Source organism: Pagrus pagrus (assembly GCF_965226575.1).
Source record: "Pagrus pagrus genome assembly, chromosome: 3".
NCBI lineage: Eukaryota > Metazoa > Chordata > Actinopteri > Spariformes > Sparidae > Pagrus > Pagrus pagrus.
In genome coordinates, this window is record NC_140187.1 from 30,555,084 (window position 1) to 30,699,262 (window position 144,179).

Genomic DNA, 144,179 nt, shown 5'->3' on the forward strand with positions numbered 1-144,179 from the left:
CACAGCCACATATGATACAGTACAGAAACTATTCAGCCGACTTGGTGCAACCCTCATTCTGTCCTTGACATGTGGCTCAGTCCTGACACACGCACGCTGCGACAGGAAATGGTCACGGATCAATAAAGCAGTGAGAGAACAACCAAAAGCTGGAGAATAGGTGAACATGTGTGACCTCATGTTTAGAGACCTTCACATCCCTGCAGGGTTTGACCGGGACGGGCCCTCGGCGAACTGACACAGCATATCGGTCAGTGTCACCACTTCAAAGAGGCGCTGCATGTGTGAGTGTGTGTGTGCGTGTTGTCTTTTTGTTGACCCTCAGAGGAGCATATGGCAGCCAACACAAAGCCTCAACCCATCGCCTATCAATACTGATACTGCCTCACTCCTCCTCTCAAAGGTGAACAACAGGACACTCGGGCATGCATGTATGAGCACACACACACACACACACACACACACACACACACACACACACACACACACACACACACACACACACACACAGACAGAGCTCCAGACCCTCCACCCCTTTTTATTTACAGCCCCCTCTTCTTCCTACCCATCCTTTCATTTTCAGATCAGGTCCTTTCACTCGGAGCAGGCAGCAGCTGGAGGAGACAGCAGGACTGAGGGCACTAGTGCCGAGCCACACATTAACTACCAGTTACCCCACACAAACACACACATACACACACACACACCCATACTACATATATAGGAAGAAGAGATAAAGTGAGCATTTACCTTCACCAAAACACCTATTATGTGATTTATGTAAGCCTGTGCTCCTTTTGGATGCATCTTGATGAAGAAACAAAAGCTTTAATTCTGAGGAAATAGCAGGCAGGACTGAGGGAGGGTCTCTGAAACTGCTACTGGAATGATCTTTATGAAAAGCCTGAAGTGATGAGTAATCTGCACAACCTATATTTTAGGTGTTTGCGGCTGCAGGGTATGGATGTGTGGCTGCAGGTTTCACTGTCCCTCTGACAGCTGACACTTATCTAACAGCACCAGAGAGTTTGTACGTACTCCCTGTGGGTGGGCAATGTGTGTGGGTGAAGGTTTTAAGTGCAGTCTGTGGTAAAATGATAAAATCTTCTTTGAAATTACCCCCACGTACCACAATAATGACCTGAAAACACATTGAAATGTTGTTTTCTTTAATACATTTCCAGGAAACTTCCGCCTGGTTTCCGCTTAACTTCTGCTGATCGTGTCATTTTATTTTTCTGCTACTTCCTGTCCTATTTCCCCTCAGCAGGCCGTTTGATTGAAGTGAGTTGTTGCAGCTTAATTTCCAACCAGGTCCGTAAATTAAAGTACAAATGTGTCCATTTTCACCCACTGAAATCATTTCAGCTGATCAGCACAACTTTGGAACAATTTTCATTTTTTTTCCCTTTCCTTTTAACAACTCACTTCAGTTTAGTTGCCTGGTGAGAGGAAGTTAACCAGAAATTACTTGGCATGATCAGCAACTATTTGGAAATTTCCTGGAAAGGTATTTAAGAAATTACCAGCTATGTATTAACTGCTTTTTTGGAAATAGCAGCACATTGTGATCAGGGGTCATTTTCAATACATTTTGAGGGAATTATTGTGATAATTTGTGAATAATGTCAAAGGAATGTATAACATGTTACTTGATAATTACCTCCTAATTACCATGAAATTTACAGACCTGTAAAATGAAGTGAAGTTTTTTTTAAATCTATACAAATTTACATGAAAATGAAGTTGAATGCTTGTGTTTGCTGTGATGGACACACACTATGTGGTATACAGTTAATTTATTTACCCGTACATTGATGTCTTAAATAAAAAAAATAATGCGTGTGTGTATTCGCAGAGTAAACCTTGACCTTGACCGTGATCTCACAGATCTTTCCTTGGAAGAAGCCTGGAAGGAAAAACATAGTTTCCATGAGAATCAGGACGACCTGAACTGATTGCCATCACAAGCTCTGCCTGCCTCCACACGTCCAACCACAGGTGATTGGTGTCTTTTTCTGTCCTCAGGACAATGTGTATGTGTTTTAAAAGAAATATATTTGCCTTACAATATTTATAGCCTTAAGTAGCACTGACTGAAACAGTACACTCACACACCTTTCCAAAGGTAAAAGCCCAACATGAGTCACCGCCAGCGCTGCAGTTCAGCCATATTCAGATCAGTGCTGGAAACCAAAACAAAGACTAAACAATACCAGAGGTTTTCTTCTGTGAGCTCAAGGTGGCTTAGATGACTCATCTGCTAGCCGCTGCTGTACATTAGTATGAGGTATGCAAAGGTAAAAAAGTTTGGTCTTCAACTGTGGACACTCATATCTTCAGTAGTACTGGTGATTCATTTGAATTATATTTCTATATGTTTGCTGGTAGAGGCGAGACAAGTTCAGTACGCGTCTTTCTTCATAGCTGGCCTTCACACTTTGCTTGTTTTCATTAGAATAGTTGGAAATGTCTGAATTAATTAAGCCATCATGAGTCCTAATGCCCCAACTCTGGACACACCTTAATTTACCACCAAAAATGTCTGTAAAACTATTTGTTTTCCAGATTTTGGATATTTACAAAAGTATGTACAAAAGTGTTGCACACCCAAATCTGTCAGGATGCTTTTAATGGTTTCCATGTTCAGCCGTGGAGAAAAATGGACATTCCAGCTCCGCCTTCTTCAGCATACAGCTAGAGACAATGGGATTAAAAAGAGCTTTTCTAAAATATATGAGTGTGCACATCCTTTTTGTGCTTTGCTGGACTTAGACTATAGTTAAAATGTGGTACAGCTCTCTTTTTGTCTTTGGTTAAATGTCATGTTTGGACATAAAGTGATAAAGTGTTAAAATACTTTTTTTTTTTTTTTAAATATCTCAAATTCCCAGAGACAAAGAGAACATCTGTGTGGGTAACAATCCAAAACCCAAAGATACTGAGTTAGTGTATTGTCACTTTAAAGTGGAGAGGCAGAAGGAACTTAGAGTTTTTACTTCACTGTTCAATTGGCTAATTTTCTGTCTCGTGTTTGCGCTGGTGCTGATGTACTTACATGATTTCCGGTGTGTAATGCTAGTTTAATGCTGCAGTGGAGTGTAATTCATGTGTAACTCATGTGGTATGTGTACTCATGCCTGGGTGAGTGTAATCAAGGCGCCCTCTTTGTTTTGGCTGTCAGGTGTGTGACAAGTGGTGGTCAGGGCGGGGAAAGGTATTTGCTAAGTTCCCTGGAAACAAACCCACAGTTGGCTCCCAAGTGAAGGCATGTGTGGCCGGTGTTAGAGAATATCGGAGTCATTTGACTTGTTTTGTTGTTGCTGCCACACACGCAGTGAGTCAGATCCACTTAAGATTCATTCAGGTGCAATTTGAAACCCGAGCTTTTCTCTGGATTGTTGTGGTTTGGTCTTGTCACTGGATGATAGATGCCACAAATTACCCCTGAGTCTCTGCAAAATGATATCATTTACCTTGAAAACATCGGCGATACTTGATATGTGATTCACATTTGTAATGGGGACTTAACTAAATCTGAACTCACTGTCTTGCCAACTTAACTGTAAGCGCTGAAAAGCACCTTTCTGGCACAGTCGCAGACACAAGCGGTCAGTGCGCACACAGGAGGGTGGAGTCGGAACACTGGGACTTCTTTTTTCTCGCCAGAGGGGATCATCTTTTGACTTGATGCGCCAGGAAGGAATCCAAGGTGAGGTTTCGAGGGAATTACGCAGCGTCAAACCACAACGCAATGTGTTTACGCCTATTTCTGGTTTGGAATCGCATCCGATTCTAATCCCGTGGTCTGACTTTCATTTGGTAACATCCAGACACAAAGTTTAGTTTATGTGCAGTCATGGAGCGAACCGCATTGGCCCGGCCGCGCGTCCAGCCCTCGCCTCGAGCAGCGCGTAAAAGCGAGTGGCTCCGGAGCGCCCTGGCCCACCATCACTGTCCTGATCCGGGCGTGGATAACGAAATCGTCGTCCTGGCCACTGGGATAGACCAATACATGCAGGAGGTCTTCCACCACCTCACCTACTCCAACAGGAATGATACGATGTCGGCGGAGGATTTCACTGCGCTGTGCTCCGTGCTGGGACTCACGGAGAAAAGGAAGAAGGCGACCAAAGGAGGAACTGGAGATGGAGAAAACGATGAGGAGGATGAAGAGTTCGGGGATATATGTTCTGGGCTGCCCGGCCAGATCTCCTTTAAAGACTTCCACTCGCGGCTCTGTGGGTATTTCCGAGTGCGCAGTGCGCGTCGAGGCACCGGGGAGTGTGCCGGGCGCCTGCCCGTCACTGAGGACACCGAGCTGGTGGAGCGGCAGATCCGGGTCCGGTGGCCGCGTGTCAGACGGAGGAAATGTGTGAGCTTTGACCTGACGAGGGATCAGAATGGAGCCGGAAAAATTAAAGCTCGAACCGCAGAGGAACGTGAGCCAGGTACTGTGACAGGATGTCTCTGTTCCTTGTGTCATTACATCTGATGCCCCCTGTGATCACTGAGGGCTTCCAGAGGATTTAAAAACTTTACTTCATTACTGTTGCACGTACGTCACATTAATGCACTTCATAGGAAAATATTCAACAATAGCTAACTTACAACTAGATATAGTTGTGCACATAGCACACATGGCATCCAAGCACCATCTGTCCCCTCATTCTCATTCCCCTACAGTGGGTGAGAGTCAGTGTGTATGTAAATGTAAAAATACTCCATGACGAGTAAAAGTCCTGCTTTCAAGACTAAAAGTCCAGAGGTATTATCAGCTAAATGTACTTCAAGTATCAAAGTAAAGGTAGGCTGCCCACTCCACCCCCTGAGACTGATGTATTATCATACTGTATATGACATTATTAGATTGCTATACTAATGCATCAATATGCAATCAGTATTTCACTTCTGTGGCAGCTCCACAGTCCAGTGGTTCCCAACAAAAAACAAAGTTCTGATAGTGATGTTTTTAGGCTTTTCTCTGGTCTACAGAGGAGAGATCTCCTCCATATTTCCTGATCTTGTTATTTAAATGAAACCTGTGAGGCAGAGGGGATTGTGAACAACTCACAGATCTGCACCATGGCAGAGTAATAAGCATCAGCAGTGTTGTATTTAATGTAAATTCTTAATGTGTTTAGTGACTATTAGAGGATACATGTAGTGGAGTAAAAGTATAGAGTAGCATATAGCATGAAAAAACTCAACTAAAGTACAAGTACCTCAAAATTGTACTTAAGCCTAGTACTTGAGTGACTGTACTTAGTTACTTAGTTAGAAAAAGTGGCAATACCACACTGAACACATTTCAAAGGGTTAATTAAAGGTCCAGTATAGGATGAAGTGGCATCTTGCTGATAAAGTGCTGCAGGACTGACGTATCTTTGTAGTCTAACAAACAATTTAGCACCGCTCTGATTCTCCCTGCCAGAAGCCTGTGGAGTTTTCTAATTGGATTTGGGAATATTGCGTAAAAAGTGTATGATACTTACACGTTTTGTTCAGCGAGAAGTGTAAATGCAGTCGCCAGAACTAAAAGGCTAATGGCTATAAACAAACTACACTACGGTCCCATGACTTAAACGTCACCACCACCAGGCATCTTGCTACACTATACTACACACACTTGACTATAAATTGATCAATCTACTAAGTAAAGTCAGTTAGAATAGCTTGTAACTAAGCGGCTTGTAAAGACGGACTAGTGAGCAGATGAGTCTCTTCTGCACGTAGATGTTTAATGCCCCCGACAGCCTGCAGTCTCATTTAGCCACTTGTTAGACATTTTTAAGACCTGTAAACGCTTTATAATTCAAATGTGGAGTGTTTGATGACATGTTTTATGTCATTGAACAAACCATTCAAATATCTTAAGCTCGTATTTACCACAGATATATAACCACAAACCCATTCAAAAAACCCATTGACCTCCAGGTTGAAGGACTCAGTCTTGCTGCACTCTATCTCAACCACCTGAACCCTCCTCCTCTCACCCTTCCCTGCAATAAAAACATGAAAGGCCATCTCTAGAGTCAGTGTTTGGTTTGTCCGTTGTGGGCTACTGTAGAAACATGGCTGCACATTGTGTTGGACTTCATGAAAGAGGGCTCACTCGCTGTGTAGATATAAAAAGGCTCGTTCTGAGGTAACGAATACACAAAGATTCTTAGTTTCAGCTGATTGTACACTTATGAAAACATAATTGTGAATATTTTCCATTTCTGCCAATAGATCATCCTAAATCCTACACACTGGACCTTTCAGTAAAAGTAATTATGTGTTAGCTTTAGTATTGCATGTATGTATGGATTATTATAGTTAATGTCAGAGTAAGCTGCGTTTTACTGTTGTAGGTGGTACAGGTGGTGGTCACTTCAACTGTTATACACTGACAGGTAGTTTCAGTTTAGTTTATCAGATTTATGAGCTCATGATATGTTTTGTGTGAAATATCAAAATTTATATAGTAACTAGTATCTATAGTGTTATATAAAGTAGAATAAAGTGGAAATACTCAAGTAAAGTACATGTACTTCAAATTTACAATACAGTTCTTGAGTAAATGTACAATAGTTTCCCTGAATATACAGTTTAAACAGTGTGGAACGTGATATGACAGAAACAAGACAATCCCAGTGAAGACAGAGGCACTAGTCAGAGAACTGATTCAGATTTTAATTAAAACAAAACAAACGAGCCATAAATCCTCAGAATGAGTTTAACAGTTTTCTTCTTCTTCTTCTCCAGATGAGGTAGCAGCTCTGAGGGAGCTGGTGGAGGACCTCCGCTCGGCGCTGCAGGGGAGCGACGCTCGCTGCCTGGCCCTGGAGGTGGCACTCAGACGGGAGAGGAGCCGCACCCTCCCTTCCCCGTCAAGCTTCAACTCCACAGTTCCAACTCAACCCACGACCTCCATCACCCTCAAACAGGGAAAACTGGTACCAACCCTGAGAATTAAAGGACAGAGCAGTGTTGCTGGAGGAGAAGGGGCGAGGAGGGCGGCGAGGAGACGGGACATCAGGGACCCCCTTCTGAGGGAGCTGAAGCTGATACGCTCCTCACGTGATGGGCAGCTGGAGGAGGCCATCAAATTTAATGAGCGCCTGGAGGAGGAGCTGCGGTGGGCGTACCAGGAGGTGCGCAAGCTCCAGGGGGTGGAGTCTGCACTGAGGAAGGAGAACGCCCACATCAGGTTGGAGTTTTTTAAAAGGTCGATACGTAGGATATGGCCACTTTTTAGTTTAAATCGTCCTGAAAATTTAATATTATCAACTGTGTGAAGACACAGCAATGTTGATGTTATGTCAAGGTAGTGCGTTGCAGACTTGTCTGCTTAAAACATAGAAACAAACCACTTTTAGTTTATCTGAGCCGGGCTCCTGACAGCGCTAGCAGGGCTGGTGCTGCACATCGGCTAACCACCATCACATGTTGTCAGTTAGATTTTCTTTTAACTAATGTGGCAGCTAATATAAAAGTATATATTTTATATATAATCCCTCATTGAGATGTTAACATATCAATGATCTTGGATTTTCTCCATCAGGAGACGAGCCGAGGAGGCCAGGGAGGCTCTGAGTTTGGGGCTTCAGAGGGTTCGGATGATCCAGGAGCAGGCTCAGTCTGTGCCACAGCTCCAGTCCAGGATCACCCAGCTGGAGACAGAACTACAGCAGTACAGGTACGAACACTGTGTGTGGTCGTGAGTGAGCGGAGAAGAGTGCACGGGCATGTTCGTGCATCCATTTACACATCATTTGCCTGTGCGCTCTGCTGATTTGAAATTCAATGAATGCACTAAAGCCAACAGCTTAAGTTACGCTCACTCTGAATTAGTGTTGGGCCAAAGTAGAAGCGTTAACTTCCAGCAGAAACCACAGCGTTAATGTTTAACAAAGACTCTTTCTCTAACCCTCCACAGGGACCAGATTGTTGTCAGATTCATTTCATTCACACCCACAATGCATCAGAGATAGATCAAACCTGCTCTGATGGCTCGCTCAAGAAACATTTGACATGTTTTTTGTATCATAAATGAATCAACTGATTATGTTTAATGTGAAGGGATCACTTGTAATCAGTTGGAGATTTGTTACATTTTAAATCCCAAATGAATGCTAATCCTAACCCACAGTAAAAGCACTAGTTCTCATATCTGTCGTCATGTCTTCTCTACAAAACACTACAAGGTAAATTACAAGGTACAAAGTAAAGTATTGTCATGTTTTAAATCACAAGCGTTTGAAAAAATGAAACAGTGTTAGAGTACTTTGAGTCTTGCTACATGTGTTTTGGAAAATCTGGTCTGGTGGTACGGCAGCAGATACTTCTGTATCTGTTGTCAGATGGCAGCAGGGTGAATAGCCTGTGGCTGGGTGGGTGTTATCTGTTAGTATCCCTTCGGCTCTGTGCACACAGCTCACTTCACTGATGTCACTGATGCTCTGTAGATGGTACCAGTGATGTTCTGGGCAGTTTTAATCACCTGCGGCAGAGCCTTCCTGTCCTGGGCCATGATGAACCATGCCAGATTCTCATGTTTCCAGTCAGAATTCTTTCTAATGCTCCTGTGTAAAAGTTGACAAGAACCTGGCTCCATGTTTCCGTCTCCTTAGTTTCCTAAGTTGTCTGTGCCTTAGTAACCAGGGTGTTGATGTGTGTTGACCAAGATAGGTTCTCAGTGATGTAATTCCAAGGAACTGTTCACTTGCTCCACCTCAGTTCCACTGATGTAGACAGGGGTGTGTGTCTTCTTTGCCTCTTTTTATTTGGTTTTGCTGACGTTGAGCAGCAGATTGTTCTCTCTACTGAAACATCATAGGAATATTATAGGACTACTACAGGCAGCAGTGTGTCTATATGATCCTCTCGCTCTTCCTCAACTACACATTGCTACTTTCACTTTGATCATGAGGGTGACACGACTCTATAAAGTATATAGGCTATATACAATATAAGATAGTATAGTAGTAGAAGTATCAGAGTCAGACAGACTAGACTAACAACTAAACAACCCCTCTGCCCTTGTACTCTCCTCTCTCTGCATCTAGGGGAGGGAGAGGCTAACAGGGGGGATGCATTTAGGGTCATTCTGCTGATAAGAGGGGATGGCATCCCCCCTCATCCCCCTCCACAATCACCTACTGTAGTGATGAACCCTCAGAGAATCCTCCTCTTCAGTTCCCCTCATCTCTACAGCTCAGTAGAGGCTTTACTGTTTTGCTGCAGCAAACCTCCTGGTTATACGGTGTCCAGGACCTCCTCATCTCAGGCACCATGCTGCTGACTTATTTGTTGACTAACGAGTCTCTCTATGACCTCAGAGCCTGCACAGGAGCCTGATGACATTTTCACATCATGCAAATGTCTCCCAGTCATAGTGACAGGATAATCTGAATCTCAAAAGACATACATGCCTTGTAGTCAGATGCTGGCATGGCTCTCTGTGACAGGCTATAGATGTGTGCAGGCAGTAGGTGGCACCCAGCAGAAAGTATGAAGTTGGGATGTATAGAATAAAAACTGATTGGAATGGAAAGGCCAGTGAAGAAACATAGCAAGTTCAATAACACACTTTCAAATGTACAGATGTCAGAGCTTCTGTCCACAGTATAGGCTGATTGGATGTATATTTGAGATACGCTCTTTACCTTTATCACCCTCAGATCCCGCTGCACATGCATCCCTGACCCCACCCATCAACAAACTTACCCAGGCACAGCAGAAGACGCCTGCAACAAGACAGGTGAGTGACTGGAAATGTAATGAATCATTAAGCCATCAGCAGTGTGTTCTTACCGAACTATAGGCCCAATCCCAATCGGTCCCCTACCATTTATCCCTATCCCTCCGTTTTGCATGTTAATGTTTAAGGGTAGGGTGTTCCCATTTTTGTTGGGATTGAAGGGTAGGGTGAGGTTTTTCAGAGGCACACCGTCCGCAAACTGAGGGTCATGGGAACTCTCATTTTCAAAAACAAGGGATAAAGTTAAAAGTTGGAAGTGGACCTGAGGCAAAGTTTTCCCTCTAATGGTCACCAACATTTTGAAGCAGCCTTTGCTCCTGTGTGGCATCTTTGTCAGTGGGTATTGATATATTTAAAGCTTTGCAGCTGACCTTTATCATGGCAGACATTTTGACCTGTCATAACAGAGAAGAAACACTCTGACACTCAAATATCATAAACGATTGCTCAGTTCCATCAGTGTCTATTTAGGGCAGACAGAACACTATTCATTAGAATTTTAAAAAACAAACTCGGATGCAAATGAACATCTCCTGTCTGCAGGTGCAGAGTGTCTGCAGAGAGCGGTGGAGGGGAGAGCTGCCTCTGATGAAGAGGAGGAGGACAGGGAGACGAGGGAGGAAGGACAATGCAGCCTGACGGAGGTGAAGAAGCACATCAGCCGACTGCACGGCTGTGGCAAAGGGTCAGCTTCCATCCAACACACACACACCACTGTGCACACGTTTCTCCACCACAAAGACTGATCAGATGTGACTCTTTTTTCCTCCAGATGTCAGACGCATGCAGTCCACCAACTTCCCTCTCAGAGCCACCTGCATGAGAAAAACATCATCAGCACTTTGAAGGACAGCAGGGGGCGCTGCAGCTGGAAGGGACAAAACCAAGAGCAGCCAGAGGGAAGCAGAGAAAAGGTAGAAGAGACACATGATGTCAGACACTTACTTAAAATGACTAGTTCAATGGATTGACTAGTGCAGACTAAAGAGTTTGAAAGCTCTGGAGGCATAATGTCAGATTATATATCACCATTATTTATAAAGGAGACCTTATCTGCTTTTTTTCCATGTCACACAGTTGCATACATTGTAAGGCTTGATTTCACACAGCTTCTCTGTCGTTGTCAGCAGTGCTGGGCCAGGCATGTGTGAGCTGACGAATCAGAGGAGAGTGGGTATTTGGCAGTTGGGACCCTTAAAGAGACAGGAGCTAAGATAGCAGTTCAGACAGAGCGGGAATACAGAGCTGCAGCACTGGATAGTATGAGAAAAGTGATGTGTTTTGAGACTAAATGTAAAACCTGTTCTAGTAGTAACAAAATAGAATTATGAACCTGAAAAAGGAGCATATCTCCTTTAAAGGGGACATATTATGCAAAACTGACTTTTTCCTTGCTTTAGTATGTATAGTTGCGTATCCGGAGTGCCTCCCCACCCCCTAAGCATGAGTTTTGACAACTAAGTCAATATTTTGTACCTGGCAGAGTCAGGAATTGAGTCTCTAAACGAGCCGTTTGGATTTCGACCGGATTGTGACGTCACAATCCGGTCTTTTGCATACTCTTTGCGTATCTCCTCCCACATTACGCCAGCTACCTGAACGAGGATCCGCCATTTTTTTTCCCTCGCTAACTTGTACGCGACAGCCTGACCGCCACCATGTACAACCCGAAAGCCAAGCGCTGCTGCTCTGTCGTCGGATGCACGGATCCTCATGTTTCGCTACATCGCTCCTACCAAAGAGGATATCAGAGCGAAGAGGCTACTTTTTATTTATCAGGGTCCCAGCTTCAGTGAGCAGAAGCGTTATGGTCTGTGCCAGTCACTTCACCCCGGACTGTTTCAGCAGCCAGGGTCAGTACAACGCTGGACTGGCAACGAGATTGTCCCTTGAAAGATGGATCCATACCCGCTGTCAGTGATGGAACTGTAAGTATTTAAAAAACAGTGTAGTTTGTGTTACTTTGGCCGTTTAGCACATGAGCTAACGCTAACCGTGGGTGTAAATATGAGGCTGAGCCAACATTACATGTGAAGTTATCAACGTTGGGCTTACTGGCCGTAGGATTCACGATAATGTTAATGATACGAAACGTTTATTTGTCATATCAGCACTCTTTTAAAACATGACGGTGAATTGAGACAATGAATTAGGATATTGAAATTTTATCGCTTCTAACCGGCCGGTGAGCCACTGCTCGGCCGTGAACATGGGGAGGAGACGGGGTGAAATGTCTCAGTTGTTCGCGGACAGTGAGCTGCTGCTCGGCGGTGAACAAACAGAGGAGACGGGGTGACATCGTCTCAGTTGTGTGTGTCAGTTGTTCGCGGACGTTTAGCTGCTGTTCCGCGGTGAACACGCAGAGGAAACGGTATGAACTGGTCTGTTATTCACAGCTAGTGAGCTACGTTCATTCATTAGCATGTTGTGCTAAAGGACAGTGTGTAAGCAAACTTCTAGAAGAGTGTCTTGTCTGAATGCACTGCTGACTGTGTGACAGCCCGAGGAGCTGCTGTAGTTTGGCAGATGTCATGGCTCTGGGAGACTGTCCTCTGACCGTTTTTCTGTGTGTTGGTATACATGTAATACGTGTGTAGCGTTAGCCGTAGCGTTAGCTGTAGGCTACAGCTAACGGTACAGCTAATGCTACAGCCTGTAGCGTTAGCTGCTGACATGAGAGACCTGAGAGCACCAAAACGTTATCTGCAGTAAAGCAATCACTACTTTGTTTTGGAGCCGGAGACAGGGGCTACCTGCTACATGTCTGCTGTGCTACTATCAGTTATATGCAGGCACGGACACTGAAAAGCTGCGCCGCGCTGTGTATTGCTCGTTGTTGTTGTTGTTTTTTTTTTTTTTTCTTTTTTTTTTCTCTCAACTTTATTGAAAGTTGCTGTGTGTCGCTCGTTGCCATGGTCCCGCGATGCCGTCCTCACGTCTTCCGGTCGGCAGGAAGAAGTGGGCGGCGCACGCAGTAGCTCATTAACATAATGAAAAAAAAGTCAGAATCCGGCCGCTGAGAGCAGGGCTGTGAAACTGGTGTGTAAACAACCCTGCTGTGCTCAATCCTTCGGTTTTTTCGACCAAAGCATGTTACTATCAGTCCATTTAGACATCAAGGACCCATGTCAACAAGCAGAAATGAGCATAATATGTCTCCTTTAATGATATATCACGTTGAATTTAGCTGGAAAACTTCAAGTTAGACTGTTGCCCAAAGAGAAGGAACATTATGTTTCTGCCTCCAGAGCAGTTCTGACACAGAGAAATGGTTATTGAAATAAAACTCATTCTAATTCTCTTGATTATGTTTTATTTTCAACAGAAAATATTGGAATTGTACTTTAATTCCCTTGCACTTTATTTGAGGTTCAACTGATCAAGTCAAACAAGGAGAGAACCGACCATTAACCGACAGTGTATGTGTCAAAATAGAAAAACCTTCTTTTATTTGAATCAAATCTTAATTGCTGGGGTAACACAAACCAGCTTCCTGCCTCTGTGTATAAGTGTCCTCCCTCAGAAACTCCAGAAACTCAACTTTCTAGAAAATCTTAGGGAGTGACTTCATCTGATCTATCTGACATACTGTAGAAATAGTTCAGGGACTTGTTTGAATGAATTTGTTCCTCTTCCTGAGGACGAGGAGGACAAGACAAGGCTGGAGGAGAAAGAAAAGACACGTCTGTCTTTGATGGAGGAGAAGCTCACAGACGCCCTCACACTGCTGCTGCAGCTACGCAACAAGGTTCACACACAATACACACATCAGGGACTTCACCTCAGGCGTACACACACACACACACACACACACACACACACACACACACCTCTTCTGTGCCATCTAGTGTTCATTCAGTCCTGCTGTTCCTCCAATCTTGCAAAATGCTGTATTTTTGTATGGGTTTTTTTGTTTGTATGTGTCAATGTTTAACTAAAAAAAAAACGAAAAGTAGAATAAAACATGATCCCTCTCTTTGCAGAACGTGTCCCGCAGGGCCCTGGAGAAGCTCGTGATGGACACTCTGGATGTGTGCAGTAGGAGTGGGGATGGTAGGTCATTCTACATCTTTCTGTTGTGCAGCTATTCATGTGTAAGTGTTGCTCATCGCTGATATTTTTCCTTGGTCCTCTGCAATTTCCCCACCCAGGCCCGTCTCACGTCCTGCAGGTGGCCGACGCCCTCTGTGCCCGGCTGTCCTCCAGGGATCTCCTCGGAGGCGGTGGTGATGATGAAGCAGGAGAGAGCAGAGAGAAACTCCTGGTTCCATCTTCAGGGCGTCAGACCAGCAGCGTGAACCCTCTGCTCATCTCCTGTTAATTAAGCTCCTACTGTGGTACTTATCCTTTAGCGTATCCTGTTTATATTCGACTTGTTTGCACCCGTGTACGTTTTCCACTAGTGTATCCCAGATTATGAAACTGATTCAGTGTATTTAAAGATTAATTTTATTTACTTAATATCTCTCTGTGTCCTTTTTTTAACTTAATTTTAATAATTAAATGTTTTTATCCAACCTTGTGTTCCTTGTGTAAGATTTATTACAGAGAGCTCTGACATGATGAAACACAGTCTTGTGTTCAGGATCATAGTTGCAGGTCAGAGAATATTGCAACATATTCGGGATATAAAGTGATATACGATATATATCTCAATATTTTGATGTCTCATCAAAAGCACTTTATAAATGCTCGGACTGAGCAACACAATTTAATGTCACTATATTTCTGACTGAGACTACACAATATGACATTGAAATTATTCTGACATGTTGTGATATGGGAATGATCACATCATTTGCATCACATTTTTTATTTTGGTGAAAAAGGAACTCATGATGATGTGACATTTGTTGGGGTCTGTACTAAACAAATATGTTTTCTTACACCTGGAGAACAAGATTTGGAGGCCAAGGCATCTCTGCAGCAGCACAGCACTTCAGTATAATGCTGTTTGTTACACATTATTAACATATTATATTGTACTTAGTCATATTGCAGTTTCGAATATATTTTGATTAATTGTTCAGCCCTATTTTAGACCAAGTACCTCAATATTGATACTGTGACAATATTGTCGGGATGACTATTGGTACTTCAACAAAATATTAATACAATGAGATCTTTGATAAATAATGATCAGTTATGTGGATATAATGACTAAGTGGGTAAATACAACTATTAGAACAAGTTGAACAAGCTGGTAAATTCAGAAAATGACATCACTTTACTGTGATGCAGCCTTTAAAACAAGGAAAAGAACAGTTATGACAAAATAATGAAACGATACATAGTCTCACATCACGCTAACATTATAATATTGATTTATCGCACGGCCCTATGCAGACTAAGCAATATTTCATGTTTACAAGGTCGCTTACTGCTGGATCTGAAAAACACTCATATTGTAATTAATAGAATCTATCGAAGTGAATCGACTTTAAGGTATAACATGAAGAATCGTCAGTGATTTAATTATGTCCAGCTGCACTGCAACCGAGGAAGCTGCAGGTAACTCCAAGTTGTAACGCATTGTCCGAGATTTTAATTTCTTTTAACTGTGCTTAAAACTTTACTATTACAAATATTCCCATTGAAAGAAGGAGGAGTGAAACTGAGGTCAGGTTACAGCTGAGAGACAGGAAAACAAACCCTCAGAGCACAGCACTTTTTTGAATGGCTGATTTTGCCAGTAGTAAAATTTATTCAAATTTGTCAAAAACAGCTTGCACCAAGAAATGTTTGCTGACAAATGAAACTTACTGTACATTAACTGTTGCTTTCTACAGTAGATGTCATACTGACATTGTTTGACTGATGTGGTGTTGAAGTTGTGGATGTGATGCTGGTGGATGGACTACCCTGACCCTGATCACAGTGGTCTATCTAAGATACGAATTTATGAACTTTTCACACAAGGATCAATGAAGCATCTTTTATCAAAGAACTCTAAAAGGCAGAGTAGAATGTAGACGTGTAGATGTTCTCAATTAACTTTAGCTTGAGCTTCACCCCTGCTTCTGTCCAACAACATCTGTGCTGAGAAAGGACGAGCAGACTTGTGTGCATTGATCCTGATACATCTACAGTAAAAGCAGACATGAACAGACAGCAAGACGGAGGAATGGTATGAAATAATATAATCCTTTATTTCCAGCAATTTACAAAGTCCTGCAGGGAGAAAGCCTTCCTCCAGCCTCACAGAGGGAGGGCTTTTACAAGAGGAACACACAGAGGACACAAAGATCTCAGCCCCAGTAAGACTGTACGTTTTCAGATCAGAGCTGACAGAGACGGGTGGAAGTTTGATTTTAAAAGGCTCAATCTTGACGTGGATGCTTGCAGCCTGAGGATCAGTGTGGTTCCGTGTGGGTTCAGGGGCTCGAGGGTTTGAAGCACTGAGGTCAACAAGGCAGTGGGTGGGTGAAGGGTTTTAAAGGCCGGACATTTTATACACAGGGAGAAACATCTGGAATCAAAAGGAGAAGTAACACTGTGCATTTTGTCATGTCGCACTTGTTTTTTTCTGCTTTTCTGGTGTTCGTGGGTTCAAATCTCACTTCTGTTGGTGTTTAACTTAACTCCAGACTTTTTAGATGCCCTGTACAACCGGCCTGTTGGAGATTTCCAACCTCCAACTTCCTAATTGTTGCCAATTTCAAGTGACCAAGCCCTCCTCTCCACTGCTGCATCATATAAACTCATTATTACATTACACATCATAATCAACTTACTGTACATCTTTTATTAATCCAAGCTAATTAAAGAGACGCTACTCTGTGGCGAACCTAGCTCCTGATTGGTTACTCTGAGTTGACCTTGGCTCTGATAGGTTAAGGCCATTCTATGTCGTGTAAGTATGCTTTCCCCGTGTGGAGACAGGGTGTGTGCGCATGTGTGTGAGGTGTGTAAAGACTGGTATTAGGCACTGTGCTATTCGTTAGCCTCACCGCCCTCCTATTGCGGCATGCACCAAAAAAAAGCTCTACTGGCCTTTTGCGAAAAGAAGGGGGGAAAAAAAACATAAAAGAAAGAAGAAAATAATGACATCAACATGGTGACAACGAAACGGAGCCAAAATGAAATGACAAAATAAACAACCTTATATATAGAATAAATATAGTATGTACAATTTGCTTTGTGTGCTTCTAAAAATAAATAGACAAAGCATTACTTGCCCCCTTATAGAAGTATTCACAACTTTCCATTGACACAGAGGCAGAACGCTGGCACCTGCTCAGTAAGAGAGTGGAGGATACAGACTGAAGGTGAACAGATGGAAGGATGCAAACTTTCACAACACTGTAGAAAAGAAGACAAAAGAAATGTTCACTGTGGGTAGACATATGTGGGTTTGAATCCAGAGGACACAGAGATGATACAGTTAAGAGAATCCCTGCAGTGCCCTCTGCTGTCCATGTTGCAGATTACAGTACTTTGTGCAGCGTGGAGAAGTTGCTTCATCTTTACAGTGGTTGTTTGTTTGATTAAAATCCATGACACAAAACAATAATCGTGAAGAGTTAAAAAGATTAGGGAAAGGAGAAAAGGAATAGAAAAAAAAAATCACAATTTTAACGTAATCAACACATTTAAAAAAACAATCAGTCAGACCAAAAGAAAAAAAAAAAAGTAACAATCAAAATAATCAAGTTTTGCACATTCACACTTTGTGCCCTGCACATGCATTCTGCTGGCCCCTTTGAAACAGCACAGAAGTCTGACAAGCGCCAGATAAGTCAAGCATCACATGCTAGTCTCTTCTAAGACACTGGTGCTTCTCCTCTGGGCCAACATCTGTACTCGGTACAGTCTGTCAGAATGGCTCACGACTTCCTTTACGCATTCTCCTCTTCACCTGTAAGCCCTCAGAGAGAGAGTCAGCTCAGGTCAGCTGAGTCTCAAAGTCAGGTGACGGATAGCTGTGTGTGTGAGCGTGTGTATGTGTGCGTGTGCTTATTAGTCACGTTGTGGGGACATAAATCTATTAACACACTTGTGGGGACCGCTTTCCTAATGGGGACAAAACCAAGTCCCAATAAGGTTAATCATTCAATTTAAGGATGAAGTCTTGGTTTAAGGTTAGGGTAAGGTCAGGTTTAGGTTTAGGTTAAGGCTAAGGTTAGGGTGTGACCAGGCTATGGCTATGGTTATTGTAAATCTCCAAGAAACAAATGTAAGTCTATGTAATGTCCCCAAAAGCGATGAAACCCATGTGTGCGTCCGCAATAAGGTTAACCATGTGACAACGATTTTGCCCTCTGATTTAAATTTTGACAAAATCTGACTTCAACACAAAATACAGAATCTGAAAAAAAAAACTGGGGACATCTTCCTCAGAAACTCAGTCACAACAGTGCTCCGAGTTTTGTTTCAAACTTCTATGTACTGTTATTTAAACTGCCCCGGGCATTTTGTTTTCAAGATTGTACATCATTTCATTCAATAAAGAGTTACTCACGAGGGAAAAAAAAGTTCTCTCAGCTAATGACAGCAACCTTGTTAGCTTAGAAAACTTTTGATTTCTCATGGGACATTCAATTCATTCAAAACGTGTATTTCTACTAACAGCTTCTGTCTCGCTACTGTCCACATATCATCTTCTGTGGAGCAATTTATAGCCCGACAGAGGAGGGACAAATAAAAGCAGATGGTGCGACACAGCTCATAAGCACCTCCATTTTGGATTCTCCTGGTTGGTGAGGATCACTGATCACAGTGATTCCACTGAAGTGAGGCTAAATTTTGGTGTTTTACATACTAGTGTGAGTGGGCGCTGGTTTGACTGGGCCCTCAGACAGCTGTAAGAACTGTGCTGATCTTCTGGCCAGTCTGAACTTAAAGGCTACAGAATGATAACTAGCAAAAAAATTAAAAAGGTTTGCCACAGCTTCCTGCAGCCACTGTGATCTAACTGTTGACCTAAAACTTAATTGGTCGGCCTTTCAGTGATTCAGAGCTCCAGCAGTCCAAAGTCTAAACACTTTGTGGGAATCAACACTGTCAATAAAAGATCTATAGATATCAAATATCAACACAGACAATCAGCAATCAGTACCTGTCATCTGTAAGCACATCCTGGCAAAAGCACCTTCACACACTTTCACACTCTGCACCAATGTCATTCAGTTGGACGAGCTCTGCAGGCTGTTTCCAGTGCGCTGCAGCATGTTGAGCCTCTTGTCACTTACTGTAAGCCTGACTTGGGTAACAACAACAACTAGCCTGCTCCAGTAGAGAGTTGGCAGATGGTTTCAGACAGGGGGACTGGTGCTATTCTCACTGGAACAGCTCGCTGCACATTAAGACCTCTCTGACCTCCTGGCATCCACGAAAAGAAAAAAAAAAGAAAAACAAACCCAAAAACCCCATCGTGAGCTGCAACAAACAGTGAGGTATGTTTTTTTTTTTTATGCTGCCGTTTTCCACATACTGTTTCCCACTGTTTCTGTGCGTTTGCTCAAACAAAAAAGATTCTTATTCAGGACGGTGCATAATGGCAGTTTTAAGTAGATTTGGCCCCAAAAAGGAATTAGTGTAACCTCTGAGGAATAAAACACAGGCTGCTGTGTGAATGAACACACAGTAGGCATTAATTAGATGATTCTCAGAGTTAAAGGTAAATCAATTCTGGCTGTGAATGAGGGAAGTGTTTGTTGGACTGTGATCTGACTTCAGATCTTTATATCGCTAATTCTTGAGCCCAGAATTGAAGGGCAGTGAGTGCAGGAATTACAGTCCTGCTCCTGTTCTGACTCAAATTACGCTGGTGGGAGCGACACCAAAAGGGATTTATCTTGTTATGTTTGTGGTCCAGTCCCCTGTGGTAAAAATCTCTAACCCTGTTCCCTACTGTCACAAGGCCAAAGAAGAACATAGAAGACCTAGCCCTGTGCGCTCTACTAAATCAGAGAAGAGACACATTAGATTTGCATTTCATACAATATTCATTCTGTTTATGACATAGCACTTGGTGATTAAGCATTCTAGGCTTGTTTGTATATATTTTTTGCTGTCTTTTGTTGGTTTCAAGTGTTAGAACTTGATCTTTAAAAAGAGGAGGGCTAGCGTCCCCATTGAAAATAATGAGAACTGGCCCTGCACATAGAAGAGATATCGATTCATATCAAATGCATTATTTATCAACAACGACAATCATTGTCGATAGTCTAATAAAAGCAAAAGTAGTAGGACTCAGTTGTTAAGTGAAATAGAGCAGTAGTGTGGCGATCCATCAGGAGTTTGTTTGATGGCTGAGGTGGAGATATGTTTGTTTACATTGTTTCTAAGGTGAAACACTGATACTGTCCAGATTCTGGGCTGCTGCTGGGGTGCGTCTGTGTCCTGATATCCTGAAGATCAAACTGCCCTGCAAGTGCACTATACCTTCAATCCAAGCCCTACAGGAGATTAGCCCTTTTATCGTAGACAACGTCCACTTCCAGATACAGTTCAGGCATACGGGTGATGTTCGTCACTGTCCGTGCGTGCAAGCGTACAGTATGTGACTGGTTTTTTTGCTGTGTGGGTCCGTGTATGCATTCAGTTGCCCTTGCTTGTGTCTCTGTCTCCGATGAACCAACGCATGTGGAAGCAGAGGGCGAGGAAGCCGGTCCCCAGCAGGTCACCCAGAGCTGTCAGGTAGGGGATGGAGAAGTTGTCGGGATCCATGCCTCGGCCCCACATCCAGTGGACCATCCAGTCTGCCAGGTAGAGAAGGATTATCACCTGGAGGAAGACAAAGCAGAGGCGATGATTATTTTTTTCTACTTTGCCATTCTTAAAATGCAACAGCAGGAAATCTGATTGACCGTGTCGACAGGTCAGTAACGGGATAACCTGTCACATTTTGTAAATATGTGGATGCAGTTCTTCCTGGAGTTCATAAATGCGGCTATATTTCCACATAAACTTATCATACTGGAAGAATGATTTTTGGTTCGTGGAGCTTGTTAGCAGTCCTATGGCACAGTAGGAAGCACTGAACTCACCTTTAAGAGTCAATTCAGGGAGAAGAAATTGTGACACTTTTCCACTAATACAAGACAGAGGCTACTGGGGTTGTTTAGCTTTCTGGTTTTGCCGGTTCTTTTTTAAACTGGTTTGATGTATATGAACCGACTGAACCATCAGGGCAGGTGTAGGTGGAGAGAGCAGCATGTGTTGAGAGTTTGCACAAAGTGCTGCTGTACAACTCTCAGTGACGAGGCATTGCACATTATGCAGTCTATGTCACCTGCTACAATACTTTAGTACAAAGCCTTGTTTTGATCTCCTTTGCCCTGTTAAACTTACTGCAGTTAATACAAACTCAACACTTCCTGTGTCTGTTTAAAATTAAAAGCCCTCAAGTGTTTAAGTGGACAGGAACTTATTAATACTTAACAAGGCTTTTATTGTGAAACATTTGCGGGAACTTGTGGAAAACTGATCGACTCGAGGTTCCCATACACACTTGAAATGTAGCTACAGCCATCTGTTCCACTACACTCTCATTCATGGTCTCATTGTGTTTCACCCGGGAGGTGCTGATTTAAATTTTTTTACTAGCTTCGTGGTTACTAGTGACATGAGCAGTCGACACTGTGGAGCAGCTATACCAGTGCGAGATGCTACACGGATACAAAGTGATGCATCTGAAATGCATCTACATTATTGACATTTCTAACCCCGTCTAAATAACATACCATAAGATACAGCTATCAAAATAAAGAATGCAATGAAGATAAATGATAAAAATGTTTTCACTGCATTACAGCTGAAATTCCTAATCAGGTCACAGGATGTGCTGCAGCACAGAACACGCTGTGTAATTATGAAACCCTGCTTTGTAATTAAAACATTTTTCACCCATAATTACGGACATGTAATCTTCTGTTATCTAATTATATTATAAAGTAAGTCTTAATTATGAGATCAGGTCCCCAGTGATTCTCTACCTGGTGAATTCAGTGCACTTCTGTAACAGCACACAAATGCAGTTATACATCTTCACACTGCACACATACACACACATACTGTACACACAATGCATCCGGTTATATTTTTACAGATATTCATGATTCATGCTCCTCAGCAAAGAGAGTGTTTTTTTAATGTGCGGTTGAGTGTGTGTGTTTGTGTGTGTGTGTGTGTGTACCTGTAGTAGTGCAGCAGCCAGGTAGAAGGTAATAAAGATGGGTGTTAGGGTGGTATGTCCCGCCCTCAGGGAGTTGATGGTGTAGAGGAAGACAAGGTGACCCGGGGCAACCAAGAGGAAGAGCACACGGGCCGAACGGGAGTTCACAGCTGGAAGAGAGAGAGGAACTACTTTTAAACCTGTCATATATATATATATACTGTATATATATATATATATATATATATATATATAAAAAACTATGGCTGTTCTTTTGGGACGGATGTTGGAACTAAAATGTAGGACACGGGCGGACCTCCACCAAACACAATGACAAGCCGCCATGGAAAAATCTGTTTTCATGAGATAAAACCGTGGAACGTTCCACAAACGCCCGTCAACTTACAGGAGCCGAAGAAGGAGGTGCAGGGTGTGGGGCACTTCCTGGGGGTGGGGTTGGGATCCCCCATGGGTAAACCGTTCATGTGCAGATAGGTGGAGATTCGACTGGCCTGAACTGCGACCAGGTTACCTCCGACTCCTGATACACACACACACACACATACACACAGGGTGGAAACAGAGCGAAACACAGCTCAATATTAAGGTGAATATTTTCCATATGAAATAAAAGATGAATTCGTTCTGGCATCATGGAGACAGAAGGTTTATCACCCAGTACGAGCAATATGCTGCCTCCATCTGTCAGTTTTAAAGGCTCGTCATATTTGCACATTGGTCTGTTATTAAAGCAGGCGGAGGTGGCGACATCAACGCCTTTAAATACACATTTTAATGCTCGAACAGGTTTTTCTATATTTGTTCTCCACCTCCGGGGCTGAAGCATGCATGTCACCCTCTATCTTTATCACCGCTTGTTCCTTATTTGACTGATTCAGTTATTGGCTGCTGTTATCTTCACCACCCACTTGTCTCCTTATCTTATCCTCTGCTGCTGTGGACACACACTTTCCCCAAAGAAGCCAGTAAAGTTTTTTTCTCTTAGGTTTTCATGACTCCTCACCGTTGATGACTGGGGTGAAGACGGCCATGCCAGCAAAGTTTGGGTTGGTCACAGTCTTGTCCAGGATCAAACCACCAACGCTGAAAGACAGACCAGAGGGATTTAATAAAAACATTGTTTGTCACTGCATGACCACACAGTGTCCGTCACACGATGAAGAATCTGGGACATCTGTAGGTGGTGATAAGTGGTCCGTGGATCTCAAAACGTGCTGAATTTCCTAATCAACTGAAAGATAACAATACAGTGCTCCAATGAAAAGTGATTATTTTAACTGTGATATTTCAAAGCAGGAGACTGCATGAATGAGGAGCAGCGGAATACGTTGTGAAAACCTTAAACCATAGCTACATTATGAGTATTCTGTTGTTAAATAACGCAACTTGATCCCTGTGTGCTCTACCTGCTGATGGCCATGGCGATGATGACCGGCTCCCAGCCGGAGTAGAGGAGTTCTCTGGTGGAGGGGATCCTTCTGGCTATCAGCACCCACAGGGGGCACATCGCCACAAACACCGCACACACCAGCGGATTGGCATAGTCATTGAACTCTGTGTGTGAAGAAGAGAAGGAGGAGTCACACATCAGGCACCACCAAATCTGTGGATCATTTCTTTAGCTGAGATCTCAATCACTATTTGATTGTTTTTTTTTTTTTCTTATATTCTATGTTAATAATACTAAAGTACGTGTAGAATCAGCTTTATTTATATTCTATCATCTGGATTTGATTGAACAACAGAGCTGATTCAATGAGGTTAAAGGTTAAAAGCAATAGTCTCATTTGTGTGCCGAACAAGTGTGATTCTACCAAACGTTGATTAGAAATAATTGTTGTTGTCATTTAAAGCGCCTCAGACCTCATGAAAATGCAAATCACTTCAAAGAAACAGGAAAATTATAGTTTTTGTAAGACTGCATCAAATTACATTACAGTATATGTAAGTTAAATCTATAAGCACCATGTACAACTTATTCAAGCTGGACGATAATAAAACAAAAAGTGAGTTTGACATTTAACTAAAACTGAGCTTGTGAGGACTACTGTAGATCTGGGCTGGCAGTAGTTCCTGTTGTCGGCTCTAGGAGGCAGTGTTACTGCTAAATTGGCGCAACAGGACACAACAACCACAATCACAACATTTAAGTAGACGGACCACTTATGTACACAGGACCCAGACTGTGTTTTTGTGTGACTGAGCCAAAACAACCCAAATAAGCTCAAAATAGTGTCTGACGTTGGTGTTGAAAGTGAGTTAGACTGTAAAGACTGTCAGACGAAGGAGGAGTTATGGGATTACTTCACACCGCGGTCAGGACGGGTTCATTGCTCCTGTGTGTGTCACTGTCTGTCTGTCTGTGTGTCTGTGTGTCTGTGGGGACGAGGGGTTTGTCCGTGGTGCAGACACCATCACAGAGCTAACAATAGAGCCAAACAGCTGCAGAGTTTCTTGCCCTAAAACACAGTGAGGTTGAGTGTGGGTGGCTTTCATCCTTATTTACCGTGCACAGCCAGAGTCAACACATTTCTACACACTGCACCCTTTTCTTTAATTAGAAGCTTTGAAGTTGTATCTCATGTGTAGCAACTGTGGTTTTTTTGCCATCGAGATTGGTTCTGCAGAAGCAATCTTCTCCTCATTAGAGAATGTGTTACAGTTTTCTTTTCTTTCCAGCCACAAAGGAACAATTAAATTAATAAAATTGTATTTGCAATTAGCAAACGAGTGAGCGCTGTACAGCTGAATGATATGTGAAGCTAGCCGGATGTCAAACACAGACGTGAGCACTAAGAAGCATCATTAACTGACAATTACATTAAATATTAAATGTATCTGTGACCCGTGTGTGTGTGTGTGTGTGTGTGTGTGTGTTTATTACCTAGTTCTTTGTACAGTCCTGTCGAGATGCCCGCCAGCAGGGACAGGGTGATCAGGTCTCCCAGGCTAGCAGCGATGGGCGTGGCCACGTTGTCAGGGTTGATGCCGACTTTCCTGGATGCGATGATTACGCCGATCATGACGAGGCCTGGGGGGTTTATGTCAGAGATGTCACGATGTGGAAGACATGTCGCACTATCTAATATGTGTAATCAGTGTAACCATCTGTCATCAGGGCTCTCATTGGCTGTTAACTTTAAACGAGAGGAGCAAAAACACAGAGTCCAAGATGATGACTTTCAGGGTGCAGCTGGCGAAAACCAACCTAAGGGCTGGGTTGAAAACTGTGAGAAGACCTTTTTTATGATATTTTAAAATGAATAGGTTGGTTTGGAATGGAGTTAACGGAAGACATTACACACAATAAATGCTGAAGCTACATTATGTTTGGACTGTAAATGGTATTTTTCTCATCTGATTTTCACCTGAAAGTTTGTAGGATCAGTCTTTAACCTTGCTAGCATGGCTTTAGCATGGTAATGTAATCCTGAAATATCTCAACTGGATAGCTACTGAATGGATTGGCACGCCAGTATATTTGGTACAGACATTCATGAATCCTCATGTTTTGGTGATCCCTGGACTTTTTCTCGACCCACAATGAGGTTCACCTTTGTGTTTTTAGCTGGGGAGATTTCTATAGAAATTTGGTTTAAGGACATTTATGTGTCAGGATCAGCAACAACTTTGACGATACCATGATTACAATGTCTAACAATACCGTCAGGGACAATTTTAAGTGTTTGGGATCAAATAACTGCAAAACTAATAACATTCCCATCAGCCACAGCTGTACTTTGTGTTTTGCGCTAATTAGCAAATGTCAGAATGCTAACATGCTAAACTATGATGGTGGACAATGATAAACATTACCTATCAACATCAGCTTGTTAGCTTTGTCACTATGAACATGTTAGCCTGCTGACATTAGCATTTAGCTCGAGGCTCCACTGGGTGTATAGCCTGACAGTGCAGCTAGCATAGCCATACACTCTTGTTAAAATTGTCACATTCAAAAGGAACACTGAAACTAATGACAGGATATACACAGATAACATGTGGTTGTGGCTATAACATATCTATTTTACTCCACTTAACAGTAATACAGCTATGCCATCAAGTCCTTTTGCCTGTGTAACTTGGCTAGTTGAATGCCACTACTCTAACCTAACTAGCTGTGTAACTAAACATTCATGAGTGCAGTCAGGTTCCTCAGTTAGATTAGGTGGCATTCAGCTGAAACAGTAGCTGAGAGCAGACCTTTAACACTGGCACAGAGAGTCGAATGTAACCCAGACATGATGAGTGGCTGTTTACACTGTGAATATGCCTCACATCCTGTGTGCTGGTCGTACCTAGCAGCAGGGAGGCGATGAAGGCAGTCGCCACACTGGAGGCACACAGCAGCACCGCGTGGCCCAGCCTGAAGTGTCCCTCTGGGATCCAGCCGAAGATCACAGCAGCTATGGAGGCCAGGAACCCTACCACTGTGGCCTGGACCTGAACGCACACACACACACACACACACACACACATTGGTTCACGTGGCTATCGATTGCAGTCTACTGTACATGTAAATCCAGACGTACAGCACCAGTGTAAAAGTGTTCCAGGAACTATGGACTCAAATATTACATAACCACAAGTCTTCAAATAGCAGACCATCAGGAGAGGTGACTGACTCACCGACCAGAAGAGTTCAGTTTGGGGAATAAAATATTGGTTGAATGTTTAAAATAGAAGATCTAATATATAAATATATATCAATACATGTATAGTTTGACAAGCAGGGAGGGGGAATCCTCTCACTCTGTTTGTATATATCCTTGTTTTGACACAAACTCACACCTATATCATTGTGAATGTGCAGTCAGACTGGACCATTAGTGGAAACACACTGTGCTGGTGTAGCATGTGTGTGTAGAGGCTTTCATTATGTGCTTCCCTTCAAATTGTGTATAACAATGGTGTGTAACTAAGGACATTTAGTTACAAGTACTCAACTCTAATGTTGAGGTTCTTGTACTTTAGTTGAGTTCCATTTTCTGTCACTCTATACTTCCACTCCACTGTATTTTGGAGGGAAACACTGTACTTTGCACTCACTACATTTATTTAGTTACTAGTTACTTTGCAGATTACATGCTGCATCAGAGCCAAAGTGCAATTAATTTATTTTATTGGCAATCAGATGAATCAAACACTGGTAAAAATGATCAGAAAAGTGCTGAATATCGGATCAACTGTACATACATGTAGATAAATGTTTAATTTCACCTTGCCTTTTTTTTTTTCAGAAAAATACTTTTGTTAGTTAAGCACATACAATATCTGTGTGTGTCAGTATGGGATGCCCTACACAGTGAGCATGTGTTATTTGTGTGTGCTGTAATCGTTTACTGTACACAAAGCACACAGACTGGTCCGAGGTCCGAGAGTAATTTGATTCCTGGAATGTCATGCAAATCGGAAATGGCCGTTCCTTTATCAGTTTAGGGTTCTGGAGAAATCAGGTTTCAGTTTCTGCTGAACAAAACGGTTCAATTGGTCACGTCCAACCGTAATCAGGTTTTCAAGCAGAGTCACATGAAAGGAAACATGAAAACTAGTAGCTGTGCATCTTCATATCTAAAATAAATCAATGCTAATCACACTTTGAACTGGAAATAAAAGCAAAAGAAGACTGTTCTCTCTGTGGCGTGAGTCCAAATTCAAATTAAAAAGCATAACTACTGTGTTGGAAAGAAATCTGATTACTGACTACCTGTATGTAAACTGAGTTTTAGAGCAATCTGCACGGCACATAAACTCATTACCTGTTTTCTTGCCTTAACTCAATTTCTCCCTGTAACCTGGTTTGTAAAGTGGATGTAGGTGCGGTCACTGATGCTCCATGATGCTGGAGCCCACTTCATCATCCTCCTCTACAGTGTTTCATTTACCTGGATGAGGGCCAAGTTCCCCATGATCATCTTCCACATGTCCTTGGCTGTGTCCATATGACCAATATTAGCCTGAAAGACAGACAAGAGCACACAAGGTCAACACATTATCATCTGTATGTGTGTGTGTGTGTGTGTGTGTGTGTGTGTGTGTGTGACAGTGTACAGAGCGTGTACATGCTGTTGCCTCTTGGTCCCATCAGAACAATCAGATGTCAGTTCTCTGGACAAAGACACTCTGATCCGATCTCCCCCACCCTGCGGCCGACTCCACTTATCTCATCTCCCCTCGTTCACACACACACACACACACGCACACACACACACACACGCACTGATGGTCTCAAGTGTCAAGTGGCTGTGGCTACAGTGGGCTACTGTGTGCCCAGAGCAATGATCCTGATGCCCATCCACACTGAGAGGACACAAACAGAGCGTCTCCTCTTCCTCTTTCTCTTCCAACATTTACATAATGCAGAGGGAAGGGAAACATCTGGACACATCAAAACACATACAAGTCTGGGTGTGAGAGAATCCGCCTCATGAAGGACTTTCATAAAGCACCGTGAGGAGTGATACCAACAAGACAGAGGCGAGGTGTGTAGGTTTAAATGTGTAAATATGTATTAACACACTGGCTTCACAGCTTCATGCATTATTCCAGTTAATTAAAATGTCGGTCTTATTTTCTTAGATTCATTTTTTATAAGGTATGATAACACTGTACTCACCAATTTAAGATCGGGGTCAGGCACTTTGTAAACAAGCTGGTTAGCTTGTTTAGCCCAGTAATCTAAATCCTTACCACAGAACTGCACCCAAAATGTTGCTAAAACTATGTGCACATAATAGAGTAGTTCACAGCTGCACAAAGTCATTCTGTGAACTGTGAAGGATGTTCACAAAAAGTTTATAAGTTTCCTGTTCACCTTTGTTTCATTTGACAGTATATTTGGCACGTTTGGGTGCTTGTATGACTCATGTCTGACGGTCTGACTGTGAATGTTTCTGACCAGTTTGACCTTTTTCAGTGGTGTCAGTATTTCACTTGATGAGTGCAATCTTATTCATATTGACAGGAATCATATTTTAAATAAGAAGTTACAATAAACTGGAATTATTCTTGTATTCTCTATAAATATAAATATATTCTAAAAAAAAAAAAAAAAAAGCAACACAACAGTTATACCTGCATTAGTCTAATCATTTCTTGCTACTTGCTACAGGCACTCAACCAATCAGTGTTGTTTGAGGAACTAGTGGCAGCTACAGGTGTGGTTTGGATGTCACGACCAGCGAGAGACAGTGACTGGTCTTTAAACACCACAGTGGTGGCTCCTCAAGAGGTTAGCTGCTGCTAGAACTTCAGTTATATCAGAACTGGAGAGTATATGTCATAGGAAGAAGAGCAGCGAACGGCACCAAAGGCTTTTCTCAAAGGAAAACATGTTTCACTCTTCTCTCTACTGGCTTTGGTAAGAGTTTGATTTACCAACTGGTTCTGCTGCTGGTGGCGCTCTCCTACATTTAATCTGAGTGGTTGAAGTTAGCCCGCGATAGACGGTGATGGACAGATGGTTTGTCCAATCACCTGCCAAGTATTTTTTTAAGGTGCCTGACTGTCCATGATGGTTCTGTGCCACAAACTCACATGGCTTTGCTTAAATTTGTACAATAATTTACTACATTATGTAGAAATTGGTAGAAAATTGTAGAAAGTTACATAGTTCAGAAACAATGATAGTCTATTACAACACACTGAACCATTAGAACAATCTTGAAGCTGTTATTTTAAGAAAAAAAAGGTACATAGTGTTGCTTTAAGGAAACACTTATAACAGCAAAATCAATGCACATTAACACCCTAGTCATCAGCTTAGCCTGTTTTTATACAGCTGTAAAGACACTACAACCCCAGCTGTTTAAAAAATACAAAAAAAGTACTCTGCACAGCACCAGACAGACAGAAGAAGTGAGCAAATAGCTGGGGAAGAACATCAGACATCCAGCAGATACAGAACACAGACCAAGGAAGTGAGTAAGGAAAGAGAATACTGAAGTGAAGCTAGAAACACATCTCTAAACAAGTGCTGCTGTTGCCCTGCATCTGCGACATGGTACAGCTCCTGATTATATATATATATATATATATATATATATATACATATATATATATATATAACGTTTTAGTGAATCTTTGCTAAAACTTGTGTACACTGAAATTGTGGGTACATTTGTCTTGTTTTTTTTTCATTTTTTCACATTAGTTATTCATTTTTTGTTCTTTATAATCCAAAATTACAAATGCAAGTAATAAACAAAAAAACACAATAAACACAAGAAACATGAAAAGGATCACTGACACTAAGACAGGACAAAACATAAAAGCGATTGATTAGTGAAAAAGCGCAATTCAAGCTTTTTTAAATTGCTGAGACACAATGAGAATTAACTCCATCATCATTATTATAAAAAATGATAAACCAATATAAAAATGAGGTTACTGAACTGATAAATAATGAAGAGCCATTGTGAGATGGTCCCACTAGCTCAGGGTTCATATCAGTGTTTCTCCGTGAGTGTGTGTGTGTGTGTGTGAGGCTTTTCTCTCCCTCTCAGGTTTCTCACGATCTCGCACCGTTCCTACTTGCTGAATATGTCTGGCAGCGTGACAGCACGAACTCGCAAGCCTGACTGACATGACGATTATGCGTGTAGGACCGTACGTCATTATAACTTGTGTATCAGACAGATTACAGCCACGCAAAACACACTCCCTGCCCATCTGTTCCATGTGAACCTGTGTGTGGATGACAGTGATGCTGTCGCTCAGAGGCAGCAGACTGCCACAAATACTGCTAAGACGGTTTAAGGTGGAAAGAGAAGAGAGAGCCAAACATCTGAGCGGAGCACTGTGGGAATCACTGACAACTGCACATGCAACAAAACCTATATTGTTTCTTTCAGACAGAACTTTTATCTGCACAACCTCTCAGATAAGAAGCCTTAGTTTTATATAATTGTATGCAGTTAGAGTTGAAAAGCTTTCGAGACGTTCTTTTAGAACATCAGTATGCAAAGCGATTCAGTACACAGATGAAGCTCAGAAATTCGCAGAAGCGTCGCCTGGTGTTATGTGATGATGTGTGACGATGCTGCCAAGTCTTCAGCTTTGGTTGTGTTTGTGTGTGGGTGGCTGGATTACTGGGGTTTGGATGATCAGAGATGGAGCGCAGTGAATCCTGTGAAAGAGATTCATGGGTGACATAACATCCACGAGAAGCCGAAAAACTCTCCATTTCAAACGCACCAGTTCAATAACGATCCCGTTCATTTTCGACTCGTTAACTGTGGAGAAAATCTGGTGTTTACAAGCTTGGAACACGATCATACGTGAACGGAGTGTTGAAACATCTAATACACATAAAATGAGGACAAAGTCGGCTTTTGTAGTGGTTGTAATCTCTGATTAAAGTGTGATTTTGTTGCAATTCGGAAAAAGTTGCAACCCAGGTGCTGCCAAGTCCCAGTAATCCACAAAATATCATGATCCAAATACGTACAATCAATTAGGCTCAATAACACGAGAAGAGATGAGACAGAAGTGATAAAACAGCCGCTTAGCCAGATGAGTTATGGTGAGAAAGTAGAAAGCAGAGCCTCATTTCAGTGTAATACTTTAAGACAGAGAGGTTAAAAAGACAAAATGGAAAAAATCAAAAAGGAAACATGGTCATGTGAATTTGAAAACTCCAACAGCCAGCCAGTAGGAGGGATTACATTATTTTTTTCAGTAATAAGCGCATTAGGAAACTTACAGTGGTCTTAATCTGCTCATAATTAGCGGCGGCGTGGAAAGAAACGTGGTCCCCGCTGGGGCCAGCCAGCAGAGAGCTAACAGTAATGTCTCAGGACAGGCACCAGACTCTGGCCTACTTTGTCATGATGAACGTAAGAATCCTTTCATATCTAACTGAAAACTACGCAGATTGAAAAATGGGACCAATGTAAAATAAATTAATATAAGAGAATGAGAGAAAAGTCGTTCTATCTGCTAATAAGCCTCAAAATCTAATTTCCTTCAAACACAAGTTATTTCAAACAGTCTGATGTAATTTGTGTAATGTGTGTTGTATGTTACAGAAGAGATGTTGTCATCACTTTGAAAAGAGCCACACAATATCAGATGTAATATTGTAGCCACATATCAACAACCATTGACAAATTGTTGAATCGGTTTTGAAGCGCTGATGAAACATTGTTGAATCGACTTTCCACTCTGACACTGATTCACCATTACATCTGTACTCTGATTTAATATTGAAACTGAATGGAAAGTTAACAGTTGTGTCTCCTTAAATAGTCAACTTTTCAGAAACTACTGTCACTACCTGTTCTGTTTCATCTACAGCCAGGATTTGGAGACAATTGTGAAAAACAAGTTAGAATTATACATTTGAGCTTCATGTATGTCTATCAGGTGCACCTTAAAGGAACATAGTACTGGCAGGCCGAGTTGTGTCATGGCTGATGTGCATGTTCTATATAAGAAACACAATTAAATTCTCTTCTTTTTGAATATTTGAGTTTTTGCTGCATCTTCTATTGACCAATATGTCGTAGCTTGTAGCCAAACAGATTAGCTTTTGACAGAAAAATTTAAGACAAATTTGGGAATACACGAATGTACAATATGTGCTCGCTTGAAAACTGTCAGACTAGTTCTAATTCTGTCTTGTTAGAAAAGATTATTTTTACAGCTTGACCGAGTTGAGCTCTCCATGCTGGGTGGGTCGCTGCTAGCTATGCTATTCAGCTTCGTCACGTTTCCCACATTGTAGTGGAAAGAATGTGAGGATTGGTGTGCTTAAGAGCAATACTGGGCTAAGTCTTTGCCTTCATAACTCAGGGGTGTTCTGCTGACCTCTGGTTAGCAATGCGGCTAGGTCACTGACCCCTCAGACTATACAATGGACAATGTTAGCTCAGAGAGCAGCACTGTAGCCCAGAGCTCAGGGGGGCTTTATGTCACAGATAAGAGACGTAGATCTAGCATAAATGCTAGTTGTAGAAACAATGCAGCAAGAACACAATAAAATTGAACTGTCTAAAATGTGGATTTTGATAGACAGCAGGATAGCTAGCTAAAATGATGCACCATAATCCAGACTTTTTACTAGCTGTGACCCCGTTAGCAATGTAATGTTTTCACCTTGTGAGTCTGTGTGTGTCATCGTGGCAAAATGTGGTCCTGGAGAAACGTACTGTAGCAGGAACTCACACAGAAGCACTCTTATTTTATGTCAGTTGTGTATATATACTCTTGGTAGGAAATAACATGCTAATTCCTGTAGTCACAAGTTTAAGTGACTATATTAAACATAAATTTTTACACTCTGGATGTTTAAAAGTTTTAGAAACAAAAAGTTTTGGACATATCCTTTACATTCAGCTACAAACAGCAAACCAACCTGTGCTCAGGTAAACAGGCTGGGCAGGGTCAGTGGGACAGGAATGTTACTATCTGTTTGTCTGATACTCAGGTCACATTTAGCAATTTGACCTCTGACTCCAAGAACAATCAGTTTTAATGGGTTTGACAAGGGTTGCCAGGCAGTGAGATAGATTGGGAAGTTGTGAGGGAGAAACACTTTTCATACCCATCATCAACTTCGCTAAATCACTTCCCCAGGCTTTGTTATACAAAGACAAAGAGCCCCACACATCCCTAGAGGTGGCTGCTTATTGATAAGGTGATTGTTTTATAGAATAATGGAATAGCATACAACCTATGGTACTTCAGGATCCACACTCAGACTCACATTCTCACACAAACACACAAATTTCTTACCGCTGTGGAAAGCCGAGAGGCCAGCGTCATCTCCAGGTTGCCTTTAAGCCCCAACAGTGCTGGAACCAGGATGAACACCTCTGACACCTCCGTGAACACCGTCCAGTGCTGCAACGACCACCACGTAATATCAGTAACACAACATCAACATAATGAACACACTGCTGTATTGAAATGGGACACACACTTACAGAGACATGGCACAATGTCACCTATAGATATAATTTATTCTTGTTTGGGAGCAGAATGTCTCTGTGACCTTGTTCTTTAAAATTGATTTATTGGTGAAACCAGACCCGTAGGACCAGATATTCTGTCTGTACAGACCCCTGACACTCTGTATCATATCAGCTCTCTGCTCTCCTTTACAGGAACAAGGTCACTGGGACTTCATGCTGAAATGATTTATCATCGTCCTCTTTTGGCTTCCACTTTCCCCTTTCCCTTGTGATTCCTCTTTCACCTTTACTGCAGCTTAAACACAAGAAGACCGGGCTGCCTCATATCTTAATATCATTACAAAACTACATTACAAATTAGCAATGTAAAAATCTATCTTCACAATTAAAACTTAAATTTATACAGGATGGCATTCGGAATCCATATCAGATCATCTTCTCTGTCGGAGGAACCCTTCCCGTAAATAAGAAGTTCATTTCACGTGATATTTTAGACTTGTGTAGAGTGTCCAGGCAGGTGCCTACACATTTGATTTGCTCAGTGATTCAAAGGTCTGCTGTACAAGATATTGTCCGGCTGTTTCTCCCAACCAATCAGAGACAAACAAAAGAACGGGAACATCATCTTCCTTCCATGACATCAGAAGAAAAATGGAATAAAGCTTGGATGAGACAGACTGAACTGCACATTTAGTTGGTAGGTATTTTTTTCTCGCTACTGTCGCCAAGTACTTACGAACTTGGGAAAGAGTATGGTCGAGATCTGCTCCAATTGGAAAGTGTCATGAGACAGTATTTGTTGTGAATTGGCGCTATACAAATAAAGATCGATCGATTGATTGATTTAAGTCAACTTAAAGGTGTAACTTGTAAGAAATGTCCAGAATTCAAAGGTGGCCCCAAAACTATACGGGGCAGCGCAACAACTAACTGCTGCTCACTATACAGGACTTTGGCTGTAGCAGCTAGCTACCAATAGCAAGTGGCCCTATTAACTAAATGGAGTCTGCCAGCATCGTAACCTCAGATGATGGGGGGAGTCATCGTGGTCAACAGGGAACACGGCTGGAGTATGCAGTATGGAGGTGATTTACAGAAACCGCTACCGTGTAGACTGAAAATGAACCCCTCTCCAAAACTGAAATTGGCTAACATACAGTACCAAAATGTCAGGCTGAATGAATGAAGTGAGACGAAGTGGCAATATGGTACCATGACGGCAGAGAACCCAGTACTGTACCACCACCCATCATTAGATACTTTATTAGCAAGCCATTTAAAACATAAAGAGTGATTCAACAACTATCATCCCCCTACATGGCCTTGCTACACAGCTCCTACATTAGCATATAAAAGCTACATTTCGCAGTAAGCATTACCTACAGACCCAAAGACATAGTGTGAAACAAAGTCAGCCAGGAGCTAGGCCAGCTAAATCTAAAGGACAACTTGGGCAGGTGGTGTGCTGGCTTAGCACGTGCAAGACAACGTGTCTGCTCAGCTGTGCATCCACATCCTGGTGGATGGCCTGTAATGAAATTTATAGTTGGAGTCATTAGAGCTGACCCACGATAACCTCCTCCCTGGCTGCCAGCCAGCCCTTGAGAGGTGGGTTCCCTGCGAGTCCCTGGGCTTGTCACTGTGGTGAAGTGCCTCTCTCTGCTGTGCCTCCATTACAGTTCATGCAGTGATAGCAGGTTTGTGGTTTGCTGTGGCCAGATTCAAAGCTATTGCTGAGGCTGAGGCCATCGATCTATCTCCAGTAAAAGTGCTTATCTTCAGAGCTGGACCCAAAGGCCCCTCAGCACTTACAGTCCAGTCTGCCCAGAGCTGGATCAATATTCACTGAGGCTGAGACAGAAAAGAAAAGAGGAGAGGAGAAAACAGACAAGTGGAGGAAAATAGAGGAGCTGACGTCGAAGCTATGTACAAACAGCGTTGGCCCACATTTCTCACGCTACGCAATCAACATGTCTGTTTCAGTATGCTGCTCCCACTGTGCATCCAGATGTAAAGAGCTGATATGTGTTGTCATCTTCAGTACACTTTGTATCAGTAGGTGTGGCACTAAAACCGCAGTGTGGGTTAAACTCCCTGTCTATCCCCTCGCTGTCATCGAGCCAAGCCGAGCTCCTTTCCAACAGCCAGCCCCTTAGCTTGGCTCACTGCCTTCTGCCAACCCAGCAGCCTTGTGAGCACCTCTGTGAGCACTCCTCTCTTCTTTCACTGCTGCATGTTTTCAAGCTTTCTCCCTCTCCTTCTCTACTTCTGTCTCACTCCCCTATCTCCCTCTTTGCCTCCCCTGTGGTGATATATGTTGTTGTCTCCATGGAACACTGGCTCGGAGCCAAACAAGCCCTCCCTCCTCATGGCCACCTCCTCGGTTCTAGGAACTCTACTGGACAACCCCAGTACCTCTGTATACAGACCTATAGGAGCTCTGGTATGCATGCAAGCCCCACATGGGTCGGGTTGCCCAGTTGAGTAACATGGCCCCATTTTATTTGTGATCACTGTACTTGCTGTACTAAGTGGGGACGCTGAACCTGATGGAATGCAATGTAAACACAACTCCGACCGCATCACGAACACTACATCAGGTGGGGTCTGTTTCATGGAGTACAGTTTCAATCACATGTGCAAACACATGACATGGATGGTAACATGTTGGGCATATTGGAGTCAACTTAAAAGATGAACATGAGCTATACATTGAGACCTTATTGCAGGGTTTGGTCACACATGCGGCCAAAAATCTATCAAATCTATCTATCATTTTTATTGGCTGATTATCGATACTGGATATGCCAAAAAAATGATACAAAAATTTTTTTGGGTGTGTAGATTTGTCTTTTTGATCAACTATTAGCCTCTAAACATACTTTCTGTAGATTGTTTTGTACACTTTTATACCAATTAATAGTATAATAATTAATAGTAGGGCTCCAGGGTGCGACTATCTTGGTCCAAAAATCTATCAAGTCCAACATTTTCATTGATCGCACTGGTGCGCCTGAAATTTAGCCGATTATTTTTTCAAAAATTGAGGTCATCACAATTTTTTGTCGCATGTGCTGTGATTTAAAAACATGAGCTTGCACCTTTATTCAGGTTCACAATCATTTACATAATGAGTTTGTCACTTTAAACATCAGCACTTTGTAACTTTATTTTTTAAAACAAGTGAGGTTATTGAAAGTTTTTTGCATGTGTTGTGATTTAAATGAAGAAAAACATTTATCTGCACATTTATTCCTATTACAATCATTTACATATTGTGTTAAGAAATGAAATTAAAATGTATTATTGGGTGCATGTCAATTATGTAATGGTGCACCTCAATGAAAAAGTGAGGCGCACCAGTGCAACCAGTGTACAATGTTAGCGTGGAGCCCTGTATGGACATTAAATAACCAGATTCACTGACTTTCAGTTGGGTTGTTTTGTGGTCGGGAGAGTAAGAGAGAAATGAAAGATTACATTTTTCCAGTATCACAAACGCAAAAGAGTTTTCAGGCTCAAAGTTGTCATAAGAAGCTACGGAGCTACCACACATGTTCAAAAAAGAATGATCCGGCTTTAAGTCCTGAAGTTGTCTGAGATGTGTCGTCCAAAGACCAGACTAAGGTGGATAAAGCCTGCACTATCTGACCAAAGGGAGTGCAAATAAGCAGCCTGGGACCAGGATTCCTGAGGATCCTGGACAAAGTGAAAGATTAGCCAGGGTTTGTGGCAACACAAAGGCATTCTCACCTACTAATCCTTTCAATCTCTATCACTTAGATCCTGATAAAGCAACTGTCTGGGACACTGTCAGGTGTTAATAGCTGTGAGCTGATACGTTGTTAATAATTCTCAGGACGTAATGTCTTTGGCTGTCGGAGAGCACTGACCAATATAAATAGAAGGTCTAACACAAGCAGTCAATCAGTGTGATAGGAAATAGTCAACAGCATTAAAAGTTTTTAAAAACATGCTTGGTTTGGCACTTTGCTCGTTTTTTGCCGGCATTATTCAAGCAAAACCTGTTGGGAACAGAATACTAATGACAAGCATCAACTCTGTCCAGCAAACAGAGCCAGAGCTGGAAGCCACTAGTTGGAATGACGATTCAGTGTGAGGGAATAAGCCCACGCTCTGGTTTCCCAGTGGCTCCTGTGTGAAAACCAAGGCAAGTGGATGTGGTCGGACCAAAATGGTGTCTGGTGGGCAGCGAGAGCCTGGCTGGTGTTAAACCATTGTGTTGACTACGATTTCCTGTTTACTGGTGCCTGTATTTTTAGACTGTTTGTTTTTGAGGCTCAAGCTGTGTCCCACTTATTTGCTTTATTTTGTTGTATAAGTCTACGGACACCACAGCGCGGGACAGACAGCTAGACAGTGGCAGGCAGGAACATAGATCATAATGGCAATTCAGTGAACAAACAAGTTTTCTTTTTATTCTTGGTTTGTAATTTGACCGCGCAGAGGAAGGAAAGATTTTACATTATGAAACTGTCTTATGACGGCAAATCACCCATTTGGCCTTTGACATTGGCATTCTCAGGAAAACTAGCACTACATGACCTTTATAAAGCATGTGTGACCTTCAGTCCGAGCGAGCTTGTCACCCTCTGAGTCCTAATTTTCGGGCCCCAGCTGTGAGAGAGTGACAGTTTTGGGTCATTCTGCTGCCAAGTCACTCAGCAAAACTATGCAGACGTCTCACTCCTCTATACCAGCCTGGACAGTCCTTTCTGGGCCAACCTCGAGTGGGAATGAGGCCATAAGCTTTCTGCGTGTGTGCATTACATACTCAAAGTGACCAACCTTAAAGGAGGTCAGATTTCAAAGAAGTCTTATAGAGAGTGGAGCATAAAGCCAAGTCAAGCCGCAACTTCTAACCTCGGCCCAGGCTGCACCACTTTACAATTGTCAAGCTTACTTTTAGCAGAGAACTCTTTCAGTCCGACCAAACCAGAGAGAGCAAGAGGGAGAGGCCGAGAGAGAGTTAGACAATTACCTTCCTGCAAGGACAGGAGGGATTAGCTGAGTTATCATTTCACGGTGTCATGGAGTGGGAATTAGGCAGCCAGACAACCTGCTAGGTGCTCAGACGAACTCAGTGGAACGGACAGTTAAGACTGAGCGTCCAGCCTCACCTGCGAGGTTTGCCTGCAGGTAAGCAAGCATGGCTGACTGTAAGGGGAAAGACAGGGCCCTGTACCTTCTATGTGTCCTCTCTCTCAGCCTCACCTCTGAAGGAATGGTGCTCAGAGTGTTTTGGAAACTGGAGAGACCGCAGCAGCATGGTGCCTAAGTTGAGGCAGCATGAAAACTTTTCGACCTCAGACTTCTGCATTCCTGGTTTAGTGAGGATACCTAACCGCACGGTAATGAAGGCTTTGACACCGCATTGTGTTTTCATTCTGACTCCGGCCCGACTCAAGCGTGCTGCCATTTCAGGTGCTCAAAGAAAGCACACTGTTCCCCCTTCCCCTCCTCTCTGCGCTGACTTCCTGGGGTCCACCATGTTTGCATCAGTATGCGTGTACACAGTGTGCCCGGACTGGTCTCCTGGCAGCCTGACGCCTCCAGCTTTATCTGCATCACAAGCTGACTTTAAAGAAATATGTGACCTGTCAGCATGACTTTGGCCTGCATTTCTACACTGCACATGCACACTTTGATATACTCAGAGAGAGTGAGACAGCAAGTTCAGCGGGCCAACAGGAAAAGAAGAAGAGGGAAGGAGAGGAATTACAAATTGAGTTATATCCTTGGAGGCAGAGGCTCTGTGGATACACACTGTACAACAATAAACACCTTCTATTCTTGGTCTCTACTGTCCAAGTGTGTCCGATTTCAAATAGAAGGCTGTGTGACAGGTCATTAGAAGCCTACCAGTATGTACCAGCCCTGGGGACAGACAGGCAGGCCTTAGAGGAGTACAAGGTTATGTAAATACCCCCATGGAGTGTCACAACTGTCCCATCCACCCATCCTCAAAGGCATCACATAGGCCAGCCGCACAATGACAGACACATGCCAAGGCAAACAGGGCTCGCTAAACCAGTTTATTCTAATGATCCGGGGGCAAACCCACCCCATAGTGTGACTCTGAGCACATGTTCTGCCCTGAGCACCGGCTCTGCTCAGAAACACAACTGAATGAACTTTAATGGATGTTTGAATACGAGGGAGATCCTGATCCACAGGTAACTGGATTGTAAGAAAAAGAGTCTGAATGAGTCATATTGTTTTCCAAAGGAGAGAAAAGTACATTTGTTTTGTTCCACACTTAACCCCAACCCTTCCATTAGAGCTGCGTCAAGGGATTAGTTGTTAACTATGCTGTTATCTATTACAGTAGACTGAACATTTTGGGTCCTGGAGAAAACGGGACATTTGAAGACATCTTCTCTGGTTTTGGGAACCATTGATCAACATTTTTCCACATTTTCTGACATTTTATGGACCACACTACGAATAATAAGATAATCAACAGACAAATGAAATAATGGTGAGATCAGCCCTACTTTCCATTAGGTCCTCCAAAGAACTTGCTGTGAGTGATACATTAAAACACACTTAATGAGTTTCTATTACAATGTTGAAAAAAATCCATATCAAGCATCCCTAACGTTTTCCATAAATACATGTAGTGTGTACGTGTACAGTGTAGAACATGTGGGGATCACTGACCTGGACAATGTCTAGCACCATTCCCGCTGCCACTGTCCCGAACCCGGCCAGCAGGAAGGGGAAGACCACCTGCAGGCCAATGGAGAAGGAGGTCTCCTTGAGGGGCGCTGGTGGTTCTGGGCTCTGGTTGGTGCTGGTGTCGTCACTCTCGTTGCTCTGGCTCGCGTTCTCCAGGAGAGCGTCCTCCTCTCGCTGACCTTTGGCATTGGCCCGGCAGTCCAACGCCACCACAATTTCCGACCTCTCCTCATCCTCCCCGGTCTCACCGGGCCTCTCCGTGAAGGATGTGACCTCTGTGAGCTCGAACTCGCCCCCGGTCCCTGGAGGCACCTCCTCGGGCCCCTTGGTGAGGATCACCGGGGGGACGGAGCAGTTGGAGTTGAGGAAGGCCGGGGTCGGGGGACCTCCCTCCTTCTTCATCTCAATGGCCCCGGAGGACATGTCGATGTCGGGGAGTTTGTCTTGTTCTTTCGACCAAAGTACCATGCGGAAGCCTTTGGATGACAGTGGGCTTGACAAGAAAAGATCAGGTTGCCTTGGCCTAACAGTTTTGGGGAACTCAGAATGGAATTAGCCACCTGATCTGGCTTTAAACCTGATCAGTCCAATTGATTTATCCCATTAAAGAGGCTTACAGGGAGTGGGGGTCGCTATTAAAGACCAGGAGAAAACTGCTCTGTAGGAGGAAACCTGCAGCAAGGCACATGCAGCCGTGCGTCTGCAGAGCCCGTGTTCCTGTCGGTGCTTCGGGAGCAGAACCAGTATGTTCTCCATTCACTGCAAGGTGCTCAGGGTGGGCAGGCAAAAAAAAGAAGAAAGCATACTAGTGCAAAACAGTAGAGAAGGGAAAACAAGAGGCTTGGGGACTCACCACAGAAACCCCCTGCAGTCACTTGTAAAACTGTCCCTTAAAGTTCAGTGTAAGCTACAGGAGAATCAGAGGTCTGAAGTGGGCAGACTGCAGCACAGACTGGTCTTGCTCTCAGTCCACTGATCATGTGAAACTGGTCGGTGTACCGGGATGTCTCACCTTACACCACGTGGCTGCCGGCAGGAGATATTTAAAGGTCTGCAGTGTGAGGATTGAATTACCGGCTGCAGAAAAGTAGCTCCAAGCAGTGCGGACAGTCACCTGGGAAAAGAACAGATTCATTGATTGTATATTCAGTCAGAAATGTAAACATTCTCCCGCCCAATGCTAGGTTTATTTCCAGATATGAGAAGCTGGTAGACCGAGGCTGTTTCCATATCATCTATCTAACAGCTAAATGAATATCTTTCCATTCAGCTCTGAATGCTTAGCTGAGAGCAACATGTACAGTAAGAGCTGACAGTACAGCTGTGTTCAGACTTTCATTTCTGGGAAAATACTTTTTCATGAGGTATTGTAGATATGAGTCAGTTTCATTGTTCTTATTGCAACACCAACCGTAGATGACTATAGAAATGTCACCACAATCACACCTTATTAACAGGCTACAATACATACAATACAATACATTCATTACAGAATATTGAAAATAAATATTCAATGGAGGATAAAAACGAGTCAACTTCTAACTTGAGTTTCAGTATCATAATGCTGTCCCACGTAAAGGAGCACTACTACTCCATATCTCAGTCCGGCAAACACACCTCCCTCCCCCTGCACTGACACTATGGCAGAAGTAACAGTGAGTTTAAAAACAGTTTCATCCAGCGCCAAATTTCCTCCCGGAGGCTAAAAATATTCTAGTATTACCAGAGGTGCTGCGTACATCCTCTGGAACCCAGTGTCACCCCAGCGTCAGCTCCACCTCAAGGCAGAGACAGCGTTTCCTGTCACACCTTTCAAAGTAAACGCCCCCACACCCGACCAGGAGAACAGCAGACACTTTACTGAGTTAAACCGTTCTGTTAGCCACAGACTTTCACTGAAGCGATTTCAAGGCTTTGACTTCTATTCTTTAGTCTCATCTTTTTTAAACCTACTCTATTTTAGCCTACTATCCTATTTAACTTGTTTTAATGTTTGTTTCTTGATGTCGTCCTACTTGTTTTTAATGTATTTTAAATGCATTTTTTAAAGGGTTTCAATGTCATTTTTATGCCCCCATAAAGCACTTTGAGTTGCCTTGTATCTGAAGTGTGCTGTACAAATAAACGTGCCTTGCCTTGGGTAGAACACAACAGGAAGATAAAAGGTTCAGTCATGTCAGAAGTTTAGTTCAAAGCATTTTAAAGTTACCTAATATCAACAGAATGTGAGGAAGTTTCAGTCTCTGATGCTGTCTACTGAAGTTTGGGACGCTGACCGGCTTACCCTGTACCCGTCCTGGTCCGAACGCTAACTGCACAGCTAACTGAGCTAACTTGCTAGCAGCAGTTAGCGGCTGCTCTGGTGAAATGCTGCAAACCATTTGCTTTTGAGTCGCCCTGCAACCCTTCACAGGATGAGCAGCTAGGGATTAATGGTTTAATGTAAGAATCTGACGGGTGGCTGATTCTTACATTTGCACCTTTATGTAAATGTCTTTAGTAATTTTAGTAGCCTAATAAAAAGGCCCAACAATAGAAACCTCATTACATTTAGAGAGCCATTTTTAACCACAAAGCAGCAGAAGTGTCAAACGAAGGAAAATGTTTCACCTTGTTATGGAAACACATGTGGGAAAATATTATTTTAACGGCCCAGAGAGAGCCAGCAGGGAGTCCAGCACGTGTCTTCCCTTGTTTTCATTCATAAGCTACAGAAAAGAAAAACACGGCACATCACCACTAAACACATGAATCTTCAGTTTGGAGACGAAGGCAGCGACCACAGACAAAATAAGTGAATGAAGGCCTTTTTTCAGAGATTGTAATAAGCCTTGATGATCTCCGGTGTGGTCTACATGGTGAGCACAGTTACAGGATCAACTTAAAGATCAATTTATCCACAGTATGAGAGGTTCCCCATGTATCCACCCCGACAACACACAGCTGACACAGACAACATGACACAACATTCGTCCATAACTTACACTGTAGCCCACATAACCAAATAAATAAGCACTTTTATTTTGAAGGCCAGCCTGTTTGCTTCCAGTCTGATTGTTGCGGGCTTGACGCAGCTTTCCTCCGCCTGCATGTTGCGACATCCGCACACAGACTTTGGCTTTCCCCGCTGAAACAATCCTCTGTTTAGTAGTCAGGACCAATACCACCCGAACCCAACATGGCAAAGGCGTAAATTAGTGCTCCCCTGGTCAGGACTGAATAGACTAGCCCTCCTTTTCTATTCTGCTGCTCACTTAAACAAGGGCAGAGGGCTCTCTGTTCCAACACCGGGCTGGAGCCCCATGTCACTGCCACTATCACCACGAGTATTTAACTCATGAACATGAATGCAAAGGCGCATCAATTTCCCCCATTCTCTATCATCACCGTGCGTGTACACCTAGGGTACAAGCCGGGGGGGGGTTTGCAGCTCGAGTCGCCAAAGTGGCACATTCCGTTAGATAAAGGCGCTGCGTGACTCTCAGCCGGTCGCTCGCTCTGTTTTATGAAATAGAGGCTAAAGTGTCCAGCAGGTAGTCAGATACAAAGCTCCACGGCGGTGGTTACCTTTCAGAGAGCGGTCCGGAGAGGAGAAGCGGTCAGAGCCGGGTGATGAGCAGTAACACAAGGATCGGTGCGGCTGGCCGGCCGGATGAATCCTCCACCTCTTGGTAACGCGCTCAGGCTGAGGCGTGGACGCCGGTGCGCACGCCTTATGTATGGTACCGGCTCTGCACAGCTGCCTTAATGGTTAATGGTGGTTAATGGTTAAACCCTCCCTCCCGCGCGGTTAAGGCTGTGTCCCAGTCTCTCCCTGCCCCGTCACATTGCACCCGTCCAGTGGCCCCCGCCGCCCGGCTGCTTGGATGCGCATCTATAATACACCCGTCCGGTGCAGGGGGCCAGGAAGCCACAAGGCGGGCCCTCCCTCCACACTCGGAGCTAACGATACAGACCCCCCCTTCCCCTCCCTTCCCCTCCCCTCCAGAGAGCACAGGCTCGTCCCCTCCCTCCACCACCGTGTGTGGAAATTCGTGCCCGATTGGTGCCAGTCTCCTCCACAAGCCTACTAATTTACTACCAGGGGGCTGAGATACAAGTTTTAATTTAACAATAGACCAGGCTCCCCGAATGAATGGGTACACACGCATATCAGTACAGTGTAACTGAGCTGTGGTGGGTTTAGTCACTGATCCACAGACACTGAAAATGGATGAACGCGAGTCTTACATAAGGAAAAGTTTTGAAATGACTTGAAAACACAAGAGAGAGACATGGGTTCTGAATAAAATGTTATTTTTAAAATGACAGAAGAGAAGTGAAAAGAAAAAAATATTGAAAATTGAAAAAAAATACAATAATTCTTTGTGGACTGATACTGTTTCCCCATATTCAACATTGAATTCCAGAACCGATGCATGTTTAACTTCTGGGTCACTAGTTTACATACAAGTGAAATGTCATTTTTCACTACTCAAAATCAGTTAGGGATGCTGGGATATGGGTGCATATCTGCATGGATATTCAATAAATGTCTAATTACATGTGTCACATTATTTCTGGGGACCAAAAATATTCACACAACACAAAATAAAAATTCACAGAATAAATAATCATGCTTTCATATCTCATTAATAACAACACTTAAAGGAGCAATATGTAAGAATTGACAACCTGTCAAATTCATACTGAAAACAAATTACGGAGCAGTGTACAGTATCACCTGAGCAACCATCAGCTGCTTCTAACTGCAGCTGCCATTAGCTAGCTAGCTCAGTTTGCCATGCAGCAAGTTGCAGTTTGCAGTTTACACCGCCAGCACAGGGGCTTCAGACCAGGACAGGCTTGGGCTTGCAACACAATAAATACACGTCATAACATCAAAACTTTATCTCTTCACATTCTGTTGATGGCCTTTAGTACATTTTTGAATGTTTTTAACTAAATCCTTACAAATCGCCCCTTTGACGTGAGGTTGAAGACCTAATTGGCCTGTTCAGCCACGGACCAAAAATGAAAATGAAAATGACAAACGTGACGTTTCAGCCATCAGGCCTTCTTCAAGATCAAGATAGATAGGCCAAGCCCTAGTGACAAATGTGCAAGTGCTCAGATACTTAACTTGAGTTTGAGTCTACCCAAAATTAGCAGTTAGTCCGAGATGTTACTGTTGGGTCGATATCAAAGACACTAGCAAAGCAGCACAATACATAAAATAACAGCAGAAACATCACATATAGTTCAGGCCACTTTGCTTAACCGTATATCTTTAAATGTTACAATGACGGCAGAAATAAACAAATTTGTCACTTTCACATATCTAACGAACCCTAACATATCTCACTAACTGGTTTGAGCCGGTTCAACCACCAGAGCTAATCTGGTGGAAAAGAGGTATCTGTCTGCGTTGCAGAGTAGGTGTACAGTGGGTTTTTTCAGAGCTGTTTTTTCCAGACAACAGCTGCCAACTGCTGCTGGAAACTGATTAATGAGCGTCAAGTCAAGGCAAATTTTATTTATACAGCCCAATATCACAAAACACAAATTGTCCTCAATGGGCTTCACTATCTGCACAACATGTAACACCCTTTTTCCTTATGGCACATTTAGACCAAACATGAGGTGAACTATTCAGCATCTAGATTACATACAAAGTCAATGAAAAGACGTAAATTGTGTGTATTGGCACCGGGCGGCACGAATGACAAGAACATGCAAAATTCACATCATTTGCGCATTGTGTGAGTTGAAAATATTAAACTCAAGCAAGGCTGACATGTCACGAGGGCCTGTTGGTGTTGACATTCACACTGATGTCATGACGTTAGCAACCCTAACCCTAACCCTAACCCTAACCCCATGGCTGTTTGCAAATACCCAGAGCTGTACGATATCACATCTACTCGTACGGAGACAGGACAAAGAAGGTGAGAGTGAGCGAGGAAGTCGGACTACCTGGTAAGTCATGGAAATATGTCTCAGCACAGCATAGCCCTGACAGATCCAAACTCAGGGAACAAGCATTTACATTACTGGACTACACACCATTAGGCAAAAACTCCTTCACTAGATGTCTATCTGATAGTGCTGTAGCTAAATTTAAGGAAATTATACCGCTGGCACTAAACTCAATGCCATGTCTCAATATAATAGAGGACTCCTCCACTAACCTCAGTTCCTCACAAATCGATCATCTTGTTGATAGCACTGCAGGCTCATTGCGAACAACACTGGACTCTATTGCCCCCCTGAAAAGGAAACCTATAAAGCACAGGAGGTTAGCACCCTGGTATAACTCGGATACCCGCAAATTGAAGCAAACATCACGGAAATTTGAAAGGAAATGGCGTTCCACCAACTTGGAAGAATCCCGCTTAGCCTGGAAAGATAGCCTTAAAACATATAGGAAGGCCCTCCGCAATGCCAGAGCAAGCTATTACTCGTCATTAATAGAGGAAAACAAAAACAACACCAGGTTTCTTTTCAGCACTGTAGCCAGGCTGACAGAAAGTCACAGCTCTACTGAACCATGTATTCCTACAACGCTCAGTAGTAATGACTTCATGAGCTTCTTCAATGATAAAATTTTAACTATTAGAGACAAAATCCATCATCGCTTGCCCTCAACTGGCACTATTGTATCTTTAAACACAGGAACCTCAGAAACAGTTGTAAATTCTGACTTATATTTAGACTGCTTCTCTCCCATTGACCTCCACCAACTAACTTCGATGGTTTCTTCATCTAGGCCAACAACTTGTCTCCTAGACCCCATCCCAACTAGGCTGCTGAAAGAAACTTTACCTTTAATTAGCACATCTTTACTAGAAATGATCAACCTGTCTCTATTAACAGGATACGTACCACAATCCTTTAAACTAGCTGTAATTAGACCGCTCCTTAAAAAGCCTAATCTTGATCCAGAAACTTTAGCCAACTATAGACCTATATCCAACCTCCCTTTCCTCTCCAAGATCCTTGAGAAAGCAGTCGCCAACCAGCTATGTGACTTTCTTCATAAAAATAGTTTATATGAGGATTTTCAATCAGGTTTTAGAGCACATCATAGCACAGAGACGGCACTGGTGAAAGTTACAAATGACCTCCTAATCGCCTCTGACAAAGGACTTGTCTCTGTCCTGGTCTTACTAGATCTTAGTGCTGCATTTGATACCATTGATCATCACATTCTACTACAGAGACTGGAACACTTAATTGGCATTAAAGGACCCGCATTAAACTGGTTTAAGTCCTATTTATCGGATCGATTTCAGTTTGTACATGTTAATGATGAGTCATCCCTGTATACCAAGGTTAGTCATGGTGTTCCTCAAGGCTCCGTGCTTGGACCCATACTATTCACCTTATATATGCTCCCTCTAGGAAATATAATTCGGAAACACTCCATAAACTTTCATTGTTATGCAGATGATACACAGTTATACCTATCAATAAAGCCAAATGAAACTAATCAGCTTACTAAACTCCATGCATGTCTCAAGGACATCAAGACCTGGATGACCTGCAATTTTCTGCTGTTAAACTCAGATAAAACCGAAGTTATAGTACTTGGTCCTAAACACCTTAGAGATGCATTATCTAATGATATAGCGAGTTTGGATGGCATTAACTTGGCCTCCAGCACCACCGTCAGGAATCTGGGAGTTATCTTTGATCAAGATATGTCCTTCAACTCCCACATAAAACAAATTTCAAGGTCTGCATTTTTTCATCTACGTAACATTGCAAAAATCAGGCCCATCCTGTCTCAAAAAGACGCAGAAAAGCTAGTCCATGCATTTGTTACTTCCAGACTGGACTATTGTAATTCTCTATTATCAGGCTGCCCTAACAAGTCTCTAAAGAGTCTCCAGCTGGTCCAGAATGCTGCAGCACGTGTACTGACAGGAACTAAGAAAAGAGATCATATTACTCCTGTACTGGCCTCTCTGCACTGGCTCCCTGTAAAATCAAGAATAGAGTTTAAAATCCTTCTCCTCACTTACAAAGCTGTTAATGGTCAGGCACCATCATATCTCCAGGAGCTCATATTACCCTATCACCCAACTAGAGCATTACGCTCCCAGAACGCAGGATTACTTGTAGTTCCTAAAGTCTCCAAAAGTAGAATGGGAGCCAGAGCCTTCAGTTATCAAGCTCCTCTTCTGTGGAACCATCTTCCTGTTTTGGTCCGGGAGGCGGACACCCTCTCTACCTTTAAGAGTAGACTTAAGACCTTCCTCTTCGATAGAGCTTATAGTTAGGGCTGGTCCAGGACAGGCTCTTAGTTATGCTGCTATAGGCCTAGTCCGGGGGACAATGACACACTGAGCTTCTCTCTCCTCCCCTCTCCTCTCCTCTCCTCTCCTCTCCATCTGTATACATTATGCCTGTATACATGCCCCATCTCTGCATGTCACTGACTTGCTTCTTCCCCGGAGTCCTTGTGCTTTCTAGTCCTACAGGCTCCCTTGGATCCTGGCCGCGCCCGGGTCGTGGATCGTGGATGCGCCCACTGCTATGGCCCTGCCTGATCGTGGATGCGCCCACTGCTATGGCCCTGCCTGATCGTGGATGCGCCTACTGCTATGGCCCTGCCTGATCGTGGATGCACCTACTGCCATGACCCTGCCTGACACCCACCACTACTGTCGCTAATATTAGTCACATCTCTGTTACATACGTTCCACTACTATTATCATACTGCATTGCTACATACCATCCTTGCCATTGATCATTACTACTGTTATCACTAGTAATCACATTTCCATGTGCATTTCATCATTATTGCTGTAATACATCTTTGTGTACTTTCACTCCTGTCAACCATCGCTTATAATTGAATACATTGTGATCTCGTTGATCTGCTCTGTACATGCGACATCTATTGCACGTCTGTCCGTCCTGGGAGAGGGATCCCTCCTCTGTGGCTCTCCCTGAGGTTTCTTCCGCATTTTTTCCCTGTTAAAAGGGCCTTTTTTGGGGCAAGTTTTTCCTCACTCGAATCGAGGGTCGAAGGACAGAGGGTGTCGTCTCTGTACAGATTGTAAAGCCCTCTGAGGCAAACTGTGATTTGTGAATTTGGGCTATACAAATAAAATTTGATTTGATTTGATTTGATTTGATTTTAAGTTGTTCGCTTGTTGTCAAGCCAACAGACCTGACAAAGCATGAATTCAGGCTTTTTACAAGGTAGTATTATGATGTTGTTATTTCGGCGTCATTATTATTATCGATTAATTGGTCGATCAAGACTCAGCGGTGCAGGCGCAGCTCCAGACGGTGAAAGTCACTGAGCTGGGTGCTGCGTGAGTAATGCGAATAACAATTAACAATTCCGCGATCAAACTCGAACGTATAATGTGAGGCAAATATCACGTTTGGTCTAAACGCACCATTAGAGAGCACTGAGATTGAAGAAAAACAGTAAAGCTGCAGCTGCTGAAAGATGCTAAAGCGCTCCATAGAGTTGTGTGTTAAATTTTCTTTGGGTTTGTTCGAGGCAATATATTTCACATTACACTCATTTGATCTATTGTTAACATTGCTAACTGTAGCAGCTTTAAGCCCTTATTATTGTCACCGTACATCTTGACCTATCTCATATGTATTCCTCTCACAGTACATAAAATTGGTCCTGCCTTGCCAACCTATTTTTAATTTTTTTTTATTATCATAATATGGTTTTATTGCTTTTTTACATCTCCTGTAGTCCCGACAATTATTTCCATAATGTTACAGTGCTTGATGAGCTTTAATATTTGCATAATATTATGTACTACTGGAGCTGTTTTTCAGTAAGGGATTGCAGTGTGTGTGTGTGTGTGTGTGTGTATGTGTGTGTGTGTGTGTGGTGTGTTTCAGCCTCCGAGGAGAGCAGCAGCTCTAACAACGTCCCCGGAGAACCTGCAGCTTTGTTGTGCTGTTTGCCTGTTGCCATACAGCCGCTCGGCTCAGTATCAGCGGCACCGGCATCATTCAGAGAGCAGAGGGTCACAATCCATCCACATCCCCCTGAAGCTGGCAAATTGGTGAGCTGAGGCAGCTTGCACGCAGCGCAAACACCCAGTAATGACAGGGGAATGAGAGTCAGTCACACTGTGGTCTCTGGGTGGTTTTGTTGGGTACTTTTACCGAGACGCGTAGGTGACTGGAGGTTGTGACTTGCTTCCAGTCTGTACCCATATAACTACACTGCAATTAAGCATTTGCATATTCCTCTGACTCACGCATACAAATATGTGTTGGACAAGAGGAGTGAAAGGGAGAGGATGTTCTTCTGGAGCAGACTGGAGTGCAGTGTTTTTACTCAGGGACTTTTAGACATTAATGCATGTCTCTTGTTGCTAAGGCAGGGAATGAGCACTGGTCCTTCCTGTTAGTGAATATTCTGAGTCACTAACAGGGATCGAATGATTTTATATTGGCAATTCAATTTAAAGAAATAGTCCGACATTTTGGGAAATAATCACTTTCTTGCAGAGTTGCATTTTCATATACCAGTCTCATATACCTATAGCAGCAGACAGCTAACTTAGTATAGAACATCCAGGTGCTGGTAGGTGGATTTTGTCACCTTTGCACCCAGCCAGGCTCGCTGTTTCCAGTCCTTATGCTAAGCCAAGCTTACTGGTGGCTGTAGGTTCATTTCACTCTCAGCAAAAGAAACACTTATAATTTGGTTTTAAACATGATAAATCGCTGCAACAGGAAATAGTAAACCAGTGCATTTCATATTCTGTCTGTCGCTGTCAATTAAGCAGTTACAAGCCATATAAAGTATAATGAGGACATCTTAAAGGACCATTTCTTCATTTTTCACTTTTCAATATTTGTGAAGAACAGCACAGGAGCTGAGTCGAGACATGAGGGGCCGTCTTACTGCTGTTAATCTAAAATGTTCTTGTTTTTATAACCTAAATATCTCATGGATACAGACAAAGCCTGCAGACAGACCTGTGATCTCCTGTAAGTCGGCACATACCAATACACGATGTTCCATCTAACTGTAAATTCAAATTCAAGTTCAATTTGACAAAGTGAAGGCCTTAAAGTGACATCCTGCTCTGTAATATGAGCAGCATTTAGTTTCAAATATTGATTTAACAAAATATCTACGTAGTAGAGTTCAGTTCAAAAACAGAGTAAATATAGAATAATCCAACATCCAGGTAAAAATCGGATTATAAGGATCTAAGAATAGCAAAGATGTTTCATCCGTCTGATAATGTTCCTGTGTCTCTATCTCTCTGTCACACGCACAGACACCCCTCCACATTCACAATCATTGAACGAGTATAAATAAAAAGTCTAGACAAACTCTGTCATTCATTGATTGGACAGGATATGGTTCTGGCAGCATATCAGCTAAAAAATGTATTATTTAACCAAAACGTACAGACATTCACTGGCAGCCGTCTAACTGAAGTTTTATGTCTTTCTTGTTTCCTTTTGAGTGCTGAATAAATGTGTAACTAAAACAGATGTGATCTGCCAGACTGCATGTCTTACACGTAACCTTTACATAAGATGTGCAGGGTGATCTGGGAAAAGTCTTTTAAGTGTACTAATTAATGCTTTGTATACCTGTACGTGATAAACCAAAACACTTTCATACTGATATGACTGAATGGGTTGATTGCCAGTTACTCCCAAAAATGACACACATCAATGTTCCCAAAACCACATGCACTGGCAGAGTACCAGCAACAGGTGTACCAGACCTTCATCATACAGTGTCAGTTTGGTTAGGTTTAGGAAAACTTAATTTTATCCATTATTCATGTAACTTTAAGAGGGTCTATGTAACCATTTGTATCAATCTACATGTATAATCTTTTTAATTTGCCATGTGTGACCGGATTTAACGTGACAAGAAAAATAAGACCTTCCCCGTCTCTTTCCTGTGGACCATTTGTTGAAGTTGTTTAACGCTGCTGGATTTCTTTGTGAAAAACTTGGGTTAGATTCTCCACGACATGTGACATATTCTCAAGTGCCTCGTCTCAGCGCGCTGTCTCTGCTCTGTTAACAGAGAGCAACAATAGCTTCATTAGTTTAGAAATTGAGTCTATCATAAACTAACAGCCAGCTTCCAGCACAACTCAGAAGTTTCGCAGAGCCTGTTTAACTATGTATATACTTACTTTACATACGTAAGCTAAGTCATGTACGTTAAGTAAGTTAACCATGCTACTAGCTTAAAACAACTCACTGTTGTCAATCTACTATTTCACCTGACTTCCTCCTTTGCTGTGGTAATAATTATTACTGCCACTAGAGGTCGACACTTAACAATAAATCTAAATATATGTCGCAATACGCTACTTTCACAGTCAACCTCTATCATCATTTTTCTGATGAGGACGGGCTAAATGAGCACAAAATTATTTTTCCTTTCTTTTAGCTTAAAGTCTAGATTAGACTGGGGTCCAGCTGGTGAACATAGTGGAGCATTTAGCAGCTAAAGAGCTATATATCTTTAATGGAAACCAAAACCGAACTTTAAAAAAAAAATAAAAAATTGCCAGTGTTGCCCTTTGTCTGCTCAGTGTGTACGAAGCAACTCTGAAGCAACTAAATGGAATTCCGCCATCATTCATTTTATTATTTAGACCTCTGCTTTTCCCCCTGTGACATGTGAAAATGCCCTATTTACTTTGATGATGTCATGGCATGATTTCTGGGAAATGGCACCCTCGAAATGTCAAAGAATAAATTAAAAGTTTTCTCTTGGTGGTGGTCCTTGTTGTAAGTATGGAATTCCCCAGATTTTCTTGACTAAAAAACGGAATGAAATTACTACTTTAATCACGTTATTATCTTACAGGAGCTGATTCATTGTAGTGCTGCACACGGTCGCACTCCTGCAGGAATGCAGGCAGGTTGAGTGGAAACTCACGGGTTGTCCTTAAGAGGATTCAGGAGCTAAGAGGATTCATTCTTGGATTCAGTACACATGATACCTTATTTAATAACTGAGGTGTCTCTAAATGAGTCCTATCACACTCATTGTGTTATTTCTTATAAAATATTCTTCATATCTGTGTAATTGAAGTAAGATTGGATACTGCAGAGTGTAAAAGACGTGTCCTGGAATATGCTTAACTATAAATATAACAAGAGTTTTCAGGCTTGTACCAAGACGCTGTTCTTGTGCTTGCGTGTACACATGGATTCATGGCAGGCACACTTTGTTGTTGCTCTGGCGTCGTTCATGGAAGTTAAATAGTTTCCAAAACCACTAAAGAATCCTCGGACAATGCTCATTTCCAGTTGAAAGCATGAAAACTGGGCAGTTCAGTGTTTTCCACTGATTTCCTGGGACACCACTGGGACAGCTGCCTACAAACCTGGGCAAAATAAAACACTTTCAAGGGTTTAACAAAAAAAAAACACATGATGTAATCAGTTGTATTTTAATGGTTCTCAGTCTTAATTTAGATTAAAAAAATATTGCAGCTATTAAGAAATACATACAAATTTGACACTTATTAGCTTTATGCGGCCCTCTTGTGTTTGTCGTTTGTTTGCAGTTTTGTCTCTAACTACCAGCTGGCAAAAGTTGAACACACACATTCATGAGGAGGTGATATGACCTGACAACACTACATAAACCACAGATATCAGATTAAAAAAGATGATTTTGATGCAATATACTGACTACCTTTACTGGCCCCAAACTTAGCTTACCACTAGCTCACTTTCTGTTGCAGCAGTTCATATTTTATTGAAAGTATTATTTTGAAAAACCAGCTGGTCGCACTATAAGCACTTACAGTATATTAAAGAAAATGGATGGATTGTGAGTGATAGTGTACCTGATGAGCCTCTGCTGTAAATTCAATGAAAAAATGGATCGTATTAAGACACTAAACAGAAAAATAGCAACACATTAAGACCAACCACCAGGACTATTAGAACAGTATTAGTATTACTATTAGAGCTGTTAATCTAAAATGTTCTTGTTTTTATAACCTAAATATCTCATGGATACAGACAAAGCCTGCAGACAGACCTGTGATCTCCTGTAAGTCGGCACATATCAATACACGATGTTCCATCTAACTGTAAATTCAAATTCAAATTCAATTTGACAAAGTGAAGGCCTTAAAGTGACATCCTGCTCTGTAATATTTGAGCAGCATTTAGTTTCAAATATTGATTTAGCAAAATATCTGTATTAGTATAACTAATAGAGCAGTAGTAATTATTACCACAGCAAAGGAGGAAGTCAGTTGAAATAGTAGATTGACAACGAGTTTAATCATACAAAGAAATGATGGAGCTCTGTGAAAAATATTCAGTGCTCCATCATTTCTTTGTATGATCCTAATGTTTTTTTGTGTGAGTTTTATAGCCTTAATAACGAAATACATCTTTACCTCATCACTTGAATTAGTAGAAAATAGTCAACAGTAGAGCGATGAGTCCATATTTATAAAGTTTGTTTCTTGTCCGTCAGGGCCACCGTAGCTTCGGGAACCTCTCCAACGTCTTCGGAACAGGAGGGGTGAGCGAGGGAGTGTTGCAATCTAGAACCTCACCACTAGATGGCACTAAATACTTGATATACTACACACTGTACCTTTAAATCACCAATAACATAGTAACGTTAGCTAGCTAGCTAGTTAGCTACTGAGCCATCAGATAAATAGGAGAAGTGTTTTATGTCATGTAGGTGTTTCAGCGAAAAAAACTCAATTCCACCCATTCATTTTAATAAGTGTAGCGTGCTTTCGCTGCAGTGGAACGGATCGTAGGGGGTTACATAAAAAAACAAAAAAACGCAGCTGGCTGTGGCAAATGTTGAAACAGACCCAGCTTTTAGAGACACACGTCACATTGTGGTGGTCAATCACATAGCTGGTGATCAAACCACAGTGGAGTGTAACATAGTGTATCATGTGTATTCACTCAGGTTGGCATTGTGCACCAGTTTATAACACCTTTGTTTTCATCTGTGCATGCCGATGATCTCTAAGCCCTGCATGCTTTACCTACTCTGGCAGAGACCGCAGATCTCAGACAAGGTAGACCGGGTCAGTGCTATTCAGTATGGATGAATGCTACAGAAGGAACACAGCAGACATTTCTTTGTGTAGCATTATGTTTCACTTGTGATCACTCGGTTTGGTCTTGTGCCCCAGTTTAAAAGACGGAATGCTTTGCGTCCTGCTTGTTTACTATGATTTTTAATTTGTCCATGAGGACAATCACTGGTAGGACCAGCATGCTAGAAGCATAACAACATAGCAGCTTCACCTTTCGGCAAACTGATCGGCGGGGATTTATAGTTCACAACACGTCATGGAGCGACACTCCCACACCGCCACGCCACCCTTAGGCTAAACTCTGTGAACCCGGATTTGGTGTAAAGACAGCTGAACCCTTCAACTGACTGGAATGGAATGGAATTGGGCAGGTGCTGTCCATTTACCATCAGGTCCATATGACAGTATCAATCCAGCTATGAGATATAATTGAACTTTTTTAAGCTACACTGTAAGCTGTCGTGACAGGACATGGAACACTGTGACCCCACTCATTTGGCAGCCAGCCTGTGTAATCACTTCAGGTATGAATAATCCTTCCTTTAGGTGAAGAAACCTGCCTGACGACACACTGGATGGATGTTTGCTGCAGAGTGGAAAAAAAGAAAACCTGTGCCACTGAGTGAAGACAGAAATAGCTAACTGAATAAAGATATGTAAGCCTGTGCTGAGGCCTGGTTACGTGTGGACATACAGTGTAGTATGGGGTCCTTCTGGTGGTTAATGATCAGCCAGCCTCCTTTTCCAAACCAGGAAGTGAGGTGAGAACGGAAGACAAAACAGCGTTGGGCCCCAGCAACGCCTCGGCAGAGTGGCTGTCCCTGGCAACGTCGGGGCGGTCTGTGCCAGTTTTGGGCCACTTCTGTCCCGGGGCTTCTTTGAGCCCAGAAGAATGTCAGGGGGGAGATTTGGAAACGTTCCCTTAGCTCAGGATGAATGGCTGTCCACCGAACACACTCCCCCACGCTCTCTCCCATCGCCTCCAACCTCTCTGGTCTACACACAGAGGAGAGGCAGAACACTGCGACAGGCCTGAGTTTGAGTTTTCACTTCTCCTCATTCTCCAGACGGTCATCACATCGCCCGGGGAGAGTGCTGTTACCAACATCATCCAGTCACTTCATCTATGAGATAAAGAAGCTTTCTGGGTCTTATTATTGTAGTTGTGATCTTCTGCTCACCAAGTTAATTACTGAGACAAAGCAAAATCACCAAAGAATAAGACTGAGCAGGGAACTCAAGAATTCAGACAGTTAAACACACGTTAGAAAAACTGAAGGCAAACTGTAAACTTATCACCCAAACTGTTGTAAGGGTGTAAATTTTGTGAAACTCTCGAGGGGCTGTTTTGACCTGCAAGCAACGGATAACATGCCAAGCTAGCACTATCATTAGCGGGCTAATCTGCCAGCAAATTTACTGTCAGGCAACCACCAATGGCAGCGCTAATATGGTGCTAACTTATAGCCCATAATGGTGGTAGGGTTGTTAAAAGCACTGAGACCTTTTGAAGCTCAGATGTCATTAGCCTGGCACTGGGTTGGCAGTTGTCCTTGTTTGGCACCATTCATTTTGTAATAATGGAACCGTGATACAGATATAATTAGGTAATACATTTATGGAATGGATCCATAATTGTTTTATATATATATATATATATTGTAGAAAGATGTTGGCTTGCTACAAGTCTTTGTTTGGTATTAGTACAACTTTGTCAAAACTAGGCTCAAATACAAATGATGCCTTTTTACCTTTCCTGTGAACTTCCAATAGTGTCCTAAAACCTGGAAGTATTTTAGCATTTTTGCACTTCCAGTTCCCTCGTCTCGAAGTCAGTGGGTTCAATGAATGGGTTTTGGTTAGATGCCTGAAATAAGATCTGTGCCCAACACAAGCCTCTGAGAATTTCACGCTTTGTTTTAGGACATAAATTACGTCAGTAAACACCCCATGTTTGAATTATAAATGGTTTACATGCCATAAAAGAGGATGCTGACATGAGGCTAAATTAGACTACGGAGGTTGTCAGGGACATTTAACATCAGGCATCATAAACTTGTGTTTGCCACAGAGGTTATTTTCTGCAATAATCCAAAATCCAATTAAAAAAATCCCTCTGGGCGGGGTATAGGGTGCCATAAGGTAGCGCACTGATGCCTTCGTCTGTCATGTATGTCATGTGACCTTGTCATGGGAGACTCAACACACTGCTGTGAGAGTTACATGAGTGAAGGTGACAGCTGAAGGCATCAGGAGGCTTATGTTTCATAGCCTTGCTATAAAACTACTGTCTTCTTAATTACCTGTAGATGAACTCGAGCAGTGAAGACGCCCATAACACAAAATTCCAAATATAAAAACAATCATTAAGCGATAAACACATGACTTGTAGCAAGCCAGCCTACCACCATGATGAATATTCATGCAAACATAACAACATTTAAGGATCCCTTCAATACATATTACTTTCTGATTTTTGTTTTACAGCTCTATTAATACAGGAAATTCTTTAAGGTGTTTGACTGTCACCTTGTATTTTAGCAGATCTGTTCAGATTGTCGGTCACAGCCAATAGCTGTCCGCTGGCAGTTAATGTGCTAACAGATTAGCTCAATAGCAGACGTGCTGTCTCGGCTATCCCCATGACCCTCACCTTGCGGATCATCGCGGTCGGGTTTACAGACCGACGAAGCCGACTTACTGAAGTTATGTGTTGCAGTGTTTCTGTGCAATGGATCATTGTCACGATTGGGGTGTGCTAACTTTTTTACTTCCATGTAAATGATTTAGCTAAACTTATTTATCACCTGTTTGATTGTCTGACTGCTTTTTCTTTCCCTGTTGGACCTACTTGTGTAATGCCACTCTATTCCCAGATCTGAGTGACTACTTTGGTGGCTATAATATTATGATGACCAACAGAAATGATTGACCCGAACTACAAAAATATTATCCGAATTGTCATAAAGTTGGATTTTCCTTTAAATACACGGCATTCAGCTGATATCAGCTTTGCGCGGTTGACCTCAAGCTCATGTTTGTGCACCTTGTCTCATCCTTCAACTCTGCACGTGTCTGGAGAGTTGCATGTTCTCATTAAGCAACAGAAAATACAGTACCTCAGAACTCCTGAACACTGTTCAACGAGAGCAGATGAAAAACGGATGTCGTGACCTCTGACCCCGGGCTCTTGTGATGAATGAGCTGTGACCTTTGAAATGGCTGTACGAGCAAGTACAACACACTGCCAGAGTTCATGGTGAAAGGTTTAAAACGTGGAAAAACAAGAATGGCGATTAAAAAAAGTTACTTATTCAAACAGGAACTCTGCGACATCGAGACCCGGTGTAAGTTGAAGAAAATTCGACCTGTGAGGTGTTAGAGAATAACCAGCGGTCTTACCCATTAACTGCCTTGTACTCATATGTTTGCTGGTATATGAGTGTGTGAGGGCGTCTGTATGTGTGTGTGTATCTGTGTGTGTGTGTGTATGGGTGGGTGAAGAGTAACCTCCTGCAGGCAGCACATGGTTCACCCATTAAAGAAAACATCCCATCATGGACGGATGGAAAATTGGACAATGGAGACAAAAATAATGAGTTTCAGGTCAGAGAGGAGTGTGAGGCTCAGCTGCTACGGATCTACTGTGTTTTCATTCATTCAGTTACAGCAGTCAAGTCAATATGCAGGGACTTGCTTGTGTCACTGTAGGTTACAGTTGCTCTGTTGCAATGATTGTCCCACCTGCTTTAATGTGTCGGTATTTATAATGCTATATTCTGACATGGGCCATTATTTTTGTGTAATGACTACTTTCACTTTGTTGAAAAATGTTTCTCTACTTTTATTTTTTTTTGGAATAGAGAATTTCTAGTTTCCTTTGACTTGAGTTCAGAGCCTGATTAGTTCTGTCACCAGTGTCCTGTGCACATTTAAGATTTGTTTGCTGTGTGTATCTTCAGTTGTTCCACGTGGGCAGGATGTTCTCTACTTGTTTGTCAAAAAAATCCCCTGAACTTAAGTTCAGGCCTTCTGCACAACATCTGTGATGGGAGGCACTCAGATGCATTCATGTTAGCAGTAGCCATTACCTCAGACTATTACAGTATTTTATAGGTTTGCTTTTGATTTTTAAACTATATTTTTTGCTTATTTCTTTATTATAAATGATGAGTGAAGTGAGGCAGGCAGCGTTCATCCTGTACTTTGACCAGACTACCTAACCACATTACCCTTACGCCCACCACCATGCACCCATCCCCTCACTCTCTCTCTCTCTCTCTCACACACACACACACACACACACACACACAATGGGACTTTCCTGCTAAAGTGAAAAAAGTTGAATGTGCGACAGCCACAGATTATGTAACGTGTTAGGAAACCCCATGTTCAGATCAAATATGACCTGTTAGCAGACAGCCACACTGTACCAGTGCAGGTCATTTATTCAGATTCCTCCTGCGTGCTCACTATAATGCACACAGGTGTGTTTCAGATACTCAGAGCCGATAGGAAGCAGAGATTGCAGTACGCAGAGGCTGAAGTGTCCAAGAAAACACAAAAAGACGTGAATTAAAACAATACTCAGAGTATTAGTTACTTTTTGAACATTAATGTTTAATGCATTACCAACAGCAGGCATTCAATCAAAAGGGGGTTTCTGTTTCTACACATCTTTGGTCTGAATTACTCCCAGCTCCTGCTCTGTGCTGCTCAGAGGTCATGGCCTGCTGTAAGAGTTCAGTGCTTTCTGTCCGTATGTCAGGGTTTTCATTGGCCCCTTTGTGATTGGATAGCCTCAGTGGCGACAAAAAAGCAGATGAAATGTTTAGATATAAGTTAAAATTATACTAATTACTCAAGTATGTAGTAACTAAGTAGATTATATGGTGTAACGCATGCTTACATATGAGTTAAGTTACAGACTTGAAAAATTACTCATAAAAGTACCCAAAAAATGACTCAATGAGAGTAATTTGAGTAGCTGTAATCAGTTACTTCCAACCCCGGATACAAACAATGAACAGTGAGAGTTAACTTAATAAAATATATTTTGAATGACCTGATTACCTCAATTCCAAGTGCCAGCAGGTGAGACGAGCCCTTTCATGCATAAATTATTAACTCACAAAGTAATAATGTTTTACTCTTAAACAAGTGACAAAAACAAATAGTTTTTTTTTCAATATGTTTTTTGAAGGAGTGAATGTCCATGCAGTCTTTCTTTCTTTCTTCCTAGGCAGCGCGGTGCACAGTGGTTAGTGCTGTTGCCTTGTATCACCTCGAGGAGGCCCTGAGATCGAGACCCTGCAGTTTGCATGTTCTCCCAGTGTGCTTGCTCCAACACTCCAAAAACATGCACGTTAGGTAAACTGGTAATTCTTAATTGCCCGTAGGAGCAAATGTGAGTGTGAATGGGTGTTTGTCCCTGTATGTCAGCCCTGTGATGAACTGGTGACTTGTACCCCGCCGCTCGCCCAATGTCAGCTGGGAACGACGCCAGCCCCCCGCAACCCTGCAAAGGATGAGTGATTTCGGATAATGAATGAATTTCTGGTTTTCTGAGAACGAAACAGTTATTCCAGAGGTAGTCTGGTGATCAGGGCATGATACTCCAACTTAAAAAGATAAACAATGACCATCATGCTAAGGGATAACACCAGTCATAACGGCAAAGATCAGCATCAGATGTATTCCATATGCCTAACCATCATCTTGTGTTGCGTTATGTCTTGCCATTCCATTTGTTTCCACTGGACACATAAAAGATGAGTTTATTTTCTTTGTGTAACAGTTCAGGTCATGATCTGTACTGTTAATTCTGAGGGTTGCTAGTTGGAGCTAATATCCGTCCCCGTTTCGTCTCTCTGCTGCTCTGTCAGGACCATTACTTTGGTAATGTGGAAAAAACCCAGAGTGGAATACAGCGGCCACAGAGAGCAGTCACAAACATGCAGCCAGCCTCACCTGAATGCAATCAACCCATTTTAGACCGGCCGATGTCTAAAAAGGGTTTGTGTGTGGGGGCTTGAGTCATTTATGGAGCAAATGTCAATCCTTAGTGGGCAGAGAGGCTCACAGAGGAAATCAACAGAGATGTTGAGTAAGCAGTACCTAACGAGCCTAGCGACCATTAGCTTGGCAGCTGGCTGTACATTATGAGTGCAGGGATATTGCTATACTACATTATATAAAACATTAGTGCAGCCTATCAATCACTTCTGATGGTCAACGACCTTTTAGTGGCAATTAACCTGCAGCTTTTAAGCATTTTCAGATATTTATCACTCGTTTTTAAGTTGCCGATCACTGTATCACAGCTCCAATCATTCCTGTCCTTTCTAGCGCAGCTGGTATGTTGTCAGCTTGTCTGTTTGTCTGTCTGTGGACAGATCTTGTCAGTGCGGCAGCATCACATCTGTGCGAAATACGGCCAGGAAACTTTTCAGGTGTGTAGTTGAATGTGAATGTGGGCGTGATGAGGGCGTGTGGCTGGTGTCATCCCATCTCAAGATGGTAATGAGTTTAACATGTATGGTTAACAGTTGCAGGACTTATAAAAGGAGACAGTGATCTTTTAAAAATAATGAATAAAAGTGATGCCATCAGTCTGCACCTCTGTTAGCTATCACCAAGTCCCACAATAAATTCTAAACACAAAAGCATTAATCAGAAAGCTGGATGATGTAATTTACATTAAAAGCCACAAACACACAGTGTGAGCTGTTTAAACATATAACAGGCATTTTATTTCTTTACTGACGTTAGTGTGCAAAACTACAACCTAATCCACGGCTGTGACCAGATTAATGTGTGCTACTGCAGTCTAAGATAGCCGAACAGACTGCACATTTGGCTTGTGAAACTGAATATTTCCATGCATTACTTTTGCAGTTTGTGCACTTTATGGCACAGAAACAGCTTGTTTAGTTCATAACCACTGAAATCAATCTAATAAAAAGAAAACACACCTATCTATGGTAAAGGCATGATCCACTGTCAGCAATCATTGTAACAGCTGCATGCACGAACAAAAGTATAACATAATTATTCCGTCTCCCCCTATGGCTGCATTAATTATCAAGCCCTATTCAAGTTTATGAATACTTAGATTTAACTTGAGAAAGTGTCATCTCCTCACTTTATACTGTGTCACTCTAGAGAATCTCACGATACCTTGTGATGAGTCAGTGAAGGTATGACAGGCTCTTGTTTGGATTCATATGTGCAATCACTGCCATCTAGTGGACAAGAAGTGCAATACAAACCACAAATCCAATTTATTCCACTGAATATGACTACGCATATCCTCAGCATCACATGACATGATTGACTGTAGGGCAGATCAGGTATCGATCATGTTGCAACATTAAATAAAATCTTCAGAGGAGAAATTTCATACAATGAAATATTTCACAGCTTGGTGCCTGTTGAACAACAGCAGACAAGAGATTGCCTTGACTATAATGAAAGCAAACATAATGGTCAGTCAGCATCTCTGAAGTCAAAACAACAAGTCAAGTACCATCACAACCTGAGTGCGGTGTCATTAACTGATGATTACTACAGCACTGCACATGTTGCACAAATGAAACACTAACATAAAGAGGTTGTATTGCTGCAGGAATAACGTGTAGTCGCTTAAAGTCAATCTGGATCCACTTCTTTGTCTTCAACAGAAGTCTGCTAATTACTTCAACAAACACCATATCGTCATTTAACAGTTTCTTTTCATATATGCAATGTATTAAATAATATGTATGATCATACCCACAAATGTGCAATGTAACAGCACGGATGAGTGATAGTACAGCATTCTCAGTGTAATTACTGCAATACAATACACTAGAAATTATTGATGTTTAAGTCAACTCCCACTCAGTGTTAATTGCTTTAGTGCAAATCTTGTTACAGTACAGTTTAACATACATTACAGCCCAGTCGCCAAAATGAAATGTTGGCAGCAAACCTTTCTGCAAACCACTGATGCGTTCATATTTGTATGTGACACAGGCTCGTAGCATACTGACGTTTCCACAAAATGTGTACTATCATGTTCAGAAGATGTTTATGATCTGACTGTCATATCAGCAGGGGGAGGGGCTGGTGCTGGAGTTACAGGCGACAGGGCTGTGAAGCCAGTGACCACAGTTTGAGACTGTTTCAACATTTGTCAGTGTGAAACCACCGGGTATTTTTAAGTAGACCTCAGGAGAATTTCCAGCCATGTCTGCGGCGACAAAACCGGGTGTGTTTAACGACACTTTGTGATGTCTCCAAACATGTTTGTGGTGACTAAAACATGATCTTTTCCTAACCTTACCAAGTGGTTTTTGTGGCTAAACCTAACCAGAGCACAAGCACAGCAGTGTCCCAACAAGAAATTGAAAATGGAACCTAAAGAAATGTTTCAACATATCTGTGTTTTGCAGAAACATACATTGTCCTTGTCATTTACTCTGGCAATTGGGTTAAATATTACCCACCCCCTAGTGGGTTTTTGTATATTTTTGCTAGATGATATTAAATAATATACAATTATTGCACTCATGTTGTTAAATTAAAATCCCACTACCTACAAATGCTCACTTAGCAAGCACACAAATAAACACACGCACAAAGACATAAAACCAAACATGAAATGCATATATGCCATAAAATAGGTCATCAATATATTTTCTGTCTACATTACTAGACATAGAAGCTACAAAAGTTCTTCTCCATGTATGCACGACAACATACAACGCAGAAGTGTCACATACTAAAAGTATCAAGAAACAGAACTCGGTAGAAAGAAAGAAAGAGCCAGCTCCTCCATTGTGCATGTGTGTGCTTACATGTGGGTCTCAGTGTCAGTAAAGCCCAGCAGGGGGCACTGTTATCTGTAACATTACATCACAAAAACAGGCCCTTTCACTCTGACTCCATTTCTCTGGTGTTTCTACATATTGCACCGCAGTCAGATTCAGGAGGGTTGTACAGAGAAGAGGAAGTGGAATCACTGATGTGCTGCATTCACCTGGTGTCAGTTACTACAGGCTACAGATACTCTTCTTCTTTTACATACAGGATCTCATGGGCAGAGCTGGGAACCTGAGACAGAGAGAGACACAGAGAGAAATAAAGAAAAGACTGTTGGTCAAAAGTTGGTAGTATTTCCCGACTTTAATTCTATACTGATACCTTAGACACACAATACTGGATTCATGCTGCTAGGGGTCTCTCTGTCAATACAAAACAGAAGACATAAGTAGCATGGGATCATGGGAGTTGCTACGTGACTCTGGCAGAAATGTTCACAGGTGAGGTAATGTATTAAAATTGATCACATTATGTTTCCGTCCTCGCTCTCTGACTCTCTCCTGGAAGTTAAAGTGAAACTCACTGTGACCTTGAGTTAGCTTGTGGATTTCTCTGAGTTTGAACATTGTGGGAAACATCTGGGATAAAGCAAGTACACAACTAAATATATAACTAAGATGTAGTTGGTTTTAGATATTTGATGCAGAAATCTTCCATATCATCTCCGTAAATAAATGAAAATTCTTGGCTGGGAGATATGTCATCATATCTCATATAGTCTACTACTGTATTAAATACTACTGTTTTAAATCAGTGTGTCAGGTATTCAATTTTAAACTGTTGACCATAGAACCCAGTGCTTGAGCATGCACGTTATGCTGGTACTGACCGGCATGCAGTACCGACGCTTTTACATTTTACTCTTACACTTATTGTTACTTCTTCTTGCGTACCGGCACTTCTCACAAGCTGCAAGTAACTCTTTTCCACCCTGTCTATATCACGACAGGCAGACACACGAGGCAGAATCGCCACGAAGCACACCTAATGCTTCCTTTTGGCACCCGTGTAAATCAACTGGCCCGTTCAGACAGAGCACGCTGTAACCCAACGTGGTGCTCTATGGCTCGCAATCTGCAGCAATAGTTTCAGCATCTGTTCTATTTACCCTGAAAACACTGATGATCTATTAGAAATAGTGTCACTGCTATTTCTTATTGTGTTTGCACATATTTATTCCTGAGATGAGCAGACACACACAGACATACAGACAGAGAAACCCTCCCCGCAGATCATCCCACAAGTGTATAGTCTGTTTGCTATTCATTCATTCTCTGATCAGTTTTATTAATTTTGTTGCCACCTACAGGTGAGAAATGTTCAACACTGCAGGATCATTTTTGTTTGTTCTGGCTGTTGTTTTCTTTGTGTGTATGTTTCAGGGTTTAACATTGTTGTGTTACACTGAGCTTCAATAAATATTAAAGGTCATGGGGTGCTGTGAAACCAACAGTTTAATGCTAAAGTTGGATTAATATTGATTATTTCACTGGTTTGAAGTGGGTGGGGCTCGGGTAGAAAAAGCTGATATCACATACTTATGTACCCCAAACAGGATTTGGCAATATTGAATAAACAGAATCAAAATGTGATGACAGTTGTGTGGTGTTGCCAGTCTCATTAAAGAGAAATAATTAACATTCAAAATCAAGTTTTCAGGGACTTTAAATAGTCACATGTGAGTATAATTTGTTTGAGCATGTAAAGTAAAAAAAAAACTTTAATGTCTCTTTAAAAACACTTGTTCTTGATTGACTTATGAAAGTTTGAACATCTGCAGTTTCTTGGCAACTGAGCTACCTCAATTTCCTGATGAGCTTTAAATGATATGTGATTGACCTCAGCAACAGCCAGTTTATGGCTGAAATGTTCAAAACAGAAACATTGAAACAGACACAGGTTTTCTTTAAATTTTTCCTTTTCATGGCACAAATCCGATCTCCTACTTCTGCACTTCTGCTGCTGTTGCCTTTGTTGCCCACAGGTGGTGCAGGTTGGACTGAAACATTAGGTCCAGAACTGCAGGTCTGAAACTGCTGACACTGTGGCTCTGTCACTGGATGATGTTGTTTGGGCTTGGTTTCAGCTGCTTTGCATTAATGACAGTGTGTCCTTGTTTTCTTCTCTTGAGACACAGCGTCCAACAGTACCACTCGCTTAATGTACCCATTAGGCAACTTTATTTCTATCAGTCGCTCTCAGCTTTCAGTGCACGAATGCCCAAATACTTTTTCTTTCATACAACATGGAAATAAATTGGTTGAAACAACATAGAAATTGATTTCAATGGGAAATTTTCCAATTCTGATCGACTTCTTACAATCACACTGATATACAGATCTAAAACTGGTACAATTCCAGCAAGAATGTTCTGATATCAAGCTCTACATATCAGGCAGTATATGACAGCTGATCCTCGACTGATATCGACATCTCTCAGAGAGACTTTAAGATTAGAAATAAAAAATACTGCTTTACATTAAATTAATACAGTTACAGCTGGAGAAGGATATGATATGACATTTTAAAACTAAACTAAAACTGAACCCAAATTTATATTTCACTTATTATCATAAATTATTACAGTATAAAATCTTCACGCTGGTATTCTCAATCCTTGTCCTGTAAAATATCAGGGTTGGGTGAAGCCTTGAGATAATTCATGTTGAATCATATTTAATAGTTATGATAATAAAAGCTGTGTCTTGTTTTTATGTTTAGTGGAGGAGGAAGCTCCACCGATCCATCCATGTCCTGCTGCTTATCATGGGCCTCCGTGGCAGCAGCCTAAGCAAAGTGGTCCAGACATCCTTCTCCCCTGCAACATTTTCCAGCACCCTGTGATAAGCTCTTCCAGGGAGACTGAACAGTGTGATATCACGATAATTGGAGCACACCCTCCGGTCCTCCTGTGTAGAAATGGGAACCATCACCACAGTCTGCAATTCCACAGGCATTTTCATTGACCCCTGCGTGAAATTTAAGAGGTGTGTCAGCCAAGACAGCCCAGCAATATCCTGAGGCTTCAGCTTCTGAGGGTGAATCTAGTCAATACCTGGTGCTCAAAAGACCTCTGCCAGGGATATGGGTGAGGATTCCCCCGAGTCTTCAAACTCTGCCTCCGCCACAGAGGATGTGGTGGCTTTCAGGAGTTCCACAAAGTACTCTTTCTATCGCTCAACAATATCCCCAGTCAGGGTCAGTAGTTCTCCTGCCTGTCTGAGCCAAGCCCTGCTTTCCCTTCCTGGGTCAACCAACTGTTGCCAACAGAACTTGCTGGAGGTCAACCGAAACCTAACCTCTCACATCCCAAACACAGGTTTATGCGACCGCTGAAGCTGCAACCCTTCTGGCCTCCTGGTACCTGTCTGTGGCTTCAGGAGACCCTTGTAACAACCAAGCTGCCCTTCTACTGCTTGATGGGCTCCCTCACATTGGTGTCCGCTGGTGGAACCTCAGGTTTTCGCCATGAAAAGCATAGACGACCTTCTTACCACAACTGGACCAGCCACTCCACAATGGCGGGTTTGAAGACGACCAACTTGGATTCTGTGTCCCCAGCCTCCTCTCGGATGCATTAGAAATTCTTCTTGAGGTGGGAGTGGACAGGGGCCTCCGCCAGACATTCCCAGTTCACCCATTTCACGACAGGTTTGTGTTTACCAGTTATGCTCATTGGTGTCCCCCACCACTGATCCACCTCCTCACCAGGTAGTGATTAACATTGTCCAAGATACACGGCTGTGGATCTGATGATACAACCACAAAGTCAACCATTGATCAAAGGTGTTCTGGTACGAAGTGTACTTATGAATCACCGTATGCTTGAATATGGTGTTTGTTCTGGCCAAACCATGACTAGCACAGAGGTCCAATAACAAAGCACCATTCAGGTTCAGATCAGGTAGACCATTGCTCCTAATCAATTGCCTGCTTCTCACCTGATAATGCACTACGAGTGGTAGGCCCATGAAGGGTTCTTTTGGGCTGGCCCCACCCAGGATCATGGGTCAAGGCCTGGCCACCAGACACTGGCCAGAAATCTCCCCTGCCAAGTCTGGAACCAGGAAGGAGCCCCTGTGTCACTCTTCTGGGCGAGTTGCTGCAGCTCCTTCTTGACATACAGTACAGACCAAAAGTTTGGACACACCTTCTCATTCAAAGAGTTTTCTTTATTTTCATGACTATGAAAATTGTAGATTCACACTGAAGGCATCAAAACTATGAATTAACACATGTGGAATTATATACTTAACAAAAAAGTGTGAAACAACTGAAAATATGTCTTATATTCTAGTTTCTTCAAAGTAGCCACCTTTTGCTTTGATTACTGCCTTGCACACTCTTGGCATTCTCTTGATGAGCTTCAAGAGGTAGTCACCTGAAATGGTCTTCCAACAGTCTTGAAGGAGTTCCCAGAGATGCTTAGCACTTGTTGGCCCTTTTGCCTTCACTCTGCGGTCCAGCTCACCCCAAACCATCTCGATTGGGTTCAGGTCCGGTGACTGTGGAGGCCAGGTCATCTGGCGCAGCACCCCATCACTCTCCTTCTTGGTCAAATAGCCCTTACACAGCCTGGAGGTGTGTTTGGGGTCATTGTCCTGTTGAAAAATAAATGATGGTCCAACTAAACGCAAACCGGATGGAATAGCATGCCGCTGCAAGATGCTGTGGTAGCCATGCTGGTTCAGTATGCCTTCAATTTTGAATAAATCCCCAACAGTGTCACCAGCAAAGCACCCCCACACCATCACACCTCCTCCTCCATGCTTCACGGTGGGAACCAGGCATGTATAGTCCATCCGTTCACCTTTTCTGCGTCGCACAAAGACACGGTGGTTGGAACCAAAGATCTCAAATTTGGACTCATCAGACCAAAGCACAGATTTCCACTGGTCTAATGTCCATTCCTTGTGTTCTTTAGCCCAAACAAGTCTCTTCTGCTTGTTGCCTGTCCTTAGCAGTGGTTTCCTAGCAGCTATTCTACCATGAAGGCCTGATTCACACAGTCTCCTCTTAACAGTTGTTCTAGAGATGTGTCTGCTGCTAGAACTCTGTGTGGCATTGACCTGGTCTCTAATCTGAGCTGCTGTTAACCTGCGATTTCTGAGGCTGGTGACTCGGATGAACTTATCCTCCGCAGCAGAGGTGACTCTTGGTCTTCCTTTCCTGGGGTGGTCCTCATGTGAGCCAGTTTCTTTGTAGCGCTTGATGGTTTTTGCGACTGCACTTGGGGACACTTTCAAAGTTTTCCCAATTTTTCGGACTGACTGACCTTCATTTCTTAAAGTAATGATGGCCACTCGTTTTTCTTTACTTAGCTGCTTTTTTCTTGCCATAATACAAATTCTAACAGTCTATTCAGTAGGACTATCAGCTGTGTATCCACCTGACTTCTGCACAACACAACTGATGGTCCCAACCCCATTTATAAGGCAAGAAATCCCACTTATTAAACCTGACAGGGCACACCTGTGAAGTGAAAACCATTTCAGGTGACTACCTCTTGAAGCTCATCAAGAGAATGCAGAGTGTGTGCAAAGCAGTAATCAGAGCAAAAGGTGGCTACTTTGAAGAAACTAGAATATAAGGCGTATTTTCAGTTGTTTTACACTTTTTTGTTAAGTACATATTTCCACATGTGTTAATTCATAGTTTTGATGCCTTCAGTGTGAATCTACAATGTCAATAGTCATGAAAAGAAAGGAAACTCATTGAATGAGAAGGTGTGTCCAAACTTTTGGTCTGTACCGTATTATTGACTGTGAATTACACATAGTCTGCCACCTACCTTGAGACAAAGTTGGCTTAGGTCACCCTACCAGGAGCCCCAATAACACAGGGTCACAGGGACACACGAACCCCTCCACAATGATAAGATAATTATTCTCGGAGGAGGAGGAATCTGATCTGAGACTGTGACTGTCTGTAGGATGTTCATTACTAGGAAAGTGTGCTACACGTGTCAGTTATTCAACTGTCCAACAGTGTCATGTGCTGTGAGTAAGGTAGGGACGGATCTGCTTCGGCGTGGTCCTGATGAGCAGGTAGTCACTACAGATAAAGACCTTTTTCCAAATGCGATCCTACTTACCAGTTCTTCACTGCATCGAGTAAACTGCTGGACACACTTGTTTATGTATGTGTAAATGTACAACATGTAGCACAAGTGTACCTGGTTGACTCCTCCCACCACCAGGAGGCGATCTCTGATGATGATGGAGGAGGTGGAGCATCGGGGGAAGGTCATGGGAGCCAACCTCTCCCACTTCTTTCTCTGAGGATGAAAAGCCTCCACTGTGTCCAGGGCCGAGGGCTCATGACCTAGAGAACAAACCCACACCCAAAGATATCAGACATATCAAAGGCTGTGAATATTCCCTCATGTTTAACTTCGGTATACCGATTGGCAAACAGGGTATTTCTTATATTTTATAGGACATTTAACAACATGAATGCATCAAGTTTGAATTGACATTGCAGCCAAAGAAATGTATCCCTCTCACCAAGTCCTCCAGCTACCACCATCCGGCCACGCAGGAAAGCAGCAGCAAAGTCAGCTCTCTTTGTTTTCATCGCCACCGTCTCCTCCGACTTCAACCAGACTCCTAAAGAAGACAAGGAAACGCCAGCTGAAGTGAGGAGATGTGTGTGCTTGTGTGTGCACAAGCCTATGAACTAGCTGAAGGTGAAGTCAGAGGCACTGTAGTCACCCTTTGGCTGGACAGGATGCTGCTGAGCTTGTTTTCAGACTGTGACCTGCACAAACAGGTCACACACAAACCAGCTGTGGCCAGGACATGTACAGCACATACACACACATACACCTGGCAAGGACATTGAAAGGTTATAATAAACACAGACTACAAACAGAGACAGAGATGGGACAGGAGTGTTGCAGTTAGGGTCAGACTGCTACTAGGGAGAGAAATTGAGGATACTGTTGTTAGCCTGTGGGCAGATTCTTTTCATGAAAGCTTTGAATCGTTTGCTGGGATTGCTTTCTATGTAGGAAAGCAAAGGGGTAAGGAGTGGGCTCTGGGTCCAACATGGTTATTCTGACCTCTGAAGTTTGACAAAGTCCCCCAACAAAGTCAGCTAGCCACCTGCAAGCTACAGTTAATCTGAAAACCTTCAGGGACACCAGGTTATAGTCAAACTGTGAGTGTGATACTGCACTAAATGAAGACCATGGCATTGTTGCAAATCCTGTGTGGGATTTGGATGTATTTCCATGAGAGTAAAAGGCTGTAATTTAGAATTTATACAATGTCCGATCAAAAGGTAATGTTATGCGTTATACAGGAAGTTCAGAGCTTCTCCTAGCTTTACTTCCTCTTTTCCTTCTGGACTTTACCTGGGAAGGTATGCTTTTCATTTTCTCACTTTTGCTTTTGGATGTTTTTGCCATATATGTGACGCTAAATTACTTCAATAGAGGATAAAGTGAGTGTATGGATATTTTTACTTTGTGTTATTCATTTTCATTACACTGTTAATTAGAAGAGTAGTATGTGGCAATATCTGGTGTCTTGCAATTAGGTAGTAAGAGACCAGGGAAGTGTGGTCCTTGCTCACTATACGACAACGCAGAGTTAGATTCAGTACAAAAGGATGGTTGCAGGTGCAGCTGTGAGCAGGTGCTTCTTTTAATCCACCACTGAGACATTTATTGGGACCTTTAATACCAAAATATTTGAAAGGACAATAAAAGAAGTCAAAAAGTCAATTCACAAGTGTGGAGGTCATTAAAACTTGTATTTAATCTATCTAACACTTAAAACTGACAATGAAGAAAGTTTTTCTACAACCCTTATGTGGACTGAGAAGAGGTGACATTTCAAAGCTGAAGCACTCCAGATGATAAAAAGTGAACTTGAGAGGGGAGGAAATGAAAACATAGCCATCAAAATAATCTTTCTCCTTTCCCCAGCAGAGTCTGCAGAAGTTTTCTTTTTTTACTTTTAGGTTTTGTTGCTGCCAAGACTTGTTTATCTGAAGGAAACCCAGACTGGAGAGAATCGTGACAGAGGAAGAAAGATAACTTCATTAGGGAGCGAGGGAGGGTGAGGATAGAGGTATAAAGAAAGATAGAGACAGAACAAGGGAAAAGAAACAACAAATACCGTGCTCTTTATCTTTGTGTCTCTGCTATTTCTTTTTCTGGATTTCTCTCTTTCTCTTATCTTCTCTCATACTTATTTTTCCATTATCTTCCTTCTATCTTCCTTCTCTTCCTCTTCCTCATTCTCTCTCTCAGTGTCTTCCTATTCTCTTTTCATTCCTTTCCTCCCCCTTTTTTCTTTTGCCTTGCTATTTCTCCCTCTCGTTTTTATTTATCATCAATCTTTTGCTTAAACAAGAGGCAGGAACAACAAGGTGGAGAGAAACAAATAGAGGCAGAGAGAATGAAAGGGAGATAAGTAGCCAGATGGTGAGGCTTCCTGCATGTTGCAGCAGTGTGTAATGAAGAGCTGTGTTTTCCTTTCCAGCCTGGCTAAATTACAGAAGAGAACAGAATAGAGATCACAGCTGGCTGTCCACTCTGTTCTCTCAGAGGAAAATCCTCCTGTCAGATATTTCACACTGGTGTGTAATACAAGCCTGAGATGTTGAATAGATTCCAGCATTTATATTGTGGTCAGGCATAAGGCTAATCTGTGTCTGTATTGGAAACTATGATGGACCAAAAGTTGACATTGAATGTTTGCTTTTGTGTTAAAAATTGAATACATGAGAAGTCATCAGTAATACGTTAAAAAAACATTAGATCTTTGTTATATATCTTGTTAAATTGTGTACTAAAATTGTAAATGTTCAACCCCACAGAAATCCACAAATTACCCAAGGTAACAGTCTGTTTCCTGAAGCAATAACTTCAGGTACAGAGTGAGAGAGGAAGTTGGCGAATGAGGCTAATGTAATGTTAATAAAACTTTAAAACATTACTTTGTCCGTGAACATTTGTGTCTGAGTCACATCAGATCGGTATTCGTCATCAGTGGTGGTTGTTTGATGGTGTGTTGACCACCAGGGGAGGACAGTTCAGAGATTACTTTAAACTTTTGGGATCCGTTTATCAACCTGACTGCAGCAGCAATCTCTAGAGGTGACCTCCACTGTTAGGTGTTTAGGTACTGCAGTGATGGCTGCCAACTGTAACTGGAGGGAAAATGTTTTTTGGCTTCTTGGATCTAACATTAAAATGGTAAATGGTAAATGGTCTGCATTTATATAGCGCTTTTCCAGTCCTCTCGGACAGCTCAAAGCGCTTTACAACACATGCCACATTCACCCATTCACACACACATTCGTACACTGATGCCGGAGAGGTTAAAGAGAGGTCAGGGATAAGAAGAGTGTCTGGTGAGTGCTGAGATCAGTGCGAGACGTTACTCGGACGAGTTTGATCGCAGGATCATTTGTATTATTCACTTTAATGACGCAGGCGTTTAATTGCCCCAAGCAGCCAGATTACTGTACCTTAGTCATAAAGCAGCGAGCGACTGCAGGCACTGAGTGTTTGAATTCAGGTCATCCTCTCACAGCACTCACCAGAGACTCCAGTTATCTTTCTTCTTTCCCCCCATCCTCTCTTTAACTGACATGACTTTTTGCACTATCCATTGAGTCCAATAAAATTTGGAAAGTTTCGAATAACTGTAGCATTAAATCATATTATGCCATTCATGTATGCAGGTAATCTCATGTGTCAGATGGTTTGTTACACTAACCATCTGGAAAGGACCTGCGAGAAACTGTTTGGGAAAGGGCATTTACTTTCAAAAATTAACTTGGCATTCAATTGGATGAACCATATATATATCACCATATATCACAGGTTACAGGTTACAGTTGGGAGAACGCTACCACTAGCAGAGCCCCATAATCACATGGTTATGTGATCCCGCAAATCCAACTGCCTGTCTAAAACTAGTAACTGGATGGATTGCCATGAAATGTGGCGCACAGATTCATGTTCCCTTCAGGCTGAATTATACCAGCTTTTGTGATCCCTTGTCTTTTTATCTAGCGCCATCATCAGGTCAGGATTTAAATTTGACTCATACTTTTGTTTAAAAAGCATTCTGGTCATTTGAGGGTACTACTGATTGAGACATTAGAATAACTTCCTTTACTTTAATGGATTTGTCTGTTAATGGTTGTTCGATGTTAATGCAACGTGGTGGATTTTCAAGAAATCTTGCACTTTGATTTTGAAACCACTATTTTATTCTTTCTGATGTTTGACTTTGTACTGGACACGGGAAATATACTGTGATATCATCTAGTTTTTCCATTTATGAACTAATGGATTATAAGATACAACATCCATCACAAAGTCGATGCAGAATGCCTGCTACAACACTTGTAATTCTTTTTTAAACAGTGCTTAAAGTGTTACAGGCTGGATTTTCCTCTTTAAATTACAGTTGTGTCAACACATCATACTACAGACTTACGATCCAATCCTCTGAGACTTTCAACTGCAGACCTTATTCTTATTTGCTTTGGAGGGATTACACAAGCCTTCGTGCCAAGATTTCCTTTGTAGGATGCAGGGAAAACACCAGCATGCATTATTCTGCTCTGGAGGGAGACGGCAGAGGAGAATGAAAAGATGGAGAGACAGAGAAAATACAGAGAGGAAGGATACAGACAGAGAGAGAGAGAGAGTGACAATAGAATGAGGGGAGATGAGGCGATTCTCTGAAGACTGGGCTTTGTAGTCTGTGTGGGAGTAATTTCGTCCACAGCTCTCCTCTGTAATTGTCCGTCGTGATTAAAACTAGAAAAGGATGTTGATTGGTTCTCGGCCTTTGATGGATTCTGTCTGTCTGTCACGTGTGAAATCTCAGATGCAGCTGACCTTTGGGACAGAATCTCTCCATTATGTTGTGGCTGTTTTAATACGGTAATTACATCTCGACCCAGAGTCATGGCTTTACTGTCATTTTTGCTTCTCTCTAACTGCTTTGTAGTCTTTTGGGTAGTTTTGCCATCTCAAGCAGGACATAGATCGAATATAGACAACATGGAATACATTTGTCAGTAGTTGGCCCTCGGAGGTCTGCATCGTGTATGTTTTTTGTTACTGTAGCTTAAGTGCTACATGCTTCACAGACGATTATGATCAAAGTGATTCTTTGTTTGATAAAGTACAAGAAGTATAATTCATAGTTTAAGCTGAGCATCTTTAACATTAAAACAAATGAAATAGAAACTTTAAAGGGTCAGTTCACCCAATTCACAAAAAGATTTTTCTTTTCTTTTTAAGGCTTTTTCAAATAGTTCCAGATACTAAGGAGCCACAGGATATAAAGTCAGGAACTAAGTGAGGAGCTAGAGGTGCTCTTTGTGAATTCCAGTTTTCACAGCATCTGAAAAACCATGAATATGAGGCAAATTATTCCAACACAACAGATGAAAAATCAAATGCAGTGAGATGCAATTTTCACACATGGATACTATTTCTGCCTTAGTAGGCAGGGGGATAATTCCTTGTTCCAGATGAGAGAATACAGAAGTTGATAAACATACAAACACATCTGAGTTGCCTTCAGTTATTAGCATACAGTCAGCAATGAACATTTATGAGCAGCAGGGAGTGATTTGTTTTATTTTTGCCCCAGATTTTGCCTCTCAGGCAACATAGAGTGTGCCCTGTCTTATTGTTAGAGGCTGTTGAGACTCTATACAGCCTGTGAGGAAGTCTGCAGGTATTATTAGAGGGCATATTTTTCAGTCAAAATAAAAATAATATCATCCATGATTTTATTTACAATACATATTCTCCTAAAAAGAAGATAGAATGATTATCTAACAAGGATAAGGCAGTAATGCACAGGGCCCGATGCAGTAAAGATCTTCATCAGAGAGTTAAAAGAGAATATAGAGTTAGCACATTAATAATGCTGCAATTTACAGAACATTTCTAATTATTATTGAATTTTCCTCATAATTCTTAGGAAACACACCAGTCAGTAATAAGTTAATACGTGGTCAAACTGAATCAAAAAGCTAATTAATCTTAATTTTTTAATATTTTTTTAAACTCTTGTTTTCTTGATCCAGACGGTGATATTTGTCTCTCGCTCATGCTTTCTCTTGATGTAATATTCCTCTGAACAGAAAGTCTCGGTTCTTCTGTAGGTTTATCTCAATTAACTGTTTTAAAAACCTGTCAGTTTACACCAATGTGACTAGACGAGATGATGAATTATCTCAACTGCAATGACTCAATTTACTTCGTTGCTGACTTGTCCAGCTTTTTGATAGCTGAATGTAATTCGTAGCTTCTTAAATGTATGAATGAGCATAGTGATAACTTATTACAGTTGCAGCTCTAGTGTTGATGAAACAGGTAAAATAAAGGTGTGCGCTGTAGTGAGTGAGAGAGAATGAAGATGTATGTGAGCAAAGCAGAGGAAAAACAGTGAATTCACCCGTTTAGCAGTACATTCAAATTTCACAAGTCACATAGTAACAATGGTTACTGCCTCCCTGTTTACCCTAATGTACGGTGTAGATTACAGTGAAAATGCACTGTTCTAGGCACATAGATATGTTCTAGATACAAAATGAAAAAAATATACATATAATTTACATTTTTGATGTGAGCGAATCTGACCCAACACAGACATTATTTCAAATTCTTTGTCAAAACCCAGCCAGGCCCAACTCTATTCTTCCCAAACATATTTTCTATCGTCCCCAGGATGACAGGAAGCCATCAGTCTCAAGCCCTGTCACAGACGCTTTCTCTGGTTAACCTGCTTTTAGACCTGTCAGAAAGTAAAACTATATGTTTTCAGTTCCATCAAGCATTCCAAGAAATGTCCTCCTAATATTGGTAGTAGTGGCACCCAGCGCTGCAAACCCTGCTTTATGTCCTGGTTCACAGGTATCCATCGCTAAGACTTCACCACAGTATAATGGTGGTAAATGGAATTTTGCTTGTGGTGCTCACAGCACTGAAACCCGCATCGTATTGTGTTGGAGGCAGACATTTCAGGGACTGTCATCCTAAAAGTATCTGCATGGCTGGACACCAAAAGAGGCAACTGAGGAAATATATTTTTCGGAATGGGTGAACTGACCCCCCTTGGATTTTTCATTCTCTGTGTAAATTTTCTTTCACGACTTCACTCTTTGTGTTTTGCATCGTACTTGTTGCAGCTTGCCTACAATGGCGAAACATCACCTAACAGGCATGTGTCTTAATACTGGCGATATGGAATGGAACAGTAATAGAATATCACTGTGTGACAGCAGATTGCATGAGCGTGTGTGTGTGCAGAGATATTGCTGCAGATGGATAATAAAGCAATCTGTTTCTGAATCTTGTAATTTAAAGCGCTCCTCACCCCCAGCCCTCCCCCACAGCTCATCTCCCATCTCATCTCCACCAAAATTAGATTGGAGAAACGGGGTACGGCTGCCTCCCCAGTATGTGTGTGCATGAGCACGTGGATAGCCATCAGCACATGCACATGAACGCTTGTGTTTGTGTGTGAAGGCGTTTTCTTTCCTTCTTTCTTTCCCTATCTCTCACACACAAGGTAAACTTTCTCTCCATTATCATACATTAACATTATCACTCCCATGTTCTGCTTTACTTGGCTTTCATTCGACCAATCCCGATGTGTGACCGTATACCCAGCTGTCTAAAATGACTTATCGATTTTTGCTCTCCCATTTCTCCTTCCGGTCCCTCCTCAATTTGTTCACCTGTTACTCTGGGGTGTCCTTGCTGGATAGAAGGAGAAGTCATTTCATTGTGTTACGGGATACAGAGTGTGCACAGAATGAAGAGAGGAATGAGCCTGTTTGAAAGGAAAACTGTTTCTCCTCATGGTGAGGTTGATGATAATGGATACTTTGAATGACAGTTAAGTCAAAATTTAATATGGATGTTGTTATGAACATTTGTTCATACCAAAAAATAAAATACCAAATAACCAACTCTAACATGAGCTAAACTAAGCTGTTATTTTGATATTTTTGGATTGCAGATGTGATAGATCTAAGATCTATGTGGATCTTTTATTAATTAAAACATGTTAAAGGAATGGTTTAAGGTTTTAAAAAATGTGCATTTTATTATTTATGATAGAATAGATATATATCTCATGTCTGTGCATTAAATATGGAGCTGAAGTCAGGAGGTATTTAGCCTAGCTTAGCAATGAGACTACAAACAGAGAGAAACATCTTGCCTTGCTCTTACTGCTACTCCACCATTTCAGCATTGCACTCAGCTCTGTAACATTAGCTGCAGTTACACAGACAATATTAATTCAGCCCTACTGTAATCCTTCCTATTAGAGATTCCAACTGAACTGTTTATATGGACGCTGAATAAAGTGATCCGATTAAGATCTGCTGTTACATGGCCAGAAGCGTTTAATCAGAATATAACTTTTTTTGACATGCTTACAGTGGTTCCACCTGAATATAACAAAAGAGGAAGAGGAAGATTTTTTTCCAACTTTATTGAGAAAATTCAACTCATTCATTTATTCGTCCACTCCACCTGTTAATACGAAATAAGATGGATCCAATATTTGTGTTTCTGGTTTAAGGTAGATTCTGGCTTTGTTCATCTTTTCAAACACTTAAAAAACTGTTTAATGCCTTTCGATCATCAAGGTATCCAACAACCTTAAATAATTTTTAAGGTTTTGCTACCGTCATTTTCCTGTCCCTCCTGGAAGCAACGTCACCTCATCATATATTTTATATGGAGTGTTTACAAGGTTATTAGGTGCTAATATTTTCCTATTGAATATGATTAGAATTATGTTAAAATGTCGAACTATTCCTTTAAAATCCGATATACAATACAGACTTCACCTTCCCAACAAGTCAACAAAACTGATCGTTTATAGTTTTGGATACTGAGCTGCATATAAAGCAGTATTACGTATACTCCTCTTTCTAACTTTTCACTGAAGTTACATCCTTTCCTAAAATAAGTGAATTATTCAAAGTCAAGATGGCATTCTGTGCATCTGCAGTTTTAACTGGATTCTTTTATACACATTTCTGTGCAATTTTTTCTGACATATTTGGAAATTTAGAATTAGATTGAAGTTCAGAGGGTTTGAATAACCCTTTAACTCATAGCATGTGGTGCATGTGTATGTGTTCTAAAAGGAGTGGCAGGGTTCAAACTTCTGTCTGTGTCGTAACTCCATTTAAAACCTTTTAAGTTTATAATACAAAAAGGAACTACTGATAAATTACCCCCCCAAAAAATGAATGTGATTTGATACCTTGGTTGGAGTCAAAAATGTTGACATTCTTGGTGAATTTGGAGCTCTGGTGTCCTCCTCCCTGCCGCAGCCCTCCAAGTAGACACAACCTCCCAGTTGGATCCCATATCACGCCCCCATACGAACGTTTACACGGCATCATGGGTAGAGTAGTCCAAGAACGTGTCTCTGTGTCATACACCTCGAATGCCTTCACTGGTCGCTTACACTGACGACCGCCTAAAAGGATGCACAAAAGAGTAATAATAACTCTAATTGCATGTATATGTGTGTGTACATATATATGTATATATTAGAGTTATTATTACACTATATATATATATGTAAATGAAATTGTGAGAAAAAATGTGCTGAAGTCTAAAAACACCCACACTGTCTGTTTGTACCTGCAACATAGAGTTTGTTGGCAAGCAGATGTGTAATGGCATCGTAGCGAGGGGTCGGCATGGGAGGAAGTAGCGCCCACACGTCCTTTCGAAGGTCATACTGCTGAAGGATGTTACGAGGGAGCAGGTCAGCACCCATTCCCCCCACAGCCAGAGCCCGGCCATCTGCAGACACAAACACACACACACACACACACACACACACACACACACACACACACACACACACAAAGCCATAGCTTTCATGTATTTATAATATACAGTATGTACAGTAGGTCCAAAGTCTGAGACCACTTGTCAAGATACTTCTGTTTTGCATCTGTTTTGAATGTACTACTATTATTTCATTGCGAATGATAATATCAGCAGTTTGCATGGGAAGTTTAATCTTGTCCACCTTTGCTTAAATGACAGCTTGTTCATCTCCTTGCATACACCCTTCTGTTGCTGCCATAAATCTCTCTAAAACAGGACTTTGTTCCAGTCATCTATTGTGAATTCTGGTGTTTCTTAGCCCACATCAAGAGTTTGGACTTGTTCCACCTCGTGAGAAGGGGTTTAGAAACTGCTACTCATCCTGTGAGACCATCACATGACAGCCTTCTGTTGACAGGACTTTTGTTGATTAGAGTCCTTTATTTAGTAAATGTTGTATCTGTGAGGAAGTTGCTTTTCTATCTCTAGGGGAACTAAGGTTGATGTATTGATCTTCTGATGGTGTGTTCACTCTGGTTCTGCCTGATTGTGCTTTGGACACAACTGATCTGTAAGGTGTTTTAGAGTCCCATTTCACTGCCCCCTTAGAAACCTTGAGTCTAGCCATGATTTGATGCTAAGAAAGTCCCTCTTTGCTTAGAATAACAACAAAAGACCAACAATAATCTCTTACTTTACGAATCCTTAAACTTTCTGATTTTTTCCAGGTTTACATGACAATATAAGAGATTTTCTATGCCGTCCCAGACTTTGGATCCCGCTGTAATGTTGTGATACTTCAATTTTCATCAAATGCATAAATATCTGTACATCACAACCTTCCCAAAACATTTGTGAATTTGTGAATCATGAACAACATGCGCAATAATAATCAGCTTTTGAAGGACTGATCCCAGCCGACAGAAACACCTCATTGGCACTTCATTTTATGAAGTGCTAAAAATCTGCAAAGCCAGAGAGTTGGATGAGAAGTTTGTGATGAGGCAGGAGACTGTGACAGACATGGGGAGGACAGGGAGTACAGCAGCTGAATAAAAAGAGAGTCCACGTCTGGCACTTTGGCATGACACCTCCAGCATAAGAATGGAAGTGGGTGAGAGTGTTACTGTTGACACAAGGGAAAATACAGCCTTAGCTGTAAGAGAAAGAGAGCTGCTTTTATTGTGTTTTCTTTAATTCATTTCTCAAGTTTTTGTATATAAAGCCATTTACTTCCAATTCTAAAATCATAAATAACAAAAGGAGTAAGTTTCACAAACACTTTATATTCATTTCAGGGAATAGAAAAGCTCATTACCTGAGGCTCATTATCTAATATCTGGAAAATAATGATTCTGCAAATGTCAATAGAAATGGCATCATTTAGTCAATTCTGTGATGGACTGTCCATTTATAATAGCATATTTGTTTTAATTGGCCCTATCGATCATTTTGCCAGACTATTTGTCTTTTGTTCTGCTGCATGGGATGAGTTTGAGGATGAAACAGCAGGATTGAAGATTGGTCAGAGAGATGGAGAGGGCAGCACCATGAAGCCTACACGTAGCCAATAAGTCTGTGTGCATACTGCATCTATCTATGTTCCAGCAGACACTGACGGATGCACTGCTGGACTGAACACAAACTCGTTCATCCAAGGCTGAAGAGACGCTCTCTGAAAGGGCTGTGTAATCATGTCTACTGCTGAACTCCCCCAAAAGTGTGTGGATAGATCTGAGTGTCAGAACCCCAAAATTGCTCCACTGACATCAAAAGGAAAAACATACCTTAGATTTAATGGTTAAAATGAATTGTGTGTGTTGAACTGCTATTTGAGGTGTTGTTCATACAGTGTGTTCAAAGTAATCTGAACTTCCCTGCAGAGTTCTGTTACACCAATCATCTTAGCTACACTTTACACACAGATACTGATTGATGAAAGTATATTTTATATCTAAATATATGTTTGAATAAAGACAGCATTTCATCATAATATCATTATTATTATCATTATTATTATTATTATTATTATTATTGGTGGTTTCCTTTGTTCTTTATCTTTTACTTCTTATGTGTTTGTCCTGTCCTTTGATGATATTTTGAAGCACAGCATCACCAGATTTTGTGATTTTGGAAATGATGTGTACTTATAATGTTATAGTCTGTACCTTTCACAGTGATGGAGACACCCATCAAGGCCTCCCGCAGAGTGCTCCTCTTTCTCCACCTCCCTTCCTCTGTGTTGTACATCTCCACCACCTTCAGGGGGCTCTGGTCCTCCCCCACTCCTCCCACGACCAGGATTTGCTTTCCCAGCACTGCCACAGCTGCACCAGCGCGAGGGGTGGGCATGGGGGCCAAGCTTATCCAGCGGTCCCCCTGCAAACAGGGACAAGCCGCTACATTCAGGCAAAGCAGTTACAGACAAACGCACGAATGATGAAGAACAGCTCAGCTGTCCAAATATCTGCTGATGTTTCATGTTTCAAATAAGTAAGCCTTTGTTAAAGGGATAGTTCCAGTCTTTTCATGCTGGGTTGTATGAGGTACTTATCCTTAGTCAGTGTATAGTAGATGACCGTCAGCTCTCCCTCTGTGTGGAGAAGCAGCACGTAGCACCGATGGGGAAGCAGAGCATTGTACTGCTAAACGCTACCAATGCAAGACATATTTTAGCCACCTAAAAGAAGGCACACCTAAAAAATATACATCTGGTACGTTAAGTGTACGCTATATCTTGAACATTTTTGTTGCTTTACGTTGCCATCAGACAGCCCTTTCCTTTGGCACTACATTCCCTCAACCGTACAGCTTCCGTATTCCTACGCACAAGCAAAGCTGTGCCTGCCGTACCTCAAGTACCTCATACAACCCCACATCAAAAGACCCATCTATCACTGTACAAACAACGTGTTACAGTTATATTACCAAGTACAGGACATCTCTATCTCACATGTGACAAACTTCAATAAATCGGTGGTGCACAGGACAGATCATAACTTTTCAAAGATCAATATGTCAGGGAACATTTCAGCTTCTGTTGCAGCCACCAAAGTTCTCTGTGGTTTGGACAAACTTTTCCTGGGTTTCACTTTTACTTTTCATATTTGGTTCACCTCCTCAGTGCAGGGATTCATTTCTCATATACAGTCAGTTTATTTCAAAATTTAAATCAACTGATTTGTGACAATATCTTCAGGGGATTTAACTAAATCATGATACATTTACACTGTGGGAACGGCAGCTTCTGTGCAGATAGTACTTAGCTGTTGATTTGCCAAGAAATTATGAGCTTAATATGTCAGCTTTATCTCCCTCCTCAGTTTATTCAGTGCATGTGGGAGATGTAACATTTCACACATACAAATTTGAGCATATGTGTGATTGTGTGTATCACTATGAAAAAATAGAAATTGTTGCTTAAACTTTTATTTGCGGTTTTACATGTACTGTCATGTACTGCCTGTTCTTTACCGTGGGGAAAAAAAATGAAACATCAGATAGTTTTGTACCTCGGGGGAGTAGAGTTCCACGGTCGGGCAGGGCCTCCCTGCGGCGTCACATCCCCCAAGCATGTACATCTGCCCCCCCACCTCAGACAGAGTGTGGTAGACGCGTCCGCTGGGCAGTCGTGCTAGGCTCTGCCAGTGAAATTCTTGGGCTGAAGGTACCGCCATGTCTCACAGAGAGAGAGAGAGATGAGGCAGGATGAGGACCAGAGTCAAGGAAGATTTTATGGAGGATTGATCAGGAGGAGCTGAGATGAGCCGAAGATGGAGGTGTAGGGGAGCAGGAGACTGGAGTTAAGGCCCCGGGGTGAGTGGGAGGTCCGTTATTGGTGAGGTGAAGCAGAGTTGAGCGGTGGGAGTGTTGGATTAGTTAAAGGCAAGGCTGAACTCTCCTTTCCTGGGGATGCTCTGCCGCCTCACGCAGGGCCTGCAGAAGATATGAAATGAAAATGGGCTGAGCAGCGCAACATACAGCAGAGCAGCATCAATACATTCTTTATCGAAGAGCAGTGTGGCAATTATCTGCTTGAGTTACAAGAGTGGACTTTTACAGTAGCCTACAAGATGTTTACACAGTAAAGCAAAGATTAGGATGCTTTAGAATACATTAGTCAGAGGAAACACAAATACCAGCAGTACTTTGTACAAAGTAACAAAGTACAATTTCTCAAGTACTTAAGAACAGGTCTGAGGTAAGGGTACTTGAGTATTTCTGTTTAATGCTACTTTAGACTTCTGCTTAACTACATTTCACAGGAAAATAGTTTTGAGAATGATGCTGCAATCATTAGTCGATTAACCAAAAAGTCAATCCCCCTCCCTGTAGTTAATTGATTTTTTCTGGGTATTTGAAAATGTACTGGATAAAACAAGAAATTTGAAGACAACACCTTGGACTCTGCTGAAAATATGATCTGCATTCTCTTACAGTTAATAGACTAAATAATTAATCAATACATCGAGAAAATACTTGGTATATAATTGCCATATAAATAAAACATGATGAGTATATAAAACTATGGCTAAAATGTTTATTTCTATAGATTGCGGGTACATGGCATGGATCAATGCCACATACCACAGCCTAACGCTCTGTCCACACTGGCTGTTTGTGTAGTGTGTGACGGCTGCATTGCTGCGCTGCTGTAGCTCACTCGCGCATGTGTGTTCACATAGGCAGCGCTGCTCCTGTCTGCCTTATCTTTTCACATGGAGTTTGCCTTTGATAATTATCGATAGATAAGATGACGTGATTTTCCTTTAACCCCGGTGAATGAGCGGAAAAGGGGAAAGGGGGAAAGAGTGGGAGAGAGCGAGAGAAAGAAAAAGAGAGTGCACAGGAAAAAGACTGCACCTGTATGATGTCGAGATGACTGTCCACAGGTCTATTTTTGCCGAGAACCATGTGTGTCGCGGTAAAAATAGGCGAGACTCCGAATCTCTAGATGATGCACCGTTGCAGCCTCGCTTGGCACGCGCATGAGAAGCACGACTCACGCCGGCAGTGTGGCTGCTCTAACCTGTTAACATGGATGCCAAAATGAAGAGCAAAATGTTCTACCACGCACCCGTGCTGCTCACGGCCTGTAAGCTAGTTTGAAAATGCCCATCAATAGATGATATACACACAATTCAACAAGAAAGTATATACAAAACAGCACAAAACCCAAGCAATGACAAAAAGACATGACCAACAACCTCAATAACAACTACTACATCATTCATAAATGCATGATTGTTCCCTCTTTATAAACTGTTTCAACCTAAGCTTAAAGGGGACATATTATGCAAAACTGACTTTTTCCTTGCTTTAGTATGTATAGTTGCGTATCCGGAGTGCCTCCCCACCCCCTAAGCATGAGTTTTGACAACTAAGTCAATATTTTGTACCTGGCAGAGTCAGGAATTGAGTCTCTAAACGAGCCGTTTGGATTTCACCCGGATTGTTACGTAACAGTGCGGGTGATTTGCATACTCTTTGCGTATCTCCTCCCACATTACGCCAGCTACCTGAACGAGGATCCGCCATTTTTTTTCCCTCGCTAACTTGTACGTGACAGCCTGACCGCTACCATGTACAACCCGAAAGCCGAGCACTGCTGCTCTGTCGTCGGATGCACGGATCCTCATGTTTCGCTACATCGCCTCCCTACCAAAGAGGATATCAGAGCGAAGAGGCTACTTTTTATTTATCAGGGTCCCAGCTTCAGTGAGCAGATGTGTTACGGTCTGTGCCAGTCACTTCACGCCGGACTGTTTCAACAACCAGGGTCAGTATAACGCTGGACTGGCAACGAGATTGTCCCTTAAAAGATGGATCCATACCCGCTGTCAGTGATGGAACTGTAAGTATTTAAAAAACAGTGTGGTTTGTGTTACTTTGGCCGTTTAGCACATGAGCTAACGCTAACCATGGGTGTAAATATGAGGCTGAACCAACATTACATGTGAAGTTATCAACGTTGGGCTTACTGGCCGTAGGATTCACGATAATGTTAATGATACGAAACGTTAATTTGTCATATCAGCACTCTTTTAAAACATGACGGTGAATTGAGAAAATGAATTAGGATATTGAGATTTTATCGCTTCTAACCGGCCGGTGAACCACTGCTCGGCCGTGAACATGGGGAGGAGACGGGGTGAAATGTCTCAGTTGTTCGCGGACAGTGAGCTGCTGCTCGGCGGTGAACAAACAGAGGAGACGGTGTGACATCGTCTCAGTTGTGTGTGTCAGTTGTTCGCGGACGTTTAGCTGCTGTTCCGCGGTGAACACGCAGAGGAAACGGTATGAACTGGTCTCTGTTAGACACGGCCAGTGAGCTACGTTAATTCATTAGCATGTTGTGCTAAAGGACAGTGTGTAAGCAAACTTCTAGAAGCGTGTCTTGTCTGAATGCACTGCTGACTGTGTGACAGCCAGAGGAGCTGCTGTAGTTGGGCAGATGTCATGGCTCTGGGAGACTGTCCTCTGACCGTTTTTCAGTGTGTTGGTATACATGTAATACGTGTGTAGCGTTAGCCGTAGGCTACAGCTAACGGTACAGCTAATGCTACAGCCTGTAGCGTTAGCTGCTGGCATGAGACCTGAGAGCACCAAAACGTTATCTGCAGTAAAGCAGTCAGTACTTTGTTTTGGAGCTGGAGACAGGGGCTACCTGCTACATGTCTGCTGTGCTACTATCAGTTATTTGCAGGCACGGACACAGAAAAGCTGCGTCGCGCTGTGTATTGCTCGTTGTTGTTGTTGTTGTTTTTTCTTCTTTTTTTCTCTCAACTTTATTGAAAGTTGCTGTGTGTCGCTCGTTGCCATGGTCCCGCGATGCCGTCCTCACGTCTTCCGGTCGGCAGGAAGAAGTGGGCGGCGCACGCAGTAGCTCATTAACATAATGAAAAAAAAGTCACTGAATCCGGCCGCTGAGAGCAGGGCTGTGAAACTGGTGTGTAAACAACCCTGCTGTGCTCAATCCTTCAGGTTTTTTGACCAAAGCATGTTACTATCATTCCATTTAGACATCAAGGACCCATGTCAACAAGCAGAAATGAGCATAATATGTCCCCTTTAAAATAATCCTTTTTGAGTTTTGAGGAGTTGCACAAATTGATCCCTCAAACAGAAATTGTTGCTGTCCAAATGAAAATTTACAAAAGGGCACCAGAACTGACTGAAACACCACAAAAGGTATCACAATGTCACTGAGCACCACAGGAGGCTGGTTATAATCAAAACTTAACACAATTTATTTGGCGGAGTATGACAGTGATATTATCTTCTTCGCATTTGAATCGGATGATTATACATCATCTTCAGAGGCTTAATTGTTGTAGAAGCTGTAGAAGCTACTTGTGAACAAGAAATAACACAGGAGCTTCAATATGAAAAAATAATGCTGTGGATGACACTACCCAGCAGTTTAGTAATTACAATCAACTCCACTGATCAGACAGAGCAGTAAAACACTATTTTCATAATTACAATCTGTAAATAATGCTCCCATACTTATACTAAAAAAACATCTTGATAATTGACAAGATAGATGAGGAGAAAAGGAGAAGACATGCAACAAAAGAAGCCCGAATGAAATCAGGAACATTGGATTGCATGGTACACATCCAAGACTTCTAGGCCACAGAGACAAGTACTTTAAAGACTCTGAATACTTCCTCCACAACAAGACAGGAATAAAAATGAGTGTAAACTGCAAACACGTCACAAGTTGTTTTGCAGCATCTTTAATTAAACTCAGAGCTCACATCGTGCAGGTATCAATCTGCTGTACGTATCCATCTATGCAAGAGAAGGCTGTATGAAGACATACGACCATTTGGTTTTATTCATTCTGTGGTCTAAAGATTTATTAATTCTAAGAAGAAAATTGGCATCATTATGGTTATTGAAGTCCAACACAAGTCAGAAACTTTAGCTTACAATTCCAACGCCCTGTGTTAAACAACCAACACCAAACTCAATTAAAAAATTCCATTGTTATGTCGCTGGGTTCATTTTTTGTTCAGATTCTTTTAACCAGACGTGCGTCTCATTAAAATGAACCATCCAGCCTTGGAGCTGCTCCAAGGTCTCATCTTCCTAGTTAAAGACTAATGCTCAATGCTTAGTGAAGTTACTGGATTGTCTTGTCATATAAGGTACAAGTCCAATGAGTAACATGCACCTCATGAAATAGTTTTGCAGTATGCTGATCACTGACGACAACTTCCAGTCTACCCACCTTTCCCTTTAACACTACATCACTTTGCCTGTGTGTAACTGTGAATCAAAACATCCTCCTCTTCCACGCTCTGCTCAGATGAGTAACAGCTGTTATCTAGTGGAACTGAACTGACGCAGCGTCTCTCATGTTTAAGTTTCCTTCCCTGACGTTGTGATGTCGGGCGCCGCTGTTGTTTTTTCCTGTGTCATCCCTCAGGAGCTTTCTGTTTCCTGCGTGTAACCCACTTCTCCTGCCTACGTACGGTTTCCAGGGTAGGACGGGGGAGGAAGTCTGTCATCGATGTGGGAGGAAGCATCCAGAATAAACCCACCATGCACTGCAAACCTAATTCTGACCACTTCACCTTAAACGCACCCTGTATCACAGCCTCATCTGTCATACAGTACATGGAGGAGTAACACCAGCCATTAATGCCAAAGTCAGGTATGTTTTGAGGAGGTCACAGGGATGAGATTTAAGTGAAAATATAGCTGCTGTTAAATGACCCAGCTGTGATTTAACACAGTATCTCAGCAGTTTATCCTTTAAAGCTTCACATCTCTTTTTAACACCCCCCCAAACCTCCAACCGCTCCCCTTTTTCTCCCCCTCTTTGTCCATCTCCCTCTGCTGCGCTTTATCTACCTGCCGTACCTTTGATCATCTCACAGACAGAGGAATAAAGGACGAAGTGGGGAGATAAAGAGAGGACTGTCCTTCAAAATAAAATCTCCCCCATTTAAGTGTGTGCGGGTAGGTTGTCATAGCAACAGTTAGGCTTTTCCCAAGGGCCCTAGCTTTTGTTTTTTCATTTCTTTCGCACATGATTGCTTATCGCTTGGTTTGCTGTTAATAATGGCTTATGAAAAAAGATGAAAAACAAATAAAAGCGCTTGCTTTCCTATAGGCTGACCCTGGCAGGCGTGCGGTAGCTAACGAGGCAGGGTAGATCTCTCCCGGCCCGACACACAGAGTGCATTAATTGCAATCTGTAACCGATTTGGTTCGCCACGTCGTTTTTTTTAATTAACTGCTTGAACAGCTTGAGATCAACAGTAAGCCCACCAGCATCATCTGAAGTCATTTACAATCAGCGTGCCTCCAACTTGAAACTTTTAATTAGGTAGCATAGTCACTCTCCCTCAGCTCCTTCTGTGAAGGGACCGTCTCTAAATGTATGGCCATGAAAAGCTTCGTTCAATGAATGAAGCTTAATGAAGTGCATTTTAATTTCATATCACATCTTATCAACCTTCCATCCAAGTTTGAATGACAATAAACATCACTTATGATAAACAGGTCGTAGCGGAGAAGCAACATCTGAACTCAGTCTGCTGGTCGTTCTGCTCATGGACTTGAGACACATCAGTATGCAAGTAGTGAGATTGAAAAAGCTAACCTGAAGCCAAGGCACAAATCCAGTTAGTAATAACATTTGATATGACAAATTGGAATATTTGAGATGACTAAACTGGATCCAACTGCACCGCCATGTGAGTTAATCCCTTATTAATCAGACCTGGAAGGAAGAAATCCAGCATTACTCGTCCCCAAGAAAGAATCAGATTAAATTAACTTCCACATTTATAGTCTCATATCATTCATTTTTCATGATGTTGTTCTCAAATGTATCATAAATAACAGTTTCCAAATTAATATTCCTCAGTTGAAATGTAATTTAATTAGTTGAAATTAAAGAATTATAAAGGAAAACTGTTGACCGGTTTTCTATTTCAAATGCTACAAACTCTCTTCACTGGATGGATTTCAGTCATTGTTTTGCAAATGGAGCAGGGTGCCAAATTAACTTTTTTGTCCACTGGCCAAAAGGCTAGTCAATGTTTAAATTTAACCAGCCACAAACATATTATCATTGGAGGTTTTTTTGGTGAAGCACCACTTTCACTTTCAGCCACTTGCTTATTTTACCAGCATTTGGCTGGTGAATGGTTCTGGGCCCTGAATGGGAGCCAATCAGAACACAAGTCTAGTTTTCGTGAGTTCTACGGCATATATGAGAAAAATAATCTTAAGTCTTTTGTGACTCCAGAGGCAGCTGTTTAAAGTCTGCTAAATTGCCTCAAGTGATGTGACTTGGAGGGAAAAAAGAGACGATATTTCTGGTTCTGCTGAATCAATATTTAACTTTTTTTTTTTTTTTTTAAAACTGCCCGTTGTGAACTTATCATGCTATTGGAGTGAGAGTACTTAACACATAGATACACATTAAAATTCCAATACCAAAACTAGCTGTGGCAGCAAACAGTGTTAGTTTGGGCTTACCAGCAGAGTTAAAGTGTCACGTTATTACGGCCATGCAGTTCACCTATGTAAATATAATTGGATGTTATAAGTCAGGTGGTAGCCAATCAGCGTGTGAGTGACCCAGTGATTGTGAAGCGTGAATGAAGCAGCTAACAGCACCAGGCTTAATGCGTGCTCCACAGTGTTCTGTCTGAACTAAAGCTTTTAAAGGGCTTTCAGACAGTGAGCCTTTGCTGCTGTGGCTGCCATCCGGCAACATCAAAGTTCTGCATTTTGAATCAGAAGGGCACCACCCTGCCACCTCCAATCCCACTAGCCTTTACACCACAGTCTGCTGCTATCCACCTATCTCATCATGCAGTTAAATAGAGCAGATTGTACAGAAACAGGGGGAATGGGTTGTAATATGACACGATTAATAAAGCACAATTCATGAAGTAGTACATTATCATAAGCATTGTTTCAATATACTTTGAAACTAAGTCCTATGTATATATCTTTCAAGAATTCCCCTGCTTGATATTAGGCTACAATCAGTAATACTTCCCACTTGGTTACAGTTCTGTCAATAGGACATAAACTTGATGCAATTATGAGCTTCCCAGAAATGTGACAGCTATTAGATTTAAACCCCATTAATGTAATATATTGATAATATTTCATAAACAATAATGATGAATATCAAAAGATGATTTCTAGAGATGTGTCTCAGCCTGGGCAGTCAATCTCATTCACAGCCTTCATTGCATAACTTGTGAAAGTCAATGGGAAGAGTGCTAGTAGTCCAAGTATTGGTCAGTTGGTTGCAGAAAAGATAAAAACTCAAACTCTATGGTGGCTTGTTTTGTGTGTGCTCTTTTAAAATTAGTACCTTAAAGGCTCAGTCTTATGATTTTGTAGTTCTCTGTAATTCAGTGTTATCAATGTTACGTATGTTCTACATTACATATTATAACAATAATATTCTTTCTCAGCCCAGGAATTCAAACCATGCTCTGCTTCCCCCAAAATATATATTTTAACAATTGAATTCATATCATAAACATCTGACAACTGTTCAAGTAATAGCTCGAACTAACGACTACCAGTGGACTAGAAAAATTTTGTTGGGGGCAGTACCAGTCTCAGTGATCTTCTGTGGAAGATTGTACTGTGCAACATATTGCTGTGAGTGTGACATAGACTGAGGACACATTTCCACTGGGATGGCAGCTTGTTGTTTTCGTTCTATGTTGGAGTATCACACCACTGGTTAGCATACATACACACATCTAGGTCGTTACCACAGCAACCATTGCAGATAGTTAAAAGATGCCTGAAAGACGAGCTCAAGCGCAACACCCTGGGAAGACAGTCCTTACATTGGAATTGGAAAACATGATCTGCCTACAGTGTGAACACAGTCTGGAGCCTATCATTTCCTCAAACTGTGAGAAGGCATAATTACCGCTGATCAAGTAAATTGACCTCAACTGGAGGCATGATCAACTAATTTTTGCAAAAAAACACAAAAAACAAAAAACTGTTAATGTTGGCGTGGGCTTGGAGACTACAAAGCCTATGTTAGAACCTGGGGGAGTAGAGTCTTAAAGACATCAGTGTTAAATGAAAGAGGTGCATTATAGGAAATACAGGATCCAGCATTTCAAAGACTTAAAGACAGGATATATTGGCCACTGCTGATAGTTTTTGGGTAATCTGTCCGTTGTGAGTCACCCCAACTTCATGAATGTGAAAAACTACAGTAAAACACTGGCATACAATTTAAATATGGACTACTTACATACAAAATGTTTGTTAAAGACGAAAGAAGTACTGATCAAAACTGGTAAGAGATGCAACCCACTCAGTACCCACTATTTTTAATCAGCCACACATTTTTGGTCTCATTATTGTCAGCTTTGCACACACAACCATACCACAGTATAGAGAAACTAGAGGTCTATATGTATAATGTAAGTATTTGTGTGCAATGAGGACACATCTTGTACACCCTGGGTCTAAGCAGTAAGTGTTACTACTTATAATTTTATAGTTTATACTATAGATGTACTAATAAAATTATTTATTTCCTGATACCAATTTCAATACCAGAGTTTGTACATCGGCTGATAGCAGGTACTGATCCGAAACAGAAGGGGTTAACATGACAAAGATGCTCAAATACAGAGCACTTTTGGAGCGCTTTGGGGGGATTTTGGAAAGGTCTGTGAATGCACTACTGCCAACTGAAGCCAAAACACTGCTGTTTGCACTTTCATGTGTGGTAAGAAGTGGTCTGAGTATGTGAAAACCCAATCTGATGCTCTAACCAGAGCCAAAACTGCGCCGCTCCTGTGCCTGATCTGCATATTTGTTTCAGCTTGTGAAAATCATGAATCATTCGAGAAAAAAAAACTCGATTGATGGACATCACAATAAAATGAGGTTTTGAAATAAAGAACCATCATCCTGGCAACGGCTTCGAACACCACATTGTAGCTTGAAATACAGCAGCAATCTTTAATCTGCTGAATGGTTTGAATTTTTTAAAAACAACCTCCTTTCCTGAGCCTCGTTTAATCTTCCTTTCAAGTGTGTCTTACAGGTTGGCCTGTGATTTGGGAAAAAGGCACCTCCTACATCAGGTTGTTTTTAGAGCGGTAACCTATTTTTCATTATTTAGAGGTCAGATAAAACGCTTGGTGTGATTTATTCTGGTCTACAGCTGATCCTCTCTGTACCCTTTCTCTCCCTCTCTCTCTGTGGGCGCAGGCTGTTCAGCAAGGGATCATTTATTGACTTGTATTTAATTAGTCTGCAGTATTCAAATAGCGCATCTGTGCTGCAGTCTGTAGCTGACCTCAGTACACCGACAAAGTTGCCAAAATTTGTTAGCGCGTGCATGCGTTAATGGAAATGTGTGTGCACTTATCTAGATGTGTGTGTGTATAAAAATGCCAGAGAAGGTGCCTGAGCTTTATCAGGCTAACAGCTTTTCACACTGGCCTGGTTTTAACAATGCTGAATTCGTCCCCTAGCGCTCCAATAGCAGTTCCACCTCCCCGCGTCTGATACGATCAGCACTGTTTTGGCTCGTACAAGCCTTATCTGGTAAAGTTCAGCACAGGCCAGCTACTTCATGGTGACAACCTGCTATTGATACAGATCCATTTAACTTTAGGAATGAGAAAAAGTCTTTGCAAAGTACAGATAGACACAGGAAAGTGAAGACACAGCATTTCTTGTTTATTACTACAGACCTCTGAATAAATAATCTGAGACATTCTCATATCCATAAATGCGTTTTGTTACTTTCCTCTGTTCACTGATGCAGCTGAGGTTCAGTCTGTTGAGGTTCTGCAGTGAGCTCCAATGAGCTCTGAGTGGGTGACACATATATGTGATGCTAAACATTTTAAACCTACACGGCTGAATAAGTCCAAAATCGACCAATAACAATTTTCCCTAACCAATATCACTGTTGCAGTGTACCAGCACCAGGCCTACCAGACCTTCGTCATACGCTCATTGTTTGGTTGCATTTAGGCAATAAAACTACTCGGCTTGATTTAGGAAAACATTTTGGTTTGGCTTAAAATAACTAATGTAACTTCAGATACATTATATTAGTGATGTCTAATTGCTAAGTTAAGATACCTTAACATGAAAATATCCTGTGTTAAAGCCTGTACTTGTCTGACTCAACCATCCATCCCCAGCCTCCTCCATATGCAGACTTCTAGCTCTTTATATAATTCGCCTCATTCCTCTTTTGCTGATGTAATTATAACTACGGCAACTAGAGGCCGCCGCCTCACAAGAAACCTAGATATGGGTCTTAATAGCCTGCTTTTACTGTCGACCTGCTTTCACAGCGGACCACAAACCCTGCTGGATTTTCCAGTGAGGACAGCCTGATGCTGTGCTGACACTGCTCAGTTGATAGCAACAATGAATATATATTGTTTCCACTCGCAACCTCTGCAAAACTTTGGTGACATCTTGAACTGACAACCTGGTGAACAGTCCCCTATCAGTACACTGCCACGGTACTGAAAAAATGAAAAACGAAGCCATGCAGTAAATATGACTAGCAGCTGTGTGGCAGATATGAGAACAGGTTCAACCCACACAACAAGCCCTGTTTCTTAATAAGCCAGTGTCACTGACTTTAAATCAAAAAGACCTTTTTCACAGCAGACATTTTCACGTCACAGCAGGAAAAGCACAGTGGCCTTTAACAACATTAATAATGGCTGCATTGTATATGCTGGCTCACTTAAATGGCTGACTAGGACATATCGTTTATTTGAGCCATTATTGATGTTATCATTCCACCTGCTTTGTTAAGTCAAGTTATAAAAAAGCTTTATACCGTGTCCTGCTGCTAATTTCATAAGCACATGACATAGCTGCAGTGACGGTCATCGGTCAAACACAGTTTTCCAGGATCACACTTGAATAAGGATCAGCTTGTGAAATAAAAACCAAAAGTCATTGGTTGTACGGGTAAGGTTGTTATTCTCCTGCAGTAGTCTGTCCCACCATGGTGCTTATAATTGCTGATATTCATAAATCTCTGTGAAGTTAATAAAAAAATTACATTTAAAAGAATTCTGGGTTTGATTCGTCTTTTGTGTGTGTAGGTTTTCTTACAAAACATGTAGGAAATTTACTTTAGTAAGACTAAGACTCATGAAACTAGCTAATGATTAAAGCTGCTTTAGATATACACGTGTTTACATACTGTAAGTGTGATATAAATTTCACATTTGGTCATGTCTAATACGAGTCTGAGTCTTTTGTACATGAAAGACACAACGGCACTCTTACTAAGTCCAATCTTGTATCATATCTCTATCACTTTGAACGCAGCACAAATGAATGCTGTCAGATTAAAATAAAGGGCTGCAGCAACACCAGGTTATAAATGCTCACACTATGACATTAAGCGCACGTTGTTCACCCTATTTCTGTGATTATTCAGTCATTGTCGTCTTTGCATAACAAGTCAAATCATTCAATAAAAAAGACAAGAAAAACATATTTTTCTCACAGTGCGGGGACAAAGAGGTAACAAAAAAAACAACCATGTTCAACAGCAGCTCCTATGAAACCAGCTTTCTCTTCATATTTTCAATTTTTAATCAAGTCAGATGAATGGATGAATGAATAAATATCCAGCAAAACGCTTCACGTACAGAACATGAGCATGATGGTAATTAAACCCAGCTTCACATCATGTTATTCTGTGTATTCACTGTCTGACATTATAAAGTAAGCAGCAGAATGCTCTGCCTAATAAGTGATGAAACTGATAAGGGAATGTATTCAGGGATTCACTGTGAAAAGCAGGAATCGCAATTGTGCCCAATGTTCATGAAATAAGGCTTTAATGACAAATTAATTTTTCAGATTGATCACTGACAGCCTGTGAGAGAACAGAAAACACTCCTTCATATAATTAATTTCCACTATTTCCTCAGCCTTTGTTCTCTTTTTTCTCCCTCTCACGCACACGACAGGACGGCAGACTATAACTTTTCTCACCACCATCCTGGAATTGTGCCATTGACAGTTGTTAATTAAAAGGATTAGCATTTAAAGTACTTGTAGCTCCAAACTGTTCTTAGCTTAAGTATTTCAGTAAATGTGTTCACTGTAAACTTTACAGTTTAAACACTCCATACTATAGGCAAGCATCCTAGTTGACTACACACACACTGTGATGAATCAGAAACTATCAAGCACGCATTGATTGTAACAGAAATTATGAAGAAATATGGGAATTTATATCATATACTAAATAATGAAAAACACAATATGACACTGTGGAATCTGCTAGGAAAGACATCATGGAAAGTACATAAACTTTTAATTTATTAGGCTACTTAAGAGTAACAGGAATCAGAGATAATCTAGTTTGTTTTCTTCTGTAAATCTACTGCTACAATCCAGTCCAATAGGAGGCAGTAATGCACGTATAAGCTGGTTTGCCAGCCACCATTGAAAATGAAAGAATTAAAACTCAAAGAAAAAGTGGAGCTGTTGTATTGTCACATTACAGTTCACTGTTTAAAGCTTAATGTTTCTCTGCACTGAAACTGACTGTGTGGTTAGCTGCAAGCTTTATTCGCCAAACATACAGCTGGCCAGTGCTGCCAACTGACTGCTGACAGCTAACCAGCTCCCCTCCCGCTGACTACAATACAGATTTGTTGTTCACAGTGTAGCATTATCAGGGAAAGGTAGGTTGCGTCCCCAGTCTTCTTGGATTTTATTAGATCTTGTCACTACTAGTCATGCATACTGTACACATACACAACCACCTTTGTCCTGGAGAGGTCCTGGGCAAGATCTCTATTCATACCATTCTATTGTTAGGGGGATGACAGGACCTTGGACCCTGCACAAGATGCCACGTAATGGCGGGTTGGAGTCATAAAACAAACCATTTTTATAGTGGAATACTCAAGATGAAATGAAAATGTACTTTGTTTCTTGTAGTAGTTTTAAGTTGTAACAAAAAAACATCATATGATGCATCTGCATTTGCTTGGTACTTTATTTAAACAAATGAATCACTTTATTGAAGAAAAAAACTAAAACAATATGGCCCTAATCTGAATAAAGTTGTATGTAACATTTACAATCAGTAACAGCTTGATAAAGCCAACAATGTTGGGTGTCATTCAACTGCATCATTTTAGCCAGTCTAAAAGCTTCTACACATAAAGTATTATTCCAAAGATTCAGTCTCAGGTCGGGCTTTCCCAAAGAACAGAAACTCCTGTTTTTGTCAGTAAGAGCGACCATGGATGAACAAAGTAACCCAAAGAATCTCAAACTTTATGTAAAGACAATGCAAAAAAGTACTGCCTACTCAATTCATTGACAGGTGGTGTCTGGAGAGTGCAGAGCAGAAACACTCCAGCAAAGAGAGTTGAACACTAAAAATGGAGCCAAAGTAAAAGGAGGACCTTGTAGATTATTTTTGGATGGGACTTGCAGGACAGCAGGCCTCATTTTCTCTGCTTTGCCTTCGAGTATACTGTACTGTAGATGACATTTACACAGCCTCTTAGCTGTAATAGCTCAGGGCACAAGAGCTCTTCTCCTCACCATGTGAACGTACAGCACATTCCAGCATGAACACATTCAGCCTCTCTGGCTGACAGATCCACAACTCGGCTCCTCTCAGCCAACTGAATCACCACCTTGTTTCAAGCAGCAGCTGCAGACATCCTGCCGCCGGTCAGCCACGAGATTAGATGAAACTCTGTGTTACCTGGCTGCCCAGCTCCGACTGATCTAATGGCCCGGATGGGATTAGGTGAGTGTGCTGCCTGAACAGAGTGGGGCAAAAAGCTAAAGTCTGAAGGTTTGTGGGCTGCAGAGAGTTGCTCAACCAAGACTCTCCTCCTCCGAGTCTGAGCTGACCTCTGGATCAATAGGCCAGAGGGAGAGATGGCATCCCTCAGCCCCCAGAGAGCAAATGGAGCCGGTGGCTGCTCTCTCTGCTAATCTTATCTCTACTGTGCACACATAAATATACTGTGTGCTATCTGTAATAAATCACACTCAACAGAGAGAGGCTCTATGGTGAGAGAAGTAACAATGCAGCATAATAATGTTGCCAAAACCCAGAGCAGGAAAATTACCTGCTGCTGTCATGAGAGCTTCTTTCAGCTATGCTGCTGTGCCTGGCCACCTCACTGTGAATGTTGTCATTTACATATTTTACACAAGATTGAAATGGCAAAACGCTCCAGCCCAGCTGTTCCTGTGTCCATATTGGTACTGATGAAGTGAATTAACAGGCTGAATCTGGCAGCGCAGCCTCCAGGTCCTGTAATGAGAGAGCTGAGACTAAATCAGTTGTGGCTGATTGTTGGCCGAGGCTGTTGTGGAGCAGTTGGCGTTTCTCTTATCTGCTTTTAAAAGGCAAACAACTCGCTCTGTTTCTCCCCGCCTGGCTTGGTGTTGCTGTCCTTTTTATTTGCGTGTGTATGTGTCTGCATTCAGCTGACAGATGCTTTGAAAGTAAGCATGCTGTCACCGTAGCAACTCAAGTGTGCCATCATGTTTAAGAGGATAGAATAGAGCACCTGTTTCTTTCTCCTTCTCTGGTTTTCACGTCACTCTATCAGCCCAGGACATGAATGCACAGACCATCTATAAATATATAAAAAGAGAAGAAACTGGGAAACACACATAAAAGGACAAGAACATGATGGAGGGAAAATACACCTAATCTAAGACTGCCAATTTTGCAAATTTTATGTAAGGTTAAAAGTCTAATCCTTACTTTAAAAATCCTTCAAGAGGTGAACTTGTAGATGAATTTGTACAACAGTATTGTTAATGATTGTATGTAAGCAGAGGGTCTTTTAAAGCTGCATTAATAGAAGTTTTCACACTTTTATTTTTACTTTTTCACGCATGCTATCCAATGATTCATCTTAATGAATCCTTTGCATCCTGTTTTCACTCCCTCAAACCTCATTTACTACCATAGTCACGTGTCTCTGGCTAGGCATACCACACATTATAATATTCAATTTGACATAGTTGTGGTTTTGCCTGAAGACAAATCTGGCTTCAAGGTGGACGTAAACAGGCCACCATTACTTGGCAGCACCTTACTTGTAAACCTGTGTTTAACAATATATGCAAATAATTCAACTTCTAAGCACTTTTATCAAGAACTCTGTTGAAGAGATCCTGTCTAACCTGTATGTGCAATTACATGAACCTTAGTATCCTGGTTCTGATTGTTTTGGGGTATATATCAGATATATGTCATACATGTAAACGCCTTGTCCAGGTTTCTAAACATAGTGGGAACCTGATGTGCCAGATGGTTTGTGACACATCTGGAAAGGAGCTGCTAGAAACTGTTTGAAAAAAGGCAGGTGATTGGACGAACCATCTGTCTAACTCCAATCAATCAGATCATCAGTAGGAGAGCGCCACTACCAGCAGAGCCAGTTGGTAAATCAGGCATTTACCCAAGTAAGTCGAGGGAAGAGTGAAATCTGTTTGTAAAAAAACAGTTGTTTTTCTCACTGGTTGACACACTATAAACCACGTCAGTGGTTCCTCATATGCTGATTATTTCAATGCTTGTGTTTTCTGCCACAGGCAAAATATGGATTTGCACAAATCCATCTGCATCTTAAGGTAAGAGATGATGAGAGAAATGGTGAGAAATCAAGTCATAAATACAGATCAGCAACCTGGATACTGATCAATCATATATAGTAAGATGAATAACCAGGTTTTTATGATCGTTTTTTAAAGGCATTTCTTCCATATATAAATGGCACTTTAGAGTGCAAAACGTGTCAACATTAGGGTTGGGCGATGTCTGCCAACTTGGCATATGACGATGTCTACAGTGAAACATCGTGATGGACGATCATCGTTGTTTACAAATTTGAGGCAGCGTGTCCCCTGAGTGTTGTCCTAAGGCAGCAGTTGTGTATTAGCTCACCAGTGTAGCTGCTGCTGTTTCCCAACATTGCTCTGAAATTAATCTCCAACTGTCTCACCCTGCAGAGGAAACTATCTCCCATTCCCACAGACATACATCCCTGTGCCAGGTTTAAAAGCGTCCTCTACTCCGCACCACATGTCCATAACTTAGCTTTGTTCAGTCTCATATGCATAAAACAACATTGGCCGACTAGCCAAGGAAGCTAAGCTAAGAAAACCGTGTATAAAAAAGGCAAGACTGAGAGAAACAGTGGCCCGCGGGAACGGAAACACTGCTGCCATGAATTTAACCGAGTGTCTTAGGTTCGCCTAACTGAGCTGGTTTGATAAGAAAATAATAAACAGGACATGAAGACGTAATGTAAGTGCACTGAGCAGCAACATACGACTATCATTTCCTCTCCCCACATATCACACACACAACAACTCTTGCCCTGCTGCCTGCTGCAGCCGAAAGCAATGCTGCGAGAGTGGTGAGAGGGAAACAAAGACCAACCGAAACAACAAAGTTCCATAGGACAGCTAACCAATGAGCTGAAACTCATTATAAACATCATGTGCAACATCAGAGTGGATAACTACACTGGTGAGGCGATAGGGACCCTCCATAAGAAACTTAACACTGGTAACAGACAACATCAGCTTTCTTTGAACACCAGACCAAAGCAGTTCATAGCATCCTCATGGAGGGGGTCAAAGGTCATCGCGCAGGAGCTTATGGATGGCCAGAGAGGACGACATTCAAACCAGCCACCAGAGACCATCTTTGAACAGAGGCAGCGGTTATCATTTCCCCTGCCACCAACTGTTCACATGACCAAAACCCCATACTACACATTTATATACACAACACACATTCTTGCTCTTCGATGCACAAACATCACAATGAGTTTTCATGTGAGAGTTGGAAGCACTAGAAGCCGTAGAGAAGCTGATCAGGAGACAAGGCTGCGTTTTGCATGTTTCTGTGCCAGGAGCCATGGAGACGAGACGGAAATAGATACAGGCGCTTAGGAAAAAGAACACATTAGCAGAGCTGAGAAAACTAAGCTTGATGTATGCACGGACATGACGTGCCTGCGACAAAGAACATGCTTGGTTACATAAAGACAACGTATATTCAGTTTTTCACCGTACTGTATTGTGTCCCTGTAGCACAGCTCAACCACTCGTATATTCAGGGCATAGTGGTTCTGCTCCCTTTCACTGACGGCTGTGTAGGAGTCAAATTAGAGTGAGCTGATCCAGTGTGGCAGTGCTGTGAAGGCTTGAGTGGAGAAAAGAGCAGAGGAGGAAGAAGTGTACGGAAAGGGAGGAAAGATGGAGGAGAGGCAGAAAGAGGAGGGGGAGTTATGGTGAGGAGTGGGAGAAGTGGGCTAAGTTAATGGATGGAGGATATTACATGGAGCCGATAATGAGAGGGAGGGACAGCTTAATGAGGGGGGTGATAGAGACCGGGTAGTAAAGCTAACGGGTTATATGGAGCACAAGCTCTATTACAGAGGGGAGTTGGGGACATCATAATCCCTGTGGCCTTATAAGTAATTACTATGTGATAGAGAGAAATAATGGTGAGACCTATCTACTGTCAGCAGAATTGGAATTAACTCCCCAACGGTTCTTCCACTGCATCGCGCTTTCATGCATGTGTGTGTGTGAGAGAGTTTGTGTGTAAGCCATTTTTCCACCCTTTTAAGATTTGAGTGGTTGACTCTCAGAGAGAGAGCATTTGTGCATAGTGAGGGTGTTAGATCAGGGTGAGGAGGTGTGTTTATAGAAAACATAAAGTGTGTGTTTACCTCCTCGGTGTGTGTGGATCATACTGTAAGATAGCAGGAGGTCTGGACAGTGTATACTTCAGGCTGGCTGGCTTTTATCTACCTACTCTACAGGAACCAGGATGCTCACATTCAGTTTGCTTTGAACATAAACGCTAGCGTTATGTGTCCCTGCATATCACTGGCTCCACTACTGCATGCTAAGACTTTAGCATGCAATGTGTTGAGTCCAAGCAGCTCACTAGGACTATCCAAACTAAGTTGAGTGACCTGAGGCAATTAAAGTTCGCTATTATTTTGTTATTAGCTATAGCTGATGTTGCCAGATCTATTTTTGGACCTGCTGAACAAACAATAATTCATAAGCCATGCAGTGATCTTTAGCCTGCACATAGTCTCCAAACATTCACTTTAGATCTCTGTATATACACAAGGAAATTAGACTCTGCTAGAAAGAAAACATTGTATCTGTATCATATTTTCAACACATTTGTACTAATCTCTAAAAAAATTCAAGCTCAGGTTCATGTTTTTGTCATCTGCAGGAATTGATTCATTGAAATTCTTGTACAAAATATCCAAAGTTTTCCCTACCATCACAAAGCTTAGGTGCAGCACCACCTGAGCCAAATAAATGTAAAACCACTGTGGAGAGGTTTAAAACTGAATAAATGACAGATCCAATGGTTGTTCGTGTGTCCAGTGGACATCTTCTGCAATTTTAATCATTAAGCTTTTCATTATTTATTATCTGTTCTAGCTTTCCAACTTTTGTGCACATATATGGTAATAATAATGCTCAATTTTCTCAGGGAAGGAGCTCCAAACCCCATGCCAAATTTGTGCACCTAAGCCTTTCACAAACGCAGGGAAAAACAATTATATCATCACAAATCATTTAAGGACATTCACTCTGAGAGCTGCTGTGAGTTTTAAATTTTTCATTAGCTACACTGTTAGCGGAGTGGAATTGACAACTTTTCAACTTTCCCTTCTCCTAGTGTTTCCCTGTGGTATTACTGCTCAAGCCGCTGATGCAAAGACAGCGTTAGCAACATAGCTACCACTAGCAGCCTGGCTAATGTCCAAAGCAAAATATAACCTTAAGAATCCCAATTTGACCTAGAAACCCTGGTGTCAGTGCTCTGAGAAGGCAGAGTAAAACACTTGGTTGTATTAATAAGTAGGGAGGTTTAGTTACTGAATGATCTCGTAGAAAGAATGCCTGTTTTGAACCATCTCAAATAGCTGTAAGGGAAAACACTTGTATGCAGGGGAACAGACTTTGACACAACACGGTGCTCTCCCTCGAGTGAATGCCTGTTACCTGGGGATAGCAACCAGGGAAAACAATGCCTCTTTCTGTTTTGGTTGCACAATGGCAGACGGATGGAGTCATTTTCCTACAGCCATTACACTGTGCAATTGGTAATTGCTTCAGATATTAGCATAGTGTATGTTTTTAGGGTAACACAAGCTGTGTCCCAATTCCAAACTTTGGTATCAATAATATAAAGTATACATTTTCTGACTTTGCTCAGTCAGTATAAGATACATGAATGTCATCTACTGTTTTGTCCTATGACGAAATGTAACAAAGTCTGTCTCACCAGTTGTCAATCAAACTGTGACTTCGGAGCACTGCTGCCACTTCATAATTTAAAAATGTCACTCACCTTGTCAGGAGGAGATGGCCCATCATCCCCCCAGCACAGAGCTGACAGACATACGCTATCTCACTTTTTAATTTCCTCCGAACTTTGACAGAATGGAGACCCATCCTGTGCTTCTGAAGAGCCAATGAGCAGGCTAATGTTACTGAGGCCGGCATCGAACCACATTGATTTAAGATAACTGTTCCACACCATGCATAGCAATTGACTGAAATTGTATTTATGAGTGTGGAAGGAAGAAAGTAATCAATGCTAGTGGAAACAAGAAAGGATGAGAACAGGAAGTATAGACAATGAGGGGAGTGGAAAGGACGGTGTGTGTGGGGGGGGGGGGTTGAGGCTCTTCAACCAAGAAAAAATCAATGACACTACTTACTGTACCCCCAGGTTGGAATCCCAGGCAGGAAACCCTTGGATGATTTCTCAGCACTATGATTCAGTTACCTGTGAAGTTAAAAGATGACACCATAAACCCTAAGGCACAGAGAATTATGAGCCAACACTGCATCTCTACAGACCTTTTAGCAGTATTTCCACAGTATAGAATATCAATCTATCAAGTAAAGTGGCTATTGAATGTTTCTTTAGATTTTTTATTGTTTACATATTCTTTGATCTGTTCCGATCAATCGATCTTGATTTTGGCAAAGTTCTTGTACAGCTGCTTGTGTTGAGACATCAATGAAAAGTAGTTTTGTCGAAAAACATATGATTCTCATATCAACAGCCATGTTTTGGTATTGTGCTGAAACTAAGGTGTCACATTGGCACTATTGTTGAAAATTTCAAACGATGCTCAGCCCACTTTCAACCCCATGAATGCTGTTCACCCTTGCAAGCAATACAGAAGTATCTGCTGCCGTAACACCAGGAAGATAGGATCGATAGATCCTGTACAAAACTGTGTTGTATGACAATAAATGAATTGAATCTTGAATATAATTAAGCTGTTTGGTGTAAAATGTCAATGTCAATGTTTGACATATCAAGGGACTGTGTTTTCTGTGGTCTTGTTTTGGCATTCTTCTGCTTCCTAGTGGGTAGACCTTAATTGATGCAGCTTTCAAATTTAACACTTCACTTAGCTTCTCATATTCTGTAATTAAAAAGTTAGCTAACTTTACTTAATATCACTGATATACTGTTTTCATTGTACAGTTGAAACATAGCTTCATAATGAGGAAAGTTGGGATCCATGTCCGTCCCCTGGACTTTCTGATTGGCACCAGTGGGGTACAAAGGCGAACTTGTATTGTTATGCAATTGTAAGTTAAGCCGAAAATGTCCAACTTCGAAGCCAAGTGTGAAAGTAGAAGAGAGTGACATCTCCCTCGGGGAGAAAGGAAGAGAAAGAAATGTCATTCTTCCTCCTGTACATCTGTGCCTAGACAGACAGAAGACAGAAGTGTGGTGAATATTGAGTAAGTGACCTTTCAGATAAGGCCCGGATGGTCTTTATATTCACTGTCTTCATTGTCATGAGGACTGCAACAACAGATCCATCATCATCAATCATCATTTCATGGGCTGAGGAAGGAGCTATAAAAAATACTGAACTATGACAAATGATGTAAACAATCCAGCGATATTCAAACAGGGACTTTGACTCAGTTCCCCGCTTATGAGATAGACACAGCTTAAACTAATTCAATGTAATACAACAGTCCTGCAAAAAATCCTGAATAAATGAAGGTTATAATGATCAGTTTATGTTAAACAGTATTAGAGAGGTGTTGACTGAACTTTATGGAAGCTCTTTATATCGGTGTGAGACGTGCTCCTAATATAGCCACCAAGCTTTATCAGAAAACTGATAGAACCTTCATGAGGATTAGCATTTATTGGCTCTTGTATTAGACTTTATAAGTTTTAGTTTAGTGTGCTTAACTGGCAACTGAGATTGTATTGTGTTATGGATCCTCTGAGACCATATAGCACTATAGCCTGACTGATATTCAATTTTTGGGGCTGATGCTGATACCGATACTAGGGAGAAAACAATGTCGATGTGGATATATCGGCCGATATACACACCTTTCCTTTTTTTTTTACCTTAATCTAAAATGACATCCATGAACTGAAACAGTAGACTTTACTGGGAATTCAATAATTATAAATCAACCCAAGCATCTTTTACTGCAAAAAGTTTTCATATCGGCCAATACTATATGCTGATATATCTGTGATAGGCCAATATCGGCTGATAATATCGGCCAAATGATATATTGGACAGTTCTCTATGTTTATATTGCCCTGAATGTTATGACCACATTATTGCTTACTCACTGGTGTGTGTCACTTTGTGGTCACACTTGAATTCTTCAAGTATTTATCTCCATTCCTGTAAAATGTGTTTTAATTACCACAGGTCCCTGCTCTCCACTATGAACCGTTCAGACAACTGCATGTTGTTGTTTACAGTAATGGAGGCTTTTAGGCGGGTTAATTATCACAGTGTCACCCACAAAGCCAATTACAAGAGCAGTATTTACATTGTATTAGCCTAACTATATCCCTTCTGAAGTGGCTGTCCTCGTGAAGCTTTAGTGTAATGAATTACTGTACTCTAATTAAAAACCTCAGCTAGCGATGAGGCAAAGTGGGGAGTCAGCACTTTTAACATTAGCCTACAATAACCTCGTCGCGACGCTAGCTTAACTTAACGTTCACAGCACCAAACCGTAACTTTCTCCAGGTTTCCCGACGCTACGTGTAACGAGTAACGAGATACTGCTAGCTAAAGTACGAGCACTACTTTTCAACTGAGCCGGGAGTCATGCAAACCCTGCTCAAGTTGACTCTCCTCGCAGGAAGAGCGACTTCGTTTCCAGTCATTTCACCCCCTCTCGAGCCACTTACTTTTTCCGCTTCCGTCGCCCCTCTCTCGGTGTGCCGCCTGCTTCTCCTTCTCCCTCCTCTCCTCTTCCTGGAAGCGAGATGGAGAGAGGAGTCGGATCCAGGCGGAGGAAGATGGGAGGCGAGGCGAGGCGAGGCGAGGTGAGGCGCGCCGCGGACAGCTCCCACCGCACCGGGAGCGCTCAGCGGAGGAGCGGGCTGTAACACGACAGAGCTTCCCCTTACCGAGGCTGATATATCGCCATTATGTGGGTCAGGGATGAAGTATTCATCTCCAGCTTTCATCGCACAAGTTAAAATTCATCCGTGCGATGGTACAATCCGGAGAGAGAGGGAGAGAGTGTGTGTTGTGATAACCTATATTTGGTACAGGGGAGCCCACTGACACTGTTTTACCTATTTGAATGAAAAGAGCTTAACGTCTGTCAGTCTGTTTGAGGTTAAAGAATTAACATGTTAAGGATTAAATAAATCCTATGGGTTATAAGGAGCTGGGAGTGACATAGCCTACTTTATATTAATCTTTAAACTGGTGACTAGCAGGCTCTCTATTTCCAGATCAGCCTCACACTGTAATTTAGTACAAAGGCACACATTTGATTATTTTGATGCCCTAGGCCTGACATAACCGCACACTGAGACACACAAGGGAAAGATGTTTTTAATGCAACCTCTGGTCTGTCAGCTATAGCACTGCCTGTCTAGACCTGGCAGACATTTTGACATGTCAAAGCAGGAAAAGCACAGGTGTGATTAATTGCATTAATTAAGACTAGCTGAGCCAGGTCCGTGGATTTGTGTCACACATGCTGAGTCACTGGAAAGGCTTCCTTGGACACTTGACAGGACTGATCCATTGTTAATGCGGTACGTTCAGCTAACATTCAACAGTTGCTCTGCCTGCTTTTCTCCAGCTGGCGGCGTGTCTATGCCTAAAATGTCCACGCAAACGAAAAAAGCCTCCACACTGGCTCCATGTAACGACAGTTTAATAACGACTACGTCTGGATCAAGCTTGGGGTTTGAAAAATGGAAATTACACCCATATTTACATAATGCACACCAACAGGCACATAACACTCCAACACTTGCTGGATTCGTGAGATCATGTGATCTGTGAATCCATCCTGCCAGGTTTCAGGCTATGCGTTTGTGGCTGAACGCACAGTGGTTGAGTGTCCTATATTGCAGAGGCTGTTTCTAAGTAATATTTCTATAATTCCTATGATAATGTATATAATCTTTAATATGTAATATATAATATATCAAATAAGTTCAGTCAACATTGGTGAGTCCAACATTCATGTATGCTTTTTGACACAGGATATCACTCTTTATTTCCAACTTTCTATGATTTCCTCAGGGTTCGCATACATATGCGCAGACAGCATATAAAAGCAGTGAGGAAGAGAAACTAGAACTCGTTGAAACAAGCTGGTTGGGTCTTTATTAAAAAGGCTCTGTGAAACAACTTGTGTTGTGCTGGAAGCCAGTTGTTTATGTAAGCAGACTCAATTTTTCAGGTTAATTTTAGCGACGGTTGTTCCCTGTGAGCGGAGAGAGGCACTGTGATGAGGCACTCGAGGGCGAGCATAAAGTCACATCCTTTGAACTGTCGAGGAAAATCCGACCTGAGTCCTTCACAAACCCACGCAGGCACGGGGAGAACATGCAAACGCCACACAGAAAAGCCACTGCCTCAGCCGGGTTTCGAACCCAGCCTGCTGCGAGGCGACACTGCTAACCACTACACCCCCCGTATTGGTCAGACCTCCCCTTAACAACGTCAGAATTTTTTTTTGTTGCAGGCCATGACCAAATCAACCACAGGCAGCCAAGGCAACCGAGAGGGACGGGTAAGGTCTCATTTTTCACGTCACGTTACAATCAGCTCACATACGGCCAATAAACAAATGATTAATGCATGTAAATCGCTACAAATTGTTACATAGAGCCCTTTTATGAATTAATCTGATTCGATTACAAACTTTACATATTGTGCTATGTTCAGTTACAACCCACCACCACGGATCAAATTACTCATTCGCCAAAATGCAGCAGCTACATATTTTGCCAAAACTGAATAAAAGGGTAACTCCACCAATTTTACACATTAAAGTGTGTTTATGGGTCTCGGGGAATAGTAGTATAAAGCCTTTATGGCACAAGAGGAGGCTGCATGTACTGTAATAAATTGCCTCCAGGGATGTTATTCAGTGTTTGGGTTGCAGTGTGGGTATGTAGGCAGCAGCTTTTGAAAAGGAAGAAGAATGCATGGAATAAAAAGGAAAAAGGGCGATGTCTCTGCTACTGCTGTACCGATTTTGATTATTTGTTTGTCCAACAGTGCTGTAGAAGTGCAATGTTCAAAACCTTAAACTCATTAGACTACATGCAGCTTCCTCTGGAGCCACAAAAGCATTTTACTAGTTGTTCACATATGTGGTAATACTTCCAAAGACCTTTAAACACATTTTTATGTTTAAAATTGGTGAAGTTACCCTTTAAGACCAAACTCTGGCATCTTCTGACATGTTTCATCATTATAAAACATAACGCAATGTTCATTGTTCCCCTTTGAAATGTCCTTTTAGGTTTTGTGTTAAGTCTGTGACTGATTAATGATCAGCCTTAAAAAAGTCATGAAGTCAAGCAAATTATAGTCAGTATGTAACACAGTTTGTCTTTGGTGAGCCTCCAAACTTCAAACCCTTTTTCTCAACTTCATTGTTTCGGTGATTACTGCTGCTCCCTGCCTTTGTAAGAAGGAGTAATGGTCTCTATCATCCCCATACACATCATTCCAAGTCCAGATTCTACACTGTGTCAATTAGGCTGTGTGATTTAGCCTGATAGACATCAGGCTTTTGTGCTATTGTCATTGCCTCTAGAAAATCAAGCCCCCCTTATTTTCTCTGCCCGGGTCATTTTTTTTGCCTCATGTCTGTGCCTCCACATCCCCTTCCCCCCCTGCTATTTTTTAAAAGCCAGACAGAGGGACTGTGGCCCAGAAATCCTGCTCTGAAGATGGGTACCAACTCGCTGTCAGCACTGCTGTCTGCCCTCCTGGGACCTAGCCTGATTACAGCACCATCATTCTCTCTCTTATTTAGTTCTGGACACACACACACATAAAGAGACACACACACACACACACACATTTGTGGCACTGCTCCCGATGCACATCTGTACTTTGCAGCTCATTGAATATGCCTTTTCAACTGCATTATTATTTTCTACATGCCTTGAATCTGTGTGGCCTCCTGTCAGTGTGTTTTCAGGCTCTCTGAAGTCTCCGAATCTGAGACAGAGATGACTGTGGAGATATTGTTGCCGATGACAGCTGGCCAGACACATAATTGGCTTGTCGACATGTCACTCTCTATCACTGATGTTTCCATTGGTGCAGAACACTGGTCTGGAGGAAAGGAATCCACGGCTACATCTATAATTCAACTGAGACTCTCAAAATGTCTACAGCCAGCAGTTTTTACTTGGCAAAACTTAACAGCTTATAGTACTTGGCGCAGGTGGAAGATGTTTGCCGGGGACTGTTACTGCAGGGTTTGTTTCATACTGGCTCTACAGGAGCAGTAATTGGGCCATGGTGTTTTTTGGACTGTGAAAACCAATTGCACCTTACTCAGAGGAATATTCACAGTTAACACTCACAGTCAACTTCCCTGATAAATGATCAATCAGTCCCAGGCATGTCCCGAGGTCCTGTGCTGTTGCTTCAGCAAATACTAGACTGAGACAGTCAGTTCCAGAGGAACTGTCCACACCAGCATTTCCAGTCCCATCTTCAGATACTCTCTGTTGATGGATCAAACCTGTTCCGGCATTTCAGCTGGCGTCAATAGCTGAATGCTTCAGATTTAGTTGCATTTTCTATGCTGCAAAAAACAAAACAAAGACAAACTCAAAGAAAAAGACATGCAGGTCAGAGTACTGATGTATTTTGATAAAGCAGGGAGGTGACTTTGCCGTGGTATATTTATACAGGCTGAGTGCAGCCAGGTCATATAGCCAACCGTGTTGTATGAATAATACAATCAGATCAGCATGTGGCCATACAATTCATACACTATGTGCTATTTTTATTATAGCATTTTCCCACACGTAGAAGAACCTGTTTAAAACTAGGGTTAGTATTTCCTTCACAAGCATTTTTTGTTATATTTGTAGAAAATCTCTTAACATCCCGACAGCCAACAATAAATCAAATGCTCGGACTAAATCCAAAAGCAAAAAATCTGGTGCTGTCCTGGGGCTCTAATCACTATGAAATTTGTGTCAGAGTTTGTTTAGCCCTCGCATGGACAAAGGTTTTCCCAATTTGCTGTGAAAGACCTTGACTGGCCTGTGCAGAGCCACGACCTCGACCCAATCAAAGACCTGGGATGAACCGGAGTGCTGCCCATGATTTTGGAGTGAGATGCTAAACTATTCCATGTGGGTGTCGATAAGCATTTGGCCTTGCAGTTTAACTTAGAGAACAGAATGAAGGTCTAGCAGCATTGAAAATAATCCACTTAATTCAGCGAAGGTCACTTGCGACTGTAAATAAGAAGATATAACCATGTTTTAAACTGTTGCAGAAAACTGATATCAAGCTTTAAAAGATTTTACAGACATGTTTCATGTCTCAGATTGGAACCTTACTGCCACTTTCTGCAGTTGAAATACTTCTAATAATGTTTTCACTTCAGACATGTATAATCTGTGTGGTCAACATTTAAACACTAATAAAAGTTGAGCCACACTCGTCCCAGCAGCCAGTCGATGTGCATGCTCCAGACAATACATATTCTGCAGAGTGAAGGCTACAAGGCAGAGAAGTCTTTCCCCATGCACAGTACAGAGTGAGCCCCAGGCAGAGCTTCACTTCTGGGCCCGTCTTGCTAACCGCCTGCCTTCATCCACTTTGATCACGGAGGCGAGCTGAGGAAATTCAGGAGAGCTCGACTTCAATCATCCAGCGGAGCTCCGTCTGTGAAGAGATTCAGTGTAGTGTGGCGTCGTGTGCTGGGAGACTTTTGTATGGTAATTTGTTATGGAGGCAGGGGGCGAGGGAGGGTTGTTTTTCAAAGGAACTCTTTGAAGCTTGCCAGAAGTGTACATGGATGCATAGTGAGATTAGAATATACAGGAGTAATTGTTCTGTCCCAGGCAGAGATGAAACAATGAATAAATTCCTCAGTTATGACCTTCAAGTTTTGAGTCAAACAGCTTTTGTTCCGATCTGACTTGCGAAAGTAATTTGACAGTTGAGACTCCTCTGCCTTTCCCTGTGAGAACTGACAGACACGGCAGGCCGGGAGCTGATGTCCTCCATTACACAGCAGCCATCAGAGTGTTTACACCACTTTCAGATACCATACGTAGAGATTCCAGCTGTTCGCACAGGGCATTACGAGCTATAAGCACAATGTGAGGCCTTGATAATTGTTATAATTTTACCAACCACATCATTCAAGCTGTAGGTTTAGCACATAATGAGGCAGATTTGTAGATAATTACACTTCAGTTTCTCGCACGTCTCATCATGAAATATCATTACGTTTTTGCAAATTGTAGCAACTAAACATCTAACTGTGAAGCAAGGAATCTCTGTCCGTCTGTCCGTCTGTCCTTCTGTGATTCGCATATCTCAAGAACTGTTTGTGATCTAATTCAAACTTGGCAGGTTTGTTGCTGAAGACCCAAGGAAGTGCAGTGTTGATTGCTGGAATTTGGACATGCAACATGTTCAGTATTAATACATTTAGATCAAGCTGGGCTCACACGTGATCTCTCTCACATGATCTCATGGGTAAGCAGACTTAAACAAAATTCGTTCAACAACTTGCTTTAATAACGTTTTGCAGTGAGAAACAAAAAAACAAAAGTAGAGCTTAAACGAGTCTTGATGAGTGGTGAAACATGGTCAGCAGAGGTTTTCTATTCTTCAGCGAGAACTGGAGTGTAGATATTAATTGTGTGTTAACAGTAGTATGCTAGCTAACACCTCAAGGGCTAGAATGCTAACTGTTGCTTGGCAGCGTCATCACCTGTTCTGGGATGCCTCTCTCATTGATTGTTGTGGTCTGGCTTGGAAAATACCAATTTTATCATCCAGATTTTAATTTGTTAATATCAAACATATTATCAGGGTGGCCCCGATGAGTCTGTAAGGAGTTGAAGAGGCTTGAGACTGGATCTGTAAACCCCTCACATAACCAGATAATCTGTGTCAAACAACTTGTTTAGAACGGGCGCTGCATGAGTAGCATTTAAATGAGACTATCCTCAGAAGAAAACAGCTATACTGGTTGTTGTTCAAATGCCATTAACAACTTATACTTACATCCACTTGGACCTCTTATGGCCCTGTGAATTATGACTTTTATGTGTTTTATAGTCAAAATGTGACTATGATGCAGACAACCACTGCACAGTCAGTGTTGGTTTCTTTTAACTGTGACCATGAACAACCAAACAATTGAGGTGCCACACCAGAAAACAGTCATATTCATTATTTTTTTCAGTGGTTTTTTGGGGGCACTGAATGGCAATGAAAGAGCTGCCAAGTGATGTCATCCTGCCAGTTTGGGCAATTATGAAACACTCACATGGGCTGTTTGGAGGGCAGTGACAAACATTTTATTTGTTGTTTAGTTTGGAGGATTTAATAGTATGTTTAATTCTACCATCTCAATATGCGCTGATGCTTCCATGCCAATTTGCCGGCCATGCTACAGCCACCCTCTGTGAATGTAAGGGCTCCCCCTAGCCCCATTTATGATCTTGATGCTTTGTACATTACTCTATGACTTGGCCACTTCTCAGTGACTTCTCAGCACAAACCCCAGGGCAGAAAAATACAAACCTTGCTTTTTACCTGTTATCCAGCAGGGTTTGCATCTTCAGTGGTACTTTGGTTATCTCACAGTCTGCCCGGGATGAAACATGCCCAGGGCAAAAGCAACGGCATACAGCTTGTACAGGGAAGAAGAGAACAGCAGGGCCATGCTTGTAATGCTTTTGCTGAAAGGTCTGTGGAGATGCTGGATTTAAATGCAGGTTTTGCCCCGGGTTTCAGCCATGTTCTTATCCTGAGAAGACCACAAACACTTGTAAGAGCTCATAAATACCTTTAAAAATGCAAAGCACTGCCGGGTACTAGGCAAAAAATAACATTTCTATATCCCCCTAAGGTTTATGCTGAGAAGTCTCTATGACTAAGTAAAGATCGAGATCACAAATGGAGCTATGCCTGACCCGTGCCAATGTTGTCATGTGGCGTTTAAGACCAGGTTATGCTGCTGTGTTGTCCAGCCAAGTGTGAAGGCAAAAGATTTGTGGCTGTGGCTCAATAGGGGCGGCTGAAGCTCAGGAGGTAGGACAGTCGTCCACTAATCGGAAGGTCGATGCCTGTCCCCTGGAGTCCAAGTTTCCATGGGCAAAATCTGAACCTCAGTTTTTGCACCCAATTGCTCCTGGTGTGTGAGCGTGCGTATGAGTGGTTATTGCTGATGCGCAGGTCCGAGCCCTGCACGGTAGCCTCTGCCAGCAGCGTATGAATGTGTGTGTGTGAATGTGGCATGTGTTGTAAAGCGCTTTGAGCGGTCAGTAAGGCTAGAAAAGTGCTATATAAACGCAGTTCATTTACCATTCCTAACGGACACACTCAAAGGTAGTGTCAAAAGCTTGCAGTCACAGAAGGAAGCATGGTGGATAATTGTTCAAATGAGGTTAAAGGTGCACAGTGTTGGAGAGTCTTTCCTCGAGGGTGTTGCATTGCAATGGATTGTACCCATTAAAAGTGTCGTGTAAAAACTGAAAAATTGAGTCTGAGAGTTTCTCACCTCAGCCTGCAAAATGCTGCATAAAGTAGGGAATTAATGTTGAAATGTCTGTTTCAGGAAGTTGGAATATGTTCTGACATCATAAAGGTGTGGGAAGAGGGAGCTGATGCCGTTTGCCCATCTGAAAAGTACTTCAGTTGAAGCATACAGTTCTGACACCTCTACATGGCTCTTGTATCTGCTCAGGTTTTGAGGACAGATGAATCTGTAGCTGGCTGTACTTATACAGTACATTTAAGTAATATAACAAATAACTTAACTAGTAACTAGTGATATTTTATCAAACCCCTGTATATAATCTATTATTTCCTTGTTTATGGTTTTATGGTGCTATGAGGATGTAAATCACTGTAAAAATAAAAGAAAAAGACACAATCTTGGCAGACTTCTACAACCTTAATCACAGGGAATCACAATTAGGGATTTTGGGCCTTCTGAAAACTTGGATTAGGCTGGACAAGCTTTATGGAGCCATTTTTGTGTTTTTTATTTTATTTTATTTTCTGGTTGTCCCCATCTGCCTCAGTAGTTTAGGAGAATGCTATTTTGCCGTGAAGCCTCAGAAATGTTTTTGGACTACAACTACTACTTTCTATCAGCATGGAAGAGCATGAACTTATCCTTTAACAGTTAAAAATCTGGCAAAGCATGGTCATGCATTCATCTGTCTTATTTGTGTCTTACAAGTGTCTGCAACCACTTTTCCTGTGATTGAGGTTGGCAGCAGTATGCCAAGATTACGTCTTCTTCTTTTATTTTAACAGTGATTAACATCCTCATCGCACCATCCAACCATAAACCAAAAGGAAACAATGCATTATACAAAGGGGTTTGATAGAAGATCACTAAGAAATGGTATGTAATATATTACTTTAATGTATAAGTATAGCCAGCTACAGATTCTTCTGTCTGCAATGGTCATCCAACCTAACATGATAGATGCCACAACTTGTGATAATTACATGTCTTTTCAATGCAACAGTAAGCATCTGATCGCATTAACGGTCTGCTTCATGATCTGGTCTGGCTTACTTTAAAGATGACCTTCCCTGGCAACCCAACCTGACAATGTATGTTTCTGCTAACAATGGATATGTTGCAACTTTACTTTATGTTCAGGTTTAAGTTTTATTTTGTGCTTATGGTCTGGTTAGGTTTACAGTAGGCACGTAAACCACATGGTTAGGGTCAGGAAAACATCAGGTTTGGCTTACCCGCTTCTGCAAACATGGCTGTGTCTCGTTATAAATATCCAAATGGTACTAAATGTCCCCACATGTCGTTAAATATATCAATACAATGCTGTATGGTGTCACACTTACAGAAGTCTGACATGAAAGTCTGCTTATATACATTTAATCTGAATGTGACATGACATGTATTGTACACATTTTTGAAATGATACATATAAAACATACCAATTGAACATATCCATTGTTTGAAGAACTGGGCTCTCCCTGGTTGGTCTACACTTTAATTTGTGCTTTGTGTGGGATCGAAGCCTGTACTAAATTCACAAAGCATAAAACTGTCAAAATGTATTTTCAGACTGTCGGTGTATAAAAGTTCAGTTTCTTGTGCTCGTGGGAAGGTTGGCAGAGCTTCAGATTCATCCCAGCAGTTTGCAGTTTCCAAACCATTAGCTTTCTGAGAGACAGAGGATAAAAACAAAATAAAAGTAGTTAAATCTACTTTACAAGAAATAATTGCACTAGATGTGGCTTTAAATTTAAATTAGTCAGTGTTGTCTTTGATACAACTTGTGGAAAATCTTCACAGAGCATCACTGCCTGTTCGACTGGAGAGCCAGAATGATGTCACCTATTGCCTAATTGATGCAATCCATGCAGCTGGTCATGTGCAGCACCGCTTGTACCTGAGTGCCAATCAGAGGCAGCCCCGCCACGCTCATGTGTGTTCACAGCATGCTGAAATAATCATGGCTTCCTTGAAATGACCAAGATGCTTCATCACACATCCTAATCAACCCTGAAGCCATCTGTAAGTGCACTCACACCTTGATGGAGTGTTGCTGATTGGTCTCCATCTGCTGTTGTGTACTAACACATTTGCTCAAAACTGATGGTATTAGCTATTTTCTAGTGAACACTGATTTGTCAGAATTGCAACAACTTTACTATTTCCTGCCTGTTTCAATTTCACAGTCCAATTTGACATGCTCTGTGTAACCACAGGCTCTGTTAATGCTGGACAAGGCAAGATAATTATGTACAAATTTGGCATCTCAAAGAGCTGCTCCAACAGAGAGATGTGTCCCATTACTACTGTATGAGATGCTATAAATTCACCCTGCTAGCCCAATTTAAATGTTCTGATGTCAGCTATGATCTCTTGTCTGCCCACAAGAAGTGATGAATCACAAGTGAAGAGCTAAATAGAAAGCAAACAGCCATACTGACATCAGTCAGGGTTTTATAAGATTGACTCAGTGTGCAATATTTTCTAGTGTAATGTGTTTGACTTTATCCTGACTTTCATTGGGAAATATCCCTTAAATATAGAGCATGTTAAAAGAAACACATCTGAGTAGTACAAGGTCTTAAGTGAAGGGATGTTCAGTGTTCTGCCTTCTAAATATTTCATAACAGAATGCAATCTAGAACCAGGGTCACCGATGACTGGACTGGACTGTATTCTTAGACTGTATTAGAGCTCAACGATGAAAAAGGCTTTCAGAAAAATAGACAATAATGTCAGGAGATAAAGTTTGCAGAAAATATACATGAACAAGTATTACAAAAAAGTAAAATGGGAAATTGTGTTATCTTTGTACTCTTAAAAAATTAAGTTTGAAAAAAAAACCAATCACCAAACCAAACAACAAGCAGCACATCATATGCTCTCACTCTTATATCTCCTTTGATACCATCTTTGTTATCTGTGCCTAATTGAATCATACTAATTAAAGGCTCCCTGTGGAGTTGGCCTCTCATAGAGCTATGGAGCTGTTTTGTGCCGCTCACATGTAAGGAAGCACATGCATGTGGGTAAAGCCTATGATGTCATAACATTCCACCAATTTACAGTTGAGAAGAAGACTGGATGTTAATGATACTGAATTTAAAATGATTTACAATTGTGGATTGACAAAATAATCTGGGTCGGGGTAAACTCAGTCTGCTGATGAAGACGGTAGTCAAGTCAGTTTTATTAATATAGAACCAATTCACAGCAGAAGTAATCTCATGACACTTTCCAATTAGAGCAGGTCTAGACCATGCTCATTAATTCATTGATATACAGAATCCCAGCCTTTTCTCTCATGAGCAAGCTTTGGCAACAGTGGTCAGGAAAAAAAACCCTTTTAACAGACAGAAACCTTGAGCAGAACTGGATTTATGGGGGGCGGCCATTTCCCTTGACCGGTTGTTAAGATTATGTTAATTATGGTCTGAATGCTGTTTCAGGGGCTTTTACGCCACTCAAAAAAATACAATTATAAAACACTGTATGCTTGTGATTGCTAAGTTCTTTGACATGAATGTATGTATAAGTAGGAACCTAAGATCTGTCTGTTCGGATCTATATATCAATTTGATCATGAACAATCCAATATCATCAGTGCAAAGTGAAAACATCAGTCCGTACCATCATCTTCAAGTTACACCTTTATTTTGAAATTCTTTATTTTGAAAAAGACAATGAGGATATAAACAGTAGCTTTAATAAGGCAGTAGTGTGGAAATAATTTGGATTTCGGACAAAAGTCAGTCAACAGACAAACAGAGCATCTCACTCAGCAATCTACAGTACTAACTTGTTGCAATCGCTACGACAATAATAGCTGCTTTGTTTGGACAGTGTTAGACTGAAAAAACTTGCCTGCAAGCTGAAAATGAAACACACGCCTACTCTTCTATTGTACAGCTGCGGTTCTCACACGGCACAAAAGCAGTTTGCAATAATAACTCTTGTAGATTTAAAAACTTAGACTGCTTTGTAATTTTTTAAGCAATGTGTCATTGATTTTAGAAATGTTAACCAGATTTTCTTTTTTACATTGGTTCCAAAGCTGATGCTAGCCATCTGCGTTCATAATGCCATCTCCAGCTAAACTATTCATATTGCAAGAGGACTCATTTTTTAGCGCAAAAAAAAAAAAGTCCCTAATTACATAGCCTACATATCATGCTGGACTGAAACTAAAGTTAACAGGTCACAGGCAAAAGCCAAAAGTACATTAGCACCCAGGACTGGTTTCTACACAGCAGGAAAATATCACTTGGGGATGTGCCAGTCATAACCTCACAATCAATCAAATGCTCTTTGGCCTCGGATGTAACGCTGGGTTAAGTTTTTATTGTTGGTAGAAAGCAAGCTAGTTTACAAGCTACATGAATGCTGACATTTGCAGCTTATGTTAAGAGAATACAAACACAGTTTAACCAATTCAAGTGTTTTATTTTTGGTTTTGAATCGGCTAAAAGAGACCACACCAACCCTTAACTCTTTATATACTTGTATTGCTTCTACTACTGCCCCATACACACAATTCAAAGTTACTAAGGTTACTTAACTATAACTGGAGAACTGATCCAAAGTGGGTTAGGGTATTTTTGTACCATTTCTCCTCAGTATTCTGTCTTTTACCCTTTGTGCAAAGAAAATAAAACCCACCAAATATATCCATAAACCTTTGTTTATTACATGCCACAATCATCTTATAAAAGGAAGCATCTGTTTTCTTTCCAGTGTTGGATATTTCATTTTGAAAAGCGCTGATGTGTACTTCAGGAGCGCTCCCTTCTGCTGCACTGGTGGATGTGGATCTTGCTGTAATCCTCAGGATGCTGAGCAGAACCCATCATGGGATTTCACGCCTCCTTCTCCCATCCCCTCATTTCCTCACCTCCTTGTTCCCTCATTCCCTCATCTCCTCTCTTTTCACCTCATCTCCTCCTGACCTTCCTACCCGGAGCGCTTCCCTCATTTCCATTGGAAAGCAGTCGTGATGAGCTTCAGCTTGTTGGGGGGCCAGGCTAATCACTAAAACAAGTAAACAAGTGGAAAGGTGAGCAGAGTGCAGCGCAATCAATAGCAGTACTGCGGTTGATTGGTGTGGAGGTAGCAAGTGCATGCACACACACATATCCAAACGAATGCAAAGGGTCATAGAGGTCAATCTGAACGAGACAATGAGGAGGTGGGATCAGTGTTAAATGGTGGTTGCTTGACATTAACAAACGAACAGGAATCTCTCAAAGTAGGTCTGCACTCCCTCTGACCTCAATTCCTCATTTCCTCTGTGAGCACACACACACACACACACACACACACGCATGGACCTGAATGTGTGCACACATAGACACCAACACTGTAGCTCTTCACACGCTCACACATACACAACGCACACACAGACGCGGAGTTATTAGCAGTTTCTCTCCATTAGGGAGTACAGCTGCTGTCGTTGTGAATTTCGGCTGTTTTACTTGATCAGTTAATGGCACTTATTTCCCGTAAAGAGCCTCCACCTGGCTTCCATGCCACTCCATCAGCCACTGATTAAAAGCTGAGTGTTAATACCATCACTCTGGTGATCTGTACTACTCCTGTGTGTAAAAACAGGGGCTCGGCTCAGAAGGGAAGGAAGGATTTAATATTTAAAGAAAGCATCTGCTGGTTACAAACATCTCCCAACAAAGAAGAAGTGACTCATCTCGAGAGCGAGAAACGGTTCACCCAAATCTGAAAATTCATGTCATTATGTACATTATGTAAGTCGGGTGAAGTTTTGTAGTCCATAAAACATTTCTGGAGCTTCACAGCAAAACAGTGTCGCAGCGTTCTCCCAAACAACTGAAGTAGATGGGGACTTGATGAAAAATGTAAAAAAAAATGGCTCCATACAGCTAGTTCGGTGTACTCCAATGATTTAAAAAGACATTATTTACACCCTTGGAGGTCGAGCTTATGCATCCAGTTCAAACGGGGTGGGTGCTTATGCTTTTAGTACAGCAGCTACGATGAAGATTTTGGTTGAAGAGGGCTATCTCAGGGTAGACGTGTTTTTTTCTGGTTGGTTTGTTTTTAAAACAAGTTCCCATCTGTGTCAGTTGTTAAGGAGAATTCTGCGACAATGTTTCGCTGTGAAGCTCCAGAATTTTTTGGGGGGGACTATGAAACTTCTCCCGACTCTCCATCGGCATGGGGGTTGTGGAGATAATGGCTCAACCTTCTGAGTCACCATTTTGGGTGAACTGTTCTTTTCAAGAAGTTCAAGAATTTTGTAAACTTGGCAGCCTGACCAGTAAGAGAGGCACTTGTAGCAGTGCATTGTGAGTTGAGTGTCTCAAAGCGGCAGCGTCCACCTTTTTAAATGCATCTGGTGCGTACTACCTGCAGTCGAGGCTACTCCAGCTCTTTTCAAGGTCACCTCAGAACAATTCAGAGCATCTTCATTACTCCTGTTGGTCCGCTGTCGTTCCCATAGCAACCCTGCTGAGCTGACAGATGAGAGGCGCAGGAGTCGGCATCCCACATGGTAGGAAAAACACACACACATGCAGGCGCACGTACACACATTACACACACGCACGCATAACTACATCTGGGGAGGCATACCCTGCATAGTTTAAAATAAACCAGGCATCAGAGGCGAGGTGTTGGAGCGAGATTGTCGTACACAAATAGGCCATTATGGCAAAAGTGGAGCACAAGGAGTCTCCTATGAAAACAGAGTGTTCTCTCTCTGCTCGACTCTCTCTTTTTCGCTCTCTGTGTCTGTGTCTCTCTGTGGCGCTCTCTGTGGGCAGGCCGTGTGTGCCTCTATGCTCGTTATCAGAACAAACAGAGATGAGGGTGGAAGAACGGGGTACACACCACGTACCAGAGAGGGGAGGATGAAAGAGTACAAAAACAAGGGAAAATCAAACAGCCGGCATGAGGGCAACACAAGGGAATTGTTATTGTTGGTGCACACCTACTTCCATAGGGAGGTTTACCATTTTAACGCATTAAAAGGCGTGCCACACCACAACACACCAACACGAGAGATAGTCAGCTTCTGAAAAAAAAACATTAATTCCAATTCCAGTCCATATCAGATGTACATTTCCCCCGAGGGTCTAGAAGAAAAAAAAAGAAAAAAGAGAGAGACACTCCAAAGACTGCAATAGGCTTGTAATGAATAAGACATTGCATCAGAATTGGAAAGACGGTGAAATCTCCTTCCTGTCTGCTTGCTGTGAGACAAGGGATGTATCATTACCAACTCTGTCTTTTTATGTCCTTGGAAGTGTGAATCCACAGTGTGACGAGTGGTGAAACATTCCAATAAATCTGGCAGCCACAGCGTTGAGAGAATCAGCAACTACAACATCCAAGTATCAGTCTGGTCCTCCGGCTGAGGACTCACTGAGGATGTGATGTTTAGATGAAGCCATCAGGTACACATTTCTACACATATGTACATTTATACACGGATATAGTTGGAGGTTGTTACATTTTTCGAAAAGCAGTACTTGCATTGGTTGTATACCAAACAGTCACCATTATTGTAATTTCCACCTCATATCTCTAACACTCTATTACATGTGCAATCCCAGTCTGTTTGTACCAAGTTATTAGAATATGATCACTCTTTTAAAGGACTTTTTCCCCCCAGGATTATTTCTGAAACAGGTATTAGCTATGACAGAAACACTTTCATCAGCAATGGAGAAGAAAGCATGGGTTTTGGATTAAAAGAAAGTTTGAGACGATTACTGCCAAGGGCATCTTTTGACCATCTAACCTGACCAGCTGGTTCGCCCCAGGAAGGAAGAGAGTCATGATAAGAGTCATGCTAATCCAGCTTGGTTTTACCCTAACCCTGGCTAATGTCAGGTTGCAGGAAAAAGAAATGGACAAGTCCAGGACTCAGACTAGCCAAGAATCTGGAAATCAGAGACTGTTGTGTCTACATCTTTACACAGACCTGTCTCCACCACAACAAAGCGCAGGACTACAGCAGGACGAGGAGAGGTGGACTATGTGTTTATAACACTGATGCTTGGTGCTCATACCTGGTCAAAATTGATGGACAGTGTTTACCAGATGTTGAACTTGTGATATGAAGATGCAGATTTCTTATCATCACCATCTTGTTGCAGCTGTTTACATTCAAATTAAAAAAATGCATTACATGTTTATGTATTTATATATATAAATAACTGTATATATCTTCTTGTGTAGCATAGAGTTTACTTTCATTTTCTTATGCAACCTTGTGTTGTATAATGACAAATAAATTACTTTGAACCTCAATATAATTTAACTAGTCCATCTCGTGATTTCATCACACGAGCCGCCCCGCCTGTCAACATGTTGACGTTCTGTACATGAGTACTCAGTACTCATAGACCAGACCACCATCTTTGAACTCAGAGGGGGAAACCCCCTAATTTCGGCGCCCTTATTTGGACCAAAGCCATCTTTTAAATTTGGCCTTCATTTGATCTTGATTACACGTCTGTGAAGTGACTGTATTTTTCACAGTTGTGACAAAAATCTGTCCACATACAGACAGACTGACATATACACACCTGGCAAAGTACTCAAACCCACCTCTGTGGTAGTTCCCTCTACAGTAGGTGTCTCCAGGACTGCATGTTGCCATAATGACATTGTGAAAACATTATCAGTCAACACTGTTGTGGCTGGTTGACAAGTCTAAGAGTCTGGCATTTAGAGCAGCTCTGTGTGGCTGGGCTTAGGCACAGTGGTGTGTTGAGATAAATGCTAACATCAACCTGCTGACAATGACAATGCTGACTTTAGATTAACTTGTAAGCATTTGTTAATTTCAAAATACAAGGTACAGCTCTGGCTGATGGGAACGTCATCCTCGTCAATACACTGTCCTGCTCTGACAGTTTGACAACAGTTGATATTTTGTTCTGGCCCGTCTGCCTGTGCGGAGAACTTGAATCGGGTCGTGGCTGGATTTTGTGTGTAGATTGTGAAACCAACATACAAAACTTGAAATATAGGTAGGAAAATGAAAGTCATTTGAATATGCTGATTATATTCATACATATAACTTTATTATATAATATATAATACATTATGTATAATATAATAATCAAACAATATCATAAAAGCTATAATGTGCAAAAAATATGCTCAGTATCTTTATTTTAGGCAGAAACAAAGGGAGCACAAACAGCTTACAATTTGTGCTTGTCAGTCACGTTCTGATTAAATCTCCCTGTGTGAGTCCAGACAACTTCAGTTTTTGACCTTCAGCTTTATACATGAAGAACACTGTGCAGCCAGACGCCTTATCCACGGCTGGAGACTGGCCCCTGCCATGCTGTGATGCAGTCACCCATCAAGCTCCCCTTATCTCCCGAGGGAAACACCCTCAGTCCTGATGTCTGGATATCTACGTAACAACACTGTCTGCCCAAATTCCCAAGCGGCTGACACAGCCTGTAGAGATCAGAGACAGCCTGGGCTGGAATCAGACTTCTGATAACAGTCAAAGACTCTGACAGCCATTCAAACACACACACATACACACACACATACACACACACATACACACACACACACACACACACAGAGTGGTGATCAGAAGGTTGATAAAAGCGGGTTGATTACGTAAAGATTGAGGTTTTATTTGCTGCTGTAGTATTACATCCTGAGTCACAGGGGATTCAAATCAACCTGTATCATTGTCAAAGTGAGGATCTTCTGTCGGAGGCAGCTGTAGTACTGCAAGCTGCCATTGGGTGTCCCTACTCCACCAGTAACATCTACTGGATATGTGTGGACTCCGGTGAAGGGTTTTCTCCTCCCTGCTCACAGTATGTCTGCAGAACAGGTGAATGGACTGCAAGTCTAAACGAAATCCAGCAGCCCTCCTTTCTATTCATCATTATGAAGACCAAATATCCCAATAGGACATCGAGTCGTCAAAACTAAACAACAAAATAGGTTGAACCTGTGTGTTCTGGTCACCTGGCATAGATTGGTAGGATTAAGACAAGAGATAATACTTGGTTAAAGCTGCTATTCAACATTTTTGTATCATTGACAAATGAAATGACTACTGCTCGTTATGTGAAATGGGTTGCTTGTAGTAGCAACACAGAGAATAATCTCCGATCCGATTGCAGTTCAGCTCTACTGAGCTTTTTTTTTACTGTCTTTCAGCGCATTGTTTTGGTTTTTCATCCCACAGCTTCATTTTTTGGTTCAGTCTCACTGGTTTCATTGGCAATGTTTTCTTCATGCAACTGGCATTTTTCAGTGTAGAAGCTGCTGCTAATGTTGCTCTGTGTCTGCTGGGTGTTTCAATAGTAAACAACAATAAGTCATTCTCGAGTTAGCCAAATCATCATTTTAAGGGGATAATAATACATCTATATTGTGTCTAAAGCTCGGTTTTACTGGCCCCATGCTTCTAACCTGCCAACATTAGGCTGTGAAAAAGAAGGAGATTTTCTGGGCTGTCAGCAAATGGCCTACCCTTAAAGGTGCTATTTGTAAGAAAAATGGATTTTTGAGTCTCACTCCCAACTCTTCAAAAACTTGACACTTTGGGACGCCAGCCAACCCGTCCTACAATCAGCCAGCAATGAGACCAAAAAGTAAACTTTTCTTACAAATAGCAACTTTAATGCCCCCACACCCATATAACCGTACACCACAGGTTAAAAGAATAAATAAAAGGATGGTAAAGTACTCTTTAGTTTAATCAATCCTAAATTAGACCAGTCGCCAGAATACAATTTTGGCATTTTACATTTCTGCAAACCACACATATGTTAACATTTGTCCATGTCATACATACCAAACTGAAAACTGAACCTACTGTATAGAATTGTGAAGTTGCAACATAAAAAACTAAAGTTGAAACATATCTGTGGTTTGCAGGAATGTACACTGCCAACATTTATCAATCGTTTATTTTGCAATCGTTTTGCTTGATTCATAGTTCACAGTAAAATTTTAAAAAATTAAAATAAATTAAAAAAATGTGCAAAAAGGTTATCAAAAGTCAACATCTAAAACTTTCTTTGGGGCTGGTTTAATCTATTTTCAAAGGCAATCTGAGCAGAGTCCACGTCTGTAATTATTTGATTTTTATCACAAAGAAATTGGAAGGTTAAAGGGAGAAATTACCGATCAGAAGCCAAGCAAGAGAAATGGTTAAAAGTAGGTGGACTGACTACAGGTTGTACACGGGAAAGATTGCCCTCATGATTCAAAAAACCAAAACAGACTTTTGGTCCAAGAAGACATGACCCGCAGTTTCTAGTGTCGAAATCGTGTCCTTTATGCGTCCAACCATCCCTCTGGAGTGATTTCTGCCTCTGCTACTGACGAGCGACAGTAAGTTATCAAATGACTGCAGGAGGCTGCTTGTCAGGAAAAATACAGCATTTAATCAAATTTTCAAGCCTGTTGTTTTTCTGACGGGGACATTCTCAAAAAATATATTAAGATATCATCTTTACATCAAGACACTGGTGAAATTGGTGTGTCAGCTATGTGGTGCAGCGTCAATAGTTAAGCCGCTTCCAAAACAGGTAAAATTAATTACTTTTTGGAGTTCCATTCAAGGCCAAAGAGTGAAAAAAATACTCCTAACACCTTGTGCCAACACCTTGAAACTAAATGAGTGAACTGTGGGTCCTTAACTCCAATATTTACTTCATTATCCTCTATGTGTTCCTCATTTGCAAACCTCAGGTTGCCCTAGATTGATTTAATGGACGAGTCATGCTGCTTTAATGTGCCCCTTGCATGCTCCAGAATCCCAGTTTGTAAGTCATAAATACAACTTGTGGCACATTCATGTACATTTCAGTCAAAAATAACTACATGGGCCATAAAATTAACAGCTGTCTCTGGAAAATTTGGAGAAACCAAATGATAGCGAGCCAATTCATGAGGCAATACAAGGAAACATCTTTAGACTGTAAAAGATTTGGTCAAGTGCACCTAAAATGTTTCAGTTTCCATCCAAAACATCCCTGACCTTAAACCTGCAGTGTGGGACTATATATAAATGAAAGCCTGTACCATTTACCATCCTTGACAAATGAGTTCACACAATGCCGATTAAGCCTACCAGCCAGATAAATCTCTCTGTATTAAGCAGTATGCTGGAATTTTTTTACAATCTGGAGTCTGTGTTGACTTTCCTGCGACTGAGTTTTGTAGACTACTTACAGGAGGGTGAACGGAGGGGTATTCAGTTACTCGCGATCTGCAACTTCACAGCGAGGTGCCACCACATCATACACACTGGTCCTGTAGGTCAAAATGCTTCACGTCGATCATGATATATTTGCTAAGGCTGTTACCATTGCGCTGGTGTTTCCACTGTAAACAGGTGGATGGCGGTCGGCTGCATACCCAGACTAAACATCATATTGGATTCTGCTCTGATCCGGAGCCATTTACTGACAAGAGGAGAGCTCAGACAGTCATTTAAAAAAATCTGGGACTAAAAAGTGGATTTATCTGCACTCATTCTTTATAAAACTGACTGCAGCAGTGATCAATGGAGGTGACCTCCATGGTTAGCTGTTTATGTTCTGTAATGTTGACTGCCGCCTGAAGCTGAAGGGGAAATGAAGAGAAGAGATGAAGAGAGAGAACTGGAGTCTGGTGAGTACTGAGTTCACTGAGAAGCTCAACTGAATTCAAACACACACACACACTCTTGGTGTATGTCATTGCTTGCTAGCTTATGGCTAATGTATGGTAAAGTATTCTGACTGTTTTTGGCGAATAGACACTTGTCCGAGAACATGATAAACACAAATGATACCAGGATCAAACTCACTTGAGTAACATTTGCTTGGAGTCTGGTGTGAACACAACATAAGTATTGGTTTAGCTTGTTCAGGTCAATATCCAAATGTCTCAACCAAATGCACCATTGATATGTTGATGTTAAAAATGTTCATGTAGCACCTTTAATCTGTGATTATTGTCTTTAGTTCGGTCAGAAGAATCTGGAAATGATTTGTCTGCGGGCAGTTGCTGCAGGTGTTGACACAAATGTTTGAGGACAATGTGTGAGAAAAAGACAGACAGGCGGACCTGAAGAGAGACAGAACGACAGAGACAGAGGGAACAGATTCCCCACTGCTACTGTAACTCCCTTTCAACTCCGACGTTTCCTCTGTCGACATGATAGAGCTACTTTTCTCTCTCCGTTTTCTTCTTCTGAAACGTCAAAGAAGTCTTTACTACTAGAAAAAGAGGGAGAGTGTCACTGTTATTGTAGTATTCATTTTCTCTCTCTCTTTCTGTCTTTTCATATTTGAGTTTGCAGAGACTTTGGGAAGCCGGGGAGTGAATTCTCCCCCTCATTAAAACGTCGTAAGAGGAGCAGTCTGGTAGGTGCACACACACACACACACACACACACACACACACAGACACATGCAGAGTTATGGATTAGTACACAAATACACAAACAAACTGTAAACGCACAGAAGGTTCAGTCAAGCTAACGGAACCTGACAGAGCAATCCCAGTCACATACATGCTTCCCTCTCTTTCTCTCTCATCTCTGTTTCATCTCCCTCCCGCCTTCGTCCTCACATTTTCCTTACCCTCTTCCACCCCTCTTTTTCACTGTTGCACTCCTGTTTTCCCTCTGCTGCTGCTTCATCTGTCCTCCTTGCTGGCTTTCTCCATTTTTTAAAATGTTGTTTTACTTAATTAAACTGATTCAGCCTCTTGCATCAGCTCTCGGAGCAAAAGGGACACAAACTACAGCTATTAAAAGAACACCTGGACTGTTCAATTTCCATTTCAGCGATGAAAACATGGAGAATGACATCCATATTGAAAGTATAAAGATAGACATTGGCGATCACATACTCATTAGGCTGCTCTCAAAACAGAGTTGCCTTAATGTAGATAAGGATCGAGGAGGTGTGCAGCCTGAGAGGTGAGCAATTGTAATTTTCGATTGGACTTAAAATAAATGAAAACGAACAGAATACATGAGGGCAATTAGCACAAGCGTCACAAAGCTTTAAAAATAAACTTTTGTTTTACATAAAGAAAACATTTCAAATGTTCCCTGAGTCCTACCGCGAGTAAGTGCAGGATGTAGGGAACTAGAAGTAGCTGATACCAGAGCGAGCTTGCAAAACTAGCTTTCAGAACAGGTTGAAAACATCCTCATCAGAGAAACGGCCGTATAGGTTCACTGTGAAAACATGACCCAAACCCAAACACTTTTCATAACCCAAATTTGTGTTGTTAAGTGGCGACCTCTAGTGGCCAAAGTAATTATTACAGCAACACAGTAGGAAGTCAGGTGAAGTAATAAAAAGAGCAACCAGGTCTTTATTGGGGGAGGAGGGTGGAAGGCTGGGTAAAATCAGCACAGGACTTTCACCCAGGAGACCGCTTTTCATGTCCAGTAACTTACAAAGTTACTGTGTGTACGTGATGTAGGTAGCCTATGTTGATGCCTAAGTTACAGAAGTAGTGAAGTTATCTTAACGGGAACCACAATGTCTTCCTAAACTTAACCAAGTAGTTGTGGCGCCTAAACTTCACCAAACTTCAGCAGTTTGACGAAGGTCCGCTAAGCTTCACTTCACTTCAACTGGCTGGTTCTAGCATCCCCTGGACTCTGCGTTCCGTGAACAATGATGAGTGGGAGGCTTGTATCTTTTTATGTACTGGTGTAAGGCCGCTCACACACGGCACGCTACAAATGAACAGAGAGGTATTTTAGCACAGCAGCTTGCTAGCTACAGTAAGTTAGAAGTTGCATTGTACCGATATTGAAACACTTCAGCACATGAAAAGTAGCCTGCAGCGACCCACTCGTCATTAAAACCCATTGTTTGTTCACAGTGCTGCACCCCACAGCTAACCTCAGGCTCGTCTCTTATTAACTGGCAACAAATTAAAACTGTCAGTGGCATTTGTTTACCATGTCTAAGGAAGGGCGCCCTTGAGCCAATAGAGCCACACAAATACATCAGCATCAAAATATGGTGATAATGGCAGGTGCAATCACTTACTGTTCAAACTCTGTCTCACCTGTCGCTGGTATGCTGCAGCAGTGGAGTGGTGATATATGTGTTGGTTGAAAAATACCCAAACTTCCCTTTTAACATTGTGTACATGCATACTTAAGCACGTGCTTTTATTTTCTAAAATATGAACAACTGTTTGCTCGTGACGTGACAAATGATCTTCGAATCTGACAATAAAGTGTAATGTAACCTAACTGTGATCTAATTACTAATTATTAATGTGCAGGGTGAAAGTATCATTAATACTAGGAGCACATTTATTTTATCGGACTGGATGAAAGGCAACAATTCAAACTTGAAAGCTGTTGATCCTGCTTGTACTGTTGAAATGTTGCCTGTTTTAACCCACATTTTGGAGTTTTAATCCAATGTGTGTATACCCCATTTTTACATCATAATCCATCTAAACACAGTTAAGGATTTGACTTGCACACCTACCTGTCTCTATCTAGATTTATTTTATGGTCATCATCAGTAAGGCAGCAAATTCAAAGGGGACTGCAAACAGAGTACTTGGTCTATTCATCCCTTAGAAAGTTTCCCTTTTAATTCACGCAAAGGTACGGCTAAGACAAGCATGTAGTGGTGGTCAGGTTTTTAGAGGTATTGATTGTGTGAGGAAATGTTGCTGCAGGGCGTCACTTGAAAAGAACTACAGTGGCATACAAAGTGGAGGAGGATGTTCCGCTGACACAGCGTATTATTATCACTCAACATGGTGTTTGCTAAAGTGCAGCACATCACCCAGGAGACACAGATTTTTCTCAAGTTAACAGATGCGTCTCCCAAAACCTGTACAGTATTGACTGTTCTCCTTCAAGTCAACAAAGAAGTCACATCCCAGTGATTTAAGCAGCTACAACAGTCTCATTGGCTGTCTTTGATGTTTTTCTTTTCCTCCCTCTGTCTGTGGTGCTGGGTGGGTGGAGGTGGAGAGGTAATGTGATGCAGAGAAAGCGACTGGAGCGAGACGGAGCTCTGAGAGAAAACCCAGGTTCACACCAGGGTGGCTTACACTGCCGCTTTACTCTCTGTTCACACACACACGCACACAAATGAGCATACGAGCACCTGCGTATGCACGCCCACAGACACGCGCACCCGAGCGTGCTTATTCACCGGGCATGCACGCACATACAGTACAACCAGACCCACATACATGCGCACACAAACACACACACACACAAATTCAGAGCGGCTTATGAGTTGTGCACCTCAATACCAGCCGCAGTATAGCCCATCTGTGAAAAGGTAAATTGAATTTTACAGGCACAAAGCCGACTCCCCTGCGGTCTTTAGAAAAAAAGCCCACTTTGTGAGTCTAAAGCTTTTCTAAAGCTTTCGTCTCTTCATAGCTTTTTTTTCTCCTTTCCTTTTCTTCCTCTCCTTCCTCCCCGTCTCTCTCTCTCTCTCTCTCTCTGTGGGGGAAATGAAGGTGTGAGAAACGCTGATCGATATGCTCATTAAAGAGTTGTGTCTTTGGGAGGCTGCAGAAGGTCTGCACGACGCTGCACACAAAGAACACGGAGGCAAATGCTACATCACCACAACACCATCCACGACTGAACAGCACCACATTTTACAACCACAAAGAGCTAGCTGAGAGTAAGAACTAGCCCTCTCTTTTCTCCCTCTTCCTCCCTTTTCTCAACTTTTTCCTCCTCCTCCTCTCTCCCACCGCCTCTTTGCTTACCCAGAGATGTAGTTAAAGCACTTTTATTCTGCTTGTGCAGAGGATTTTCCAATCTGTCCGTGCATCTATTATTAGACGCTCCCTTACATAGCCTGTGTTTCTGTATTGAGTTAACACAAACAGCTATGCAGCTAGTCATTCTGCCCACACAATTAACCCCCACACACACCGAGGTACTGAGAAAACGCAGTTTGATATGTTAAATTCTAATTAACAACAGCACTACCCGCCTCCACTGTTCTATGTTCTGTGTGTGTGTGTGTGTGTGTGTGTGTGTGTGTGTGTGTGTTGTGCGTGTGCTTGTGTCGGGCAGGTGGGATAGACACTGACAGGTGGAATAAAATTGCCAGTGCGAGGTATCCATCTGTGCAGGATCCACCATATGCATTTCAGAAACTCTGCAAGGTTTCCATGCCAAATGACGGAGAGAGATTGACACTGTTCCATCTGCCAGTGCAGAATCTATATTTGAGGTGTATGGGTATAAATAGGGGTGGAAAGATTATTACAATGTCCCACTCAATTTGAAAAGCTGTTTGGCTGAAACGTCCCATGAGAGGAGGATAAAAATAGGACCGGAGGAGTCAAAGATGGTGTAAAAATCTGCTCAGGAAAAGTAGTAAGTGGCTCATTCAAAGTCGATTTAGAGAGAATATTGGTTAGAAAAATACTCCGGTACACATTAGTTGTGTAAAGTGCTGCGAAAAGAAAGTAATTTCCTGAGTTAAAGGAATAGTTTCACATTTTGGGAAACAAGTTTATTCATTTTTGTGCCAATTAGACGAGATGTTAAATATGAAGTGACTGCCAGCAGCCTAGACAGCTAGTTAGCTGAGCTTAGCATAAATATTGTAGGGGAAGGCTCTCTCATTATCACTTTATATCTCGTTTGTTAATCTGTACAAAAACTGAGTTGTAAAAATGACAAACGTAGCCGCTGCTCAGCTGCTCAGAGCCGGCCAGCTCCACAGGAGAGAGTCGGTGTGGATCCAGACCTCCTGGAGCAATAAACACCCAAAGTCACATTGGATTCTGCTCTGATCCGGAGCAGAGCTCAGAGATTACTTTTAAACTTTTGAGATTAAAAAGTTGATGTATCTTCAGCAGCAGCATCTAGAGGTGACACCCATTGTGTTTATGTACTGTAATGTTGACTGGAGTTACTTCAAATCATGAATGCAATGTTACAGAGAGAGAGGGGAAAAAGAAGAGAGAGAAAGGCAGGTGAGTGCCGAATTCAGAATGGTGCATACTGTTGTTTGATAGCTTAAGGCTACTGTACTATAAATAACTTGGCTGTTTCGGACAAGTAAACACTGGTCCGAGTAATGCGACTAAACACAAATGATTCCACGATCAAACTTGTGTGAGTAACAGGAGGCAAAAATTCACGTTAGCACACAATTAAATAATCACCCCAGCAAAAAAATCTATCTACATGCGTGAGGCAGAACTGCTGGGATGATATAATGATGTAAAGTTTTATTCACTTTATTTTTGTCTTATTCGCCAACTTCCTTCCTCACTCCAAACCAAACAGATGTTCTAATGCAGTAATCTTATTTTTAAGTTTCAACTTTGTGACTCACAAAGAAGCTTTTGAACCTTCCATTCTAGGGCCACATTTTGCCTCTTCTGAAATAGTACTGATGTTCAATACCCAGCAGCCTTAACTACAGCAAAATAATGCGCATAAAGAAATAACTGGCATCCACTGTTTTTCTGGATTTGCCCTCTCTGCTCACATGTAAATTTATAACTTTGTGTTTTCTGTTGGAGAGCCTGCAGATATTTGAGGCTATTCAAAATGCAGCAAACCAGAATGTGATTCAAGTGAATTTACCAGAACTGTACCTAAAAATGCGGCTCACTTACGGTAACAATTGCAAATCATTGCTTGCACCCTTGGGAGTAAATGTTTGCGCTGCGTATGCTCAGACCTGAGTGTTGATACACTAGGATGGAGACTGGGAGGAGGGCTCCATTTGTGCCTCTGGTTCCCATAGTTGGACTGGCCAACTCTGGTTGCCTGGGTTACTGTATCCCTTGTGGATGGTCAGCTCGCTGTTGCTATGCTAATGAGAGCATATCAAAGCCACGAGCGGCAGCGGCTGCCTGTCGAGTGTAAGTGTGCGTTTTATTTACAGTGTGACACCACAGGGTCACAGAGAGGCCACAGCTTTTAGCTGGAAATGTCACGCCAATTAATAATTTGTGAAATTAAGCAGGCGATATCAAACTTAACATTTTATTCATTAGGCATGGAGCTGTTTCTAATGGGATTTCTCTCTCCATCTCACTGCTGTGTCGCTTTCCCCACCTCTTCTCTCACCTCCCCGCCTGACTCGCTCCTATTTCATTATTTACATCCCCATCTCTCCCTCTTTTTGGCGCAGTTTATCAGTTTAATCAGCCTGCGTGGGGAGAGGAAGAGGAGGACAGGAGGGAGGGTGGGGAGGATTGGGAGAAGGGAGGGGGACACACGATCTGCATCATTCTCACATCCTCGTAGTAATGCATCTTTATTAGGCTCCCGACGTCAGCCCAGGAGACGAGTCTCCGCTATCACTGTCAATTAGCAGGGGAGCCGCTCGGGGAAACGGCTTGCTTCTCTTTATTAATATCTCCAAACAACCACACAGCACTCAGATGTATAGAAAGAGGCTTTCTCTTTATTAAAACACACTCAGAGAAGCAGTGCAAACCATACAAGAGAATGTCATCAGGCGGAGTAAGGTGCAGTGGCAGAGCTTTAGGTTTCATTTACTGAGAGAATTAAAAAAAAGGGAAAAGGATGAAGGGTGCTTTGCTTTATTCAACACAGGGACAGATATTACATTATCATTTCATCATGGCTTTCTGGCAATATGGCTTTTTCAATCAGCGGATACAGACATTATTTATTCATAGATGCATTTTTAAAAGGCACACAAGATACAGCATAGCCAATCTCCATAGAGTTGACACAATCAAATATACATGAATATAATATTAGTGTGAGGTGGGGGGAGGGGCGGCTGGTGGATAAATTAAACTTTATTCATATGGAGAACAAGGAGAGGAAATGGGAAAAAAAATGGACTGGAGCGGAGGACATTTACTACACCACATTTATTCCTCCACTCGCTCCACCTTTATTTTCTTCACACAGATTTCTTTTTCGATTTGTCCGGAGCCGCTTCTGCATGTGCATCACTTTCTGTTAGCCAGAGTGAATCTCTAGTGTTGGTGTTGAGCGCGCGCGCGTGTGTGTGTGTGTGTGTGTGTGTGGTCTGGCAGTATATCCTTGCTTTAAGGCAAGTGTCTCTTTAATGAGGCTTTGCTGCAAAAGGAGCTCCCTAGGACTCTTGACGTGCTCTGCATTTCAAACACACACTCTCCTGCAGCACGCAGACCACTATCACATCCTCTCCTCCATCACACACACACACAGAGTACCTCGGAGGACGATGTGTGTGTGTGTGTGTGTGTGTGTGTGTGTATGCCCTGCCGTGCCAAAGCATTGATTGGTGGCTTCCTGAACAGAGTGAGAGCTTGTCAATGAGAGACAACCTTTCTGATGCAGTATATCTGTCTTTCCCCGGCTCTCACTCTCACACACTTTCTTTCGCTTGCCCTTTCTCCTTGTTCCTTCTACCATCTCCTGCTGCGATACACTCTGACCTCATGTTTATGTATCTCACTATGTCGAGCTGTTCGTCAGTGCTGCTCTGTCAAAGGTCCCTCCTCCTTCTCCGTTTTTCTCTCTCCATCTCTGCCTCGCTTGTTCCCCCGCCGCAAAGGCCCAGAGATATGAAACGGCATAAAAAAATGGGAGATAGCATTACACACACTCGGGCGCCGTTGTGTGCGTTGCTAGGTGGCGGCGGGCGCAGAGGGCTAACAGGGGTGAAAGAATTTGCAAGACGCTACAAACAACAAACACAAATCCTGTCAAACAAACTCAAAGTCTGAATGCTCAAAGCGAAGCAGCATTAATGGACAGATTCCGGAAAGCACAGAGCGATTTTGCTATGTGCTTTGGCCACATATTGGATCGAAGGCACAGGCTTTTTATTGGTTTAGACAATATCAGCGGCTTAGTAAATGTTATGAATAGGCTCAAACGACACAAAGTGTATTTGCAGTTTGAACAGAAAGGCTCACCGCCTGAGCTTCCTAAACAAAGACTCCGCCAGCTAGTCTCCACTTATTTGGAGCTCTGATGAACTAACAGTTTGGAGAATCGACTCAAGATGCAATCGGGACAAGTGTTATATTTCTCTCTGTGTGTGTTTCCATGCTTCATTGTTTTTCAAGGAGAATGAGGTGTTCAAGAGCAGATCAGCTCATTAGGGGCCCGGCTGAATTGCTCTTAATGAAAGCTATCAGGCTCTAATGAAAAGTATTGTTCTTCAGCACAACTAAATCAAAAGGTGCTTAAAGCGCGCACCCGGGGCACACACATACACACACACGCACACACGCACTTCATCAATGAGCGTTTGGCGTAGAGGTCTCTGATGGCGACTCAACACCATAGTTACAGGGGCTAACACCCCCTGAGAAATCAAACTCTCATTTAGACCACAGCCACTGCTCAATACCCGCTCCGTTATCGACCAGCTCCAGTGGAAGTGTTTGTGTGTGTGTGTGTGTGTGTGTGTGTGTGTGTGGGTGGGTGAGAACAGAAGGCGTGGCAGGATGAAGAGAAAGAGCTGAGGAAAAAAAAGGGGAGAGAAATTGATTTATCTCCCATTGATGATGGTGATTTGGCATCAGATATGTGGGACGCCTGACCTGTTTACAGCTCCCGGCCAATTAGAAAAGTTTTTCTCTGTCCAGAAAACACAGCTCGATATATGTTTCTGTCCGTTTCGAGACCGTACGGTAAGTATAAAACAGCATTAGAGAAGAAGTTTTCAAGAGTTATGGAGGAAGTCGATGAGAAAAATATAGTGTCCATCTCGATGTGCTCCTTCTTTAACCCTCAGCCTCTCAGAGACTCTGATTAGACATAAATTGGGTTTTCGCTGGCAGAGCTGCTGCTGACTCTGGAGATGTTTTTAAAAAAAAATGTTCTCATTACCCCCAATACAATCTGACACTTAAGACTGTTAAGCAAAACTGCTCCAAAAGCCAATTTGTGGCAGTGAACCAGGTTATATTCCACAAAGTGTCCCAGTAATGTTCCTCGTAAGTATTTACAGAAAAAAAAGCAGCAAGCAGCGCAATGAAATATTAAAGGTCCAGTGGGTAAGATTTAGTGGCATCAAGCCTTGAGGCTGCAGATTGAAACCAACTGAATACCTCTCGTCTGACGCTCCCCTACAGGCTAAAAATGAGAAAAACATAATAGGACCTCTGTAGAGCCAGTGCCCAGAGTTTGTCCGCTCTGGGCACCTGTAGAAACATGGCGGACTCAATGGAAAAAGACCCATTCACGAATGAAAAAACACAATTATTCTTAGTTTCCGGTGATTACACACTAATGAAATAAACTAAAATCAAATATATAATAAAATACGAATGCTTTGTTCCATTTCTGCCAATAGATTCTACAAAATTCCCCTAAATCCTGCACCTTGGACCTTTAAAGAAAAAAAAAGTTAGACCCTAACAGTTAATAGAAAATGTTCAACAAAATTAAGCCCACTGTCAACCCAAGGCGCGAAGGTGGTGGTGGTTATTTGATGATATTTTTTATTTTTTCCAGTCAGTGGTGAGGGCAAGGAGAGACATGAGGGATTCAAATCAAAAGAGTTCATTTTTGTGCTTTGATGCTGTATTTGTACTTGCAAAACATATGCAATAGACCTTGAGGATTTTAGAGAAACTCTAGAAGATATAACAGAAATAAAGATAATCATGCGTTCAGCATGGTGAAGCAGCACTAAGCGTGAAATGTTCTGATCTATGGCTTTACATTTGTGATAAGTGCATGTGTTCGAATATGAACAGGAGAAAACAAGTGTTTCCCTTCAGCCAAGGTGAAAATGTTGAGGTTTATTATTGTTTGCTTGAATGAAATTCAGGCATCAAAATGTTTGATGGCAGCAAATTTAAGTAAAACCGCAAATAGCACCCAGTAAGAACTTTGTCCTGAGCATGATGGCTGAACCTCTTCATCACCTCCACCCTCTCTGGCCAGGAGCGGGACATTTACTGACACCGCCTTAACCGAATTTCTCGGCACTGAGGTCCTAAATTTCAATCAGTCATGTCTCGCTGCCATTCGGAGCTGTCACCATGTTAAATTGCCAGGTGCAGCTTTAACAGCGATTTATAAATATATTTTACTCGACTTAATTTCATCACTCCTCAGGCATCGACCTCAACTCTCGAGGGTGTCAGAATTGCTTTTCCATCACAAATAGAGTATTTGGGGTTGGCAGGAGAGCACGAACAGAGATTTGTTGGGGTTTGGGGGGCGAGGGTTGGTAATGAACATGGCGCGGACCCGAGGTTAGCACAGCGGGCTGCAATCTAATCAGCGCTGCACCTTATTTTTATCAAGACGTGAGGGAGAATTAGACATTTAACGGCTGCAGTTTTATCTCCCAATCACGCGGCTTTGGTCTTCACCGCGGACACTTTGTTAAGCGCCTCGATGTGTCCAATCAGCCAGAGTAGGTTGGTTGTCAGCGTGAGTTTGTGCATGTGTGTGGTTGAAGGTGTATGGGTGCTTTTAGTTGGTTAGCGCTCTCCAATCAGTTTGTGTGTCTGCTGGTGGCGCATATTGGCGTTTGATGTCTGTAGACTGGCACAAATTGGCAATCAGGTGAGGTTGGCATGGACGAGGGCCTCTCCTCACCGGGATCCTGACTCCAATTGGCCCCTTCTCTTCTCTCCCGTCCTCTCATCCCTCTCTTCCTCTCTCACAGAAGCCGTTTTAACTTGACCCTGACAGGTGCTCCTGACAAAACCCATTACAGTCTCAATTACGCTATATATCTCTCTCCTCGTCCGCCGCTTGTTTTTTATCTCCCTTTCTCGGCATTCCTTCTCCCCATTCCCCTCCTGTGATGCTGGGGGCAGCTCTAAGCGGTCGGCGTTGGTGCTTCCCTCCTGACTCTATCACCAGTCTATCAGCGCCCTGCATCTCATTCTTTCTAATTAGTCATGGTGGGACCATCACTTCCCCCTTCAGTGGGAAAACAGATGTGTGTGAGGGAAAGAGAAAGTAATGCAGCGACAAGAGGCTGATGAACAGGACGACACGCTGGAGGGGAAAAGAGCAGTATAGTGCAGCAGTAACAGGGTTGAGGGTTCCATTCCCTGAAGAAAGGTACCGACATTTGTCATGACTCAAATTGCATATAAAGGTACTCGCAGATGGAGAGCGGTTACTGCCATTACCTCCATTGATTCCAATGAACCTTGACAGCCACCCTGGTGCGAAGGTTGGCGGCAGTGGCAAGGCGGCTGCCACTTGAGTGCATGTGCATGTTTATCCGCCACTGCTGCCTGCGCTGATGATAACTGCACTTTTGTTTTAAAGAATATTCTGTTGGAATATTGCCTTTATTTGATAGTGAAGGTAGAGAGACTGGACAATTGTAGAGAGAGGTAATGTCATGCAATAACGATTGCTGGCCAGAGTCCGACTGTGATGATGATACCATGGCTAGTTATGGGTGTGATTTCCGGCACGTCCTGTCACTAATGCGGAACCTGCGTTTTCTGTGGTAAGTAGATGCTGTTAGAGCGACTGGTGCACGATATCATTCATTCATGAAGATGAATAGTGTAGTGTTCATTCGACTTTATCAAATGAACACTACAAACACTATAATTGCGTAGTCCACTTACAACAGTTCTGATGAGCACCAGAAGCATCACCAATAATCGTTTCCCCAGTAACTTCCCCAGGAAACTAGTGGATATTATATATTGGATGCTTCTTAACCATTAAGACACTAGAACAGCCATTTTACTTTTTTAGCGTGTCACCGTGGCTCCAGGATGAAAGTAAGCTTTTCTGGTTTTCTGACCTGGAGTTAAACACATCAGCTTCTAGGTTTGATTCTTGTTGAAATGTAATTTCTGCCAGAAGGGGTTTCTCAATAAAATTAAAACAAAAGATGTATTAGTGTGGGAACACCATTGCTGATGAAAATCTATCCAAGTGACTAAAGCAGGAATGTTGACAGGCGAGGTATTGTTTTAAGGTTACATTCACGTCATGTTTGCCCTCTTTCTGTCTCACTCTTTGACGTTTCGTCTTAAGTTTTCACAGAAGTTAGAGGAACAAGCGACTAAATGAAGCGCACTCTTACCTTGAGTAAACTTACAGATTTCTTTGGGTCTGAACATTGAACACATTTGGGTTAATGTACGTTTACAAATTACCAAAATATATACCAAAGTTCTGATGGTTTTTAGACATTTTAATGCAGAAATGTTACATATCATATCTTTCAGTTGTGAGGGGTGTCAGCAAGACACTATCATGCAGTGTTATGTGGGGTTCAATACACTACCCAGTGTTTAAGAGGAATCATTTTCGGGAAAGACGCTTATACACTGACCTGCCTGTAAGTCTGCTTCCAGTCTTTATGATAAGCTGATCAATACCCACTTCCTTCTAGCTCCATGCTAACCATACTGAACAGCCATGACAGTGCTATTGTTCTTCACATTGACAAGAACCAAATAAACGTCTTTCTGAATATGTCCTCTAAAATGGGAACGGACCCAAGGCTCTACCGTTAGAGTTTGGTCCCTGCTGGGATTTTTCATCGTGCGAATTTATGTATGCACTCATTATACAGCAAGAGCCTAGGATAGAATGGCATATATTAATATTATAATATTATCTAACCGAGCTGTAGTTCAGTCTCTTTCACGTTATACATAGACTTCTCCCTTTTTTTCCTTCTCCTTTGTCTTTCCAGCGGTTTAGCATCTTTTGTGGGGAGGGCGGTGAGATGTTGAAGGAGACGGGCGCGAGGTACACGGAGCAGCGAGTGATGAATCTCCCCGCCGTCTGTAACACTCTCCGCTTCGTCGGCTCTTCCCTCGTTTCTGACCCAAATCTAATGCGACAGGACTCGTTTTCGCTGTCCCCACCCACACACGCGTGCACACACCTCCTCCCACCTCCCGCCTCCCCCTCCCCGCTATCGCAGGAGTCGTGCACCACCCCTCTATTTTTAGCTGTTTGTCCTTGAGTTACAATCCCTGAAAATTGCCATGATCCATAAAGGACTGGGTTGTGGTGCTTGAGGGAAAACACACACCCACCCCCCGCCATCACCATCCACCCTCCAGCCCCCCCGCTTGCCACCTCCGTGTGTGTGTGTGAGCAACAAATCGTTACCAATTTCAAATCTTTCGCCATTACTGGAGCGAATATTCCTCTCATTAAAGAGGTGAAATGGAGGGAGCGTTAAACGAGTGTAACACCGACAGATCAGGCTGTTCTCTTCTCTGCCCCCCCACGGCACACACACTCATCCCCCGCCTCAGAAAGTTATCCACTGTAGCCAATTAGCATGACTGCTCTGTCTAGCATTAGCCCCCCTCTTCCATATCCGACTCTCGCTCTCATTACCATCTTTTTCTCTCTTTCCCTCCTATCCTCCACCGGCCCCTCTTCTCATTCTCTCTTTTTCTCATTAGGGCTGCGTCGTAACACAGTGAATCATAATAGGTGCTCTACACTGTGAAATGGTTTTAGCTTTGTCTCATTTCGCCGCCTGTAGCGGGAGAATGAGTAAACAGACAATCTTTTCCACGCAGGCACAGACACACACCGACAGACACAATCAGGGCCGTCCATTAATCTGTCGTAAAGCAGCTTTTTGCCCGCCTGAAGAAATCCCTGATATTCAGAGTCAGAGAAAGAGCAAGTGGGGGCTAATCTATGGGAGCTGCCATGCAAGGCCATGTACTATCCACTGATAATAAACAGATGAACCCGACCAAGAAGAGGGTTTTGGCTGAGATGTAAATGATGAAGGAGGAGAGCAGATAGCGGAAGGAGAAGGGTGAATCAGGTGGAGGGCCGAAAGGTAGACGGAGAAGACCCGGAGGATGGATGGGCGGAGGCGAGGGGTGGGAGCGGAGTGCGGCGGGGGGTGGAGACGCCGGCACCGAGACGCATTCTAAGCCCTGAATGTAAATATGCGTGAGGGGATTATCACAGAGTGCCAGGCGGCGCTTTTGGGGCTTTGTTTCCGTGACACCGTGACGTTGGCTTTGTTTCCCTGACAGCAGACGTGTGTGTGTCTGTGTGTGTGTGTCATTGTGTGTGTTTGTGTGTGACATCCAGGCATCTGTTTCCTGCTGGAAAAGGTTAATTACATCTCCACTGCCTGACTGGACGTGCCATGCATAATCACACAAGCTAATGAGACCTGTGCGTGTGTGTGTGCGTCTTTGTCTTTGTGTCTCGATGTGCATTCTGAACAGGCGGTTCTATAGCAGCTCAATAGATATCTTAACCACTTGTTTCAGGTTTGAAAGTCTATTGTTGCAGTCGAGAAGAAACAGAAGCACACAGGCGCACATTTTCAGAGTCATACACTCACACAGGTGACAGCTGGAAGCGCACCACAGTGGCATTTGCGGACAGACACTCCACTCCCACCGGGGGACATTAATTGATGGGTCTGCATCGGTGTGTGCGTGTGTTTGTAATTACTTGGCTGCCTATTAATGAGACCGAGATGCTACGGTATCAGAGGAGGGACTTCTCACAAACCCTGTTGCTCATTCTGACCCTTGACTCCTATCTTCACACTCCAGCTAAGCTGCTGATTGGACAGCTGCTCGGCTTTAGATTGGGCCCAGCTCAGCGTGAAAACCGAGATGGGCTCCAGCCCTCCGTGGGTGACTTTGGAAATTACTGTACACTTTCTCACTGGGCTGAAGTTTTCACTAAGTTGATCTGACATAAGCAGGCAGGTGAGGAGGTGCAGAGCTGCGCCAAGCTTTGGTCCCAATTCAGCCTCCGTGGAGCTGCGATTAGATGGGCCTTCGCTGAGAGTGTGACCGAGAGAAATAATGGATTCCTAGGGTTCGACATCTCTTCACACCTTATACAGTACAGCAGCTATGGCGAGACATGAATCAAACAGATAAGAAGTGTTTTTTTGGAATCACATCAGCAGAAGCAAAGTTCTCAGTCAGCTGCCAGGGGAAAATTAGAGTGCTGCAGAGATGGGTAATGGGGATGAGCTCAGAGTTCACAGGCTTTTATTTTCATCAATCCTGATTCATACCAGGGAATATGGCTCAAGACAGGGTTGTGATTGTCGAGTTTAGGCAGTTTGAAAAGTGGAAAATAAGTAGAACATAAACCACTGGAAAGGATATGTGTTTCAAAAATGCACAATTAAATCAGAATTTTCACTAAAAGCCTGTGTTTGCTGAAGCCCCTGTTATAATATATCAGACAGTTTGTACTGAGCACCAGTAATCAGGGCTGTACATTCCAGGCTATTAAAGGATAAAACCCCCAAGAAGGTGAGGAGATTGCAGCTGACAGTGCGGCTATCACACCACTGTCTCCTGATCCCTGCATTGTTCTACCTCCTCACCCTCCTCTTCCTCCTCTTGCTCCTTTTTCTTCTTCTTCCGTCTGCGACAGAAGCCGTTCAGGCCACAGAAGCAGGCACAGGTGAAGGGCATGGCCTACCTGATGCACCGCATCCACGTCAACCTGCAGAGAGAGGGAGGGGGGATGGGGAGGGAGGAGAAGAGGGGAGACGTTAGAACGATTCTCCTTCATCCGGCAGTCTGCCAAGGCATCACACTGCTCGTGAGAAGCGCTCTCCCATGAAGTCTTTTGAACACACATGGATATCTGGCATCAAAGAAGAAGAAAGGGTTTTTTTATTCTTTCATGAAAATTGAAGCAAAGTGAGTTTTCAGATTAGAACTTTTAACCAAACTCTATGATGAAGAGATTTCTCCTCATTGGGCTTAATTTGATTCACTTAAAGTTTGCCTAAAGGACTCGCCTGAAGTAAAATCATGATCAAGTGAGCAAGTAGTTTTCATTTCATCCTGTGTCGCGGATGCTCGCAGCAAAAGTGCCTCCCAGCACAGTGCAGCCATCGGTGGTAGGCTTATTCTTGTAGTGGCGTCTTTGAACACACAAATTGAGACATTTTACCTCATGAACTGCAATTTATGACCTATCAAAAGAGGACTTTGCAAAAACCTTTCAGTTATTTAATCAGATTTATTATCACTGCCTACAAATTTTAGCCAGAGGTCTTCCTCAGAGCAGTTTTTTTACAAACATGATCCTGAACAAACATGAATTGCTTTGTGCCCAAAACTGGTTAATTTTGTGGACTCAGCTTGGACTTTTCTTGCTAGCAAGTGCTGATTAGCTATCTAAGCAGCCAGCGATGACGGGCCTTAATTCTTGGTGATTTACAAACTTCCTGATGTTCAGATAACTTTACTTGGCGCTTAAGTAATCTGTAACTGCTGCTAACTGTAGCTGCTAGTTAGCCCTGTTAACTGGTCAGAGCACTGGGGAGTGTTGGCGTTGACATGTTTTGGGGTGCAGGGAGAAGGAGGTTTTCATGTCAGGTCGAAGAGGGGGCCCGGCAAAGAATGCCGGTGGGGAGCGCGCCAGAACTAGCACCAGAACTGGAGCCATGGAAGGGGGCGATGGAGTCAGGCTCAGCAGTCTCTATATGGACATCATGACAGAGGTGAAGAGACACAAGAGGACTTTGATAGAGGAAGCTAAGAAGAAAATGAAGAGGGAGCGATTAATGTGACTGGCTTGTAGCTGTTGGCGAGAGCTTAATCGAACAAAATAATGATTTCCATGATGTTGCATTAATTATGTGCATCCTTGTGTATTTCATCTGTGATTGAAAAGGCTGCAGAGTTGCTAAACAGGAGCCCTCACACAACCCTGATTACAGCTGTAACCACCAGGTAAATCTCTTCGTATTTCAGTGTGCCAGAGTTTTAAATCAGGCGTATGTTGGAGCGTATTGTATCATTAGCACGTTGACATTGTTTGTGTAATGAGATATAAGTTCTGGACTGCAGGTTTGAATAAAACATAGGTTTATGTCACAGGCATCAGTTCAACTCTTTG

At 42.1% G+C, this 144,179-nt stretch overlaps 3 protein-coding genes and 1 long non-coding RNA gene across 5 annotated transcripts in view; 1 reads left to right on the forward strand and 3 right to left on the reverse strand.

The window, feature by feature from the left end:
- Positions 1–3,712: 3,712 nt before the first annotated feature.
- Positions 3,713–14,195, forward strand: LOC311254237 (EF-hand and coiled-coil domain-containing protein 1). Its single transcript, XM_084347877.1, has 8 exons — positions 3,713–4,451; positions 6,751–7,195; positions 7,550–7,684; positions 9,669–9,748; positions 10,292–10,392; positions 13,380–13,496; positions 13,732–13,801; positions 13,900–14,195. The coding sequence occupies exons 1-8, from the start codon at positions 3,860–3,862 to the stop codon at positions 14,067–14,069; spliced, it is 1,710 nt and encodes a 569-aa protein (XP_084204003.1). The 5' UTR covers positions 3,713–3,859; the 3' UTR covers positions 14,070–14,195.
- Positions 14,196–15,873: 1,678 nt separating this feature from the next.
- Positions 15,874–44,371, reverse strand: slc41a1 (solute carrier family 41 member 1). The gene is made up of 11 exons (XM_084349709.1): positions 44,072–44,371; positions 40,487–41,618; positions 33,624–33,731; positions 27,773–27,844; positions 26,186–26,330; positions 24,772–24,918; positions 23,294–23,441; positions 22,891–22,970; positions 22,273–22,407; positions 21,888–22,036; positions 15,874–20,476 (listed from the first exon to the last, which is right to left on the reverse strand). The coding sequence occupies exons 2-11, from the start codon at positions 40,970–40,972 to the stop codon at positions 20,291–20,293; spliced, it is 1,656 nt and encodes a 551-aa protein (XP_084205835.1). The 5' UTR covers positions 40,973–41,618; positions 44,072–44,371; the 3' UTR covers positions 15,874–20,290.
- An 18,396-nt stretch (positions 44,372–62,767) lies between these two features.
- Positions 62,768–106,874, reverse strand: klhdc8a (kelch domain containing 8A). Of its 2 annotated transcripts, none has more exons than XM_084349516.1 (9): positions 106,557–106,874; positions 104,074–104,141; positions 83,794–84,217; positions 82,450–82,660; positions 80,072–80,251; positions 79,701–79,919; positions 70,929–71,030; positions 70,598–70,746; positions 62,768–64,653 (listed from the first exon to the last, which is right to left on the reverse strand). In XM_084349516.1, the coding sequence occupies exons 3-9, from the start codon at positions 83,956–83,958 to the stop codon at positions 64,600–64,602; spliced, it is 1,080 nt and encodes a 359-aa protein (XP_084205642.1). In that variant the 5' UTR covers positions 83,959–84,217; positions 104,074–104,141; positions 106,557–106,874; the 3' UTR covers positions 62,768–64,599. The 2 variants fall into 2 exon arrangements, with proteins under 2 accessions (XP_084205642.1, XP_084205643.1); XM_084349517.1 differs by having other exon boundaries at positions 80,087–80,251; positions 106,557–106,873.
- A 33,489-nt stretch (positions 106,875–140,363) lies between these two features.
- Positions 140,364–144,179, reverse strand: part of LOC311254487 — a 21,746-nt gene continuing 17,930 nt past the window's right edge. The window contains exon 3 of the long non-coding RNA XR_014622255.1: positions 140,364–142,772. This is a non-coding gene — a long non-coding RNA (uncharacterized lncRNA). The remainder of the gene's footprint in view (positions 142,773–144,179) is intronic.

Bases quoted from the DNA above. Each gene is read 5' to 3' on its own strand.
- klhdc8a (XM_084349516.1), bottom strand. From the start codon at position 83,958: ATGGCGGTACCTTCAGCCCAAGAATTTCACTGGCAGAGCCTAGCACGA. The intron at 79,920-80,071 runs GTGGGTGTTTTT...GCATCCTTTTAG, and splicing joins TGCAGGTACAAACAGACAGT to GCGGTCGTCAGTGTAAGCGA. The intron at 64,654-70,597 runs GTACACTTGTGC...TCTCTGTCTCAG, and splicing joins TGGTGGGAGGAGTCAACCAG to GTTCCCAGCTCTGCCCATGA.
- slc41a1 (XM_084349709.1), bottom strand. From the start codon at position 40,972: ATGGTACTTTGGTCGAAAGAACAAGACAAACTCCCCGACATCGACATG. The intron at 24,919-26,185 runs GTACGACCAGCA...TAAACCCCCCAG, and splicing joins CATCGCCTCCCTGCTGCTAG to GCCTCGTCATGATCGGCGTA. The intron at 23,442-24,771 runs GTAATAAACACA...CTTCACACACAG, and splicing joins AGGACTGTACAAAGAACTAG to AGTTCAATGACTATGCCAAT.
- LOC311254237 (XM_084347877.1), top strand. From the start codon at position 3,860: ATGGAGCGAACCGCATTGGCCCGGCCGCGCGTCCAGCCCTCGCCTCGA. The intron at 4,452-6,750 runs GTACTGTGACAG...CTTCTTCTCCAG, and splicing joins CGCAGAGGAACGTGAGCCAG to ATGAGGTAGCAGCTCTGAGG. The intron at 10,393-13,379 runs GTGAAGAAGCAC...GAATTTGTTCCT, and splicing joins GACAATGCAGCCTGACGGAG to CTTCCTGAGGACGAGGAGGA.